This window comes from Photinus pyralis, unplaced genomic scaffold (assembly GCF_008802855.1).
Source record: "Photinus pyralis isolate 1611_PpyrPB1 unplaced genomic scaffold, Ppyr1.3 Ppyr1.4_LG4, whole genome shotgun sequence".
NCBI lineage: Eukaryota > Metazoa > Arthropoda > Insecta > Coleoptera > Lampyridae > Photinus > Photinus pyralis.
Genome location: NW_022170511.1, coordinates 7,268,462 through 7,403,571, shown reverse-complemented (window position 1 = coordinate 7,403,571; position 135,110 = coordinate 7,268,462). Strand labels below are relative to the sequence as shown.

General features: G+C 35.8%; 7 protein-coding genes across 15 annotated transcripts in view; 2 read left to right on the top strand and 5 right to left on the bottom strand.

Annotated features, from left to right (window-relative positions):
* LOC116167651 (low-density lipoprotein receptor-related protein 4) overlaps window positions 1-3,060 on the bottom strand; it is a 46,600-nt gene extending 43,540 nt beyond the window's left edge. For both annotated transcript variants that reach the window (XM_031483079.1, XM_031483081.1), the window contains exon 1: window positions 2,624-3,060. In XM_031483079.1, coding sequence (XP_031338939.1) covers window positions 2,624-2,720 — 97 coding nt within the window. In that variant the 5' untranslated portion in view covers window positions 2,721-3,060. The remainder of the gene's footprint in view (window positions 1-2,623) is intronic.
* A 536-nt stretch (window positions 3,061-3,596) lies between these two features.
* LOC116169518 (gamma-aminobutyric acid receptor subunit beta-like) lies at window positions 3,597-38,547 on the bottom strand. 2 transcript variants are annotated; one of them, XM_031485630.1, is made up of 9 exons: window positions 38,109-38,547; window positions 37,767-37,867; window positions 32,359-32,426; window positions 26,453-26,598; window positions 25,986-26,143; window positions 25,546-25,830; window positions 17,238-17,456; window positions 8,193-8,435; window positions 3,597-8,144 (listed from the first exon to the last, which is right to left on the bottom strand). In XM_031485630.1, exons 1-9 carry the CDS (start codon window positions 38,171-38,173, stop codon window positions 7,966-7,968), a joined length of 1,464 nt encoding a protein of 487 aa, XP_031341490.1. In that variant the 5' UTR covers window positions 38,174-38,547; the 3' UTR covers window positions 3,597-7,965. The 2 variants fall into 2 exon arrangements, with proteins under 2 accessions (XP_031341490.1, XP_031341491.1); XM_031485631.1 differs by lacking the exons at window positions 32,359-32,426; window positions 37,767-37,867; window positions 38,109-38,547 and adding an exon at window positions 26,657-26,706.
* Window positions 38,548-59,991: 21,444 nt separating this feature from the next.
* LOC116168450 (gamma-aminobutyric acid receptor alpha-like) lies at window positions 59,992-87,270 on the top strand. 4 transcript variants are annotated; one of them, XM_031484290.1, is made up of 10 exons: window positions 79,374-79,545; window positions 79,682-80,105; window positions 80,224-80,474; window positions 80,905-80,972; window positions 81,020-81,240; window positions 85,091-85,173; window positions 85,666-85,800; window positions 85,851-86,323; window positions 86,697-86,892; window positions 86,956-87,270. In XM_031484290.1, the coding sequence occupies exons 3-10, from the start codon at window positions 80,234-80,236 to the stop codon at window positions 87,138-87,140; spliced, it is 1,602 nt and encodes a 533-aa protein (XP_031340150.1). In that variant the 5' UTR covers window positions 79,374-79,545; window positions 79,682-80,105; window positions 80,224-80,233; the 3' UTR covers window positions 87,141-87,270. The 4 variants fall into 4 exon arrangements, with proteins under 4 accessions (XP_031340148.1, XP_031340147.1, XP_031340150.1 ...); XM_031484288.1 differs by lacking the exons at window positions 79,374-79,545; window positions 79,682-80,105 and adding an exon at window positions 59,992-60,111 and having other exon boundaries at window positions 80,224-80,468; XM_031484287.1 differs by lacking the exons at window positions 79,374-79,545; window positions 79,682-80,105 and adding an exon at window positions 59,992-60,111.
* Window positions 73,997-79,061, bottom strand: LOC116168449 (uncharacterized protein K02A2.6-like). Of its 3 annotated transcripts, none has more exons than XM_031484284.1 (2): window positions 76,148-79,061; window positions 73,997-75,586 (listed from the first exon to the last, which is right to left on the bottom strand). In XM_031484284.1, exons 1-2 carry the CDS (start codon window positions 78,363-78,365, stop codon window positions 74,136-74,138), a joined length of 3,669 nt encoding a protein of 1,222 aa, XP_031340144.1. In that variant the 5' UTR covers window positions 78,366-79,061; the 3' UTR covers window positions 73,997-74,135. The 3 variants fall into 3 exon arrangements, with proteins under 3 accessions (XP_031340144.1, XP_031340143.1, XP_031340146.1); XM_031484283.1 differs by having other exon boundaries at window positions 73,997-77,908; window positions 78,150-78,241; XM_031484286.1 differs by having other exon boundaries at window positions 73,997-77,410; window positions 77,463-77,599.
* Window positions 87,271-89,713: 2,443 nt separating the features above from the next.
* LOC116168790 (28S ribosomal protein S10, mitochondrial) lies at window positions 89,714-90,514 on the top strand. The gene is made up of 4 exons (XM_031484771.1): window positions 89,714-89,800; window positions 89,851-90,092; window positions 90,145-90,346; window positions 90,397-90,514. Exons 1-4 carry the CDS (start codon window positions 89,798-89,800, stop codon window positions 90,466-90,468), a joined length of 519 nt encoding a protein of 172 aa, XP_031340631.1. The 5' UTR covers window positions 89,714-89,797; the 3' UTR covers window positions 90,469-90,514.
* Window positions 90,515-91,094: 580 nt separating this feature from the next.
* Window positions 91,095-94,885, bottom strand: LOC116168723 (probable arginine--tRNA ligase, cytoplasmic). Its single transcript, XM_031484676.1, has 6 exons — window positions 94,755-94,885; window positions 94,553-94,702; window positions 94,285-94,498; window positions 93,989-94,238; window positions 93,626-93,939; window positions 91,095-92,171 (listed from the first exon to the last, which is right to left on the bottom strand). The coding sequence occupies exons 1-6, from the start codon at window positions 94,800-94,802 to the stop codon at window positions 91,141-91,143; spliced, it is 2,007 nt and encodes a 668-aa protein (XP_031340536.1). The 5' UTR covers window positions 94,803-94,885; the 3' UTR covers window positions 91,095-91,140.
* Window positions 94,886-97,769: 2,884 nt separating this feature from the next.
* Window positions 97,770-133,040, bottom strand: LOC116168711 (guanine nucleotide exchange factor for Rab-3A-like). Of its 2 annotated transcripts, none has more exons than XM_031484660.1 (8): window positions 132,883-133,040; window positions 120,171-120,795; window positions 99,022-99,217; window positions 98,811-98,962; window positions 98,546-98,760; window positions 98,399-98,498; window positions 98,278-98,344; window positions 97,770-98,226 (listed from the first exon to the last, which is right to left on the bottom strand). In XM_031484660.1, exons 2-8 carry the CDS (start codon window positions 120,768-120,770, stop codon window positions 98,147-98,149), a joined length of 1,410 nt encoding a protein of 469 aa, XP_031340520.1. In that variant the 5' UTR covers window positions 120,771-120,795; window positions 132,883-133,040; the 3' UTR covers window positions 97,770-98,146. The 2 variants fall into 2 exon arrangements, with proteins under 2 accessions (XP_031340520.1, XP_031340521.1); XM_031484661.1 differs by lacking the exon at window positions 132,883-133,040 and adding an exon at window positions 120,883-120,969.
* Window positions 133,041-135,110: the final 2,070 nt, after the last annotated feature.

Here is a 135,110-nt window from a genome sequence, read left to right as displayed (position 1 = left end):
AAAAAAAAAAAAAAAAAAAAAAAAAAAAAAAAAAAAAAAAAAAAAAAAAATCACACACGTACATTGGACATCTAGGGATAATGTAATTCGTACTTACCAACATACCTATTGATGGGCACAATAGCCAACGCTATCAGGAAAGAGGAAAACAAAAACAAAAAAATCATTATAATAATTCCTGTAATTTTATTAAATGGAGTTTATTGTGTAAGTGTTTCTTTGGCTTTGCGTTTGGGTTGAATACGAGTGGGTTGTGATAACGTGGTGTGTTTCTGTGAAGAAGGAGTTTTGTGTTTTTTAATTGTATTTATGGTGTTTCTTTGTTCCTGAGGTCGTATTTGTGAGGTTGCTTGGGTTTTTTGTGGAGATATTGCAGTATTTTGTGAGCCTGTGGTGCTGTTAAGGTTTTTGCGTTTCGGTTGTATACGAGTGGGTTGTTTCTGAGAAGAAGGAGTATTGTGTTTTTTAACTGTGTGTTATTATTATTATTATTATTATTATTATTATTATTATTATAAAGTAGTTTCCCCTCTAAGTGTAGGTATTTCAAAATCAAGTGTAGGATAAATCAATTCCATTCCATCATAATTTCACTACAATTCCACAAGAATTTCCGTTAATGTAATACAAAATTTTTCCTTACAGATTATACAAAACCGTTTTTTTGAGCAAATGTCGATTATAATAGTGTGCTTAATTAAGTAGGCCCACAAGTAGTGAAGGCACCTAAAATTCACGACCCGCAATGGGGGTTTACAGTATAGTTGAATTCCGCAGTTCTAATTTAATAAGCGTGTACCTGAAACCATAAAACATTTTTTTGAACAGTAAAAGTTTATTTAAAAATAGAGGCTGATTAGCAAAAAAAATAATGAACATGTGCGGTTTTAAAGGTTTATTCAAAACGATATGATTGTGGCGGGCTCTGTGACGTAATAAGCCCGACCAATCAGCTCCTAGAACCATTCAGATGACATAACGACTTGGCAATATTGCAGGAGAATGGCATTTATAACTTGCGTCATCTGTCACAGGCACTTGTCACTTTCGTGCTAGATGCAGTTAAACATCCCTCTCAAAACGTCAAATGTGACAAACGTCAGACCCTCGCGTAAGGTTGCCAGCTCACTTCTACGTGATTGGTTGTAGGTTTGTGACGTATTTAGTCTGAAGCGTTTCAAATTCGGACTAAAAACACAGCTTTTCAATAATTTTTTTTGGGTTTATTTTACTCGCAAATAAAAATTGAGGACACACGGGTCTTTTTATTTTTAATGTACTTTGTGGATCAGAAATAAAAAATGAAGGCGGGATGAGCCCATTGTGGGAAACACACCATTATCACCCAACCTGGTAACAATTTGAAAAAAAAAAAGGAATTCAATTCCAACTTGTCAAATCTTCTTTGTTTGCTATGAGCATTTAAGATTATAGGGTCAGGGAAAGAATACATTATACATAAGAAGTGTTGCAGTTTGCTGGACTGATTGTGCAATAATGCTCTCTAAACCTCTAATGCATACTACAAATTCCACCAAAACAGTTACAGTTTTAACATTGAACCCTTTTCATGGCAATATAAATTTTTGAATAGAAATCATTTGAAAAGGATTTATAACTGCGGTGTAACACTAATGAATAATTCCAAGTCGAACGTAAAAATCATCCGAAGCTTTTACTCACTCACGGTATTGAAAGCAATACGTTTAGATTTAAAAAGAGATCGGAGCTTTTGAATTTTGAAGCTTTTGACTTACACAGCTCTATAATCGCGGGACTGCGAGTTCTTTTTGTTCCAGGGATTGTCGCCCGTTTTGACATAAAATGGATTATTATGTATAAATGACTATTTACAAACGTTCACTGTCTACTTTTTAATATCAATGATTGAAATGGTGTGGTTTATATGCCTGTACAATTTTCACAAAAGGAAAATTTTATAGAAAAATGTTTTGATCTCTAGCGAATTATTTTCCATGTCAAAGGTAATGCGATTGTCACTTGATGAACAAAAGACACACCCCCAACATGAATTTTGATGTTGCAATATTAACGCATGTCACGTTAGTTGGAACGTGGAAAGTTCTTCACTTTGGAAGATGATTCTGATTCGGTTTAGATTTCCAATTATTATGATTTTTAAGACATAATAGTAAATGACCAAATATTTGTAAAGGTACGCAAATGTGTACTACCTATTTTCATAAGCAATTTGGATTTATGAATTACGCTCGGAATTACGCTTTACCTTGTTAAACAAATTCTTGGGTTAGTGCCAACAATTTGTTCAACTTGTGTTCTATGCAAAGTTCACAAGATAATAAGGGTCGCGAGTCAATCAGGGAGTAACCATATACCTCGCGATTTAAAATAGTAGATTGTGCTCTAGTTCTATGAATGAACCATTCAGCGCAGGCTGTGTTGGGTCGATACTTCGCCGCCAATTTTCGTGGGTGGTTATGGCTACAACTCGCCCCTCTGTTTTCTTAAGACAATTTGGACGGGTACCGTTCCATATTTTACTCACGGGAATTTTTCCCGAGCAATGAAGAAATCAATAATTTGCACGCGCCCATCAGAAAATTTTTTGCAACCTACCCTCTACTTATCTACATATACTTACCTAGTAAAATGTCAATCAAAATTGAAATATAAATGTACAATTGATGGGGCCGACCCTTATAAATAAAACAAGATTGCATCTGAAGCCGTTTCGGCATGCCAATTTTTGATTCGAGCGTCGGGGTGTCCACCACCTTTCCTATCTTCTCTTATAAGCCAACATGTTTATTAGCTAATTCGTTCTTCACGTTCCCAAAAATGTTCTCCGTGTGCACTTACAGATTATATGGAGGGTGCGGTATCTCCATAAGGATGGATTAAATTAATTTTGATTCGAATTAGTTTCCGTATCACATACAGTTTAAGCGTTTAAATATAATATGAGAACTTTAATTATTACTTTACGAAAAATTTCTCTTATTAGGTATTGATTAAAATTTGGCCGACTTGCAGTCGAATTGCGCGCGCTTGCGAATAGATCTTTCGTAAAACTGCGAACTGGGATAAAATCCTAGTTCCACCCTCGATAGGATGTTTCTGTTTTCTCTCTCTCGCTAGTTGGTATGCTACTGGCTACGTCTTCTTTAGAAGTGGCGCCGGCGCTTCTATATCGGCCCACGCTCCGTAAAGCATCTTGGCACATCTAAAATGTATTAGTAAAGGGATCCACGCACTAAAAAATTTTGCCGCCAGCTTTTTCAATTTAAATTGATGTCGCACGCAATGCCATATTGCTTTCGTGTGACTAAGAGGTGGTTACCCACTAACAAATGACTACTTAGTACACGACGCGAGCGATTTAATTGGCGCTGTCAAATCGCACGTTACGTGTATGGACCGCTTTGATCTCTGTCTTTTACTATCGAGCAAAATGACTTACTAATTGTATGTTTATACGAAAGGTTGATTCTAATAGGTTGTTTGTCGCCGTGATTGGTAGGTGTGTACGTAGGTGAGAATACATTAAAACGCATATCTCTGTCCTATGTAATTTTATTTACTTAAAATGAAAATTGCTCATACTTTCTCTACAATAATCTTGGGGTTACATTCAACGTAGATAGACTTCAGAACAGGAACTGTTAAAATTTAATACATTCAACATTCATAGAAATTTACCTTACATTGTTTAATAAGTAATGAAAAGTCTTCACAGCTCTATCTAAAAAGGAATTACTTACTAACAATATACTATAATTTACAAAATCTCCGAATGAAAAATGTGATCTTACAAGCTACGAAAAATTAAATATCGTACCCAAATTTCGATCCCTAAATATAAAGTATTTTATCTAATTTTTATTATCTTAATGTTGCTAAACAATTTTACTGCTTTAATAATTAGGCAGAGGTCATAGTTTGTAGCTGATACAAATCTCAATGGAAGTTCTGTTTGTTTTAATTTGAACCACTACAATGCACAGTACCGCTACAGATTTGATTTAAACTATTACCTCTACGGTTATCCGTAACAATTTCGCCGTTATTAAATTAGAGAAGCACACATCTAGGGATGACACCCTTAAATACAATCGAGTTTTAGCAGGCGATTTGCGATTCAAAAATAATCTGATGCGTAATTTATATAGTTTCATAAGCGTTTTTGGTACAATCTTAACAAGCAACGCATCACATTTTTGACAAATTTATTGCTTTAAAGATAAATTTTGGTCGATGGAGGAAAAGTCTAAGATTACCTAGCCTCAATGCAGAAACCTAGTAGAATGGGGTAGAAAACAATTAATAATCTGAAATTGTGTGCAGTTTGGTTGGAGGAGGAGATCTCTTCCAAAATGAATGCATCAATGGAGTATAACCTGCTGCAGCAGTTTGAAATTTTAAGACTTCGGTAGTGGTCTGGTCTTTATACGCTTACATTCCGCGATCTTCTTCATGGTCGTATGTAAACTTCTTTAAAATGGATGCCGACATTAATGTCTTTATTGTAAAATGTAAACATTGCTTTGGAGCACGAGGGTAGGGTACGAATCGATTTGGGTGACGAGAATTCCTCGTTGCGAGTAGGGGTGAATTTCCGTGCTGCGGGAATTTCAAGACAGGATAATCCCGAAGATTCACTCTCAGGATATCTCACAAATACATAGTATGTACAGCACTGGATTTACGGACGTACATTTCACTTACATTGACGGTTCATGTACGTACATTATTTTTGCACTTGTTGCATTGTACATGCTAGATACGTACTTTGCCGTACGTGGGCAAGTAGATTATACATACACAACAGTATGTCTAATGTACGTAGGACAAAGTACGTACCTAGCATGTACAAAGTAGTGTAAAAATAACGTACCATGTACGTACATGAACCGTAAGTGTACGTGACAAGTACGTCCGTTAATCGAGTGCTGTACGTACTACGTATTTGTAATGTACATACGTACCTACTTGTGTTATTTAGGAGGTGAATTTTCCGAAATTCTTGAAAGTAAAATGTTTTTGAATTTGGAATTTCAGATAAATTAAAAATTCGTGTACGGTAAATTTGCTCCTGAATGCTCGGTCCCTTAAATATATTTATGTTCAGAACCAACGCAACTCTTCTTTGGAAACACACTCAAGGAAAATGTGGACCGAATACCATGCGGCATTTTTCCTCTTACAATCTTGACAATATTGAAACCGCCTGCAAAGATTCAGGATCAGGCGACCACTTACCCGCCGGTCAGTTGCGATTGAATATTTGTACAGCCAGGTAGGGACGCAGGTAAAGATTTTAGTTTGGGTTCTGTAAAAAACAGTGCGATTGTCGATGGTCTTAAATCCTAACTTGAATATGAACTGCGTGACCGAGTGTTTCGGTTAGCACAGTGGCTCGCGACCGAATTTGGACCGGTAACTCAGTCTACCCTTTACTTTTGAAGATAGGTTATGAAATAGCCCAAAACCTAACCCTGTATTTTAGTGATTTAAAAAAACCAGAACCCATTTTACTCAGGTGAACTAGGTCAAATTGAGTTCCCAAGAAGCAATAGTAAATTATTAATTTCAAATGGGGTGTCTACCATTCAAAGAACTTCTCTCCAGGCCTACAATAGTACTTGAGGTTGACGCTTTTATACAGGATTCCATACACCCAAGACCCACATATTTTATTCATAACGGCGCTGGCGGGCAATTTGCGGGTGGAATATGCGGGTATTTTTACAGCCAAGTTCTTGGGGGGAAGGTACCTACAAGATTTTTTTTTGGAGGTGAATCAAGGTTTAGTAAATTTTCCGGCAAGGTTTCTTGATTGTGTACATCACAGGGTGGGCGTTTCGAGTAAAATAATATTTCAGGGGCGACGTCATTGGGATGAATTTTCTGCACGATACTGGAATAAGTCACGGAGACGGGAATTTCGTGATCCAATTCTTGGATGCGGGATATTCTAGAACCGGATTTTCTGGGGACGAATATTTTGGATCTTATCTTACTGCAAGTTCAAAAAATTGATAATTTAGGGGTGTAGTAAACTCACCCTGGAAAACTCGTTTCACCGGTAAAGATTCGCCTCCAGTTTATTACTAACAAAACTCGTCCCCGGGTAAGCTCGCAGTATTCTCCCGACAGAAACTCGCTCCCAGAACATTTTCTCCAAAAAAATTCAAGGCAGGTGAATAGTTGCCCATGTTTCCCATACCGAGTGGTATTGCAAGGATAATTGTCATTCCTTGACATAAAAAGAAGTCATTCATAGCTTACCCAACCTTTTCTGAAGAATCGCTCCCTTAAGGAGCAAAAAAATGGCTACCGCCCCCTAATCGTTTAATATAATAATAATAGGTAAATTTATCGAGGCAAATATTCTTGGAACTTATACATTTTACTTAATACGGAGGAGGGGCTCAAATTTAAATGGATACTTCGAAACAGCGTATGCGGTAAATCCTTCCCCAAAATCTTGTCCCCAGAGTATTTGTTACTAAGGATACTAACCCCATGTAAGAAAGCTCACCTCTTGGTGAGTACCACACGAGCGTAAGGGGTTGAATTTTACTTAAAGGCGAATATTACTAAAATGACGTTTCTTGTGGGATAATATTTCATGAACAAACATTTCGATCGTGAATGTCACGAGGGAGGAATGCCCTAGGTACGACTATTACGGGAGTGTTATTATTTTCAGTGCTTTTTTTTAAATTAAAGTATACCTATACCAATACCCTCTATCTTATCACACAACATCAAAAGGCGACAGATCTAACGTCGGTTTAAGGGCGACAAAGCTAAATACCTAGCGCATCCGGAAAGTAAGGGTCTCTATTTTTTTGTCTCAAAGTAAAAGTATTGTTGTGTACAATTTACGTAGTATGGACGATGTCTAAATGTTCGCATTGTAATTTGTTTATTTAATTGTTTATTTACGTGTTGTAGGATAAGGAAAATTACTTGTGTCATATTTAAAAAGTTTATCTCATGTTTCTTCTCCTTTCGTAGATAAGAATTGCTTATCGCTAAAAATTAATTTAATTTGTAAACCGATGCGTTATAGCAGGTGCGCGTTTAGATAAGCAAATGTTGTGTATTTTACGCATAATAGAATTAGGAAGTGGAATTAAAGAGAGGGAAATGTGTAAATAAAAGAGAAAGTGTTGTATCGTGGCCGATTACCTTCAACCGTTGGTCTGCGGCCGCCGCCGTTGCATGGACCGCATGAACAATACTTTTACTTTAAAAGAAAAAAAACAATAGGGAGACTTACTTTCTGGATACGCTACGTAAATGCGAATGTTTAAAGAGAACATCTGATGTTGCATGTTCTGACTTTTCAACAAACGCTAAACCACATATAATAGTGGATTATAGAAGTCCACTGAAAATTTTAGCAAGGAGAAGGTTCGCTTTTCCCTTTTTAGAAAGACTTATTTTTAACCAGAAATAATGAGTTGATGGATACCCCAAAATTCAGTAGAATCCGCCTCAGCAAATTTGAGATTCCAGCTTTTAAGCTGAACTAACTGCTGACTGTACCACTGCACCCTATTTATAGTGGTACTCAATGTCGATATTGGTTTCAACCTCACTGCTGAATTCTAAAGATGTAGTTTTTGTTTGTAAAATTGTAAAAATTAAAAATCTTAGACTTTTTCCCACACACCTTAAATGATAATAATAATAGTATATATTGCGCTCCCTATTTTTGGTGTTTTAACAATCCTCAACAAACATCAACTTTCAAAAATATGATTTTGCCGACCTACATCTTCTTAAATAGGTACATATATTTTTTTCTTATAACATAAAAATATACGAATGTACAATATTCCCATTTGTTCGAAATGTATATACGCATTACCTTCTATGTACAGTTTCATTCGCACAATTTTAATCACAAGGTCTGTAATTACATCTTCGACTCAAGGAAATTTACCGAATGCACCTACGCAAAAGTACTCGTCACTCGAAGAAATAAAACGCCCAGTAACCGACGTTGAATAACAAAAACGTTACTGGAAATATGATCCTTGAATACTTATCGATAACATTTACATCTTTTATTTTCGGCATGGACGCTTTTAGGGCGCAAGCGCCCTTACGGATTACGTGGAAAACTTTCGGTTTATGAAGTGGATTTCCTGCAAGAGCGGCAATTAGTAAAGGCGTAGACGATTAATGCTACTTACCCTTAGAGCCTCTATAACGAAGACCCGGCGTGGACCGGGGATTGAAGCCATAACCTACGGATCTTGAAATTCGAAAACTAGGAGGAAATTTTGAAGGATCTACTTCGCCCGTGGCACCACCAGATGTTGATTTCGAACTGTTATGTCGATTTCTGATTGATGCTATAGGGCTCATGCGAACGTCTTGCAGTTCAATGATGTCTTCATTGTGCGGTTGATAAGTTGTATCAGTCGATTTGGTCCCTGATGAATATAATTAAAATTTTATTATATTCTTATGTGGTACTTTTTGCCTATGTTGTAAACTTAAATACTACATTTATCCCACAACAGTACAAATGCTCAAATATAATTTAAGAGTACCTAATTCGAGAGTTTACTCAAATGTTTGGCAGTTCTTCTAGAATTGGCGAGTGTAACCAGACTTCCGTATACACGAAAATTTGTATAAGGATTTTTAAATTGATAAGAGTGCTTAAGTTATATTTAGGTATAACTGTCACCTTGAATACATGTGTTTTTGCATTGCCAGGAAATATGTGTTTCAATTATAACTACCAAAGTTGGTATTATATTATTTAACCGTGAGGATGCTGAAAGGGAATTAGAAACATAAAGTAACAACCGCGGTTATAAATGCAATTTTGTTACACATGTGAATAGAATAGGATCATAAATACTACTTTGCGTATGTATATTCGGAATGAGGTAATTGGGAATGAGTCATTGATATAAAATAACCACAAGGATAGTCGATAACTATGTCTGTTCATAGTTTCATACAAGAACGAAATTATATCGAGAATCAAGTATCATCTCCATAGAGCGGTGCCCGGATGAAATTTCCACCCGCATTTTTTAGGAAAACGAGGACGCGAAAACTTCCACGAAGCCACGCCCGCTAACCATCCAGTCATTCCAACCAGAGACAGGGAAATCAGGAATTCTGCAGTCGGTCCGTGTACCGTTAACTACGTTCAAGTTTTGGGGCGAATCCAGACCACTTCACATTAAAGCATCCACGAAAGCGCATCGAGAACTCCTAGTGCATAAACAAGATATTTATCGACGTCGTAGGTTACTCCATTGTCGAATTGCCTTATCGTAGTTGCCCCGTTGTAGATATTCAATTTTAACTACGTACGTGCCATTTGAGAAGAGAGAAATCTATAACGAATTAATACCTTTTGAGCAAGAATTACGCATTTACAACATTTCTAAAAGGAAAAAAATAACACTGAGAAACACATTCAAATGAAACGAACTAACTTTGCGCATATTTCGTAAATAATGCCCCAGATTCTTCAGCCATTGAAAATGTAACTAAGTAGAAAGACGTAGAAAGCTCATTGAAGTTTCAAGTATACATCAATTTCGTCGGGGAAACGGCAAAACACATGACTTTGACAGGAACTAAGTGCTTTTCATGCTATACTTGCTCGTATTTTGGTTAAGTTGGTTGATCAAAATATTTATTCAATAATTTCATAAGGAAAACTGCACAACTATAATTTATGTGTTCTTTCTGTCTTCGTCAATATTGGGGCGACTTAGTTGGGAACGCAGCCAAAAGATATTGTGGTCCGCACATATGCGTAGACTTTTTAAGCTGTTTTTAGCGTCGAGTTGTTCTCTCGCTCGTCCGTCCGTCCGCTCGATGGCTTCATGTCTCCCGATTTAAAATAGAACGGAGACTGATTACGATAAAATTTTACAGGTGGATTCTTAATCAAATTTTTAGATCGAAGTTCGTAAATTGGGAAATGTGAGCCAAGAAATAAGAAAGGCCCTTTTGACATCTCCGTTAGTTATGAACCGAATTGCATGAAATTCAAACTGGGCATAGCCAGTACATAAAATGTAATGTCACCGCTTTGGCACTTTTGATTATATATCGTCAGGGTGGTTTAACTCGTGCATGTTAGTGCTAGCATATTCAAATTATGTTTTTATTCAAGAACAACTCCCGCCAGAGTGGGGGCCTCCGTTAACAACTCCACGCCAACTAAAATGACGCGGGCGACATCACGGCCATCAAATTTCGCTGTCTTAAAGGGGAGCCCCCCCCCCCATGAATTATTTCCTGAGATGCTGTTTTTGAAAGTAAAACGTGCATAACTTTTACATACCCCAACCAATTGGTCTCAGATTTTGCAAACGTATGCGTTTAGTGGTGTCAAGTTAAACTTTTGGGGGGTTAACACATGTTCTACTACCCTTCATGGTATTCTAATGAAAGGTCTCAAACTATAACTTTCTCGGGCGACTCTTTTTCGAGATTAGTGGGCGATGGGTTCGGGGGGGGGGGGGGGAGTGGAACTGGTTTTATCCTTCATAGTACTCTAATGAAAGGTCTCAACGAAAGGAATTAATTCCTACCAACCATAGTCCTCCTCCTTGACCCCTTATCGTGATCGGATACATTCCCTTATATCTCCAGAAAGGATTGTCGGAAGAGGGTACTCACAAAGGGCGATTGGGACGTCTGGAAAAAATATATCCGGTTGTAAAACCGCTGTTCATAAAATGAATCCCCATACAAATACTGATTTTCGTAGAATGCTTAAGGATAATTATGGTCAATAGACGAGTGTAATAGTACGTAGTGTAACACCTTTGTTCTTTAATCACCTGTGGTTCCTTTACCAAGTTACATCCTTTTTAGTGGAAATATATTACATTCTGAGCACAGCGCAATAAAACCATGGATTTGAGAACTACAAGATCTACAGTTTTTTGAGTTGCGTGGCATTGATTAACGACTTTAAAATCATTTGGGATTGGTGGTAGCAAAAGACATTAACCAATAAACAATTACGAAAATGTTATTGCAGAATTAAATAGTTTTTTTGGGCTTCTCCGGTAGTCCTTGTGAAGAAGAAACAACGTGACTAAGAAAGAAGGATCTTTAGGTAGAACGACAACGTTCAAAACTCAAGGAAACCCTAACTACATCGCCAATCCTTGGATATGTTGATACGCATGGCAACTTTGTATTGGACACGGGACGCTAACAACGTGGGAATTGGAGTTCTGTCCCAAATCCAGAATGGACAAGAAAGAGTAATAAGATATTTCAGTAAGACGTTATCGAAACCATAACAGAACTACTGCGTTTCAATATGTATTGTTCAGATTTTGGATTTGATTTACATTAGAGGTATTTTATAGTCAAAGTGGTTACTACGATTTATTTTACATGGCAGGGTTTTTAAATGAAACATATGTCCAAGGAAAGTGCATATGGGAAACATTTGTAATGTGCAATTCATTTTTAATATACAGTTGTATGGCCATTTAGTGAATCCAAGTTCAAAATTTTGTAGTTAAATTTCAAGGAGGGAAAAGGAGAAATCTACAGTAAGCAAAATCACCAAAAGAGGCAAATAATAAACAATTTTTGCTTTTTTTAAGAAGTTTTCCAAATGAAATAACGTTTTATGCTTCTTACATTTCAATACCAGTAATTGCAATTATTCGTTCAAAATGAAATAAAAACTAATATTACACTACTGGATAGATTGACGTCTGATTATAACGTCGTGGGTTGCGAAACGAGGAAATGAAACTTTGAAGTGGCGCGTAGGAGTAGTATAACAGAATTTTTGAGAGCTTGTCATTGTTAATACAATTTTCTAAAGGATCGCTACTGGGTAAACACATAAATTATTCTCTAACTACATACTAATCTAAATCTTACGGGGGCGTACATTTCGGAATATGCACATTCACGCTATGGGCGACGTTTTCGAGTCGGGCCCACTCACGGATTTCATCTATGTATGACACAGGTGTTAAATTTATTACACTATTAAGCACAATTGAATGTTCAAACATGCTTCCTTGTATACGGTGCGTACCTATATCTACATCCAATTAAATTTATAAATTATTCAGAACGCAGGGTAAACATCGTCATTATCGTTAATTGTGGTGTTGTTTACTGCTTAGTGTCTCTTAGTAATTTACGATATTGTCATGTGAAAATGTTAAACGAGACTTGTACCCCTTAAAAGGTCGTAGTTATACGAATAGGGGCTGGATGCATTGTGCTTTGAGCACTTCCAATCAATCACTTTTTTGTACGATACGCTCTCAGTAGGGAACCGTAATGAAATACATTGTGAACATCAAGCAGGTTGCAGATTTTTGGCGAAACTAGGTTGAAAAATGGAGATTTTATTAAACAAGACATTATCCAAAAAGGTTGGTAGTGTGAGCAAGTACTCCATCAGTTTCAAGCAATATTACCGAAAAAAACATTGAACTTCTTCAGACTGATCTTCACCTGTAACAAACTCTGTACAAATGCTTGGGGAAAATTTTCAGTCTAAAAATAATCTCGTTTTTGTATAACCATAACTCTTACTGAATAAGATGTTACGTGGAGTAATAAAAATTAAATAGTATAAGAAGGCGCTTAAAAGAATTAAATCTAATATACGATTACACATTAATCTTGCACACAAAGCGTTGAAGGAGGGAAATAGTGTCGGATAATAAACCAGTCAGTTAAAAAGGTATAAATCTCGATTTCTGTAATTTGGTGCGAATTAAAATTGGATAATGTCTTAAGGCGCGGCGGTTTAAAACGTAGAAGAGATTGGTGGAGGTTAAAAGAAACGACAAAATTTTACCTAAGAAAGTCATAGAATGTGAAAATGCGCTTATTACAAAATTTATGCGCCTTCATGTTTGTTTGCGACCTCACGCATAATTCATGAAGAAGCTACATTTTTCATTCCCTAATTTGTATTGTGCTTTTATTTTTCTTTTAGAGCTGTACTTCTCTCCTATAGGAAGTAGAAGTTTTGGGTTTGCAGAATTATATTAGATTCCTTCCTTTCTTAGCGAACCATATCTCTTGTGTTCCGTTGCATACTGTACAATATAAATTGACCTAGCAATTTTATATTTTTTTATTGGCGCCTTTTTACTCCTCCAAACAAACTTTTTGTTTCACGATTTTCATTGGCTATTTTGCTTGTAGCCTATGAAAATAAAATACCTTCTTAATACTAATAGAAGCAATATTTCATATCATCTTGATAAATAAAGCGTTCATTACTCTTTTCAGCGACATAGGGGTTGAGATTGCTGTGAACCACCTGGCAGCACAACATGACCTTTACAAAAATACCAAACACTGAACTTTAGGGCTAACACTTAAAACAAGTTAAAAAGTAGTCGTAAACGATTTACATAAAGCGCATTTCCACTTGCATTCATTTCCCATTTATAAGATGCAACTTCTGATAAAATCGTAAAAATCCGGCCACAAATATGAAAGATAGCGTTGCACATGGGCAATCCATTTTTGACGTGTTACTTCAATTTCAGTTTATGAGAAGAATTTCATTTCAATGCTTTTCTAAATAAGAAAGTTGGAACTGCGCAAACCTAAATTTTAAAACTAATGTTAGATTTTCCTTTGTTCCAAGCGCAAGTATCAAATTTCACTTAAATGGTGCCATAGATAAAAAAGTTGGCACTGCGCATGCGCAAAAGAAAATTTTGAGACTGGCGCTCGATGATCCTTTATTCCAAGTGCCTATGTATCAAATTTCATTTAAATTCTTCCATAAATAAAATAGTTGGAACTGCGCATGCGCAAAACCAAATTTTGAAATTGGCGTTTGATTTTCCTTTATCCCAAGTGCCTATGTATCAAATTTCGTTTAAATTCTTCCATAAATAAAAAAGTTGGCACTACGCATGCGCAAAACCAAATTTTGAAATTGGCGTTTGATTTTCCTTTATCCCAAGTGCCTATGTATCAAATTTCGTTTAAATTCTTCCATAAATAAAAAAGTTGGCGCTGCGCATGCGCAAAACCAAATTTTGAAATTGGCGTTTGATTTTCCTTTATCCCAAGTGCCTATGTATCAAATTTCGTTTAAATTCTTCCATAAATAAAAAAGTTTGCACTGCGCATGCGCAAAACCAAATTTTGAAATTGGCGTTTGATTTTCCTTTATTCCAAGTGCCTATGTATCAAATTTCGTGTAAATTCTTCCGCAAATAAAAAAGTTGGCACTGCGCATGCGCAAAACCAAATTTTGAAATTGGCGTTTGACTTTCCTTTATTACAAGTGCCTATGTATCAAATTTCATTCAAATACTTTTATAAGTAAAAAAGTTTGCAATTCGGTTTATAAATGGTCGAGATGCGAAAAGGGCACTGTGAATTCGATTCAACTTTTGGCATTGCGTATTATATGGCTAAAGCTATGCCCATATTGAATTTCATGCAATTCAGTTCATAACTAACGGAGATGTAAAAGCGATCGAACATTTCTAACAAAGTTATCGTTCACACGGACAGATAGATGGACAGACAGACAAAGGAACAGACGGACAGACCAGCATGCAGATCGTTAATAAACGGCAAAAGTGTAAAATTATAGAACATGTAAAAAAACGGTTTTTTGTTTTTTTTTACAATAACTTTTTTTGTAAGCGGTACAGAAAAATTCCTTCCTTGGTACAAGACTCGACACCATAACGAACCAAATAGCGAAAAAAGTAGAACAATAGCTCTTAAGATAAAGAACTAGTAGCGTCGCAAAACGAGCGGACGGACGGACGGACAGCCGGACGGACGGACGGACGGACAAAGTGGCCACAATAGCGCATTTTTTTTTTGTGGAAATGCGCTAAAAATAAAACTGTCAGCTCACTGTTCGCCACTGAAAATGACTTGAAAAGGTCACATAAACTAGAGATCCAAACAGAATTTTCATGAATTTATTTTTACATTTAATCACACACTCGGCTTGCTTAAATTACACAAGACTCTAAACTTACTGGCTTTAAAAATTTAAAAACACTTTAATAAATCTAAAATTAACTATCTTTTCCCAATACTACCTAAATTAAATCGAACCGAAACAAATTTACTGTTAATCAAATAACACGACAGTTAAAAAAATGTCACTTACTTTCAAATACTTGTATGATCTTGACATTATGCTGACTATTGCGAAAATGCGAACTATTAAAATTTTTTTTATACTTCACTGATTTATACTTTAAAAAAACTTTCTTTTAATATCCATCACCCGTCAGCTTTTGAAAAAATCTTGATTTCCCGCATTACCCATTACGGTACTGTAACGTTTTCGCCCAAAGCGGTGTTCAATCTTCCAAAATAGTGGAATGAGCAGCCGACGATATAAATGTCGATGTGACTAGTGGGCTGATTTTTCCTGCATTATTTCTGCATTTGTCGTGCACAAGAGAGAGAGAGAGAGGGAGGAAAGAGAGGTACACATTACCTTTATAGTTTTTTTCTTTGAAATAATAAAATCAATTATAATGATTGTGTAACGGGGGCTACGTTGTTTTTTAATTAAAAATTAATTACTTTTTACTCATAATTCAGAGGAAACGTATGCATATATATAAAAATTCATATTGTATCGTTAACGTGCTGATTTATCACACACTTATCATGCTATAATCAGTAAGATGGTTTGTATAAAGTGCGGGAAGGGGTAGTTAAAACTTTAATTCATAGGTACGCGAAGAGACAGAGTTACTCACTTCATGCATGAAGATCGATCGCATGAATTTTTGTATCCGGGTAGAATTGTTTTTAAGGCCAAATTAAAAGGTCGCGAGGATAAAACCCAGACTTGGTTGGTAAAAACCGGACGGAGATTTTGTAGATAAAACTCGGAGCATAACCCGAACTAAGACACGGTTACGAATCACTTTTGTGGGGGGAATTTTGTACCAATAAACTACTAGATCCTTTATAATTTGGTTATTAGGTATATACATTATTATGTAAAGATAAAAGTTACGAGATCGGTAAAAATACAAAGCCGATCTGATACAATTAGATTAAGCTTTCGTGTATTTATGGAGCGATTTTTGTGAAATTCCGCTTCCGCTATAGCGTTCGCCTAAAATAAAGCCTAATACAGCGACTACAAGGACTGATTACAAAAGAAATTAATTGCCCGTTTCATTTACGTAACTAATTTGATTCTACTTTCTTCCTCCATTTTGAAAATATGGGGTGATCGCTTTTGACGCATAAAAAGGGTAAATCTAACCAAAAAAGTAAGAATCGTCATTATGGCGTCGATGTGCCGATGCAGGAAAAACCCACCAAGTCCAGATCTGGGTTCGGCTTTCACCCACCAAGTCCGGGTCCGGATCCGGCTTTAACCTACCAAGTCCGGGTCCGGGTTTTACCAGTTTCCATCGTGTATCAATATTAACAACTGAGTTTCACCATAAATCGAAAACTTTCCATTTATTAATGGTCGCCTGAAAGCGTATCGTATTGTGTGAAATGGCAGCGTGTTGTTTTTCTTTTGCTTGCGAACTGTATACCCAAAACTACGTAAACTACGACTACGAGACAGCGAACCATGAAACAAATCTGAAGACATCGTTGGCTGCCACACAGATGAAACCTGAGACGACGAGATAAAGAACATTTCTGGAGGACGACAAAGTACAGGCTTTTGCCTTTATTTCTTGCATCTTATTCGGTGAATCGATGAATAAACAAAATCTCGTATAGGTTCGTACGTAGCAACGAACCCTTGATTTAATAAACCGATACAACGAAATATCGAAGGATCCTCGGTATTACCATCCCTTTTTTAACGACCATTTATTTTAACCTTGTAAAATACATATAGTCAACAAAAATACATCAATTTATGTCTTGGACATTCAGATAATTCAGTTAAAAATTAATCGAGAATTTAGCAAACAGAAATCAATATCAAAATGTAGAAAACTGAAAAACTAAATTGACGTTCGAGGGTTTTTTATTAAAGCCGAGAAGCACAAAATTATTAGGGGTAGTCTATACTTTTTTCCGCACTGTATATTATTTTCGTATTTATTGCCCCCTTGTTGCCTACTTTTTCTTTATTAAAACACGCATACAATGTGTAATAGATGTAGATTTCGGATTAATCACAATCAGAAAAAGAGGATGTTTTTGTAAACGTGACCATTTCTGGCAGGAATTCTAATCTACTCATAATACCATGGGATAAATATCAAAATACTACGCACCTGGCCTTTTCTCTTCGACTTCCTTTGACTTTTTGCTCTTCTTTTTCGCTCTTGCTCCCCAATACGTATAATTTACAGCCGCGTATTCAAGAAGAGCAGCAAACACGAAGACGAAACACATCACTAAGTATATGTCAATAGCTTTTACGTAACTTATCCTAGGTAATGAACTGCGAACGCCGGTGCTAATGGTGGTCATGGTGAGGACGGTTGTGATACCTAGACAAGGATAAGAAAGTGTTAATCCATAATCCCATTAATTTCCTTCCTGGAATGTGATTTTATAACGCGCGTATGATAGGGTATTTTATTTTTATTATTGTTTCTTGTCTGTATTAGGATGTATAATTGTCATATTGTCTTATTTATTTACCCTCGTTGAAGATGTAGACTATTTCTTAAAATATACTCGTATATTAATAGTAGATTATATATCAAGGCTCTTGCTGGAAAAGTATGTCATCCGAAGATAGAAGGCCGTATTGCGAGATGGCCGCAAACGCGCCGTGGGTATTTCGGAGACGAAGGAGGAGCGTTGGCGATAAACGACGCGAATCAAAACGACACAGATCAAGACGACACGGATCAAAGCGACACCGCTCAAGGAGTGCAAGTAGCGGAAAAGAAAAGAAGAGAAGTAGTTGTTGTTGCCCAAGCAGCAGTCGAAGAGTACATCTCGAGGCGCTTGCGCCGAGGGATGTAAGGTGCGAAGGCAATAATAGACTTCTCTACCGTGGTATATATACTATTTTTTTCACTACTAGCACTTGAAATCCTCTAAATTAACATATTATATTGATAAGAAAGTGAACGGTTGAACAGAATTTTTTGTTTATTAATTTAACATGTCAATCAAGTACGTAGAAGTACAAGTCAAACAGGCCGTATTTTGTTCTGTCATTGAGATATTTTCAAAGAGTAATTTCGTTCGAATTTTTTCAAAATGTGATAAATTTTAGGTATGTAATTTCTCTGGAAATGGCGGAGGGTGGCAATTATTCATTTTAGAGAACTTGTCCAAACGTTTATTGAGCGAAATTTCCGGTTGTGTTTTCTAAAAGTGACAGCGTGACAGTTCTCATTATTGACTACTAGTTAATAATGTCCACATTATTAACCACTTTGAACAAATGCCGAGAAAGCCTACTTTACAAGTGGAAAAAAGGTTAATTCATGTCATCAGACGCTAGTAGTGAAAAAAAGGTATTAGGCTCAGAATTGGTCCTTTTGGGACATCCCTCTAGCAAAATAGGGTTAGTGTGAGATCTAATGTATATTTATCGGTTTTTTATTATGTCCTTTTTTCTAGGCAATCTTTAGTGTATCCCGAGAGCTATCCATTTATCCTCTAATATATTTATTATAGTTCGACACGTCCTTCAGTAAGGCATAATTGCAGATCAATTACTAACAGTCATACACCATGGATAATAATACCCGAACTCTTTGCGGAAATTGAATTGGTTCGCCGGGAAGCTTTTACTTTTCTACTTATTCTATTACAATACTAGGAAACATTATTTTCGATAAGAAATGTTTAAGTTGTTTTCAATGACTATACATAATACTATAGACATATCGAGATGGTTTTCGTCAGGAACATCAATATTTCTTTTTGATAACACTGAATTTGATGACAAAATCTGGTGGTTTTCCGGACGTTAGAACACTTTTAACTTATAATGAAAAGATAACCTTATAGAAAGTCTTCACGATGGAACAACTTGCTTGGTCACACACGTACTAACTTTTTGCGATAACGGAGAACACATTTAAAAGAAAACTTTCCACGAATTTTTACTCTTTTTACTCACTAGACGAACTTAAATATTTAAACAAAAATAGTAAGAAAACCGGCATCTCGCTATATCTCCAGTATTTAAGGAAACACCACTTCCACCATAAAACAAACTCTTTCTTTAGGAATTTTCAAATAAATCGCCAATCACAATTCGCCTAGATTATCTCGCGTAACTGTAAATTCGCGCGATGCTCGTGGACGCGCAATATTGGCGCGGCAAATTCGCTGTCACGACGGAACGGAACGCGCAAGCATCTCCACTTCTCCATATGAAACACACAATTCTTCGTAACCCTTGCATTTTCTTATCAACGAAAGAACACGCGCATTTATTAAATTTCGCCTAACAATAAAACTCCTTATCGCAACGAACAAATAAAACTTATAAAACACATGTGTCTTACCTCTAACACCTTATTACAAAACGAAACAATTTAAACATAAGTTACGCATGTACAAACATTTCTAAAATGAAAAACTAACACTGAAGTGCACATTCAAGTAAAATAAACCACCTTGTGTTTATTTGTAAATATCCCACCAAATTTGCACTTAATAACGTCTGCGTGACGTAGTTAACAGAGCAATAGTAATAACCATTCTGCAATTGATATGCACCATAGAGAAATAAAATAGTATTCATAACCTTAACCTTTCCTAAGTTCTATGCCCATAACCTACAATTGCCTTTTAAATTCCAGATTCTCTTAACTGGAACAGGTCTCTTTCAGAAAATTGTAGGCATTTGCAGGGCTGCTTTTCGGGTCGATTCTACTCGTTCGTCAGCTTTGGAATAGCTTTGTAATGGGCCTGGAATGCTTTCAAAAGCTCTAGTAATGGCGTCATCTCATTGATTTTTGTAAACGACTTACGGCACTAGGAGACTCTTGAATCCTTTTAAACGCATTCCTATTACGCCTTTTAATACGATACAAAGCACCGCAGACTTTCCAACGCCTCTCGATTTTTTTTACAGCGCTTTCAGCGCCTTGTCAAGGTGTCTTGAAAGTCATTTTTAAGGCTTTCTAGGTTATTACAAGAACCTTCTATATCTTGTCTGTGTCTTCTGGCACTTCTTGGGCCTGCGAAAGCTGTTCGGTCTTTTCTAGATTTGGAAAGGAATCAGACCCTTAAAAAGGACTTTCGATGTTCTTAAAGCGATAAAAGCTTCTGAAAAACATTTTAGATACTCTTCGAAACCTTATAAGTACTTACATAACCTTTGAAGGTTCTGCAGATGATTTTTGGTCCTACGCTGGCCCACTTTTAGAAGTGCATAGAACGCTTGTCTTGAAAGTTTATGGAAAGGGCTTAAGGGGTTCACAAAACTCGCTAGAGTATATAAAAGGTTTCCAGAGGTTTATAGATACTTTCCAGTGTTTTTGGGGGTTTATAGTTATACCCGTTTACAGAGCTTTTTAATTGTTCTTAAAGTTATCCATCTACTTATAGTGCATTTCTTGGGTATTTATCGCCTCACGCCTGATGCTTTTGTAGATCTTCAGTGCTCCTTCAATCTATAGGAAGGGACTGTGGGACTCCCTCGACAGAGGTTTAGCCACTAAAACCAATCCCCTATGCCGTAGTAGCTTAGGGTACCGCTTGTACATTTTTCGCTAGGAATGTCCATTAACCTAGCAGAGCAAGGTCAGCAGAACACAATCAAACATATTGCATAATTAAGTGCCCTATTCCCGAATTAAATGCTCCTTTTTTTTAAATTATTACATGTTCTGCCATGTTCATATGAACTCAGCACAGCACTACCTCAAAAAACCAAGAAAACTATAATTAGGTGCTAATTAAGTGTCTTATTCCCGAATTAAATGCTCCTTTTTCTAAATTGTGAACCTGGCAGAACATGTAATAGTTTAAAAAAAAGGAGCATTTAATTCGGGGATAGGGCACTTAATTAGCACCTAATTATAGTTAGTTAACTTTTTATTTTCTTGGGTTTTAAAGGTAGTTGCTGCTGCTGCTGAGTTCATATGAACCTGGCAGAACATGTAATAATTAAAAAAAAAGGAGCATTTAATTCAAGGATAGGGCATTCAATTAGCACCTAATTATGCAATATTATTGATTGTGTTCTGCTGACCTTGCTTTGCTAGGTTCATGGACATTCGCTATATAGCCGGTCGGGGGCAGATGGTCGCTCCCTAGATGTTCGCCAAAAGTGTAGTTATAGCTCACTGCCTATTTCTTTCCGTTTCGCGCCCTGCGAACTCTCTGGTCCTCACCACTCGCATGACAAAAGCGCGAATACTGCCCCAGAGGTTCGTATTCTCCGTCATCAAGTTCACTATGTTATGCTATCCTATTATTGTACCGATCCGAGCCTCAAGTGTCGTCCTTTTTCACCTCTCATCTCGGGCACTTGATCTTCGTTTCTAGGGATATCCTCTGCTCCATCACTTCCGAGGTAGTCGCGACTATCCTCTTCTTCCCATCATGACGAGTTTGGTTTTTGCTGGGGACTAGTGTCAGCTTGCGGACCACCTCGTCACGCACTACTACCAGGAGGTCGTCGGCAAATCCCATCAGTTCTACCCCTTTAGCGGTTGATATCCTATCAGTACCTCGTCGTACTTCACGATCCACAAAAGGGGCCCGGGGACAGATCCATGAGGCACTCCCGTACTAGATCTAAACAACTATACGTGTCACCGGACGGTTTCGTTCCATAACGATACGGTTTGAGGTAATCCTACATCCCTAACCCTTACCAGATAATGCGGCACTTTAATTTCAAGCAGCGCATTCACAATGGATCTTCTATTCCCTGGGTTAAAGGTCAACCTAATAACATTACCATTATTCACCTACAGACGATACGCAATGTGTACTAACTAAACTAATTAGGATAATTTTGCGAAAACCGCATAACTTTCTGTTCCTGCCTCAGTTTCTGGAATCAAAGTTAACTTTAGTTATCAAAGTTAACCACTTTAGGACTTCGTATCCAACCTAACTACCAACAACTATTGTGTAAATGTTCCTATTTAAAATAGTGGATCGCATAGAAACGTAGGAGTCGATCGAAAAAGAATCTTTCCAATCTGAATACTGTGGCTTCCACATTTTTAGCCCCTCCTGAAGTTAAAATGACGATTAGTCCTTTAAATGATGGATTACGTATAAAGGAGATTGGCATTCGGTTGTAAAATGTTAATACTGTTATAGTAAATCCTACCCTCACTTCGAATTTTAACTAAAACGCTTTGGCGAAAGTTTTCCTTTAATTAGATTTACTTACATTATCTCGAAAGCGTGCTGCATTCAAATGCTACCGGTACCGTTGAACGTTGAAAAATTAGAGGATTTTGCTGCCAATCCGATAAAGATATGTATTCAAACGTGCACGCTAAATGAATAACATTCATGTTAATAAAGAAGAGCTACTCGATTAACAAAAATGTCGCAATAAAATGTTTATGACATAAACAAGTAGGAAAATGGTTCCGACCACTAATAAAGAACTCAGATTTATACAAGATTATATTAAAGATGCCGCCGATAGAACTACGTCCGCAGTTCCAAGAACCAGTTTCGAGTAGTTTTTAAAAGTCACTTGCAAGGTATTTCGCAATGGGAACGATTAAATCGACAATTACGAGCATAGATGTTTTAATTTTAATGTTTGCTATATTTGGCGTGCTTTGAACGCTGATGAACTCAAATGAAGTAGATCTAAATTACTTTAACTGGATTGAATAAAATTCCGTTTTGTTTAGGTACATCATCGATGTGTACGTCACATGAAGAAGTCACAAAGTCAGACACCTTGCAAAAGAATAATTTTGTTTTTGGCATACAAATGTAGCAAGATTAAGAAGTTCAATGTATGAATGCCATGCAGTACATTCAATATTTGTGCTATCTTTCGAAATCATATAAATTTTGTGCCCTTATGATTTTTGAAATAAAATTGTCCACTTTCAAGCCCAGTCGATGTTGTAAAATTAAAATTCTGTTCGTATCTCAATTTTGTGCTATTTTTTGCAAGGTTAATACGGTTTATAAAATTTTTATTTTAATTAAAATTTTTTGCGCGTATTTATTTATATTGCCCCTCTTGTTGTGGGCCGTCAACGGGGTTCTGTCCATTTACAGAGTGGCCCTTATTGCCCCACTTGTTCTGGGCCCTCAACGGGCTTCTGTTCATTTACACAGTGACCCGCACAATGCTTTTTAGAGGTCCCCCTTTAAAGTACTCCGGTATGTACCTTACGAATTAGGAAAACTGCAAGAAAACCTATTTCGGAGTAGTCGGCAGAATGCTCGAAACTGATCTAAGGAAATTCCCATCTCTGCCACAGATGAAAAATTCTTACCTCAGTCCAGGTTTGAACACCCGACCTCCGGCTATGTAGACCAACGCTCTACCACTGAGCTACACAGTCTTTTTGAGTTATTCAACTTTTTTAAATCTCTTCGTATACCGATTTTCTGCTGTAAACAGAGATTTTAGTCATGCAAAATAGAGCGTTAGCAATAACCCCCTCCCCCCCCGCCCATTTATTTACTTCAAACGTTTTTGAATTTTTGGAGGTTGTTAAGAGAATATTCCAATATTTTTTAATGCACCTTCTGAGACATTCACTATACTATCTGTTTTGTTCTTCTCTTCGTCAGAGATTCCTAGCAGAATTTTATGAGCATATTGAGGGTATCCATACTTAGGGATCTTTTAAGTTCTGCAAAATATTCCTTATGATATTCTTACTGATGAAGTTCCTCAGGGTTCCTAAGAAATTCTTCTTCCCCGTTATTGCAAAAATTCCTAAATTATTCATAGATTCTGTTGAGATTCTTTGTACATTTCTGAAGTAATTCCTGGAGTATTTTTAGATATATATATGATCCTTCAGGGTGGTTCTCTACAAGTTTTTTTTGAAGATTCATTGGATATTTTATAGATATTGTATGGTAAGAATGCATCTTCATTTTCTTATAGTTCAGTTTTAGTTATTTAGAATGTCATTGTCCATTTCGTTCTGCGTTAAAGCATCTTCAGAGACCTTTATCAAAAGCTCTGGGGAAAAGCTTCAGCCATTTTTAAAGAAATAAAAACATCTTCATAACATGTTTATACATTTTTCCATGGTTTTAAAGGTCCTTTGGCGAATGGTTAAGAGCTCTATATAGCAGGTGATTAATTGATATGCAGCGCTAATCCCACCACGCCCCCTCGCAAGAGAGACATGCGGCAATCCGCAATGATGACCACTTAGCACTTAGTTTTGGTTACCTTCATTAGGCGGCCCACCTCACAGTCGAAATTTTTCCATTAATAATGAAAATACTGCTTTGAACTTTGAAGTTATTGTTTTATGGACTAAAATCTCTAAAATAAATTACTACAGCATGGGAAGTTCGCGGTTTTTTCAAGGAGTTTGTCCGTTATTTTCTAAATTCTTCGGTGTATAGCCCCCTCAAGGGTGTTTCAAAGATTCGTAATTTTTTACAGATTCTTGAACGATTCTTTATATATTTTTTAAAACGTTAAAGTTTCTCCACAAAATGGTCGGAGAAGTTTCGACATCCTTGAGTGATTTCTTTAAACCGGGAAATAATCTTCTGAGAACGTTCTCCAAGAGGTCCTTCAAAGATTTTTTTAGATATATTTTAAGAGTTTCTTAAAAAGCTATTCAAAAGATCTGTTCAGACTCTTAAGACTCTTGTAAGTACTTATATTTAGGCATCTTCCAGAGAGTCAAGGATTTTTAAGAATTTTTGCACAAATTTACTTTTATTTATTTATTTATTTATTTATATACGGGAAAATCCCTATTTCAAATATTGATAAGGATTTCTTTAATACCCATAATATTCTTATTATTAAAGATAATTGATTTTGGCAAAATCTTTCTTAGAGAATTTTTCCATGGCGATACACAGCTTTTATGTAGGTAGTTTTTCTTATATGACCCTACACTACATTTTTGTATACAGACCACACTATATATTTTAGAATTTTTGGAAAAAAAGCGTAAAATTTTGATTCATCACTTTTATTATATTTATATTAAATATTATTTGCATTATTGCATTTTATACATTAAAATATATAAATTTCAGACATCTTGGTTTCCATGGCGAGCAAAAGATGGCAATCATATTATTTATTTATGTATTATATTTGTTTTATTCACATAAGTGTTCCGATGAATATTTCTACTACCACCAATCTGTCATATTGTAGATAAAAATTAAAGAAATTCTTACTGTGGCGTAATCCCTAAGATAATGAAACACCTGTAGCACAATCATTCTGCTGTTCACGTACATAAATTACTTACATAATTGTAAGAAGCTCTGTACCTCTGACTCGACATGCGAGACGTAGCCAAATCGACTTTTAAGTCTACCACCTATTGCATTTAAAACATATCATCGATTTACACCCTGTATATACTTGCTTACAATATTGCGACTTTTTTCAACAACTTCAGTGTTTCGTTTATAGTAGGTATGGATGGGATAACCACCACATAGGCTACTTACCTAAAGCTACTCTAGCACTAGTCGCTTCGTGATTAATCCAAAATGACACCCAAGAGAGCATGACGATTAGTATACTGGGTAGATACGTTTGAAATACAAAATATCCGATATTCCTTTGCAATTTAAATGAAAGTGAAAGTCTTTGATAGATTCCAGTCGCAAGACGTTCCTTCCTGTCGTTAGTCTCATAACCTATTATAGTAAATTGCGGCAATTCGGCTTCCTCGACGCCTCTAACTGGAGTTTCCTTCCAATACATCACGACGTCCATAACTGTATATCCATCTGAAACAAATCAAGGACAGTTTTAGGCTTTCAGTATTGTTAAAGCTTCGTATGAATTAAGTATGTCAAACGAGCTTATTAATAATTCATAATGTCTTAGAAAGCGAACTCGTTACATATTCTATCGTTCAATTTTTGTGTAGGTACATACTTACAACTTTCAATTTCTACGGTGCAATTTTGGGAATCGAGGGGGTAATAGTGCAAGTCCATCATACATGCGAGCGTTGTGGTGAAACGCATTCCGTAGGTAATTGCCCCGTCGCCGTTTAATCTCACCAGTTTGTTTCTCTCGGTAACGTCGTGCAAAAAGCTGAAAAAGACGATTACCAAATAATAAATTGACGTAAAAAGTTTAATTAAATATTCCACAGTAAGCAGTCCTTAATTTTATTATCGATTAAATTTTTCAGATGTGCCGAGAATTGGGTTAAGTATATACTTTGCAGAATGTGACGGTCGCATCAACATCTTCAGGGCTTAACAGATTTTGTCGTAAACACAAAATGAACTCAATAAAGCGTATATATATTTTATATTTGATTTTCTGTGGGATTTTTCAATTTCCGTTTCAATAAGTATATAAAATAAGAAAGTGTGTACATATGTGAGACAGACTTGCCTATTTTTGTCGTTTGCGAAGAACGTATCGGGAACCCAGATTTTCTCCGCGAAATCTCCGGAAAGTGTTAATATTTCTTCATCGGTGCTAAAGGCCAGTCGTTCGTCTTTCCAATATTGGTTTAGATACATTGTGATCGTGTAGTCCTGTAAGCAAAAGGTTTACGTTTAGTGGGAAACAAACAATCGTCGCATTTTGTTCTACGTTTCTTGTAATTACTTCGCAGGTAGCAGAGATGATGACAACAGACTCGTTTTATGGCAGGTGATTAGGAATTTATTTAAGGAAGTTGGAAAACGTGCAGTAAAGCTCATCAAGGATGCTCCAGATTATCGATGATCACGTTAGCAGAGAGTGGCTAAACGAAATTAAGGGCGAGCGCGGCGTATAATGAGCATAATTATGAAACATAAACACTGACTGGATTTATGGCCTTTGCTAATTTGAATAAATGCATCAATGGTAATTTGTTCAACAACTCGAATAAAATTTCAATTTTTTAGTATAAATTGTGTTATAACTGAACAAAACGATCTTGATACTATGTAAAGTAGATTACGTCAAAGTATACGGTAATTATGCAAACCAAGTCAAGGGAAGCTTATTCGATAAAAAACACATTTGTACACAAACTCAAATGAAATCTCGATTATCCTTGTAAAGCACGACTGACATATTTAAGCAATCCATTAATCCTTTGTTAATACATTTTTATCAACTGGCTTTCGAGCCTTTATCACTGCGTCAGAGTGAAACCACCACCTTTTGAGTAACAACCTTCAAAAGTCAACATGACCGGAAAGGCAGATTTTCCATTATATTATTTCACCAAGAAACGGTTTCTTGTCTGACGTCATTGATTATAAAAATTTGTTAATCAATTGTTTTATGCTTGCTTTCATTACAATTCCTTGAAAGGGTTTTCCGAAATGTCCATCGCGTTTATTTAGGAGAAAATCGTTTTTTGGGAGATCAGAAAATTATTTCGAGTTTGTGCTTTGAATACTTGAAGCACTTTATTTCAACCAAATGTACAATTTCTCCATTATAGGATTGTTTTTTCTGTTGCTAATAAGTAATAAAGCTTTGGTTCAAGTCAATTCCCCGAAGTCTGAAAGACCATGTAACACAACTTGTATTTGGGAATTTTTGCTGCGTTTAAATGTGGAAATACTGAAACTATTCGACCAATCTTCAATAGTAGGTATCTACCAAACGTACTCTTTTGCTTTTTCTGCTCCCGTTCATTTGCATTTTATCTACTTGAATATGCCCACTTTCCAAAAAGAGAGACAAATTAGTAACCTAATCCAAATGTTGCAAGGCGACTATGGAATGGACTGAAATTAAAATCCTTACCGGTGTATGGAAAGTTGCCCAATTTAAATAGCGAAATAAATAAGATTTGCATTGAAAGAAAAGAAGATGTGTTGCATTATACTGGCCTTTGTCGTCTCTTTATATTTGACCACGAATGGAATTTATCGTAAATATGGGGTCTACTGACCATTGACTAATGAGGTTTCCATTGTAGTAATAAATCCACCTCATCTCTGCTATAGTTGCGAAAATTATATTTATCATAGTTTCTTTAATAGTCTTAAATTTGATATCATTTCTTTGAGTACAGTTACAGGGGTAGGATGAGGTGAAGAAAGTTTTACGATTATTATATAGGAAACGATTAGTATCACTGGTTTTGTAATTTTTTTCTCTATACGTAAAAATCCAATATGGCGTCTATTTAAAATAAGGAAGCTGATGTCGCTATCTCGGAAACCGCCATTTTAAAAATGTTGTTTCTATGTTCATTGAATTTATCCTATCCAATCTTGCAACTTTTATTTGAAACTTTTTCGATAGCTCTCTTTGTTACTAAACGATTTTGAAAAACTTGAAATAGTTCGGAGAGCCGAGAGAATTATTAATTTTAGTATAAAACCAAACAACTCGTAGTATAATCGAAGAATCCAAAGAGGCGCGTTAAACCAATTCGAAGGGTCAAAATCGGAAAGATTCAAATAGAAAAGGAACATCTGAACATTCGAAGAATCTAAACAATTGCGAAAGTTTAACGGAACTTATTAATCTAATAAATTCTGGATTGGAAAAATTTGAGCCACTTGAGGAATCATAATAATTCGAAAAAACGGAAGAATCCGAAGGATTATTAAAATTCAAATACATTTGTAGAAAGATCTGATGTATACTTATCATAAGAAAGGAAAAAATGAAAGAAATGGAAAAAATTAAAGAATGTAAATAATAACAAAGATCTGATAAAAGGAAAGATTTTGAATAATCCGAACAATCTGAAGTCAGATAAAATCTAGAAGAATAGACAGAATCTGGAAGTTCTGAAGACACAACAGAATCTGAAGAAAGCTCATGAACTCTCAGTATAATTCGGGGATTTGAAAGAGGATTGGAAAAGCTCGAAAAAAAGAATCCCGAAAAGCGGGCGAATTTAAAGAAATTGAAATACTTTCTCAAATTAACTTTATAGTTTCTCGAATAAAAGTGGAAAAGGTGTAGATCTAAAAAATTGGAAGGGCTTCAGAATAGGAAAAACATTAAAACTGATTTCCAAGAAACTCAAAAATCCGCACTATTTAAGAATTTGTAAGATCGATGGATCAGAGAAATCAAAAGAATCCACAGAACGAACAATATAAAGTAATTGATGACAAAAGTTTTGGCAAAAGATTATAAGTGTGATACACGTTCTCATTCGGTTTTTAGGAGTTGAAGAAGTATATCAGTAATGGTGCCGCAACTTCAACAACTGTGAGCTACAGCATTATTCTTTATTCATGTTGTGATAGTGGGTCACAATGGAAAGACAAGGTGATGAGAGGGACAGAAATAGTACAAGTTGTTTGTGTACTTAATCGAAAGTAAAAGTGACGACAAAGTTGTTTAAATGACGTGCGAAATCCACACACTGTAGTATTCCACACTTTGTCATTGACCATTTTAGGAACTACCCCAATTGATCAACGAAGGTTATATTTCTGTAGTCGATAGCGAAACGTGACTAAGAACCTAATATTTGAGCTTTCGAAAGCTTGCCGAAAAGCTTAACGCATGTCGGACCGCATTGACGCACAATGCGATTTAACTGGGTTTCTAAAATTCCTTTCATTAGTCAGATACGCTAAAAAAAGCGCATTGTGTAAGGCTTGAAAATTGAGTGTCGCTTTTATGGAGATTTAATTTTATTCGTTCGGAACCGACGCGACGCCACAATGGAGTGAATGCATTACGACTATTACGAGCCGATAGTAAGTGCAGATTTGTCAGTTACATCTACATACCAAATGTTCTTCCGTTGGTAGCAATTAATTACCTTACTTGGGATTAGTACGAGTACGGTTTCTTGAATATCAGATTTGATACTTCTTAAGTTGTAGAAACTATAATAGTAATGGGAACTCCTAATAATTGTGTATTTCACAATGGAAATAATTATAATTAAAATAATTGGTACCTTAGTAATCGTTCATGAGGGGCAGGTGGAGCAGGGTGAAGCGGAGTTTCCGTGCATAAAACCTCTTGAATTTGACTTTGAATAATTTTTGGTAATATGCGTCAGCCGAATTTGTGGGCAGAAAAATGATGATCAGGAAGCAAGAAGTGGGATATTCCAAAATGTTTGGGGGGGGGGGTCAATCGGCGCAGAATTTAATGCTATTCACTTTGTCCCCTAGTAAGGTTTTCGCTACGATGCTTTGTTTGTGTGTTAAAAGCGAATAATTGAAAAAAGTCCGATAATTTCGAAATTTCTGGGGCACCAAAAGTTATCTACAACTCTTGCCCTATTTTACTAGACGATAATGGCGGGTCTAACGTTTATTTTGTTTGTGGTGTTTTGAAAGGTGTATTTACAGGTCGCAATCATTGTTGTACTAACTATTAACCATTGAATTTCATGTCAGAGTTTGTTATTATTTACAGTTTGCATAAAATACTGGTATTGATGCGTGGTGTACTTCAAGCTTTTGTTTAAATGCCGTTACTGACATGTTCGTTTGTTATACTGTACACGTATACCGAAATGGATATTTAACTTGTAAAGAAAGCGATCGGAAGGTCAGTTAATAAAATTCCATTGTATAGCAACATACTGAGAAGAAATATGCAATTTAGAGTGACTCAATGAACTTCATCGAGTAAAGATATTAAAATGTGCGAGTTAAGAACAATGAATTGTAAAGTTACAGTGGTACAATATTGTTGGCACTGTTAATGAACTTCAATTCTTGCCGTACTTCAATAACTGAATTCAATAATAATTTGCAAGTTTAATGGTAATTACAAGTGGGTATAATGATTGAATAAGTAATTATCACTTGCTAATAATCCTATATAAACCTGGGTGTGGTGAGAGTACTACCATTTATGCGTTCGGTCGTAGTAGACCGAAAATTAAGGACTCGGTCAACGAAACCAGTTACGGGGAAATATAAAATAGCATGCAAAGATAATAAAATCTGATCCAAAAGAGAGTCGGATAACGTGGCGCTCGGTTTCTTGCCGACGGCAGCTGGAGAAATCACTTCCTCTCGAACAATGGGGTTGGAAAAGAGGTGAAGATGGACACCTTTTCCCAGTAAAGAACACCGTTGCTCTACTGCGAACTACGGGGTCAGCTGTGGGTGTAAGAAGGCTGGCATATTTTGTACCATTGTCTGGCCCAACTGCCAAGGAAGCTGCTTTAACTCTCCACCAATCCTAGAAGAAGATGAAGAGAAGACCTAGACGATCCTCATGGAGAGGAATTGTACGTACATCTGAATTTGACGATATCTTCGCTCACGAAATTTCACTTCATTTTCGTGTAGGTAAAGTCCAACTGTCGAAGCATGTTAGCTCGAAGAAAGTTTCGACCGAAAATGTGAGGTTTTTGAAAATTTCTCACCTTCAAGAGCCCGTAGCTGGAAAACGATGCGTTTTTTCAAAAAATGTATCAAAGTTGTAGAAGATTTGATGAGCTTTAAATTTTGATAAGAATATATTTTAATACGACCCACCATTTTCGAAGTATAGCCGAAAAACTGCAAAACTGTACCTTCAACCCCCTCTCCTCCCACCGGCGGCACCGAAATCGCTCGGGACTTTATTGCACGATCGTCAGGTGACCTTCAACCACACATTCCCGAAAAAATTGGAACTACACAAATTATTTTTTCTATATTTCCTACAATGACTGGACTAAAAGGCAAAAGTGAAGAGTCATATGTGCGGGTTTTCCAGAAATTACATGAATTAAAAATAAAGTTTTTTATTTTTTTTATTTTACCTTTATTTTTGAGTGGGCGCGGTTTTAGCCAAGGCTGCTCTACCAACCCAACCCACTATACATTTACAAATATTCATGCCCGAACCCGGATTCGAACCAGGGACCCTTAGCACCACAGTCCAGCTTTAAGTGAACTGCGCCACACGGGCCGGCTTCAGTTTCATAAGTGCCTTAAATGAAGCAATACAGTTGCCTCAAAACTAGAAAAGTTATTTACATAGTCAGTCACAATGAAGTCGTAAATTTCATTATAAAATTATGAGCACGTCAACAGTTAAATTACTGAAATAGGGCACCTCACAGAGTACTGTGTTTTATAACTTTTAATTGCTTGTGTAATTATTGTTCTCAGGAAAATACAATTTCATATTTAGTTATTCAGTATCTAGGAAGTACTTTCATATTTACTTCTGATGTACGTACATTTGGTAGCTACTTTAACATGTGCTTTCTGTTGAAGCACCTATTTCACATTAGAATTTAGTTCTACATTCACTAAACCAAGTAACATTGTAAGCATTGTTTAATTTCTGATTTGGGTCAGAATAAATACTATGCAAGTGACTAACCAGACTAGAAAAATGGTGGCGAAATAGATACATACCATATTGACTTCGGATATGGCATCGAAACTGGCAATGGTGAGATCCATTCCAACACGAAGGGGATCACCTGCAAAAAACGTGAGGTTAGAACATTAAAGACCCTCATCTAAAATGTGATATTAAAACTAGCTCCCGACGTTTCTCCATTGCAAAATTCTCTACTTGCAGAAACGGAAGAGTACGAAACTATTTTTAATGAAAAATGAAGTTAATTTAAATGTCACATCGCCCTAGAAAGTTGATTTCAATATTGCATCTCTCGAGAATTGGCCTTTTAGCTAAAACATAGGAACGTACATTTCTCGTTTCACTACTGCAAAATTATTTTCTGCTAGTAATAGTTACACAATAAATTACGGCCTAAACGCACATAAAAAATCAATTACGTACAACACTACACCGAAAAAGCGATGGGGTAGATTTAAGAATAGAAAATTTAATTGTTTTGATTGCCGTTCTCTAGATCGAATGAGTTCTTTCAAGTTCGATTTTAATTGAAATAATCCTCATTTTCTCATAGAAATGCAATTTGTTCCCCCTGCTGCATTTAAGTACTCGAACGAAGGAGATGCTCGTGACGTGACCCACATGTTTTTTGTACAGTTTTAATCTATCAATGACAGCCAGAAGCGAGGGAGTTTGTTTTAATGATAAACTTTTAACGTTTACTACAATTTTCCAATAATGGGGCACGTCAAACGTATATCATTATAAATCATTTGAAGAGATTCCATTAAATTCCGTTTAAAACGTTGGCATTATTGCCCTGTAGACAAATTTGGTCGGAATAATTGTGAATGATGTATCTTACAATGACACTACGTAAAAGGACGGCGGAAAACGCCTCGAAAAGGGTTCGGAAATAATACAGCATTCGGAAATGTGTAAATTAGAGATTGACTATATTGGGTTGAATAGGCCGAGAAGAAGTGACTGATTTACAAGACGTATTGAATCAGATTTCAATGTAGGTGCAGATGTTGTAAATTTAATACCCATTTGGACACTGTCAAAGTCATAAACCCTCGCCCATTCAACAGGTGTAATCATCCCCTTTCCAAGTGAGAGATATCTAATAATTGAGATGTAAATGATGACGATAAGCTAAATTTGTAATAGTGAACAAGAAAACTAGGAAATACAGTTTTCTTAGGGGTCTCTTCGACAGTGTTACTTTTCATCAAAATAATTGAACGTGAAAAAAAGGTATTTCGTCCACACAAAAACTGCTGGCTACTGAAAATTTTTGAAAATGCTTTTTTGAAATAGATTTCACAAGATTTTTAAAATCTGGATTGTAATTCCTAAAATTAGAACTCTCAATCAAAATGAAAATTCACGACGCGATATTGTTCAGGGTGACCAAATTTGATCGTTAGTATGGGGTAACTTTTCAACTATAAGAGATAGAGATTTACATCACAATCTCGATGTATCTTTTAGAGATAAACTCGATGTTAAAAACCAAACTGGCCTACAGTTATTTGATTTTGAGCTATGAACAAACGATTTTTAGAAGCCTATATCGCCCTTTATCGGAACTGTGTTTGCATGTTAAGAATCTTTTTTGAGAAGAATTGAATGGCATTAAAATGTTTACAAAAATTCGTCAGTTATTCATTTTCATCGCAAACATATTTTTTTATATAAAGTTTAGGTAACGATCCCTTCTAAAATATACTATAAGCGGGGCCGATTCCCACCTTTCATCCGATATTTTATAGATAATCTACTATTCAAGGTGTAAAATATGAATTAACGCAATCATCGTAATGGACGTTTGCAAATGTTATTTTTGTATTCTTTCTCGTAACCGCGAAAATATGGCTTTTGAAGGTTCTGAAAAATATGATATGTTATGTTATGTGTTTTATTCAGCACAATAACAATTTGGATACTGCAGCTGAAGCAAATTTCAATCAATACCCACAGAAACGTAAACCTCATAAAATCGATTATTATAAGATTTAGGGAAAATCTTACCAATTATGGAGCATTTGGGACACCGAGGCGCAAATATAATATAATTCGAGATTCAGAGGAGGTAACTGGTATCATTGGAGGCGTCCAACCAGATGGCTGCCTGTTGGAGTTGAAGCGCGACTGCGGTACTAGGGGTTCCTGGTTCGAATCCGTGTTCCGGAATGGATGTTTGTAAAACTATAGTGGATTAGGTTGGTAGATACAGTGACTCTATAATGCTTTATTAACAGTTGTAAGATATGGAGCATTAGGGCCACACTGTCTTTATACTGTAGGTATAGCAGCCTTGAAACACCGCTCACTTAAAAATAAAAGCCAAAAATAAAATAAAATAAATGTAAATAAATTCAACTATAATTATAAAATCGCCAAATTGAAGCTAAATTCGGAATATCTAAGAGTAGGGCTTTGGCCATATTGAAAAAACACTAATTCAGACCTTACACCGTACGAAAGTAACAACTGTTGCCGACTGATTTTTAATGTAGATAGGAATTTTGTCATTGGAATCTTCAACAAATTTAACCAGATACATTCTTCTACAGGAACACGAGGCCGATATGAGTAGTAGCCGTTTAAAGTAACGGATTAAATAAGTGAAGTTTAAAAAGAGTGTTTCGTTTATTAAGCAGTTCTCGCTTATGTGAAACCTTTCCTTAAGATCTTCAAGTATCACTTAATGGGAGTGTTTCCACCATCAAAGAGCCAATATTATATCTCAAATTACAACGAACCCCGCCTCATGTAGTTGAAGTTCCCCAATCAGTTGGTTTTTGTGTTTGTGCGTCCTTTAATGAAAATCGCAAATTACTACAGGATATTTTGGATTATTAACACTTTCTTTAATTAATTGTTTCAATCGATCGCTTGTTGAGTGGTATTTGTACTTTAACTCTGAGTGTCCATTTTTCTTTCAGTTTGGCTGATTGACTTTGTCGAATAAATTTTGTTTCATTTGTAAATGATCTATTGTGTGCTTCATTGAACCTGAATTACGACCTAGATAGCAGTTCTTTTGCTGCACCCGGGGTTAAGCCAGGTGCTTGCATAAAAATGTGTCATATATATTTTTTTAAGAAGAAATCACGCAGCGTTAAATAAGGTGAACGTGGTGGCCATCTTACTGGTTGGTCAATAATGGGTTCCTACCCAAATTTCAAAGTTGGAAAGTTCAATTTTGATATTTTTACATTTAGACCTTTTATGTAGCACTAATAACACCGTATGAAGAAAAGTTGAAAAAACTATTCAGCAAACCGTAAATATTTTTGGAAAATCAAATAGTGTTCTGTGCAATGCACATAAAACTTCAAATTTTTCCCAATTGAACCCAATCGTATGTATTATGTTAAAGTTTTTCTTGTATTTTATTTAATTTCGACCGCCAACCTGATGTTTCCTAAAATTTCCGTCCCAATTTCCCCTTTATACATTGTTAGTTGGGTCTCTTTATTTGCCACAATTTTATTTAATTTCCCATTTAAGAGCATGCAAAGTAGGTCGTACACCTATACTCCCATACCCTTTCTTGAAAGTGATTCATCGATCATTAATTTTTTTCTAATTTTTATTTGTTTTTTTAATAAACTTTGATTGTTGGTGGACGTTTTATGATCATTTTTCATTTTATCCTATTTCTATTTATTCTCACTAAATCAAATTTTAAATTTTGTTTCATCACAACATCTTCTCTTTGAATCCACGTCCAGTAATATATCTGCATATGCTATTTCTGTTGTTTTATTTCTTTATAATATACGCACAAACATATATTTTTCTAATTGTAATTAAAGATGTTTGTTAATTAGCGCTTTATCTGAGTATGAGATAGCAGTCACCTGGGGTGTACATTTGCATAGAAGCATTTCTTTGTGTTAATACTTATAGAACTTATATTCTTATAGAACTTTATACAATTCTCATAATATATAGGGTGTCTCAACGAAAACGAAACAGACTGAATAACTCGTAAGGAATCATTTTTGGAAAAAACGCAAAAACACGTCAATTTTGGTTGGAAGGGGGACATCTTTTGCTTAAAAATTTACACTCCTGGCGTAAACCTCCTAATCAGCTTTGCCACACATCGTTGGAAAGGGCTCTTAATTTGCTACACGTCTATGGTTTATTTTTCAAATTTGAGCGAGTCGTTTGAAGGATAAAGGGTGTCAAATGATAAATAATTCAAATGTTTACGTCAATGAACACGTTTTTAAGTAATATTAGTTGCAAAAATCAATGCGGAAGAACAGAAACCTTGAGAAAAGAACATAATAAAACCTCCTTCCTTGCGATTTATTCAGTCTGTTTCGTTTTCGTGGTATCTGTATAAGCTGACGCGTGTCAAAGAAAATCATTTATTATTTTAGTTTAATTAATTAATGATTTAATTAACAAATAGATAGCAATTTGAGGTAGGTGCCAATTTAAATCGCTCAATGTAACCTTTTGACAGAATTTTTAAGATTTTCGTGATTTAAGTTTTGGATAAAAGATCATAATGAAACTAAAATGATCAGTGTTTTCCTGGGTAGGATATTCTCGAAGGACGGACATTTGAAGAAACTTTCAATAAATACTATACCGATTCGAATTCAGATAACACATTACGAGTGATATAGCGAGATTTTCCCCGGAGAACTAACCCAAAAATGTTCAAGAGAAAAATCCCGATAATATACGAGAGTTGAGTACTAAAACGGTTCCTTACAATAAATAATAATAAGAATATTAAGATACAAAAATTAATTTTACATCTCGTTACAAAGTCCTTTCCAAGTTGCTTCAAGCAACTCAGTTATGGAATTGAAAAGCTGGAGATGGAAAGTGTCAACAACAACAAAAAAAATGCAAATAAAATCCAGCGAAAACTTTATTTGTTTATTCGTGAAATAAGAAAACTTAAATCGTTTAAAAAGGCGAAGACCCCTCAGTTTCATATGCATTTAATTCAGCATTGTGATCGCTCTCATGAATGAAGCAAAAGGACGCTATCGCATATAAAGTAGATTGAATCGGTTTGAAACCTTGTTACAACGGTAACCCCTAAATTTCTTTGAGTTTGTATGCTTTAAAAGTGAAACGAAGCGCTGACGCTCATTTTCTTCCGAATTTCTATTTCTCATAATTAATTAGTCAACCGCGATATTTGAATTCACAAAAAAAATCCGCTGTGAATTAGCATTCGGTTTTGATTTATGCCATCAATTGTCGATGATCCCAAAAAAATTAGGTTATCATAAACCAATTATTGCCAAATCGAAATGGATTTCAATATAGGATTAAAGAGAGCAAAGCGAGCCTCTGCTTGCTTTTAACCGGAATTCTGCAATGCGTTTCAAAATTCTCTCTAAAATGAAGCAAATATTTGCGAAAAGGATTATTAAGCTCGCTTAGTCTACGATGGAAAAAAAACTTACTATACCTCCAAAATTAGGCCGCAATCGAATATCGTATCCTTCTAGCAACTTGGAGATTGTCTGTGTCACGTTGTCCAATCTATCCGAGACCATGGTTTTTTTAATTCTGAAACAAAACATTCTCACTGTCACTTTGACATAGACATTATGCTAAATTCTTAGTTCAAAGCTTAATTCTACACAGAAATGGTTGACGTGACTTGTGTGGACTATTGTTTTTTCGGTTATATGATTTTGATTGTGCTAGCAATGCTTTTTATACTTTTAGGGCGGTAAGTGATTGAATAATAATTGTTAGTGTAATTTCTGTGTAGACTACTCTGACGCGAATAAAAGGATGAAGTTACCCGACGGAACCAGCAATGATGCAACAGTACCAAAAATGAGCAATGAAGACATGTCGCAGGGGCATCCTTATTCCATCCACTTCTTTAGGGGTCTTCTATTGTAAACCCATCATTATCACAATGGTTTAATTAAATATAAATCTATTAAACAGTCCATTACGATCTCTCCTCCCCTTTAACCGTTTAAAATACCTATACACTGCGCAATAATTTTTAGTAACATACGGCTTGATCCACATATTCAACAAAATAATTTATTCGTAATCATTAATTGATAATTAGTTGTAATAATAGGCTATCGTAACACATCACTGAACTTCCACAAAATTTTACTGTCATATTTACTGTTAAATTTGCGTGATTGAATTCATAATTAACAGAAAACAATTAGTATATAAATAAGGTAAATAAGCGCGAAATATTTCGGCGATGCATCCTGTGTAACATCTCCGTTTTGTCAAAAGACGACACTCAATTCGCGCAGGCGTCGGCTAGGTCCACGACGCTCGACGTCGGATGCTGACATCTTTAGGAGTCGATACAACGCTTTCGCATTATTTTCCACCTGCGCTACAATTTTTCTCAAATTCGCGACAGAGACGAATTTTGTAATTGGCCTAATTACAATTTAAAATGTAAGATGGCCGATTTGAATAATTTCGCGTACCGAACAAAACCCCTCGCGCTATTATAATTTTAAATTGAAGGAAATTTTAGAATTTACTCGAACTGGTCGTAATGATGTGGTTTTGAGTTACGCCAGGTATTTTCAAAACTTCCGACGCTCTAATCTAATATGATCCGATTCGATTCATCTTATTGCCTTTGTGAACGAAGTAAACGGAGCCACTCAGACACGAGTCTAAACCCTGCTAGTTGCGAAGTTCACCTATCGAAATTCAAATCTTCTTATTCGAGAAGGAAATAGGTGTGCGTCGTGCCTTTGAGGTAAAAACATAGGTATTTCTATTGCAGCTTTTATCTACGAGAGAAACAGGGATGCTACCAGAGCCAGTGTGAATTTATATAAAAATTGCAAATAGAAATACTACAAGCGATTATTCTATCGAAAAAATAAAACGTGCGCAAATAAGTTCGTTTGGTGGATGCGATTATACAAATTTTATTGTTTAAGGTTAAAAAAATTAGGTACGCATTTGCTTTAAGGGTGTGTTACTTGTACTTAGGGAAGAAGGCGGAAGTTTAGGACCACACCTCATGCATTAATTGCGCTTGTTGCGGTTGCAGCACAGTTTGCCAATAGGACTGGGAAGTTTTCGTACTGTACTAGTCATTTTTTCCGGATTTTTGAAAAAAATGCTCTATTATATTCGTTATGGCTGGCTGTCTGGCTGAGATCTGAGCAATTGCAATAGCCATTGATTTCAAATTTTCACTAAAAGCTTTCTGCTATAATGTAGATGTGCATACTGGCATTCTTTGGTTTTTTATTATCACGGTCTACACCTGTTTATAAGTTTATAAACATATAATTAATTAATGTGTAACTATTTTTGTGAGAAATATTGAATAATATCCTAAAAAATACGCGGTTTTGGCACAGGATACCCTTTTTAAAAATTGAAGAGCACACTAAAGACTATCAAATAGAGAAATAAAATAGTGGCAGTTCCATTTGAAAAAAAATAGTTATGTCAATTCAGATTCACATTATTGATCAAGTGTATTTCTTAACTTTAAAATCAAGATCGCTACGATTTATCAAAGTGGGGAGTGGCTTATAGAGAATTATTCGGAAAAAGATTAATAGTTTGGCAACATTGACAAAAAAATCAAATAGTGAATAACTTTTCATGCAGAGGTTAAACAATGAAATCGAATCGACTAACAATATACAGGATGTTCCATTTAAAAAAATCCGCTGTGTATTGACACATTTGCACAAAAGGTTTTTTGATATTTTTACCAGGTATGAGCTAGAAAAGAACAACGCACTGTTGCAGGACCCTGTATAATACAGAGTGGCAGTCATTTTTAGCGCATTTTTTTAAAGAATGAAAAAGTAATGTGCTATTGTTTGCGTTTTGTCCGTCCGGACTAACTTCTGCGGTTTTGAACTACTTTTAGGGGAATTGTCCTACAGTCCTAAAATTTTTTGAATTAAGGTATGGGCACCTTGAAGGTGTGCCTAACGGCCATCAAATTTTGTTGTGTTAAGGGGGGGCTCCCTCATGAATTATTTTCTAAGATATTGTTTTTGAAAGTAAATTGTAATGAAAGGTCTCAATTAAAGGAATTAATTTCTACCAACCATAGTTGCCATTGTCAGAAAATAAAAGCAAGGGACATTTACGTATTCCGGCGGGAAAAAAAACTCGTATTCGTGCGTAATTCCGTTATTAAAGAACACAATTCCGTCTTCGTTTTTCTAATTATCGCCACGAAGACAATTCGCTTGATATCGCACGGGTTGACTCTGCAAGGCAAATGGCACAGATTCTGCTTCTGAGGTTGCCCGTGGAATCACTATTTTTTCTCCCTTGAATTTATTTATATTCATACCCCTTCTCTGTATCTACTGTAATTATGTTCCACGGCGAAGCGTTTATAAGTTCTGCGCACCTCTTCTACAAGTTTTTGTCAATTCGTCTTCGGTATGAACAGACACAGTTATCAACTCTCCTTATGGTTATTTTATTATAATGACTCATTCCAAATTACCTAATTCCGAATATACACACGTAAAGCAGCGTTTGTCATCCTATTCTATTTACATGTGAAATAAAATTGTATTTCTAGCTGCAATCCTGCAATGGTTATTTGATATTTCTAATTCCCTTTTAGCTCTCTCGCGATTAAATAATATCCCAATTCGGGCATAATAAATTTAACAAATAAAACTTCCTTCCAATGCTAAAACAACCATTCGTACGCTCAAATTTACACGCATCCCTAAAAATAGCTTATGCATTCTTTTAAATTTCTGTACAGGGAAATCCCGTTACAAGCCGTAAGATATATAGGTCTTCCACGTCAACCGATAAGTTTCTGATGTGTCAGAAAGGAATCGTTACGAGCTTCTCTGATGGCCGAATGTAGGTTATGGGTTAACTTACTAAGATGAGTTTTGTCTAACTCGAACGGATTTCTAGAATTTTGCAACGACGTCGAGCTTTGCGTTTATCCTTAAAAAGCTCTCTTATCTGGAGCGGAGTATTCGATACTGTCTTGTTTTTGGCAGATGTGGCCTTCCAAGAAGAATTCTGGTTAGATACTGCACAGCCTGTGCAATCTCATGAGCTTCCTTAAGCCGGAGATCTAGTCTAGTATTTTGGGAAATGTGAATTTTGAACAATTCCCAGTCTGTATTCTTTGTGCAGAGTTTGAGAGGTGTTTTCCAGAGTACTCCAGTGGTTGAGGTAGAAATCTTTATACGACGAAAAAATGCTGCGGGCGATGGACATCGGTTCGGCCTCCAAACTGGCAAAAGGCGTCTTATTCTTCCCGCCTGTTGTATTTAAACAGAACTTCGTGTGGAAATAGTTGCCCTCTGGAGGAATCATTTCGGACGTTAAACTTATATGTTTATTACCAATTCCATGGACAAAGTCAATCTAATCTCTATTGTTTCTTCGTGGCGAAATAGCTTCACACAGAAAGTGGATAATAGTCCGTAGCAAAAAAATACTACACCGGCATGATTTATCCTTGGGCGCGTATGGTTGTAATTTATGCAACGGAGATGCGTTTAATCCGCGTTGCAGTGTTTCTTTTTCTAACAACACAATAATCTCTTCGTGGCTGCAAGTTCCAAAACAAACACGCAACTTTCGCTCCGGTGAATCCCGGAATCGAAAACTAATTGAGATAGAAAAATTATCTACTGCTATCGCCGACAGGTTGAAACCCACAATTTCCTGAACTTATTATGAGGTCAACACGCTATAGAATTTAAATACACATAATGAAAATATGATCTCTAACTTTCAATGGATACTACGACCTCCAAACATATTTACATTTACTAAAATTTTATTATTATATTTCACTCGAATGACATATAAAACCATCTCTTAACTGAAAAGGATTTTGAAAATGCATCTCATTAAAACTAAAATTTAGACACAAGGAACAAGTATAAACGGTTTCGTTGATACGAACACATTAATACGCGGTTTTGCGTAGGTACGAAAGTTTGTTAGTCACAAAACATTTATATGGTTGAACAAAACAGATAGAATTTATGCAAATCAGATTCGTGTAAGGGTCCGAAGGCGAATTTAGGTACTCAAAACCAGCACATAAATATGATTGCATTCCATATTTACATATCTCATCGAAAAGCTGTTACTAAAATTCCCTAAAATAACAGAAAACTGTGGAAGCTTTTAAAGAGTTGAACGAAATACGGTGAATATCTGCAGCTTTGAAAACACCTATCAAAAGTTTGTTTTTCCCAGTTGCATCGCAACGTAATTGAAAGTATACGTACTTACTTCTACAGATAAACATTGGATTGATTCGATATTTTGTAATGCTGTATCACGTACAAATAATTTCATTAATTAACCCGCGCTTCAAGCTCGCACATATATTCGTCAACTTTGAGCGTCCGTATATTTTCGAACTTTATATCCTTAACCTGGAGGAAAGCTTGGACTTCCTGCTGAACCGACGCAGAACCTGATTAAATGGAAGAGTAGAAGGTATACCTTAGAGCTCGCATAGAAATTAAGTTTCAATAATTGTTATTTTATCATACTACGTAAATTAAATTTAAAAAAGAAGGAACCCCTAAATTATTAGGGTAATCTTGTGAATTTAATTAGAAAATAAGCTTTATATTTCCTGTGTATCTTTAACAGGACCTAACTGGAGGAGGTTATTTGTTTCACGAGTGAAAATTTTGCATTTTTTTAAATTTTCAGTTATTGAAGCTTTTCCCATTTAGGTACAAAATTACAACGCCTTAGAAACTAAAATTTTAAAATTTGGTCACGAGTGTGCCAACATCATTATAGAAAAAAATTATATTAGTTCTAAAAGTGGTCTCTTAGGAATTTATTTTTAACAGGGTAGCCAAATCCACAGATTTTTCTTTGTGATAGAATATTTCCCCAAAATATAAAATTTTCCAAGTGACTGAAGGCAACGTTTGCGCTGATTTGTCGCAAAATGACCATTTCATTTCTTACCGAAACCTGAGACCTGAGAAATAACGTAATTCTACGTGTTGTTCTGATTCTTGTGAATCAGGGACCACATATCCTCGCAGTTGGAGCTAAACTCTTAAGTGATTTTCCTGCCATAATGAGGCTTTGCAGCTTAAATAGGTACATTAAACCTTATTAACGAGCGACCCAGCTCGTTTATGATTTTGGACTTTCTGTTCGTCGGTCCCTCTGTGTACATGCTAGCTTGCGAACGGTTTCCAATGTTCCAAATTCTGTTTTCAGTAATAAATAGACAATGGTTAAGGGACTAACTGATTAAATCTTGATCATTGGAGCTGCACTGATTGCAAATACATATGATTATTTATTTAAACAGTCCTTTCACATTCATAGTCGTTCTATTAGATTACACTTTTCAGCTAACTTCACTACCGTAAGGTATAGCCTTAGATATAGTTAACATTAACAATCATGTGAACTCTAAAATTTTCCTTTCATTTGCGTAATTGCTGCACTGCTTTGACGCAGATCTAAAGCTTAATTAATAGTACCTAGTAATGAACTTTTCAGAAAGTATAAAGACAAATAGATGGTAATCCGAAATCTTTCTACAGTGAAAAATAACATTTTCCTAATTTTTTAAGATCGTTTTCTCCGAATTTTTGCAAATGAATGCCTATTAATTATCTTAATGTAAAAACTTAATTTACGATATCTTTTTTGTATCTGTAGATCATAAAACAAACGGAAATGGAAGGCACGATAAATAAAGAACGCCCTGAGGGAATATTTCAACGAAATTTAAAACTTAGCGCTGGAAAACGTTCCCGAAAGCTTCTTAATGTTTCGTTTCTTATTGTTATGTACTATAAAATAAGCAAAATTGGAATTGACCATATTTCTAATAGTTTGATTTGAAAATAATGAATGTGGTGAGTGTGATCAGATGCGATGTTGATTTTCATTCCTTTAAATTACTTTTAATTTCAGTTCATTATGAGTTGTTGGATTTGGCATCCATTTCGACGCAAACTGACCAATCTACTTATACGTAACCAACTTGTATGGAAACAGGAAAACCTCTCAACAAAAATACGATGGGTGAATCCTCCCTTCATTGACACATCCACTTGCTTCAATTTAAATTCTTCATTTCTTTCCACTCCATTCTTTGCGTAAGTATGCACTATTCCATTTCTACCGCTTCCTTTTCCCATTCTGGTGCATTATTTTCTCATTCTATCACAATCAATTTTTACACTTTCCTGTACCTCAATAAGGTGTCTCTGCTAAAAACCTCTTTCATTCCTTCAGCTAATGCTGTACTATCCCTCTTAGACTGACACAGTTTTGGTTAACTTTCACACTTCATTGCCGCTTTACACGCTTCATCCTCCAAATTTGTGTTGTGCTGTTGAAGAATTATTTACCCTTCATATTGCATTATGAAATTTCCCCCTATTTCCTATCCTATAATTTCCTTTAATTCCGTTATTCTTTCAAACTTCTGATTATTTTCTACCCTCCTTCATCAAATTTGTGTTTATTTTACTTTATACTTCTTCACTTGCTTTAACAAAGTTTTGTGCAATTTTGATTAATTTCCGCACATTTGCACCAAATCCCTCATTAATTTTAGCCTTTCTCGACAGCGTTATAGAAGAATCATCTCTATTTATTTTATTATAGTAAAATTAATCACAACGCACACAGTTCTTCCCTTGTTCCTTCTTAATTTATAAACCCGAAAATCAATACATTTATTGAATAACAGAATTTCAAACAAACAAAAGTTAAACACCCAAATAAAAATGTAACTTGTACTTTTAGTTGACATGCATTATTTAAAACCTTCTTTTACTGTCGACAGGCTAACACTAACGTAATTTCAATTTATACTAGATTTACGCCGCACTTTCTAGGGATAAATCCTTGCTTAACCTAAGAAATGAAAACTCGGCGCTTTGTATTTCAATCAAGTAATGTAAAAACACCAAATGCGCCTAATACGTGATAAATGATCATTTCGGGATAAGACAAAGCTTTGCAAATCTATTCAGTTGCAAACCTAAGCCTAACCTACCAAAATTTTGAGAAAAGTCGCCGTTATTGATGAGTATACACATACCCATTACTGAAGCGTGAGTAGTTCGAGTTACTGAAGCGAAAATCTACTGGAAACTGATTGCGAAACATATAAAACTTTGCCATTCCTCACGTACTCAATATATTTAGGTATAAATTGAACGATTTGAAAGCAATATTATGTTTGCGTGCAGGAATACAGTCTTGAATCTCTTATAAATGCATCGAGAAATGTATCTGATTGCTGTCCTAAATGTGCATGCGGGGACTTGTACCTTTCTATTATACACATCAGTTATTTCGAAATAAATAAATAAAAAGAACGATAGGTCACGCTTTGGCATAAATAGCGTCAGATTTTATTTGTCTTCCTTTCGGTTAAAAGCCATTAGGTAAAGGTATTGCATTGGATTAAAAAATGACCACCCACTTTTTTGACGCCAATACTCGTTTTAAAGCACCAGGAATCCGAATCAAACAAAATCTCGAGGATGTCGGTGTGTCTATCTGTCGATCTGTACTCTCATTTCCGAGTAAACTGCTGAACCGATTAGAACCAAATGGTACCCATTTTGTCAGACATAAAAGGAAGAGCGCATGCGCAAGTGTGCCAAAGTAACAGCAAACTCAATTTTTTATGTTTTTTCTTCTAACTAAACTAAAAATGGAAACAAATTTGGTACATATGTTCTCCAGACAGTTTACTGTGAACTGAAATTCATTTAGTCAATTAATTTTCTGCATTTCATAAATAATGGCAACTGTGCCTTCCTACTATTATATACAACAGCGCGACGAACTTCGCTAACCGGCAAGTCTGCGCAAAATCTGCTGCATGTAAATGAAACGGAGAAGGAATTAATTTGATCCAAAAAGATAAATTTTAATTCACAAAATAAATTAACAAGTCTATGCAGAAAATTTGACATATTTTATATATCTTCGGTAGTCGGCAGGACAGTGCGGTAGTCTCGTTGGAGCGGTCAGGTTCTCTCGGGCTCCAGCAGAAGATTACAATCCTTGCTCCTGGTCAAAGGGCGGTTTTCGGGTGACGGTCTCGGAAAGCACGGGTCAAAAGGAGAAGCCGAAAACTTCAGGGATCTTGCGGGCAGTTGGCGGCGATCACACGGAAACTGTGGCGATGTCTAAAAGCAGGAACTAATCTTGAAACTCGTGTTAATTTACATTTCATTATTATTATTATTATTATTATTATTATGAACAATGTGCACTATAAAATTGTTTACATTGAAGTAAACAACGTGACGGTATCATATCACCTTATGCGCATACCTGTACCTACATATTTGATAGAGGGGAAATTCAAATTACATTTGAGGTTCTGACAATCCCACCCAATCTAAGAATACGAAGTTGGTAGCAACAGAATGAATGAACTGCGGTTAATTATACTCACTTAACTGGCCGGATTAAAATTTCCAGTAATACCATTAGAAACTTCATAATTATGTTCGGTAGCTGGTTTTCTTATCAGCGGTTAAAACGGCTCTACAAATTTCTATTTCTTACTCCTAGAAAAGAAATCCATGGGTCCAGAAGTACAAAATTTCTCGTAAGGAAGCGCTTGTTTGAGTTCGTCGAAGTACCGGGTGTTTACTGTTTACTGCTTGCATATCGATAGGTTTAAATAATTGACATTATATAAAACCACACTTATTCTTATCCACGGCTAGCTCAGTAATAAAAAATGTGCCAAATTCTTGACAGAAAAGATTCCTAGCTCAACTTAGACCAAAAATCGCTCTTAGCCATTTAACGCTTCGCACGCTTTTTTTTTACTTTTGTGTGTTCGTTACTATGCTTATTACTAATAATTCATTTATTATCTAAAGTCAGTAAACACAAAGCTTCTTATTCAATTCAATTCGCACGTAAGAATAAGAATGACATTTTCCAACTTATCCCTTAAGTTGTCAATTATCTTCTTTTTTGTCGGCGGCCTGGTGCAGATGTAATCAGTTTTCTTTACAGTAGTGATATTAACACAGATTTTAGTATTTAAATCTGTGATATTAATTAATCATTATAAAAACTGTAGTATATGTACATGCACACTGATATTTTAATATTGATATTTTATCTTAAGTACTTTGCATTAAAACCAAAAAGAATGCAACGACCAAACTTCTGCAATCGCTCATCCTAAGTAATAAACGCGCACTAAGGTGCGAGATAGTTTTTTAACTTTGACATTTTTTTCCGCATTTTTATAATAAAACGTAGCATAATTTTGTTGTATACAAAAAAAAATCTTTTGAATAATTTAATAAAAATATTGGCTTTTTATTTAAAAGAAAAGGTGTATGTCACGGCGCTAAAAACTTAGATATTAAAAAAAGTTTTTGGCAGTTTTACATCATTTATAATGCCTAATGTACATTCGCAAAATTTTAACTAAATCATAGTAACCGTTTTGGCGAACAAATTTTTTTAGTGTAAGTTTGACATTTTTTTTCTGTTTATTTGTAATAAAACCTGGCACAATTTTTGTAGGTTGTACACAGCAAAATAAGGTCTTTCGAATAACTTATTAAAAATTTTAGGTTACTATTTGAAAAAAAAAGTTCGATACCGTTGTGGCGCTCCAAAATTTTTTTTCAAAAATCCGGCTCGTTATTTTTCATTTCAGTATGCCTAATATACTCGTACATATCCAAAAACGACGGAAAAAAATGTATTTTTTAAACGTTGCTTAAAATGATCTAAGACGTCAACATTTGATGAAATTTTAACATTTCCAAAAAATGGTGATCTTGCGTATCTTCTCTCAAAATCTGAAATTCGAAATCTAATGCTCGGGTTTCATACACGTGACCTTAGTTGATTGAATATATTAATAAAAGCAAAGGCGATCAATTTCCATTTTACTTCATATGTTCTTGGATAAACAATATTGATTAGAGTCATAAAAATAACTACAAAAAATGCAATGCCTACTTCGTAATCACGTATCAATCCTTGATCCTTATCTAAAATACATCTTTACCGCCCGACATACTTTCGTTCACATTAGCTATGAAGCGGTATATGTGTACTTCTCCTATGCGGGGTACGTAAAACGTCCCGGAACGGTCAGTTTACAGTTTATCACCGTTATCTGCAAACCACTCTTTTTCAAATTTGGTATGTGTTTACTGTAAGTAAGTAAACATAACAGTCAGTAAAACAAAATTGTGGCTTCGAATAATGGAAGAGACGGGTGCAACCCCTCCACAGGTTGTCCAAAATGCCGTAGATCGATCATAATCGATTATTATCTTATTACCATTTTCTATTTTAATGTGGAGGTTACGAATACCGTTGCCGTCTTTATTGCACGTTGCGAAGGGACAAAAAAGAATTGAGCACAATCAATTTTAGGAAATCCCACGACAGAATTTGTGACGTTTGAAAAACTTTTACATACCTACTTGATTTTTTGTTAACAATTTCGAAAGGTCCACTATCTACAGGCTTTGGAGATATAAGGAGACGAGGAAACTTCAACTACCATGTCAATACGAATAAGATCATTTTAGATCAGATTAAGATGTTTAACCATTTTTAGCGCATTTCCACAAAAATAAAAAAAATTGCGCTATTGTGGCCACTTTGTCCGTCCGTCCGTCCGTCTGCCCGTCCATCCGCTCGTTCGTTGAGACGCTACTAGTTCTTTATCATAAGAGCTATTGTTCTACTTTTTTCGCTATTTGGTTCGTTATGATGTCGAGGCTTGCACCAAGGAAGGAATTTTTTCTGCGTTTATTACTAAAAAAGTTATTGTAAAAAAACTAAAATGTTTACGATTACTTTTTAACTTGTTTTAAGGGAATTGAATGTACTGCGTGGACGAGCTTTTTTTTGGCGTTTTGTCATTTGAGGAAAAACACGGAAAAGAATTTTGAGGGTGTACCTAAACGTTATTTGTAGCTTAAAACCTGCCATTTCATTGCACTCATGAACGTACCAAAAGTAGGTAGATGTGCACTTATTTTTGTTGATTTCAATAATATAGGTTAGGCAGTGGGAGAGAAGGTAGTTTTGAAATGAGATGCGAAATGAGCATTGGCTGTGTCAAATCCAATATGATTTACTTACATTAATTTATTTTGCGTTATTTGTTTCTGGAATTTCTGAACGCTGAAATTCAATAAAACTTTGTATACCTACAGATTACTAATAAGCTCGTGGCGATCCAATGCACATGGGCGGATCTGGAAAAAGAATCTAGAGGTTTAGTTTACATGGTAATCATTCGAAAAATGTCAATTAATCAAATATTAAAAAACGTTATTAGTAGGTATTACTTTAATTCTATTATAAAATTAGTGTGAATATTATTCACGATATAACAACGGCTGGAATAGTGACCACACTACAAACTCAATTACGGCTACGAGAAAATGAGAAAATTTTGTAGATTTAATTTCGCTTTTTTCTCGTTTTAGTGTGCCTAGTTAATTAAACCGGTCAAAATACACTGAAATAATTTAATTAATCATCACTCTGATGCAAACCGAAACCAATTTGTATACGCACCAATTTCTATGCTTCACACAAATCGAGCTATTACGCGAACGCAAGCACCAATTTAATTTCAAAGCAAGATTTCTAATTATATGTATGTATCCGAAACATCACATTAGAGAAGTGCCCGCGCGAAATCAATAATGTAGCGGGACAATTAAACTAATTTCAGTTTAATTGTATTACTAATTTATTGAAATGCAATGTGTACATTTGACGTGCAATATTAAATCAGTTGTCAATGAGTAAGTAGTTGCATTATTGCCTCTCGTATAGGTATATATAATTATTTTGACCTGTCACACTGTTACTTTTAGCAAAGAGTATCCATAATACTCTTTGCTTTTAGTACTAGATTCCCTATCATGCAAGAGCTTTCATTGTAAATAAACCTATACCCTAAAATCAGTACAAATTTTACTGATCGCGTTACATCAATGTACACTATGCATAACTTTTACATGCGACAACCAATTGATCTCAGATTTTGGGGAGAAGACCTTTCCCGCGAGATCAGTGACTGACTGCGGGAAAAGTGTGTGTGAGAGTGAGCGATATAATTCCTTATACCTCACTAGCGGATTGTCGGAGAAGGGTTTGGAACTAGGGGGAAACAAGTACCATTTTTGGTGTACACCAATAATTCAAATTCAAATTAATTCACGTTAATTCAAATTAATTCACATTAATTCACATTAATTCAAATTAATTCACGTTAATTCAAATGAATTCACGTTAATTCAGATTAATTCATGTTAATTCAAATTAATTCATTTTAATTCAAATTAATTCACATTAATTCAAATTAATTCACTTTAATTCACGCTAATTCAAATTAATTCACGGTAATTCAAATTAATTAAAAGGGGTGTACACCAAAAATTCAAAGTTGTTTCCCCCTAGGTCTGGAAGATATCTATTAATGATGTCAAAACTTTAAAAACGTCAACCCAAATATTTACTAAGCTATTTCCGTTTAAAAAATGCGCTTTATTTGCGCAATATTTGTGCACAATTTATACTTGTCTATTTTCTATCGGCATCCCGAGATTGTATTTGCACTACAGTCCACTTAATAATGTATCGGGAAAGACAGCTGACCATTACCCAAAATTGACATCAATACCTTAACAAGAGGAAAGTCGCTTTCCGATTGGGATATGGACACAGGTTACTGGAAAGTTTAGTTCAAAGCTCAGATTGCAGAATGTGAAAGACTAAGGATGTATGAAAAGGTCACGAATCTTTTACTTCGAAGAATAAGCGCGAAATGCGAGGTTTTCTTTTGTAACAGTTTGATTTTCTTAAGTACATGTTATAAAGTATTATTGGTTCAGTATCATTGTATTATTTGATTGAGGTTCACTGTATTTGTCAATTCAAATCGGATTCGTGCGTAGCGAATTATGATTAGCCCATTCGTTCAGGTCCATTGGATGCGCATGTGATAATATATCTTCACTTTTTTTTCCTGGTGGGACTTGATCGGCACGTTTAAAAGCAGTTGCACTAAGATTCATTTTTGTATGATTTCGAATTAGTCTTGGATCGAGATGCATTTTTCTCTCATGTGGAGGCTATAAATTAAATTCATAGTGGTGCATACGTAAGTACGGCCATTTTCCCTTAACCATCTCGTCATCTCGTGTGTTTTTTAGGCGCGTATCAATTCAGAGAATGCAGCCGTGTGCAAAAAGTCATCACCTTCTCTTCGGTAACCTACAGACAGCGCTTGGAGCGAATATGACGAAATTGGGTCGATGGATCGTTCGGTATAACTTACCTTTCCTTCAAATATTTAAGTTTTTAATTAATGGGTCTTCCATGATTTATACCAATGTTAAAGATTGTTAAATTGAAAAATCATTTATTCGTAATTTTGAAAATTGACGGAGTGATTTAACACAAAAGAAGATTAACTTTAGCCGTTCGGCGTATGTTAGTACATTTCATGATTAGTTCCACTGCAAAGTCACGGCCTTCTAAGTTTTATGATAAAACTGCGATATTCAATTTTTACTGTACATCTACTTTTTGAATTGCGGCTAAACGACTCATTTTAGATATTTTGTAATACATAAAGTCACACTAAAATTGACCAAGGAATCGAAATATGTAATAATATACAGGGAGTTTCATTTTAAAAAATGCAACTTTGATATAAATCACCCTGTATAACAATTGCAATTTCGTTGAAAATATTTTTGCGTTGTAGCCTTAAGGGTCCTTCAACATTCCGCCACTATGAATTTTACATATACGCGTTAATAAACCCACAATCTTCCACCCACACACTAATGGCCCACCTTGTATACATAAGAAACTATTTTAAAATATAAAGAAAAATGATTAATATCATGCACGTAGCCGCTTTAAACTCTAAAGATTGTTTGATTAAATTTACAATTTGCTGGAAATTTTATACGTGTACCTACCGCTTCATAAGGAAAGAAAACAAGTTTATATTTGACAAAATAAAGCGAGTTAAGATAAGACACAAGTGTCCAAAGAGATAAGAGTCGAAACGTTACAGTGTTACCACGGTCCTCAAAAGTTACGTTTCCTTTGCGAAAAGCCGAGCACGTGATGAAAATGCGGGATTTGTGTTGGTTAAGAGGGCTCGGTTTCCCCATTTGCGGTCAGAAAAAGGGGGTCGTTTCGTATATGGGATTCGGTGAGGTATTGAAGTAAAAATTTGGTGGGAGAGTAGGATTCTTACTGAAATCATTTTTGAGATAGCGGTATGGGAGAATGGGGTGCCACTATTTTTAGCGAGTGGGTGCCTTCTCAATTTGCTACGAGTTTCAATCAGAAGTAAATGAAATATGGCTAGTTTATGGAGAATGAGAACTTTATTGCTTGAAAGAGGCGATCGGACGGCTGATATAATTGTCAAACGTGAATATTGCGAAGCGTTACCGTATTAATACGTGAACGAATGTCTTTTCATTTCGTTGCATTATTTGGATTAAGGTGTTCGCGATGAAATAAATTTTTACCACAAAAGAGTTGGCGTGCAAGGTGCAAAACATTCCGTTGCGCCAGATCTGTAGTGAAAAGTTACGTAAAAAAACAATTTATTAATCAAAGTTGTGCATCTAATTTGCTTACACCAGGCGCTCATAACATTATGCACAAAACGGCTACCGGTAAAAAGTCTAAAGACAATTAATTCAAGTTTCTGTTTGCTCTTAATGCCTTAAATTGCAAGGGTTATTTTTGATCTAAAAAGTGCGGAGCATCGGTAGTTTATTGTTGTGAATAACTCGGAGGTTAATTAATTCCATCAAAGTAAGCCTGAACCTGTTTTTTGAATAGTAATTACCAAGTGTTTGATTGATTACGAATATTAAAAATCCTGATATTTAATTGGGTTGCAAACGTGATCACGATAAGGGTATTAAGTATTTAATTTGTATTTGTTACATGAAGTACATCAATCTTTTAAATCATAGCCAATGTAAGGAAATCTGGACTTGAAACCAGCCAATTTATATGACTCTTTGTTTGAGGTGAGAGTAATCAACCCAGAGCATCAGGTTTTTGAGTTACAGATTCTAAGAGGAGATAAGGAACAACGTTCCGCAACGTAAGAGTAATTAAAGGTTTATTTATTACTGAACTAGCCGTGGTAATAAGTATAATTTGTTACAGTAAATTTTTTTCCACTGCCCTGGCACGGCCTTGCGATTAGTAATTCAGAAACAATTGTGGTTTATAGGCTTCGTTCCTGAGTGTTCCTGAATTTTCTGCTGGCTTAGACAATCTCAAATGGAAATTGAAAACACCCAAATTATATCAAACTTGCATATACAATACTAAAACACGCCTCATTTAGTCTAACTTTTTTGGCTTATATCGATGTGTAAAAGACGAAAAAACGTGTATCTATTTACTTTATTAGACTTTGGTTATTCGTGAACACGTAAAAGCTCAGAATATTCAGGCCTTTGGGGCGAATGACATAAACACGCACGTCACGATCTAACTAGAAGTTTGAAAATGATCTAATACTGTGGAAGTTCTCCACTTTCACTTGAGAGCGCACTCTTGATATGACACATATTTTCTGTCCCTGAAATTCAAATTGTGAAAGTTCGAGAAACCGGTGCGATTCCATTACATTTTATCTGCCTATTGAAATGCGTTTTCGTTACTAAACTACCCTATTAATAATAATTCGATGCGATTTAATCACGAAAAAAACATGGAAATAATCAAAGGATTAGGCACCTTTATCTGCCAAAAATAGACTTTGGGTATAAACAAATTTCTTATCAGGTCTCATACACAATTGAATACGATTCTCTCATTGAGCTGATTCGGTGAAAAGCGTGCCGACAAGCTAAAACGGAATTTACCTAATAGCATATTCCAAATCTGTGTGATTTTCGCAGTTCGTTCATTTTGTTGCAGGGCGGTTGGTCTATTTGTTTATTCCAAGCTTACTTCACACATTTTATGGTGGCGTTAGACTACTGTGCAGTTTTTAAGTAAATTTCCTGTTAAACCAGTTAAACATTATATAACCAAAGATAAATAATAACTTCATTGGACAACAGTATAGCAATAGTAACTTAAGCAAAAAGCAATAATGATACGTATGGCCCAAAAGGGGGATGTAGAGGTATAGACATGGATGAATATCTGTTCTTCCACTCAATGACTCAATGTTGCATTTTTTATATCTTTTGTGTCTGAAATGTACAACTAGTTGATGAAAAATTCTATATTTCACTACTTACGAAAAATGTGTTTTCGGTGCTCTATAGGTTTCTTTCATTGCAAGTCTCGAAAATTAAGTCTAAGTTTACAACACCCATAAAATTATTCGAAATGCAATTCTTGGCGTCTTTCGAATATTTTGGATGTATCTAATTCCTTAGATTTTCATTTCTTCCTATTCTTTCCATACCGCAATTTCAGATTCTTCAATTCTTCAGGTTCCTCAGACTTTTCGAATTCATCCGAAAGCTGCGCAATATCAACCTTTTTATTTATGAGGATATTTCTTTGAAATTTTAACCATAAATGCTTCCAATAAAGAAAATCGACACGTGCACTATGGATTTTTGAGAGGTACTGATCAATACGTGGAAAATGCTCTAAAGTTACCCGCCGTTTGCTTGTTTTTTTTCCTACTTTTTGATTTCTTTATTATCTAAAAAAAATATTAAAAATCGGAAGAAACGAAAGATTTAGAAATGATCAAAAAAGTTCGTATGATCTAAAAAATCCAGAGTCTCCCGAGAAGGGCCTGAAGGATCTAAAGATACTAAAGAATTTCAAGATTCTGAACAAACTGAAGAACTAGACGAATATAAAAAAGCTGAAGACCTACCTACGTAAATTACTGCATGAAATTGTCTACTACTCCATTCGTGTAACCAATGCGGTTGTACTTTTTCTATTACAACGCCTAAGGACCGAGCAGATCCGTCCGAATCTTGCTTTGCAAATTTTTCGAACCCTGCTGGAGATACCAGATTATCTAGGCTTTTCTTACTCTTAGAATTCTTTTGTTTCTTTAGACCTTTCATATTTTGTCTGTTCCTAAGATTCATTAAAATAATAAAAAGATTCTCTTCATTCTTAAATTTTAGGTTTTTGGGATTCGTCCATTTTCTCAGATCTTTCCCTGGATCTTTCCTGTTGGTCTTCTGAATCTTTAGATTATTTCGCTTCTTTGGATTCTTTGTATCTCGAAATACTTCGAACAATTCGGAATTATTCAATTATACGAACTTCAGCCTCTTCCCCTTAGATTTCATCTATTATTGCAATTTTTTCAATTTTTTCGGATAATGCGTTTCTTTGCCTGCTCTGGACATAGCATTGAACCCACGAGTGGGTTTAGCAACATTTTTTATCTTAAGATTGTTCTACTTTTTTGCTATTTGCTTCGTTATGGTGTCGAGGTTTGCACCCAAGGAAGGCGTTTTTTTCTGTGCCGCTTACGAAAAAAGTTATGGTCAAAAATGTTTTTCATATCTGCAGTATGTACCATAATTTTACACTTCTGCCGTTTATTAACCATCCTCGAGGGTTTATTGTATTACTGTCTGTCTATCTGCTCGCCTGTCAGTCTATCCGTCCGTCTGTCTGTCCGAGTGGATAACTTTTTTATATTTGCGCAATCCACTTCTTTTATTTGTTAAAAGACAAATGAAATTTTGAATGTAGGCCTTATATTATATATTATATTATATTATATATTAGATGTAGATGTAGACCTCGAATGAAAGTAAAACTAAAGCCGTATAAAAAAAATTTGCGCATGCGCAATTCCATTTTTTTATTTGCTAAGATATTTCAATGAAATACAATGTTGTGACACTAACACATTGTGTTTAGGAGAAAGATGTTTCTGTAATTGTACAATAGTTCATCATATTCAATGTCGTTTGGTTTCCATGGAGAAACTAATGCTGCTAAAACTCCATAATATTCTGCACCAATTGAATTAAGCAAGAGTTGTGTCATCTTACTTTTGATTTGCAGTATCTCTTTCAAACCTTTCACAATATACACCAAAATCTTCTTTTTTCGAATCACAAGGTTCAAATAGAGTTTTGCACTACGCGTGGTGTTTGTATTCGTTTCAACACATCTAATAAAGCTTTAAATTGTTCTTCTGTTAATGTAGCCATTTATATTCTGTACTATAGTGTAACCGTCTCTTTTAATCCTCGTCGCCAAACTGTTGAATAATTTAGGAATATTAAAGATTTTTTTCTATTTCGGTGTCACAATGATGATTTTGTACAACTGTTTTCGGCCGAAAACAGTTGTACAAAGACAGTGATTATAGTCGTTTTTTTTTTGTAATCTGCATCTCTTAAGTTGGCAGTTACTAGTTAGTACAAGTAGGTACAATACTTCCATGTTTGAACTTTAAAATGTCAGTCTTACTACGCTGCCAACCTAAAACTTAACGGCATAAAAAGTGTTCCCAACATAAAACATGTTAGTTCTAATGTTCCCTATAGTTTCTGATAATGATTTTTTTAATTAAATTAAAGCACCGAAATAGAAAAAATAGTATGAAAAACGCGTGTTACAATGCTAACGCTTTATTGTAATACTTCTATCTTGCGGACACTCGTGGCTACGCTTCGCGTCGCCACTCGTGCCACAAGATAGTCGTATTACAATAGGTCGCATTGTAACACTTGTCTTTCAATATACTATAATATTCTATGAATAACGTAGAACATTTATTTTTATACATTGACAAATGCATTCTGGATTCTATATTATTATATTATGAAAAACACCACATGAAGCTATCGTTCTGAAATTTTGGGATGGGATTCTTCTTATAAACTGAAATTGAAGTAGCACGTCAAGAATGGATTGCCCATGTGCAACGCTAACTTTTTTCATTGTGGCCCGATTATTATGCAATTTTAACAGAAGTTGTATTTTACAAATGGAAAAGGAAATGAGATTTTTGTACGTTTACGATTACTTTTTTAACTTATTTTATTTTGGTTCCCTTTACAATCTAATCTTTACATACTTATGCGTTATTACACTATCATTCGTGCATGATCACTAGTTTGAATCTCAATGGAAGAATTTTCGAGTACCTACTGCGTGCAATGTTGCTCTATAACAAATGTTACTATGATTTTCCCAGTTCCCTGAAATTTGACTTCAATATTTGACTTTTTATAGGTTTGAACTGATTTGAACGCAACTTCAAACACAAAAATTACCACGTTTCGAATATATTAATAAAATTGGTGGAAAGATTCTAATTTACATTACCTTTTACAGATCATTATTTAAGTAAAAACTTTTTATTGCAGTTTTGGACTTTGCGCTGTTGCCACGTCCGCGAAACTTATACGTGAAGCTTGACATGGTTAATCTAGGCAGCTTTGAACAGTAACTACGAGAAGTGCAAACCGCATCACTCAAAATATTCCCGAAAAAACATCAAAAAATAGTAATTTGGGACACCCTGTATAGTTTCGTGCGTACACGATTGTCTGTAGACAATATACAATTGTTTTGCAGGAAATCTGGTCCGTAATTGGTTGAAATTTTATGGCAACAAGGCTAGCTCAACCATTTAGTAAGTGGCATTTATTATGTTGAATACAGTTTTGTGTTGGCAGTAGTGACTAATATTATAGTGGCAACGGTAACTAAAAACAGCATTTTATAATGAAAGCAATTAATGGATTGGCGTATGTAACGGTAGCTTTACATATTTTTCCAAATTTCATCGTGCAGTTAGATAGAGTTAGAGATTCTTTAGGTTTTGGGGTATGGGTCATTGAGCATAATCGAAATTTGCAAATTATAAATTGGAAATTTAAAGAATATATTTGTCAATGTCAATGTCAAATTATCTTGAAAAAGAATGATTCGCATAATGACTATGCGCCATCTTAAAAAATAATTAAGAGTCTTCTGTAGCTACTGCATCCATAAGGGCCCCCGTCATAAAAACTCAAGTTGATTTTTAAAAAAAATGTTTGTAAGAGCTATTTTATAAATTTAGACCTTTATTTACAAGATGTTCGGACTATTTTTTTTAAGTTTATAGCAACTGAATACCGATTGTATAAAGATTAGGTTTAAATTTAAATCTGTGTGACTCAGTGATAGATTCCTTTGATCAGTTTCGAACATTCTGCCGGGTCCTCCGAATTAGGTTTCCCTGCAGTTATCCTAATTCGTAAGGTAAATACCGGAGTAGTATAGAACAACTTAAGACCTTCTGCAGGGGCACCTCTAAAAAAAGCATTATGCAGGTTGGTCTGTAATTAGACGTAAGCCTATTGACAGCCTAGAACAAGAGAGGGACCATAAATATATAAATAAATTTGTCTAATTTTCGATGGTTTTACTCTATTGGCCTGTAAGCCTGGTTTTTATTGTGTTTTTTGACTTTTGCACTGTTGCTACGTTCATACGTCAAAATTGACATTCTCAATCTAAGCAGCTTTGAAGTGAATCTCCGAGATGTGCAAACCGCAGCACTCTATCTATCTTAGCTTTCAAAATATTGCCGAAACACTTCGAAAACAAGCAGTTTGGAACACCCTCTACATAAAAATGCATATTTAATGAAATAATAGAAGAAAATGTACCGTGTAATGCCGTCTTAGCTTAGTAACTGGAATTTATTTACAAGAGAATAAATTATTTTCACAAAAATTGTAGTTGCTTATTAATGACAATACTATAATTACCATTTTTTCCGCAAAATTATCACTTGCAACAGTTTTAGTCGTGACCATATTTTCAACAACTGTAATTTTTATAAAACCACCCCATTAGCCTTGTAAGAACCAATTAATAGTTGATATCTCAAAAATTAAACAAATAAACTCTCCAAAAAAATAGAAATGAGAAAGGATTGAGTCGACTGTTTGAAGAAGTTTTTACGTTAAGAGAAGTTTCGGCGTAGAATATTGATTGAAGTGTATGGGAAAAGTAATTACTCATCTACCATGCTCAAACGTGTTTTCCCCCACAACTAAATACTCTAGTAGAGGAAGTAATAAAATTTTATAAAGAGCTTGAGTGAAATTTACTTTGTCTTCGGATTTCCTAATGCATATTTACGACATTGTCCACCTAAAGGGGTTTTTCTTTAGTTCTTTATATATCAGTGCTAACACCCCAAGAAAGTACGGCGAAGAAAATTGAAAAAAATTATTTGATCCAGTTAAATTGTTTGTCAAGTATAATTAAATTTACGAGAAGTTAAACAGTAAAGGCATAATAACGTTGGAATTTGAGATCAGATAAACAAAAACGGTAATTTTTAATAAAGGTGTATGTACCTACTTATTTTGACATAATTGAAAGTCTAATCAATAGGGAAAACAAAAAATGTTGCTTAAAAGGGAACTTAGATTGTATACACAAAACTTATTTATCTTACATAATGGACCAATTGTTGACATTTTCCGCGCAATTGAATAACCGTTTAAATGATCGATCACCGCGCTTGCTTTCCCTAAAAATACCAAGTGTAACTAAAACAAGATTTCAATAATCGTCGATTCAAATGAAAAATAGAAATTTTCTTATCAAAATAGACGTTTGCGAAGGGATTGAAGGCATGCGCAAACTGACAGACCACTTTGAAAACTTTCATAATGTAATGGTAATACCACGAACGCGCACAGTTTAACCCTGTTGTTTGCGGAATTGGAAACACAGCAACCACTTTTTATACAAATCCAAATGTTTGTAAAGGCACAAATCATGCAAAGTCTTATCCTAATCATGTAAGTACATTTCAATTTCAATTATTCATGGGAGCGTGCATTTTTTGTTGGAAATCTGAAACTTATTGTGTGCTGAAAAGCGCGGATTGAAGCTAAGCGAAAAGCGCTGTTTCTTTTCCATCTTAACATGTCCAAGCTAATAAATATCAATTTAACTTAAGTTTGCACTCTTATTAAAGTGTGTTTCATTTCAAGCCCGAAGCTTTCAGATAGAATTTGTGTTTGATCAATTGCTCGTTCCCATTTCACCCATGTGTGGACGTCTAAAACACCTTGCCATCAAAAATAATTTCAACACTTTCCGTTCATTAATACGGGGCTATTTTAAGTTTCATATCGTGAAGTTATTGATTCTGGCTACCTCTGAAGAATGTCGTTAGAAGTTTTTCAAACACAAAACAAAAGCGGAATCAGCAGAATTGCGCTCTTCATTACTACGTCACCCGGAAAATTGAAAATCAGAATATTATTAAGCTTCTCAATCGTTGTTCTGCCATTACATCCCAATCGCGTGTATTTTAAATTAACTTATACTTCTTGCAAATGTCGTTAAAATGAAGCAGTTATTTTGGAAAGAGGAAAGATTAGTAAAAGCAATCGCGTGTAAATTACATGCTAAATTCCTTTGATGTGATGTAGCGTTTCCTCGCGAAATGACTATAAACGGGAGTAAAGCATATTTCCCTTTCCAAGGAGCGAAACAAAAGTTGATCTTTGAATACTTCCGTTAGGGTAAATCAGGGGAAATTTCTCGCATACCTACAAGTGCAGTATTAGAGATTTTCTGTAGCCGCGTGAAGTTGTATAATTTCGGCTTTGAAGTATAGGTGAAATTAGGTTCTCATATTTTTTGGAAGCTTGAAATTGCGTAAATAAATCACACCGTGTTTTCTTATGCAATTTATGAGCTGTCGTTTATTTAATTACAGTCCAAAAGTACAAAATTATTAATTGTACCCTACGATTAGTGAAATTAAAACTGCGCGATAAATTGTACTTTGTCGCTTTGGACGTTAACAGATTTATTAAGTAAAACTATGCTTCATTTAATACGGGTTATGTTGCTTCTTGAACGATTGGGTTTTTAAAAGGCGACATCGTGATGGGCATATGGAGAATCTCAACGCTCTAAATGGAGAGTTTCCGAAATTCAATAATATATAGCGAGCTTTCAGAATTGACTTGAAATCATCCCATTGAACTTTTAGGTGCATACTTATCTGTCTTAACGGATACTACGTGTTCAATTTGCTTCTTTTGGACACGTTCAAAAATCCCAGTGTCAATCTTTACACCCCACTTGATACCAATTCCAACATCCTTTTTTGTTTGTCTGGCTCTTCTTCCTGCAGACATAAAACTAGTGACTAAAACCCAAACTCCACTCTTGATTTCATTTATGTTACTTTCTTTCGAGGTAATATTAAACTTTCCTTAACACCTTTTTGTTATAACTTAAGATGCGTTTTAGGTGGGGACATATTATACTGCAAATACCTGGGTCCTTCGTTGCGGGAACCAAAAAATTCTTAATTGGACACCCGAATTGCGTTACCATAATAGTTATTTAAGGTATATGTGGGATAAGAGCTTTATGACCGTACGTATGCAAAATTTGCATTTGGAACAAATCTTTATCGGCGCTTCTGAAATGTGAATATAAACGATTATTATTAATTAGCTGTTCTAACAATTAGGTGAAAATTTGTTTCCTTAACCAGAACAATATGGTCGGCCGACTCCTGTTTTTATACAATGCAAGACTTAAAAAAACACATCGATTCGTTGAAATTGTTCTCCAATTGTCGGTTGGATTTCTCTTTGGAAGACAGCCTCAATTTGGAAAATTGGATGGTGAAACACCTTAGTTAGGCAATACGATCGGGTATATTATTACCGGTTGAATTGGGTTACTTGTTGGAAATTCATTTCGAAAGAAGGTTGACGCAATTGGATTCAGGACTACGCTTCACGCAGTTAATTAGTTTCACTTTGACTTATTCACAAAACCAAACCTTGAATTAATTATCTTTAACATTTTTACCGGTAGCCGTTTTGTGCATAATGTTATGAGCACCTTGTATAAACAAATTAGATGTACAACTTGATTAATGAACTGTTTCTTTTATGTAATTTGCCAATACAACAATGTTTTGCACCTTAGACTTTCGTGATGACAACTATTTAAATACGAACAACTTAATCCAACCGAAACGAAAAAGTGTTTGTTCACGTATTAGAATGGTAACGCTTCACGGTTGAAATTATACCAGCCGTTCGATCGCAATGAAGTCCGCTTTCAGCATAAACCAGTCACGTACTATTAATTTACTTCTGACGGCAAATCGTAGCGAATTTAGAAGGGACTCACGTTCATTAAACTCATTAAAGATGGCGGCACCATCTTCGGTTGCAAGACTAACGATTCTCCCACACAGCGATCCCAAAATGGCGTACACAAAAATAACAATATTCGCCATGGCAGTTTGGTTAAGAATTTCGATTTAAGTGATGTATAAATCTGCGCGTTCACAATACGTAAGTTCGCCCCAAAGGTTCGGGTGAGAAATCAATACACGATCGATAAGATGTGGCGCCCGACCGGCATAAATTATCTTCGATGGTTTTTGTAAAAATCCCTCTCTCCCACCCGATTTTCACTTATGTACTTCGCCGAATTCCAAATACGAAAATGAACTACTTTTTCTGACCGCACCTTTTGTGGAAAGCGTGACCTTTTAACCATTGCAAATCACGCAGTTACATAACGTACTCGGCTTTTAGAAAAATGGAACGCAACTTTTGAGGTCTGTGAGATTGTGGCAACATTGTGCCGTTTCGACTCATATCTACTTGTTTCTTATCTTAACTCGATTTACATTACATACATTTACATGCGTAAATTTAATTGTGATTTATTTATTTACAAAATTTATAACAGTCTTGAAACGGATTAATTTATAACAGTACTTATTATTTATCACTAAAAATTTATAACATAACACGAGCGTATCGGGTTGCTTATATAGCAAACTTCCATCTTTCTCGAAAGGTCTCGAACGCTTCCGAATAATCTACAATGTTCTAGAACAAATACGTAATATTTCCCGTAAAGGATGGGCCACACACGTTTTCGTTTCTTATCGCCGATGACTAATCTTTTATGGCGCCTCGATGTTTATCGGGATTTCTGCAATATTCGCTGCAATACTCTTCGAATCAATAACGCCAGTGCACATTTTTACGTAGTGAATCTTTCTCCTATTTGTGATAATCAAACCAAATGTTTCTAATTCTTTATCCCCCTCAGCACTAGGTCCAATTCTTTAGTCGAATTCGTTAACCCCAAAAAGATGTATTAATTAAAATACTGGTTTACTCGTAACTTTTCAAATTCGAGGATACACCAGAAAAGACAGCGTTCCTAGAAATCATTTGAAAATTTAGAGTTTCGTGTTACAGTCGGCGGGATTCCAATGTGCACCGATCCGTCACGTATCTTTCCTAATTCATTGCCACTGAAGGAGGATTGTATCCAACCCAACTCTTTATTGATGATATTTATTTAGAAGTAGACATAGGGAGTTATGTATATTGTTTTTCCCTATGTCTACTTTCAAAAGACAAAATTACTGCCGAAGGGCGCCTAATTTTATGCATTCATAATCACTTTTTAAAACATATAAACATCTGGCTGTCATATTAATTAGTTTGAATATTGTTGCGTTGACCAATTGACAATATCAACTTTTTCTTCAGTTGAGTACATCGTACACGAACGAAAATAAAATACGGAAGCAAAGCAACAATATTTAAATTAATTAATGTGACAGCCAGATTTGTTTTAACAAGTTATTTTGGTTGCATCAAATTAGGTGCCCTTCAGAAGAAATTTTGTCATTTAAAAGTAGACATAGGGAAAATAATACACATAAATCCCCATATCTACTTCTTAATAAATAGCACTGTATATTTTCATTTCAGTTTGAGCCACATTGCTATAGGGTGAATGACTATGCTTGGCATCTTTGTGTACACTACGCCATTGCCCATGCGTTTATTTGGTATCGACACATGCAGTAATAATGGGACACTATAGTACTTTGATAAATGTGTTGCGTATAGCCTCGGAAACTAATTCCCTCTAAAAGAAAACTATTTGACTTGCTTTGTGTACAATGCCTAACAATGTAATGAAGGACAAAACACATTACGCATTAAGTAACCGCAAAAAAGAAAATAAATAAGGACCATTAGATTCAAAATGTTAAGACGACAGATTTCTAGCAATTGTCACATTGCAGTTTCCAGGCGAAACTTACGCTTTCTGGCGATTGTTAACAGGAATTAGTATCATTCTGCGGCCCAATTGTGCGATTGTTTGCGAGGAACTTCAATGCAAATTTTGGATGCACTAGATTACCTTCTTTTAACTCTAAGTTCTTTAAATATTGATCATGTTTTTTATGTCGTGATTTTAAAAAAATAATAGAAAAATAGTGCTATCCACTAAAAACGTGGCCCTCTTAGTTCTGTAGACGCACGCCGCTGTGATTAATGTTTAAGCATGTAGATTCACTTAAACATTTTTAATGATTTTTGATACCATAAATTACTGTGATATAACTAACAAAAGAATAACGTTTTTGTTCCAACGCAAATTTGTGAAATTATACAAGTAGTTATAAAACAACTATTTTCCTTAATTTGAGTTTTTCTATTAGATTTTGTAATATAATAAATTTTTCCGTTTCTATACCCCAAAAATGTGTTTAACAATATGTTGGGGTTGCTATTACTGAGTATGCCCTCTGCTCTGCTCTGCTGACGTACGCCACTGACCACAATTTTAATTATAAAAATCGCTAGAAAACTTTTTATAATTTTAGATACTATAAAAAGTTTCTTAAAAAAATGTGTTTGAAGATATATTCAGTGTCCCAGACCAACCCTGCATAGAAACCATAAGAATGCGCTAAAGTTCTGCCATAAATGTTAAATGCTTTGTTCGATTTCGGAGTAGCCAGTGTGCCCTAGAAACAATAACGTACTGAACCGGTCACTGAAACGTAGTTCGGAAGTCAACATATTGATATTAATAAATTGGTAACATAATTATCTACTAATTGTATATATTTCTTATTCACTGAATTAATAGTTTTGTATAATAGTGCGTTTTAAGATTCAACAAATCTACCTCACAGTTTACAATAAACGTATTTTATTTTCATTTATCAAGCTATAAAATTAAGCTCGAATATTTTTACAAGTTCTGAAACGTGTTTCAAATTGACGTTTGACGTTCAACAGTAAGGAATGATAAATGCATAATCCTCGCCTTGTATAGAGCGCCTTCCGGTGACTTACAACATTTTCCATTTGACCTACTTGACCAGCTCCTGAACTGTATTTTTTCCAAATGCAAACGAGTATCCATCTGCCCTGGTCGAAGTATAAATTTGCTCAACGTAGACAAGAATACAGTAACATTTCTAGATATCCTAGCCTTATTTAACATTACGCCGTCTATAAACGTTCTCACAAGAATTTCAAGAGATTGTAGTTCGTCCATTGCTAATACATAATATATTCTACATCGCGCCATTCAACAATGTCGAGGTCATCGGGTGAGGTTTTTTACTAAATTTGCTGCACTACCGATTTGCTGTGGAGTCGCACAAGGTTCTATTCTAGGTGCACTATTATTCATATTATACACCTTCTGAAGTAGTGGTACAGGAATCATCGTCCAATTTCTAATTAATTTAAAATCTTTCTGTCTCTCTACCACTTTTTTTATCGTTCGTTTGCGTATCTATATATTCGGTTCGCCGCTTTGAAATACTATATTCATTTTATTGGCAATGTCTAGAATATTGCGTAAAAATTGTCAATATATTTGAAAGGTAGGATTGTCCGCCGCGTCCAGAATAATTTCGATGTTTTTAAATTGGTCGTCGAAAACCACATTTGTAAAGAACATCTTTAGAGGTCCCACGAATTCAAAATTCTGCCTGAAATAAAGAATTAAAATAACGGTGTAGGAAAGTTTAGTAAATGGTTGAGACGAACTTGAAGGGAACATAAGAACTTTGAGAATAACATGAAAAGAATTTGATAGAAACTTTAAAGGAGCTTGAGTAGAAATTGGGAATAAATGAGAAGGTCGTCGTAAAGAGAATTTGAGAAGAACTTTGGGAAGACTCGACAACTTGGGAAACATTTTATAGGAGGAATTTGAATATCTTAAGATGAATTTGGCTTAAGGAGAAATTGAGTAAAAAATTTGGAAGTAAACGTAACAACTATTTACATAAAAGTCAGAAAAATGATACATTACTGGCGAGGAAATATTGAAGTGCGAGGCCCCTTTGGGCCGAGTAGGTACTTTAATTTCCGAGTATACTGGAATTTCATAGTTCTTTGTATAAATGTAAAATACAGTCATAATTGTACACTTTGTTGCACCTATTCAGATTAAATTAGTGCAGTAGAACGTGCATTAACGGCTTACTGGGCTAAATAGGTAAAACGGTTTCGGTTATTAACAAACTTTTATGGTAAGCTGTTTTCAACTTAAAAAACTAGTGGGATTTGTGTTTGCGGATTATGATTCGTTAAATTTGAACTAACGAAACGTATTACACACAGGAGATGATAAGAAAAAATGTGCGAGTGGAACAACACAACATTTCTGAGATTTCTATTTTAGGTGCATTTCTGTTTAGTATCTTCTAGTATTTTCTTTGAATAGGTAATTGGTTTAGTTTAGTTTCAGGTCTTTGACATGACAATAAATGCAAACCAGTAGGCGACGTAGCCGAAATGCTAACAATGTTCGAACAGTTTGAAGGACTCTGGTAGTTGAATGAATGAATTTGGGAAAGAAATACATTTACACGTTCTGTATCGTGCAGCTTTTAACCATGAAAAATACAAATTAAATCCAAATTAGTAGAGGGTGTAGAAACGAACTAATGCAAAAGTTTAATCAATGTACATAAATAGGTACCTTTGTAATATCAACATTAATAGATTGAGCAGAGGAATTTTGCGTACCTAACGTAGTACGTGAGTGCTCGCAAAAACAACCTGAGAACGCCCGCTCTGCCACTTCTTTCGCTATTTGAATTTCGCCCACGAAAAAACTCGAAAAGGGGCTTATTTCTAACCCTGATGACCTAACAACCAATAGAATACCCATATTTACGTCAAGTGCTCGGCTTTAAACAAAACGGAACGAAACTTTTAGATACCTAGAGATCGTGGAAACTGCGCTCGCTTTCCTCAATACATTTCTTGTTATCGCTTATTTATCGCCAGGCATACTTTCGGTCACGTTCGGTGTGAAACAGTATATGTGTAAATTTCCCTAAGTTTAATAAAATACAAATTCCGAGAAATATCCCACTTGACAAGCAATGTTAAAAAAACGTTTGGTACGTTAAACGAATGTTGCATTTTGAAACAACTCAATTAAACAAAACATCAACGTTATACCAACGATACTTGAATGGCTTTTGTTTCTAAACCGTGGATACGACGTTTTTGTAATGTTAAAAATTGTAACCTTTTGGACTTGCGTCGCTGGAACGGGACATTATTACGTTAAAATAACATTCAGAAGGCTAACGTTATACCAATATTACTTTGACAACGTTTTTATGCAAAACCTTGTTGCGATGTCATTATAATGTTAAGTAATGTGATGTTATTAGCGTATGTTGACGGAACCATACATAACTACGTTAGTTCAACTTTTAAAAGCTTAACATTACAACAACGACATTTTGGTACTGTTAAATTGCACAGTTACAGTAACGTTCTTGTAATATTAAAAATGTGCCTTTGGGCATTGCGCAACGAAAAAATAGCTGGTCGGTGACTCATCATTCGGTTTATCTTCATTTGCAGTTTAACATGTTTGTTGAATGTTGGTTTTCTGTGAATTGAGTGATGTGATTCAAAATAAGTGGAGGATAGTTTGAGTTAAGTGCTTAAAAATTGTGAAGTTTTTTGGGTTAGACATTGGCGATTGTGGTTTTTTTCATCAAGGATGAACGACAACGACTTCAACAAATAAGCTGAATAAGCTATCCATTTACGGCGATTTTTACGTGTTGAATTTCTCTTTGTATTTTCCACCTTGTACGCTCATCTTCTTATTTTAAATCAAACAGTTCTACCAGGTCTCCTCCTAAGCGTTAGCAGTATGTAAAAGTAAGTAAAAGACGTAAATTATTTTATGGATGTATAACCTTACTTTTTTAGAATCTTCCAAAATATCTTTTTCACCAAAACATGACGCGTTCGTCTTAAAGGAACATTATCGAAGTGCAAGTCTAGAGGATGGAACATGGACGTATTCCATTCAGTCCTGTCGCCAACAATTCTATCAAGAATTTCCTGATATCCAACGTTTTCCTACAAGGTATTTTCCATTTACAAATACTCCATGATGCCGAACAACAGTTTTACGATGATCGATTAATTAGCAGAGGATTGTGGTCACCACGTTCTCCAGATCTAAGCCCGTTAGATTTTTTTTTCTGATTTTGAAATACAATATTTTTCGAAATCGTCTGCACATCACTGAGGAACTTCAAAAAGCAATTGAAGAGGAACTAATGAACATTACACCAGTAATGTTAGAATGAGTTTTCGATGATATGAAAATATGTGTGTAACTGTGAATTCTTTATAATGGTGGGACATTTTTAACAATTTTGTGAAGTGATTGATGTGAATGAAATAATTTTTTATACATTAAATTTCTGGTAAAAAATTATTTGAATTATTTTGAATTTGAATTTTTTTACATTGTGCACTTTAGTATCAAAGTGCAAAAATGTTTATTAAAGTACACAATCTGTGACAATACTAAATTACGTTTATGTCATCCTTGTACATTGACGACCTGTATTATAAAGCCAGACTTAACTTTGTTGTCAGCTAACAGTGTTGTTAAGACATTCCTTAACAACACTGTTAGCTTACAACATAGTAAATATGACTTTAATAATACCGACCGTCAATGTATAAGGATGATATAAACGTAATTTAGTATTGTTTAATAACATTTTTGTACCACGTTTATACAACATAAGAGAGTTACATCGCATTGGCGTTTGTTTCAAACGTTCAATTAACGTTAAATGCTGATGTTATAAAGTGTAATATGATGTAACGTTTGCTAAACGTAGGTATTTAGACGTTACAGAGAAACGTTCTTGAAGGCGGACATTAGCAGTCGCGGTGACGTTAATAGTAAGTTAATGGTACTTATACGCTAACGTTACGCTAAAGTCACCATTAAACGTTTATTAAACGCTAATGCTGCACAATTTTGTCATATGGGATGACGTATTTTGTTGTAGAATGTTCGCCACCACTTCACTATATAAGCAATTCGGATTGCGTTTACACGGCAGTTCTACTTTCGACACTTTCGATGCACTTGTGTTATATTGTTATAAATTGTAATGATAAATAATAATGTTAAGGTTTAAAGGTTATGTTTTAGTACTGGTGCACTATCAGGCCTGTTGCGGCAAATGATTACTAACGTCATATTTCACAGAAGCGGCGCAGCAATTCATTATTGATCGAATTGTACGTGCAACCATTCTACTAAAATCATTGGTTTTCGTACTCAGGTTCTCCAAAGGGTATTATTTATTGCAATGTAATTATGACCCCAGTTACGAAGAGGAAGTAAAATATTTGAGCTCTGAAATTGATGTTTTGTTAAGATAAAACGGCGATGTTGGCTTACGTGCTTGAAGTTTCAGAAATAATAACGTGTAGGTACTACCCAGTTTAAAGTTTCCCTCCTATGCAATAATGTACTCCTTTGCTTTTACAAAGAATGCCGGTAATTTGATCCTTTTACTTGACTTTGAGGATAGTCTCTATTGTTTTACTCGTATTACTTAATGTGATAATTAAATGCTTGTGGAATTCGGCAAAGGAATAAAGTTTGTAGGTGCGTTCTTCTATATATGAATGTTATATGACTACTGCGTAACTTTCGAACAAAAACAAAGGATCAACACTTGTCCTTTATGAGAACGTGGCACTTGTTCGAAAAATGAAATCATTTGAAGTAAAATGTTCAGAACCCATTTCAGAGACATAGATAGATGGAATTTCGTGCAAAATATGAAAACAGAAAATAGTTCGATGTGTCGCACAAGGTGATATAATTTCACTTTCTCATTATTAAGCATTCTTAGCGTGCTCCTTTAACCTTACTAGAAGACCCTTGCTGATTCAATTTAAGAAATGTTGTTTTTATCATAAAAACAAAAATACCTGCCGCTACTGATCCATAATTTAGTTACCCTAAAATCTAAAAGAATTCAACAATGCCTTGCAAAATTACTGTTTGGTTTTCCCGAATATCCATTAGCAGCAAACACTATGAATTTAAGAACCACATTAATTGAGCAACAATTGGCTCTTATTCTACCATTTACTCACAATTTGAGAAGTGAACAGATTTCATAATAACAGTTACTGTGGGGGTTCGGGTGCTCGCCATGGAGTCGTAGAAAGCGGCCAATGGGACAGGAGGCGGCTCCTTTAAATACCCATCATCTATTCCAATTATTTGTCCCATCTATCTCTCGAAATCAAGGTGGAGTGTGGCAGTGGATGAGATGGCTCTGCTATAAGAGCCGCTAGCACTCACACAAACAACTTACGTGCTTGGCGAGAGTGCGGAACTAGGTACGGAATCTAGCTGGTTTTCTTACCTAAAAGGCGTGTGGTTCCTGCGGCAAAGGGACGTTAATAGTGGCAAAGTGTTCCAGGAGGGTAGAAACGACGTCTCAGAATCCTGCACCAACAAACCGGGAGGAGCATCCTGACATCCAGGGGCGGACTGGCTCGGGGGGGGGGGGGGGGGGGGGCGATCGCCATCTGGCCTGTAGTGTAGGTCATAATGGCTCCTTGGAAATTTATAAGTATGTGCTGTGTTTAGTTTCTTGCACTATTAATAAATTATTAGCACGTTTCTCATTGAGGTTGATGTTAGGTTGTTCATTAAAAAATTCTGTTTTTATTTAAGTGTTTTACAATGAATTTATCATTGTCGTATTTTGAAAGTGCTGAAACACAATTATAGGCGACGCGCCTCGTTTGGATTATGTATATTTTGTTAGTTTTAATTATAAATTGCAATTTAAAAAAACTATGTTCTAATTGATTTTCGAGAAAGGAATACTTTAAAATGAAGCAAAAAATGTTTTTGTGGTGCACCGCAGACCTCCCTCCCCCCTCCCCCTCCAGCTTCATTACACTAATACTTTAATGGCCCGTAACCTATGCAATTCCACCTGGCCCGTAAGTACCCAGTCCGCCTCTGCTGACATCGCCGCCTTTGACCACGTTGGGCAGTCATTAGGCGTTTTTGAAAATTGAACCGGTTTAACAGGGTTTGTAAAAATTAATGGTTACCATAGCAACGTCTACGAACCCGGTTCAACCGGTTAAATTATCGAAAACGCCTTGAAAAGCTAAAGGAATAAAATACTTGATAGGGATAGAACATAAACAATAACGTCACAATCAATTATTTCAAAAATATTACAACTAGGTCACTGTAATGTATATTATATTATTATCAAATATTAATATCAAAATAGACTTCCGCAGAAAACAACGGAGCTATAATCGCTAAGTGAATATCAAGAAGTCAACGAAATAAAAAAAATTAAAATTAAAAAATGGTAGTGAATAGCGCGGCACATAAAATATTGCGTAAGCAATGCTAACGGCTGACACGGAGGCAACGGATATACAAACTGTGATTAATACTCAATAAGAATAAATAATTCGATTGACTTTACACTAGTAAAAACAAAATTTTGAGCGACCACAAATTATCCTTACAATCGTATAAAAGCACAAACGGGACGTTAAATTCAAGAAAAGTACATTATGATGCACAATTAATAACTTATAATAATTTCTATTGGTCCATTCAGTTCAGAACATAACCAAGATAATATGAGCGATTCTTCGGAGTAAAACAATAACGTAACTAAAAGTTGTAGATATCGACTTCGGAATGAGTCTCTGTAACATCAAAAATTTATTTACAACGCTACGGTAGCTGATATCGGTAAACCGATTAATATAAAAGCTATGAAAGGTAGTTAAACTTATACAAATGAATTCTCGGAGAATAGTTGTTAGATTTGAAGCAGAATTTTTCCAGCCGGTAATGTAAAAACTCATTTATGGCATGCTTCACTTGATAAGATGGCAGTGGACCTCCCCAAATGAATCTTCCTTGCGCAATATTGGGAAAATCCAAAATTCGGCGGTTTCCACTCAGGAATGTCGATGTAGAACTCAAAATCTGATAGATAATAATGAAGAAAAGAGTAGACCAGAAGTTAGACGTAAGAAGCCTAAAAATTCAAAGTCAAAAGGTAGGGTGTAATTTATGTTGCATACTGAAAACGGCTTTAGAAATTGTAAAATACAACCGCAAATGCGTCAGCGAAGTGCCGAAAGCAAAATAACAAGAGAAAAACTTCACTAAACTTATGCAGCACCAAAAATCCCAAAAATGCAGATAGTACCGTGTATGTTCTTCTACAAGTAACGATCGAATCTCGTTTTGGACAAAGAAGTGCGTGCGCCGAAAGGAATTCAAAAGAACTTTGCAAAATAAACCTATAACATTTGTCTTTGTGCCGTAACTGTTAAGTGTGACCTTGGTTTCATGGTACACTATTATTGCCAACTATCAAATGAGTGCAAACAAAGTAAAAGCAAAGCGTTCAATAAATAAATAAGATGAGTGAGAGAGATGCCGTAAAAGAAAACCTGCGCTACTCTTAAAAAATGACAAATTATGCATTTCAAATTTGCCATATCTCAAATTTGATCGAAATCGAGATAGTAGATAGGGAACCTTATTTATTTTAATGCCAATTAACCATATTTAAAATTTTATCACAAAGGAGCCTAGGTCAAATTATGTTTGCAGTTTCACGAATTTAATTGAATTAATTTAATTATTTCTTTTGAAATTGAAGATGAATAAAATTACGTGTTAACGCGCAAAAAGGGTAATCTAACACTAACCAGAAATAGAAAGGATCGTTGACATAACTAACTAAGGAGTGACCTTGTTTTATGGTGCAAGGCATTGCTCGTGAATTTCTCCTGCGTTTTTGAGTTTAATTTTATACAGGTTAGGCCACCTTAAAATATACAAAGGATCGATAAAAAAGGTAATTGATAGAGAGATACAAAAGATTGTAAATTCTTGCAACCCCAACTCACAAATGTGCATAAAAGTGTATATTAAATATTTAGTTCCATAATTTTCGCCCATTCGCCAATTAGGGCCCCTGTTGGCGATTTCTCGCTCAACTTCAAGTCGTCATCGTTGATCGTGCTCCACTGATGCTCCATTGCCCCCCCCCCCCCCCACTGGATGATATCCTAAACCGCTCGCCTCTTCTTCTTCAATCTCTACGAGGGAGTTCAACTATCGTGATTGGTCGTAGCCGTGACAAATTGAACTTTGGCGTTTGTCATTAATGTTATGAGGAGTGCCGCGCCGTATCCGTAGACCGACACCCACATCTTTTCCTTAGCTCTGCTAATTCCTGCTGGAATGGCTGACGGTCTGTAAAATACTCTGATAAGCCTCAGAGCTGAAGAGGTGTCTCTACACATAATTTAATTTTCCCAAACGGTAGAATTGTAGTGCCCCACCCCATTCCAATCGCCAAAATTTCTTTGGAAGCACAACGTTGGCAAACACACGTTGTTTTGACAACACAAACGAAATTGTATCTCTGTCGACAATTATTCAGAACACTGTTGTTATGTACGATACTTGTAAAATACGAAAATATAATTCAACATAATTACATTTATTGTGCACTGTCATTTTTACATACATATATACATGAAGTTCTCCCGGTACGGTAGGTTCCGTTACCAATTATAATAGTAAAATTCCCTAATACATTACAATTCTTCCCTCCTTTGTTTTCTTAATCAGGAGAGTATCGTCGGGGTGCATGCCGAATCCGCGTGGACCTTCGTTCAGTCTGGGGTAGAGTCGCGGCCTGGAACTCCTGTCGTTGAGGTACAGCTGGTGATCCTGGCGGAATCGCAACAGCTTGTGCTTCGGGTAATTCTGCAGCTCTTTCAGGAACCAGTTCAGGTTTATTATAGAAATGAACTCGTCTCTGTGCTGAAGAATTATCACTTGAAGATGTCGTCATAGATTGGTTAGAACTTTGACTAGTAGTTTGTTGGCATGACCGGATTTGATCAATATGACGTTTAAAGCGTTTACCTTCAAAGTCGATCTCGTAATGCAGATCACCTAGGCGTGTTATAATACGTCCAGGTAACCATTTATCCAGTCGTGGATTTCCAGATAAGAAGTAAACCAGGTGATTTGGTTGAAACTCGCGAAATGATGGATTAAACGAGTTACGGTTTCTTTCCGTCATTCTGGTATACGTATCTTCGGGTCTCACCAAGTCTAGTCGCGAACGTATGACACGACCAAGGAAAAGAAGAGAGGGTTGTTGTCCTGTGGTAGCGTTTGGGGCTTTTCTGTACTGGCGTAGAAATTCATTAAGGTTTGATTTCAACGTATCTCGGTTAGTGCCCATTGCTTTAAGAGCATCTTTCACGCTTTGTACGAAGCGCTCTGCTTGACCGTTCGTTGATGGGTGATACGGAGCTGACAACTTGTGATATTTCACTCCACTCCACTGGAGAAATTGTTTGAACTCTTCAGATGTAAACTGAGGACCATTGTCCGAAACAATGGTGACTGGTGCGCCGTATGTTGCAAATAATTCGTCGAGGATGGTTATAGTTGATGAGGCTGTAGTCGACGCTGTTACTTTTACTTCAACCCACTTGCTATATGCGTCTACTAAAATTAGTAACATCATGCCGGCTACTGGCCCAGCATAATCAATATGCACGCGCTCCCAAGGCCCTTTCGGGTACTCCCAATGGTGTTCTCGAAATCTTGGAGGTACGTGTGCATGTTTTGCACATTCATTGCAAGATTTTGCGACCTGCTCAATTTCTCCATCGATCCCAGGCCAGTACACAAAGGATCGAGCAATTCCTTTCATTTTTACAATGCCGACATGTGCAGCATGTAGATCGTTTAAGATAGGTTGACGGAAGATTGGCGGAATGACAACTCGGTGTTCAAACAGCAAACATCCACCAGAGAGGGTGTAGTTCTTTTCGGGGGCCTTGTATCCATAGCGACCAAGATTTCGTCCCCTCTCCAACAATTGTACTATTTTCCCCAAATGATCATCCTTCCGCGATTCCCTAGATATGTCTTTAGCTCGAACAGGTAATTGTTTAATTTGATTTAGGGTGAAGTTGTCAAACCCGTCTTCTTCTTCCTCTCTCTCCAGTACGATTGATGACACAGCATGTGTTGATTTGTGGGTCGTTGTTACTGGTAAGCGAGAACAATAGTCAGCGTTTGTGTTAAGTTTAGTTGGCTTGTATTGAACATCGAAATTAAAATGTGACAAATAGTCGGCATAGTTCGCCATTCGACTAATACACAAAACTGGAAGAGATTTCGTAGGCTGAAGAATTTGTGCGAGAGGTTTGTGATCTGTTATTAAGACAAAATGGCGAGCATATATATAATAAAAAAATTTATCGACTGCCCAGACGATGGCAAGAGCCTCCTTATCCATTTGAGGATACCGCTGTTCTGTAAGGCTCAATGTGCGGCTTGCGTAAGCAATTGGCCTTTCTACACCATTGCTCAAGCGATGCGACAAGACTGCTCCTAGACCCATTTTACTTGCGTCTGTTGCCAATACTAGTGGGAGAGATGGATCATAAGGCATCAGGACTTGTGGCGAAATTAAAATATTTTTTAATTCGTTGTAAGCCTGTGTTGCTTCAGGTGTCCATGTAAATGATTCTGCCAGCAACATATCTCTGAGTGGACGACTTATCGTTGCTAGGTCTGGAATGAAATGATTGTAATAGGTTGCTTTACCAATGAACAATTCTAATTCCTCTGGCGTTGACGGTTTTGGTGCGTCTCGTATTGCTCGAATATGGCTGTCAGATTTGTGAATACCTCGTTCATCGATTTTGTGTCCTAAGAATTCTACTGAGTTTGTGGCGAAGACACATTTTGATCGGTTGAGGCGTAACCCATGTTGGCGCATTCGGTCCAGGGTGGCTTGAAGTGTTCTCAGCAGTTGTTCAAAACTTTCGGCAAAGACAAGGATGTCATCAAAGAAGTTTACGACATTGAGAAGGTCCTTCAAAACCGTTTCCATCCGACGTTGCCATATGGCTGGGATGTTCGCTGCTCCATAGATAGCTCTGGTCGGACGAATCAAACCATGGGTTGGTGTATTCAACGTCAATACTTCGCGAAATTTGTCATCAACTGCTAAGTGTGTATAGGCATCAGTGATGTCCAGATGACAGAAAAGTTTGGAATGCTTCATCCGAGCAAAAATGTGTTCCGCTTTCGGGATGGGGTGCTCGTCAATGATCATCCGTGGATTTACGGTTGGCTTATAATTCCCAGTGATGCGAATGTTACCATTTTTCTTCACTACTACATGAGTTGGCGAAGCCCACTCTGAATAATCGACCCTTTCGAAGAATCCAGCTGCTATCTTGTCATCGATCTCCTTAGCATATATGGAACGTAAGGCCAAAGGTATCTCTCGGGCGCGAACAAAAACCGGTGCTGCATCTGCCTTAAGGTGTACTTGAGCTGGTGGTCCGCTTAGTTTCCCTGCCGTGTTGCTGAATATGTCATCATATTGTGATAGCAAGTTACTAATTTGTTGCTGCTGCTCTCGAGAAAGTTGTGGCACCTTTGAAGAAATTGTATGGAGTTGATCACGTGAAGAGAATAGTTGAATAAAGTTGATTTCGTTAACAAAAGCCCTTATCCATTCTCGTCCAAAAAGAGAGTCATAATTCTCCTCCACAACATAAAGATCCAAAGTTCTTGACGTTTTGCCAACTGTAACTCGGACAGATGTTATACCAATACAATTAATACTATGTTTTGTATAGCTGCTGAACTGGCGGTCAGATTTCTTTAATGGTAAGTTAGGATTAATTGAATCTAAACATTGTTTGCTCATAATGGCACAAGGTGCCCCTGTATCCAATTCCATTTTAATATCATGACCATCAATGTTTACGTTGATCATCTGCTTAGACATTCCATTTATCTCATTAATTGTGTTAAATTGATGGAGAATATCGATATAATTGGCCGGTTGAGGCGCTTCAATTACTTGGTTAGTGGTACTCTGAGCAGATGACTTTTTTCTACATACCTTTGAGATGTGACCTCTCTTGTTACAAGTGTGGCACGAGGCATCTCGAAAAGGACATTTGACACGTGCATGTTGACCACCGCACCCATTGCATGATGATTGAACATCATTACTGTTTTGGCCGATTCCTTGAGAACCCTTGAGGTCTTGCATTTGACCACGTGATGACGATCGCTTATGAAATTGAGACTTCTTGTGCTTGTTCTTTGGTGGCGCGTACCCTAGCTTGTTTGTACTTTCCACAGTTGCCGATGGGTGTGCTGTCCTCACATTATTTGACGAATTACGTGTAGCCTCCAATGTGTGTGCGATTTCATATGCTTTCTTAAATGATTCCGGGTTCTTTGATATGATTTCATCACACATTTCCCGACATTCCAGCCCATTAAGTAGTTGTTCGATTAGCATGCGGTCAAGAAATGCTGCATATTCACATTTGGCAGCTCCTTGTTTTAAGCGAAGGACAAAATTGGTTAATGATTCACCTTTTTGCTGAACAATATTCCGGAAACGTATGCTCTCTACATATTTATTTGTTGCACGATCAAAATGATTTATCAGTGTTTGTTTTAAATCATTATATGACACAGTTTCAGGTTCTGCTGGGCTAACAAGAAATTTGAGTGCATTATTTAGCTCAGAACCCATGTGAACACGAGCATACATTGCGAATTGATCTTCACGTACCTTACTTAGTTCGAGTGCCCAATCAAATCTCTTGAAATAGTCCTGTACCGTTGTACCATCTGTCGTACGATATTCCGACATAGAAAATCCCGGTGGTTTTGAGTGGGAAACTGTGGCCTCCGCCTGGACGTTTGGGTTTCCACCAGCATTTTCCCGCAGAGCGGTTGCAATTAATTGCGCGAATGATTGCAATAATTCCGGAGGTACGTTTGCCATATCGATTGTTTGAAGTATCCTGTACGTTAGGTTGATAAATCGAGTCCTTGATTACTATAATCATTGATTATACACGTGTATAATCAATGCTATAATGAATTGCGCGAAAGAGCAAAAGGCTTAGAGGCAAAAGGTCACTACACACGTGCAACGGAATGATTACGCCGATATCATTAGACGAGACGATCACGATAGTTGGCACCTGGTGTATTTTTGATAACCAAAATTGCAATTACAGACACTGTGGTAGCAATCACAAAACACGAGTTGTAATTCCACTTCTGACACCACTTGTTATGTACGATACTTGTAAAATACGAAAATATAATTCAACATAATTACATTTATTGTGCACTGTCATTTTTACATACATATATACATGAAGTTCTCCCGGTACGGTAGGTTCCGTTACCAATTATAATAGTAAAATTCCCTAATACATTACAACTGTACGAGTACCTACGCTATTGACACTTCATCTGTCTTATGCTGCATTGTCAATAAAGTACACGAAATATTGAACAAAAAGAATCGCACTAATTTAATGCAGCTCTCCTTAATTTTAGAACGAGATTCCTGGCAAGTACTTGTGTCTTAATTATTTCTTTAGTTATTTAAATTTGTGGAGTTTTGAGGCAATAAGAGGCGCATAAGTAAATCATGAAAAGCACACCCAACAGAGATTCTCTCCAACTTGATGTGGGAGGTACAGATTGGAAATTTTAGGTCAATTGGTGCTGGAAATTTTATTTAAAAAGTTTCTCCCTTCTTACCTAGTTTGATATTGCCCTACTCATATTTGTCTTCCAACAATGTACAATGGGTGTTTTATTCTGTTTCTTATTAATTGACTTGTATAGGTATTTTTTAATAAACGAACAGAGCTGACATACTCATATCAATATAGGTACATGCATGGGTTAATGCCGGAGTATTACATAATGAAGCCTTCAGTTCATGACGTCATCATTTAAATAATTTCGCACGATTAGTATATTATGTATCGCTCTCTAGCAAGGTTAACGGGTCACAATAATCAATCATTGTGTGCGTAATAAATTATTTCAGGAAATTTATACAATCCCATTCGCGAAAATACTCGTATTTTGGCGGTATAGGCATGAGTGGTTGCGTTCAGATCGGATAGTTCTATTCCGCAGTGCACTTGCAAGCCATAAAGGTAACAAGCTAAACAACAACTTTCTTAAGTAAAAATTAGAAATATTAGAAGTAAAAACTTTATTTTGAAATGCTCACGCAGTTACCCCAGGCCCATAGCCAGGATGAAGTAGTAAGAGTGACATTTGTTTTCCAAGGTGAGGCATCAGAAACAGGAAGACCATCTACAAAATTATTAATCTGCCAATATGGGATTCTGAAAACCCTACCAAATGCTTGGATTCTCGTTCAGATTATCCAAGGCTTCCATCACAAACACGATACTAGTTTTCCAAATAAACAAATAGCAAGCAACAGCAATAAACCATCCGCTGCAATGAGTAAATAAGGCGCTGTTTTTCTTTGGCTACCGTTAACAAAATGGAAAGTTTTGGTTTATCGCACAATTAATTTATTACTTCACGTCAATAATTTAACCACGACGCTCGCGACCCTGTTCCTTCGCACTTCTTCACAATTTTCCACTCTCGTAATTTGTTCGCACACTTTAATTACTATTTATTATAAAGGAGTAACTTGCAGTATTTGGACGTAAATTTGAATTGCTGGAATCAAGCTAAGGTAAACAAACACAACCCCTTACAGCTTATTTGTGTACAGAACTTTTATGTCTTTAGAATCTAAGAGGTTTAAAACTAACTTTAGAGGTATTTGTAACAGGGTTCAATTTTTTTTTCAGATGCGTGAATATGGTACACACATTCAGTCTCGATCTACCAACGATTGATCAAGACGTCTATATGCCGAATGTTAGCATGAGATCTATTGTAATGGACTTTTACGCCAAACAATCGCCGAACTCCACAGAAGAACCGAGATTCATCATGAAGAGATCTCCGCTCATTGACGGTGTCAGCAAAAATATCACTTTGGTGCTAGATAACCTCTTGAAAAATTACGAAAGCTCGCATCTGCCAACTCACGGTAAAGGTAGGATTATATCGGTGTTGCCATCAGTATTAAAAATAAATTGTTAGTTTGTCTATGTTACGGACGTCGTCGTGAATTTTTTTTATTCAATTTGTATCTGTCACAAATATAATGGAAAAATACCTACCCATCTCCCCTTTTTCCCCTGTACGAGTCATTTTGTTACATATGAGATAAAAAGCTCGATAAGTAGAATTGCAGCAAATTTTACGCTCATTAGATTTTAGAATTTCAACAATGCAAAGGATTTTCAAGCTTTCCTGTGTTTAAGGAAAACTATGTCAGGAACAACATCAAAGCGTTTAACAGCGGGAACCCACTGCTCTTTAGTCCCTATAAATACTACTCGGTTCAAATACAGTCTAGGTTATTTTACTTCGTTTCAAATTATTCGATTTAGAAAGATTAAACCCGTATCTACCTGTTGCAGATAAACCGACAGTTGTAAAGACCAATATCCTTATAAGAAGCATGGGACCAGTTTCGGAATTAGATATGGTAACATCGTCTTTTCGTGCAACCGCGTAACAGTGCCTTATTTTTAGGAGTATTCCATGGATTGTTACTTCAGACAGTACTGGAGAGACCAAAGGTTATCATTTTTGGGACCAATTAAATCTTTATCCTTATCGATTAAGATGTTAGAAAGAATATGGCGCCCGGACACTTACTTTTATAACGGAAAGAATTCGTACGTCCATACTATTACAGTACCGAATAAATTATTAAGAATTAGTCAAGATGGGGATATTTTATACTCAATGAGGTAAGTTATTCTTATGCTTTAAAATTAAGAGACTTAAATACTTTCATATTCAGTCTTTTCAAAACTTTGTCATTAATTTAATTGTAATTAGCGAATTATTTGCCCTTGAATTTACAACGTTGCGTTACCACCAACAATCTAACTGTAATTTAATTAATTCCATCCGCGCGCCCGAATTGGCACCTTTCCTTCATCCAAACTGGAACGCTATTATCACGCACCTATTTTTGAAATTTAGATACACAAAAAGGGAACATGTAACGGGATAGATTTACAAGGCTCGAAGGCCCCTCTTGCAGAAAATAAAATTGAATCTCCACGGCACTGGCAGAAGTCCCAATATAACAATTAATTTGTAATTTACCTACCCGCGACTAACCCAGTAATAAAAATGTTTTATTTGCCCCTTACCTTGCGGAAGTTTGGTCTCTTGTTTCTTTCTGAAGATCTGGAACTCAAAGTATAATGTTTTGGTTCAATGGCACTCTACTAAATAGGCACATGACTGATATATTAATAAACACAAAGACGATCAAGTTACATTTTTAATAATAATAAAGAAATATATATAAAATTTCGACACTGAAACAAAATGGCCAAAATCCTTTGCTTGGCTCTTATCAATAAATGAAATACAATAGAGAATCTTTTTATACAAATGGTTCTCATAGGTCGATCTCTTCAGGAATATCAAAGTAAGCTTTAAGCAAAATCTATATGCAAATTTCTAAAAATAAGCGACCACTAATTTATTCAATGCAAAAAATTCAAAACATCTTACAGTATCTGACGTGGATGGAATTCTGCTTTTCCCAGAAAAATGCCCCTCCCGCTTCTATAGTACAGTGAACTTTTTGAATGGTGTGAATAAATACACCACTTACTTTAAGTTTCCTGCCAAGTGACGTTTACAAAATATTATCAAGGGTAATATAACAAGACCTTGATAAATAGTCGACTATTTTGATTGCATCTAAATTTCGATTGTATTTTATAATAATTTAATGAGACATATTAATTTTAGCGTTAATAATCTGATGAAAGCCCGAGAGCGAAGCTCGAGGGCTTTCATCTTTGATTATTAACGCCAAAATTATGTCGAGTCAAATTAATAAATACAAGAGAAATTTAGCATCAATCAAAATAGTCGCTTATTAATCAAGGTCGTGTAAAGATTATTTCTTGAATCCAATTATTTATATCAGAGAGGCATATTCACAAAATGAAACAATTTGATATGATTTGTTCAAAATATCAACAATAACAATCTACAAAATACAAACATAAGTACCTATCAATTGAATGAATTGAATTCAACATACACTTGACACTATATTCTTTATAACTTTCCGCATCTTCTTTTTTCATGTTCCAGGCCAATATATCATTCAGTTTTATGAATGGTGTTGATTCATTTAGTTCACATTGACGATACTCGTAAAATTTGGTAAACTGCCTCCATACGCTATTTTTACTCCTCACTGTATTATGCGGGATTGTAGACTGGACCACACCACCATCATTTCCTCGTTTGTGGTTTCGCCAAAACGATTCATTTCAAAAACTTCAACAACACGATCTTGACGTTTAAGTTAAGTGCTGTCAGTTGCACAAGCTGTCATGCTGATAGTCGGCTATCGTGCACCATGCAAAATAGTCGCTAATGGATCGTGTTGATTGGTTTCGTCAAACAGGAATCAAAAGTGTGATTGGTTGATAATTGACATTTAATAGACGAAAGAAATAATCACATAAAGCGCGCACAAATGTTTTACACAACCTTTATTACTGCTTAACTGCTTTTAACTGGCCGGTACCGTTAGCGATACGAACGAAGAACACACTCTGTTTAGCACGAGTTTTTTTTTTAAATTCAGTACATTTAATTCTGGGTGAAAAGCCCGTCCCCAATCTGAAAATGTTCCCTAGCGTAAATTTTATCAGTCGTAAATGAATGAGCTTGCTACAAATTACGCTAACTTTACTCAAAGCATTATTCATTACGCGATTGATAAAAATAGATAGTAGCGACGTTCTCGGTTCGAAATTCCCACTCAAAACCGGTAACACTTTTTTACGACTTGCACTGAGTAAGTAACTGCTCGCGAAATTAGCTCGCGAAATTTTAACCACTACATTTTTGCTAATACGGGGAATAACCACCTGTTTCGTACTCAAGAAGTACGTCTTACTCTTTTAAAATTCAACTTCTTCTGTCATTTAATATCCCTGCAAACACGATCTAACCATTAACCAATGCTTATCTCAAATTGGACACATTTTATTGAAAATACGCGTTATTTACCCCCTTTTATTTCCAGACATAATGTTGTTTCTGTTCGCTATAAAGCGGTACATGTATAAATCTTTCTATGCTTTCCAAAATATCAATTCGAAACATTACTTTAAAAAAACTGCTGAAGCTACCGCCCATTATAACTACCAAAACCGACCGACCTTTTTTGCAACGGGGTAATACGGCAGCTTCCGCTTCGTCCAGTAGTCTCGTGTCAGTGGAGCGATCACTAAAAAAAACACAAGCTTAAAACCTCATTAGCTGTTTCTGGGGAATGCTCGATTGCCATTTGTCGATACAGGACCAGGAGCAGAGTTTCAAGAAATCGGACTCGACCATGAATCCTTAAAGGTGATAAAGCAAACTTTATCGACACGAGTACTCAGGGTAGTGGGACTAGCCACCCCTGCCCACTTAATAGGGGTCAGGGGTTGTAGTATATAGCTTGAAGTAGGAAAGAGAATCAATTCTGCTAAATATTCTCAATAACTCAATCAAACTTTTGGGGAAAAAATCCCCCTTCGCATGTCCGAAATAATCGGAAATAGACTTATACCGACAATGGTTCGGAAAATTGAACAGTGAAACTGCAGATTGGATTTTTAGCGACGGTAGGCAATTTGACTGTATCGAATTCCTTTATCCACAAACGTTATCTCACGGAGAGTTTGGACGCAATAAATTATTATCTTCGAGTCCTGGCCACGGCCGTCTGAATTCAGAAGGGTGCTCTCCGCCAATAATCTTAATAACTTAAGTAAACTCAGATACATTGTATTCTTTGGAACGACAAAGGGTATCGAAGCAATTCACAATAGCAATATTCTTCCTAGAGGATATCGTAATACTTTTAAAACAGAAACAGTAATTCAGGTCTTCCAGATGAATAAATATATAAATGTAGATCAGGAGTAAGGTAATAAAAGAAAATAAACCAAAATTAAAGCCAAAAATCATAATTCAAAGTCAAGGTTATTACGCAATTGCGAGCAGGTACTACGCACGAAGACGCCCAAAATAAGGAAATTTTATAACAAGAGAAACTACATCTGCATGACCTCTAGCGGGAAAATAAAGAACTACGAAGAAAGATCTATACCAATAATGTAAACTACAGCGAAATTAGAGAGAAAATATACAGATGGCGGAACTGTTATTAAATAGCATATAAAAATTTTAAAAATCATAGACTTTAATCGAACACAGCTATAATTTATGCGACAGAAACACGACTACTCAACGATAGCAGTCGGTTACTCCGAATTAGGTTTTTTTAATTTCAAAGGCACAAGATTGATTTCCAAACTTTGCCTTAATTGGCTTAATTAAGGTATAGCAACTTTTTTAACTACTTCAAATTTGGACTAAACACCAACGGACAAGTTTAGTATTGAGTCCACCTTCAGCTGAAGCAAAAATATCTACTTATCTTATAATCAATAATTACAATTATTATATTATTAGTACGTGTTGGGTCTTCATTAAGGACTATTCGCTTTAGATAGGAACTTTTTACGCACTTAACACAGAAAACCACAAATTGTATCTTTTCAGATTAACTATAAAAGCGAAATGTCCAATGGAGTTACGAAACTTTCCAATGGATAGACAGTCGTGTCCTCTAATTCTAGGAAGCTGTAAGTATTTCTTTATAATTATCATTAGCCAAAACATATTTCGCATTCATTAGTACAAAAAGGTCCTTTAGCAAATTAATTCAATGAAAGACTATCATTAACTGATTACTTACTCAGCGCTTCACGTTGCAGGCGTTATCAAAATAATCTCCCTTAATATAATTTGCGCAATGGTAATTTCTAGAAAAACAAGTCCCGACTTTAAACTAAATTATGCATGGCAAATTCGTTTATTAAACATAGAAAGAAGCGGTGAGACCTGTATTGGAAATTGCTTTTATCCAATAAATTACCCCTACTGTTATTTACCTCCATCTATTAATGGACGTAAATTATTTAAAATGGAAACCTCAGAGAGTCCTTTTTATTAAACCTTTTCCGCTTCCATTTCGACTGTAGCAAAAAAATTAATCAAACATTGCGTTTTGTATATGGGTCAAGAAAATAAGACGAACGCATAATTGCGAGGAATTAATGGAATTAATCTTTTAGATGCTTACACTACGAGAGAATTAGTTTACCAGTGGCAGAACGATGAGAGTGTTAATTTTGTGCCAGGAATGACATTATCTCAATTCGACTTAATGAGCTACCGTTACCGTAATTTCACATTTACCCGTCGAGAAGGTATGTACCGCACACTAATCGTCGTTGTTGTTGAAAATGCGATTCCTTAGGCGACTTTTCAGTTCTTCAAGTTTCGTTCAACCTTCAGAGACACACCGGCTATTTTCTCATCCAAGTTTACGTCCCCTGTATTTTAATCGTCGTGCTATCCTGGGTTTCCTTCTGGATTCATCGTGAAGCTACAAGTGATCGAGTCGGTTTGGGAATTACGACGGTTTTAACTTTGTCGACAATCAGTTTGGATTCACGAACTGACCTGCCGAAAGTTCGATACGCAACGGCGTTAGATTGGTTTTTATTAATGAGCTTTTTTTATTGCATCGCCACCCTTTTGGAATTTGCCGGCGTGCATTATTTTACCAAAGTCGGAAGTGGGGAAATTCCGATTGATGAAGATGAGTGGATCGATTGCGAGGGTGAAGAGGAACTTGCAAACGTCACCGATTTAATTAAGGAAAATAATGTTACACCCGGCTCACATATAGGAAGACGTAGAAGTTCGATTATTTGTCCAATTTACAATGTAAGGCAAGGGGGTGCTTTTATTCTATCACTTTTGCATATACTAATTCGGTCATTAATTATACCTTTATTTTATGTCACAAAATTAAATAAGGTTGTAGACGTATTTTAAACTATTCAATTTCTAATTATACAAATTATTACATGTTAAAAAAGTCAAGAATGATAAAATTGTGGTGAATTCACATACAGCGCGTGTGAAACTTTTCCAAAAAAATTAATAAAGCTGCATTATAAGAATTTTTGGAGAAAATTCGGGAAGAGCCTTGCAGAATATCTTGCATGTACCAGTTTAGTTTGGTCCTTTGATATCATGTCTACTTTCATTGATTGCACCTAAAGCATTTTTACATTTCAATTAAACGTTTTAATAGGATTCGCCTATGGGATACGGAAACACAAGAACCACGTTAACCTCAACGCCGGTCACGGCGCCATCACCTGTTCTCCTAACGATGGAGAGAATGACACAAACAGAAAATAGGTTGCCCAAATGGAGACAATTTATGTATTGCCTAATGGGGAACGATAAATTTCGTAAACAACGCCAGCGCGAAGCCACGGCGACAGGTATTCTCACGCCTTTCCCACAATTTCCCCCACCAGAATATTAATTACAAAAAAATTTTGCAGAACAACAAGATCAAGGACACCATGGCACCCGATACGTAAACAGTGTATCCTACATCGACAGAGCAGCGCGAGTCTTATTTCCAATGTCCTTCGCATTACTAAATTTATGCTATTGGTTTGTATATGTCCAATACCAGGAAGACTTCAAGTGGAGGGATCCGCCAATAAGATCGTTCAATCATTAAGCGGTAGTTCTTAAGTCCGTTAGACTCATAATTAAATATGTAGTTGCGAAAATGTAACCATTAATTACTGCCAAGTAGATAGCATTCATATTCTGCACGCAGTTTTTGCTCAATAAATAGTTTCACTTTATTCGGTTATTCTTGTTCGAAATTGCCTGGTCCCCTGCATATAATAATAATAATAATATCTAATAATAATAATAATGTATTTATCCAGTTAATAAGACATTTACAAAAATGTATATGGACATGTCACAAATGTACAAGTATTCACAAACAATACAACGTACAACAAAAACTATTAAAACTTATTATAAAACTTTGTAAAAATCTAAATATCTAGAGCGAACTCATAAAACTCGTCTATGTTGTAAAAGCTACTATTTAACAGCAGATGTTTGATTTTACTTTTGAATTTGTTTAAATTTACTAGTTCCTTAATGTCGTCTGGTAATTTATTAAAAAGTTTTATGCCGACATATACAAAATTTTTGTGAAAAAATTCCGTCCTATGCTGTGGCCCTTGTAGGAAAATTTTATTCTTTCTTCTTGTGTTGTGCATATACAATATGAAGTATCAAAAGTAATGTAACCACGATTATACGCAAGACCTGAATAAGCCTTTCTTCTATGAACGTTGTAAGTAGGTATCAGAGCTGGGCAGTATTCGATTTTGTAAATACATTTTAGTATTCAAATACTTTAAAGTATTCAAACTAAATTAAATACTTTTATGGAATAAAGGTATTCGAATACATTCTAAAGTATATGGATACTTATTTTTGAAAGTATTTGAATACTTTTCAAAGTTTATATTTATAGTATTTGCTTGTGCTCAACGTAAAAGTATTTAGTAATGAAATACTTTTGATTTGTCTAAAGTATTTACTATTTAGTAATCAAATACTTTTTGAAAGGATTCTGCCCAATTCTGGTAGGTATAGTTACATTTGTTAATTAATCGCACATTCACAATCATTACAAAAATTACATTTTAATCATAGATTTCTTTATAGTTGAAATCATTTTTAGGGGAATAATACTGGATAATGTACGTACCTATACCTACCTACTGTATTGTATTTTTTACAGAAAGAGTTTGGGTCATGAGTACCATGACACTGTAAGTCAGTTAGTACATTGGCCCTAGTGACGCGATTAGACCCGGTAACCCAATTTAGTCAGGTAAACCTATTCCCGAAAGAGTTGAGAAGCATCTATTTTCAGGCCTACTACATGTCAGCAAATCGTAGAGTCTATGATAGTGACAGGAACACTCTATTTGACTACTTTACTTGTCTCCTACCACTTTCCGAGACTCCCACCGTCAAAACTGCCACATTCTTTATATGATTAGAAATTTTGTATTAAAAAAGACGCAATAAACCCATAAAGAGCGTCTAAAAAAGCGGCAGAGCACCTCGGTGTGACCCCACGGAGTCACTGGGTTTGACCCATTTTCAATTGGCATGTTACATGTGGTATATATGTTAACTGTGCAGTTTGCAGTTTAGGTTCAACCGTTTGCCAAAGGTGGAGAGGCGTGACCCTACATGCAATGGCAACCACTTTCCTCAATTGCATAAATTTTAAAACAAATTACGCAGGAACAATTTAAAACTGCTACGAAACACTACAAGCAGTACCCAGCTCTGCTCATCTGGTGCAAAGTACCTTATAAGTTTTGAAAAAATACCCAGGTGCTTTAGTTAAATAATAGTGCTAACAAATATCGGTACGCATGGGATCTTTATTGCACTAAGTCCTTTCAAATGAGCCTCATATCGCCCATAATAGGTTCAGCCGTGTAGAAGTAGTACATGTGTCAGACGGACGGACTCACTGACGGGCGGAAGAAAAAGTGCATCCAATAGCGTTTTTCACCGTGTAATGTACTTAAACCCCCAGGTTCTACGCTAACTTCACACTCAGACTCTAAAAAACGTGTCAATTCGGTCTCGGCGGTTCAACACAGACTCATCCAAAGGTCTTAATCTGTACACTGCATGTTATCGATTGTTCTCTTATCAAACACACTAATTTCAACCACATACATATGCTTATTCTCATATGTCTATGACTTCTACACACTTTTCCAATTTTATACAGAGAGCGATACCTATAATAAAATTTAACAAAAAAAAACACACCAGCAACTTCATGCAATTTCAATGTCCTATCAAATTAAATAAAACAATCTTGCTCATTCATCTGGCCTGCATATTTATCTATAAGTAGTTCTTTCTATAGTTTTCTATCATTTCAGACCACCCTTTAAAGCACCTTGATCTCTTGAATGCAGCCTGATTACTGAAATGACTGAATGCATCCTTAACTGAACGTTGTGAATGTACGATACCACTGAGTTAAGAAATAGAGGAACAACTACAAACTCACATTAGGAGATAATGGCACTTGGAAGTGAAACTTACCTGCAATTATAAAATAATCTAAAAAGATAAAATCACAAAAACACAAACGAATTTAAGGTTACTAACTGTTTCAAATTTATAGTTCACGACCTACCTGCAACAATTCAAATTAATGTGTAACTCCTGCTTTTCGGATTCAGTGGTCTCACATTACATAAACATAACCTACAAGTCCAATTTCTTTATATTTATAATAGTAAATTTAAATGGAATAAGACTATAAAAATGGTAACACTTTTCTAATTACAATTTGCTAGTAACATTTTACTTCCAATTAGAATTCTTTACCTCGAAGCCTAATTGGTACTCTACTTAAAACTAAAATATCTTCCACCAATTACGTTCGGAACTTCTCAGCAGTGCCCGGTGTGGACAGTGAACCTACAAATAATACTAAAGAACCGGATAAGTTATACAAACTTGTGGAGTTGGAGTTACGAGGCAACGAACCTGCTGTTCTGAAAAGCTTCGTGAAATTCGCAACGACCGCAGCTAATCATTTAAATGTGGAATGCAAAAGGTAATTAATTATCTTCAGGTATGTAGGTATGAAATTTATATGACTTTTTCAGTTGGAATATGAGGAAACCAATTCATGAACGCTACACTGTTTTAAAAGCTGCTCATATTTACAAAAAGCATAGGGTGCAATATGAAACTAGAACTTATTACAATTTTATACAATGTAAACGTTTAACAGGATCCACTGCAGATACATTGCTAGAATATATCGAGAGGAATTTACCGGAAGGTGTCGCACTTAAGGCAACAAAGGTTGTGGATAATTTTCGATTGTTGCTATAAAATTAACAAATTTGTTGCAGATTGAGATACAGCGACTGCCAGATTATTTCAAACCTCCTGAAGTAGAAGTTAAGGCTAATAATACTTCGTAGTAATTTAAGTTAGCAAGCTTTACAATTAAAAAAAATGTTTCAAACACATTTGTGTTTCATTTCTCTCAAGTTCGCAATACAAGGTACTTTAGTTTTAGAGTTGACCAAAAGGAAAACGAACCAAAATGCCCTATTTAAAAATTTGGGATTATTGAAAATTGCTGCTAACTATAGGATAGATGAAAATTCTAATTGCGCATGCGTGACCATTTCAGCGAGGCGAATTCATTTCTCTAGTATATTAAAGGCCGTCGCTCCTTTTTCGTTCACATTGACGCTTCGCCCAAGTGAGCGATAGCCTAGTTAAAGCAATGTAAGCAAACAAATTAGTTTGGACAACAACCACTATGACCTTCAGTGACATTCACTTGATATATGCGCAGTAGTTCAAATGACCCTTGGAATTGGCGTATGCGCAGAACTCAAGGTCAAAGTGCGCTACTATCGATGTTACTTCAGTAGGTACGAACTAACGCTTAGGTATATTGCAACTTTTAGAAACATAATTAGTAGCTCTTAAAGGACCTAAATGTCTCTTTAACAAATATCTTACTTGGTTCTAAGTTAATAATGCAATACACCGTATTGTACTCCCTACTCCATTTTCCTGAGCATTAGAAAAAGGATTTAAAATTTATATATATTTTTATTCCTTACAAATATTAATATATATTACATTTTGCTGACAGGATTCAGTCCCAAAAGATGGAAACATTTCGCCATTATCATTGCAGTAACTTCAGTTAGTAATATACGACTGTCGTCGACTTTAATGATATCACCCGAAGAATCTTTTTCAATGCAGTAACAGGAATCGTAAAATTCTGTAAAACTAACAGCAACCTCATAAAGATATTCGCAAAGGTGGTGTAAGAGGAGATCTTGTGTAATTTTAACAAGTACGTCCGGAAACCGTAAAAGTACCTTGCCTAATTTCCATTCCTTCTCGTGGTCTAACGAAATCGAAACTGCGTTAATTAATTCTTTCACCTTTTCTGGAGTGTAATTAGCATTGCGGGCTATCGAGCATATTCTCGTGTATGCATAGAGGAGATACACAGCCGTGTTGCCTTTGTCTTCCAACATCTTGTCAAATGAAAATATGTAATCATTGTTGAGGTTATGAGACAAATCCGCATACTTGATGCAACCATAAGCTACAGACTCTTGTGCCTTCTTCAGCTCTTCTGCTGTTAAAACTTGGTGCCTGTTCTTATCTTTGAGCTTGTCTAGGGCCCGTCGTAAACCCTCATCTAACAAGTCGCATAATCTGATTGTATCCCCGGAGCGTGTTTTCAGTTTCTTTTTATCTTCACCAAGCACAACCCCAAAACCGATGTGATCCACGCGGTGTACTTTACGATTCAGAATTCCAGCCCGTTCTGCGCATTTCCAAATATTCTCAAAGTGGGTTCCCTGCCCGGCATCCGTTATGTAAATAATCCAATCAGCCTTATCTTCCTCTAACCGGTGTTTGATGGCAGCCATATCTGAGGTATCGTATGTGAAGCCACCGTCAGATTTAACAATCGTTAAGGGTATCCCCACGCCTTCTTCACCCCACATGATTTTCCGACCTTCATCTTCTTCCAGAAATCCCTTTTGTTCCAGCTCTTTCACGATTTCCTCCATTAACTTTTGGTAAAAGGACTCGCCGCGCTCCGTTATTTTTACTCCCAAACGCTCGTACACCTTTTGAAATTCTGAAAATTTAGAAATCAACAAAACAATACCAATATACCTACTAGAATATAAGACACAAGTGCTTTGATCTCGGCTTTGACATCAAAACCTGATGACATCTATACATTGATGGGATAACTGAGTTTCTACTCTGAGTTTTCAGTTATTCATGTGTTTCTGAAATTCGAGGAGGGGGGCGGGGGGGGGGCTATATAAGCAAATCGAATTGAGTTCTAATTTCAACGCCGAAGTAATAAATAGTTCGTGCTGTGATAAATAGTGTATATGTGGGTGATAAATAATATTTTACTGTTATACATCAATTCATTTTAAGATTAAATTTACGTTACAGTACGCACGTTCGAAGATTTCATATTTATTGAGAGAGCTTGCGAATTTTGCTACCCTCTTAAATTATGAAAAAAATAGTATGAATTTCTATATCATTTTCTATGTTTTTGTATATTACCAAAGGTCGAGAATATAACGAAATTTACTAAGAAAGAATTTTCCTCTCCTGTATTTCACTGGGGTAATGAGGGTTTCCAGGTATGGCGCCATTTTGGATTTTTAGGGAATGAGATAGAAGAAAAAAAAGAAAAGTTATGACTTCTCACTCTGTAGCTATAGTTTTACGCACATTACAATAAAAATTTCAAAATAAAATGTTTTACATTCATTTCTCAACAAAACATCCACGGGTAACTAGATCTTACTGACTCAACATGTCTATGATGATCATGCATTGAAATTAATCTCTTTTTTCGTCTTCTCTTATTCCGTAAAAATTCAGTATGGCGTCCATGAAATAAGAAAGTAGCTCAGAAAGTAGTAGCCTGTCGCTTCTACTTCTAGCGTGGTATGGAAATTCTGTAAACAGATTCAGATTCTTTGAAAAAGAGTGGCCATAAAAGGTACTAACGAGAACTGTCCATTTCCAACCGTTTAAGCTAAGGAAAATGAAAAAAATTTGACATTTTCAGTTTTTCGGTGAAATCTCAAGTTATCAAAGATTTTTCAAATTTCAAATGCGTTTTATTAGTCACAAAAAGGGGCCACTTTGTTCCCATTTAACCAACACTGTATCTCTCACCATTGCCGAGAACCACAAATTTGAACTCCCCCATGTACCTACACTTTTAAGTTCAGTTGAACGAAAGAATTAGGGAATTTGATTGGATATTTCTTCAACCAATCAACTGAAGATTTGGAAAATACTGCAAATTGGTAAGTGTAAAAGAATCATGATGGAAAATTCGACAGTGAAGTTGGCTATGACAAGTTCATTGTGAACACACACACATACCCTTACAGTTACAATTAGAATGCTTTGGGCATAAGGGTGACAACAGAAATAGTGATCAGTTGTACACATAATGCCCAGTGAGGCATACACCATTAGCCTTCAACGTGAAATATCCTACATCAACACTGAGGCCTTATGATCTAGTAGGGCCCATTCAGAAGGCATTACCTTTACGCGAAACATCGCAAATTAAATTCCAAGCCTGTAGGTAGCTAGGTTCGTGCGCTTGCAATTTGACAACACACGCATATGCACGTTTCTTAAATTCGGGATCCTCATCAAACCGTGTCTTGGATTCTCTGTAAAATGCTTGTAAATCGCTTATAGGAGGTGACTTCTGTTGGTAATCCGGAAACATATCCTGCAAATGGGCAATAAGCATACCGAACTGAGTGCCCCAATCTCCCACGTGATTTATTCTTATCACATGATGCCCTAGAAATTCTAAGAGGCGGGAGACACTGTCGCCAATAATTGTAGATCTAAAATGCACATGTTAAGTAATTTGTAACCTTCTGCTAGACAACTAACCTTAAATGACCTACGTGCATTTCCTTTGCAACATTTGGTGATGAGAAATCAACTAGAACTCGCTGTTTATCACACAATGGAGGCTGTATTCCATTTTTCAAAATTAATGATAGTTTTTCCGTTACATAGGTTTTGCTCAAAAAAACATTAATGAAACCGGCCCCTGCCACTTCCAACTTTTCGATCATGGGTGATGGAGAAACGTGTGCGACAATTTTATTGGCAATGTCTTTTGGAGGACACTTCTGACCTGAAAATAACTTTCGATCGATTGCATACTCCCATGAGAAACTTACCCGACTGTTTCAATATGTTAGCAATCGGCAAAGCAGAGTTACACTGGTAATCGCCAAATTTAACATTATTACCCGATAATGCAATTACGACAGGAGGATCTGGAAGATCGGGAAAAGCGCTCTTAATAGCAGCTTCAAATATTTCGCTTAGCAGCTGCTGGAGGTTATCCATGTTATTTGAACTACTTAACTTTGCCTTTTCTGCAGCAACAGCCTTTAATTTTTGTACGGTTTATTCAAGCTTTAAATCAATTCGCACTACACTTACTCTATTGAGGATTGCCAGACGATGTTTTAACTTCGTGTTTTCGGTAATTAGCTGGTTTAATTCCTGAGAGCCATTTAGTAAATTTGCTTTATTCGCTATGCAATCTTGTAAATTGCGCACGGAGTTTCTTAACCTCAAAATGTCTTCTTCCTACAATTTTAGTTAATAGTTGCATCATTTAAGACTCGACTTCTCTTCTTACAGCTTTTGCTGCCTGTTGGCTGTAAAACTTAATTTGTTGTTCATCCATAACAAATTTACAAAAGGCAAGTTTTGTTCAAATACCGGCTGGATCTACAGCTTTTGCAAAAAATTCGATAAAAGGTTATAAAATTTCGAAATTGAGACATGTTCTTCATCGAATTCCCACTATTTCCAATTTCTAGCTCGCATAACGATCAATAAAGACTGATTTACACATCAAATATTACCACATTTTTTCTGTAAAATGGTGAGATAGTGTAAGGATTTAAGGAACCGTATGCAAGCAACTGATAGCTAATGAAAATTTTAAAAAGTTGAAATTATTTGAAAACGATTCGTATTTTTACTTCGAACGCGAACGTTGGAAGTATTTTTGGGAAATGTGTACTTAGCGTACAGATCTATTGTTTTAAACTTAGTACTACTTGTCTAATAGCGTTTTCGATTGGCAAAACTCGTACTGCACGAGTGTTGCACGAGAAACTGAAGAAATCCATGTGAAAATTGCTCTCAATGGAACATAAATATTCGTAAATATTTGTTGTCATTTGTCCATAACCTCATTTTAGATTTAAGTAATCGACAAATCTCTATTCTAAAAAATGACAAACGATTTCAGTATTATTATTTTATGATAAACGATGAGGAATATAAATTTGAAATTCCTGTAAAGGACCAATTTTTGGCGTTCATTTTAATGATTAAGTGCAACTTTTTGTAAAATAGAAGTTATGGCTAGTTCATCAGCTTCGCTATCGCTAGATGACGACAAAAAACTCTCCCAACGCAAGAAACAAATTCAAATTGTCGCACGTTTGTTTTGAAAATTTGTTAACTAGCAGCTCCACGAGCTCACGGACCTCGTGCGTCGAAATTTGCACTGAGTGCGTAATTGTTGCATCACATTTGCCAATGGAACACAGAAAATTGCCCTAAAATTACCAATAGAACGTAAAAATTGCACTCGTGCAGCACGAGTTTTGCCAATCGAAAACGCTATAACACTCCCACTTACATTCTGGTGCAGTCCCAGAACTGTTTAAATCCTGTTCGTAACGATATACATTTTATGCACTTAGCAGAGCATTCCAGATGCTATCCATAATCCATATCTTGACAGTCTGATTACCTCTGGAACGAACTTTGGAAAGAGTAGGATATCGAATTCTTTATAAACGTCTCCGAAACGATTCCAGTGAACACAAGGCACAATAATGATTATTAGCTCTTTAACTCTCTTAACTGTGGTTGTTGAGAATAAAATTAAAGAAGAAATGCAAAGGGTGGCTCCCAAACGAAACACGTGGGACCTACCTACGATTTATTTGGAAAAGTGCTTGTTTTCATCCTCTCTTCCATCCATTTTTTTTACATTACATTTACATTTCACACAAGAGGAGTCATCTGAATCAAACAAAATCTCGATGATGTCGGTGTGTCGGTACTCGCGCGCATTTCCGGCTGAACCAGGGTTTCTAGTCTATAACTTTTGATTGAGAAGTCTGATCGAAAAAGTACGAATTGTTTTGGATTCTACGCACCAAAATTAATTAGAAAAAGTGTTTTCTCAAGAAATTTTGGTGCAGTCGATTTTTGGTAAAAAAGGAAGGTTATACACTACCTTTTTTGAGGCTCGAACAAAAAATTGTCTCAGATCGACCCGGAAAAAAATTTTCTTATAGAATGTGGCCTGTAGAATCCATAATTTCAAACAGTTCCAAGATTGGGCTACTAGTTCAAAAGTTACAGCCCTTTGAATTTTCTTTCGAAATTGGTTTCTAGTCTATAACTTTTGATTGAGAAGTCTGATCGAAAAAGTACGAATTGTTTTGGATTCTACGCACCAAAATTAATAAGAAAAAGTGTTTTCCCGAGAAATTTTGGTGCAGTCGATTTTTGGTAAAAAAGGAAGGTTATACACTGCCTTTTTTTGAGGCTCGAAAAAAAAATTGTCTCAGATCGACCCGGAAAAAAATTTTCTTATAGAATGTGGCCTGTAGAATCCATAATTTCAAACAGTTCCAAGATTGGGCTACTAGTTCAAAAGTTACAGCCCTTTGAATTTTCTTTCGAAATTGGTTTCTAGTCTATAACTTTTGATTGAGAAGTCTGATCGAAAAAGTACGAATTGTTTTGGATTCTACGCACCAAAATTAATTAGAAAAAGTGTTTTCCCGAGAAAAGTTGGCGCAGTCGATTTTTGGTAAAAAAGGAAGGTTATACACTGCCTTTTTTGGAGGCCCGAAAAAAAAATTGTCTCAGATCGACCCGGAAAAAATTTTCTTATAAAATGTGGCCTGTAGAATCCACAATTACAAACAGTTCCAAGATTGGGCTACTAGTTCAAAAGTTACAGCCCTTTGAATTTTCTTTCGAAATTGGTTTCTAGTCTATAACTTTCGATTGAGAAGTCTGATCGAAAAAGTACGAATTGTTTTGGATTCTACGCACCAAAATTAATTAGAAAAAGTGTTTTCTCGAGAAATTTTGGTGCAGTCCATTTTTGGTAAAAAAGGAAGGTTATACACTACCTTTTTTTGAGGCTTGAACAAAACATTGTCTCAGATCGACCCGGAAAAAAATTTTCTCATAGAATGTGGCCTGTAGAATCCATAATTTCAAACAGTTCCAAGATTGGGCGGGCTACTAGTTCAAAAGTTACAGCCCTTTGAATTTTCTTTCGAAATTTTCGAAATTTCTCCGGCTTATCCACAGTATCGTCGGCTGTAATCAAAATGACAAAAAATTTCAGACACCCTTGCCTTTGAAACTTTTGGTCCTTGGGGAGCCGCTGCAAACAGTTTATTAGAGAAATTGCCGTCAAAATTCGGAGTATACTAAGAAACAAGGTCCAGGAATTATTTAATGCAATCAATCAGCATTGCGATCCATTGCGGAAATGTGTTAGGGACCTTACCATTTTCTACTGACTTTCAGATAAGATTTCTATCTTTTAAATTAGCTTATAGGTAGTTTATATATATAATAATGGGGCGATATTAAAAAAAAAACATTATTATTGAATAATGGAAGTATTTATTTAAATCGAATTGATATTTATGTTTACTTTGTTCTTGCATATTTTACAAGTTATAAATTCTATTTCTACAAATTGCATACGCTCATACATTCTCATCAAACACTCTAAAACAATAAAATTACATAAAAATAGGAAGACAACTTACAGCTGTTGCACAATAATATGGGCACTTTACAATAAATAATTTAAATTACAATTACACTCATAAAATTTTTCAATAGTACGATTGCACTCGCCTAAAATTAATTCCCTAACAAAAATCTTTGGTTACATATACAGATCTTAATTTACTAATCACTAATAGAATCGGTTTATATTAAATTGGCACAAAAACTTTAGTTTGAACAACTTTAGGCATTCAAACTTAACCCTAATCGCGCTAAAACCATATTTTTTCGTAATCTGATAATTTCCCAATAGACTTCGTGAACTGAAATTAGTCCAAGTTAGAAAGTTTTGAAAAGTTTCGACTCGCACTCACCTGAACTTTTGACTAATCCGCGTTCGATGTACTTCAGGTAGTTAAGAAAATCACAGACTGAAATAATCTGGAAATGTTAAAGTATGAAACAAAGGACGTGGGAAAATTCTACAGCCCTTACCCTATTTCTACAAATTTGTGATATGGAGTACCAAACATCTGGTTCCCCGATATTCATTCTATAAAAACACAGCCGGGGCACTTCCAAAAGGGCGCACTTTCTGTAAACGGAAAAATGTAATGGGATACGCACAAAAGTTCGCCTTACTTTGGAAACATTGCTTTAGTCTTATCGCTGACGGCCTCGATTAAAATTGTGCCCGAATCAACAGCCTCAGCAACCTTCGTCACCAGCTTTGAATTATCAAACGCAAGACATAAGTTAATATCCTCGGTGTAAATCCTTTTTATAAACGGATTCGTCTTGTCCAAGGTGGGATTATTTCTCCACGAAATGAATTCTTGATGAACAATGGGGTCGACCTACATTTCAAAATTATATATCTACACACTAAAATATTTCCTGGACGTACCTCTAAACCTTCCTTAGGAAAAATATCGGTGCCCAAGCAAACGGGGGGCGATAAATCGCGCACGGGAGAATCGGGTGGAGAATTTTCACGCCCATATTTCAAATTGTAATGCGACGGCGAACGTCTATGTTTTTTTGCAAACAAAGCCACACCTGTAATAAGCATATTCGCGTTAATAAATTACAATTTAATATTAGCTCGTGGCGCATACCTAATTCTTCTTTTCCTTTTAAATCAATTTGGGGGTGTAGATGGGGATTCGGTCTACTAGGTGTGGAAGTAAGAACAAGGGTTTTAAGGGCGGAAACTTCGGCAGTTAATACGTCCACTTTCATTTGACTTTCCTTTAACGCCTTTTCGGCTGCCGCCTGCTTTTCTTTCGCCTCCTGAACCATATGATGGGCCTCCTGTAATAAAAATTTATCGTTTAAAAGACTGTAGTGCGAAATTACTCAAGCAAATAAGAGGTGCGACTCACTTACGGATGTGTTGAAAGTGAAATCCAAATTTTCTATTTCCCTTTGCAATTCGTATAAACTAAAGCTAAGTCCTTTCTGTAAAGGTGGGTGTTTTCGATGGCTGCCCTTTTCTTCGTCCATGCCAAAGATTAATATCGCGTTTCAATGTTCAAGTGTAACTAAAAGCCTTGCAATCATTTCCTCTGTCTACCGGAAAATTTGTACCTATTTATCTCAAGGGATTTCCGGCATCTTGCGTAACTCGTTTAGTAAATTGTGTTTCTACTTAAAACCCGTTATCTTCGATTAATTATTTAAAATGACGAGCAATGACGATACATTGCCAGCCATTTTTCTATTGTAAAGCGGCCGGAAGTTCAATGGAACAAAAAATTATTTCACGCATGTGCGACGAGAAAGTATTACTTATACAAAGTAGTGATAGTTAGTTTAATTGGGAATTTAATTTATAACATAATAGATCATTGAAAAGAGAAAGTTGTCGTAATGATAAAAAAAATTCACTTCTTTCACCGAATACCTCATCAAAACAGGAGCGATTCGCTTTTTGAACGCTGAGATGAGAAATGTTGCCACGTGGGAACGGCTTCATATACTCATTGAATAAAAAATAATGATAAAATTGAGTATCTTCCAGATTATGTATTCCTTGGAACTTCGCTTTAAACTGCCCCGTAGAACACAATTACGAAGAGGGTTTCATTATTTGGCCGATATTGCTTTTGAAACTTACCAAATAGGAAATTTAATTGGTATTAATTAATCAAAACTCTGATAGTCAATTCCTAGAAGTTAGAGATTACACTTTTAACATGCGCACTTTTCTGATGCTACAACCTTGAGCACGTGCTTGGTATTTAATCTGTTGGACAAAAAAAGAAATGCACTCAAAATGTGCTTGTAATTACATAGTTCGTTGGGCAATTACATTCTCTAGACCTGTAGTTACCGCATTTAGGTGGATTTTATTCGGTTACCTTGCACGAGTAGGTACATAATTTTTTTTTGAAAATGGTAAGCAAAGTTTTGTGAAAATTAACTTCGCAGTACAGTGTGGCTCGTGTTTATTTTGCCAAATTGTAACACATTCCAAGTCTAAAGTAAGTCCTTACGTAAACAGTTTATGAAATGGTGGATTTTGTTTAATGAGTGTGGTAACGGGCAACGCGAAATAACAAAATATTATTTATAATTACAAGAGTGCGGAGTTCAATTTCGTGCATTTACGCAAAACAATAGTTTGGTAATACAAAACCTAGTTTACGTAACCGTGTTACAAAAAGTACTCTATGTATAGTAGCCGAGGTAGTAGCTATTTTCATAACAGGATCCCATCAGAAGTCAGAAGTAAACCCGAGCCGGGTGGTAAAATTTGGTGAGCTTTCAGGCCCCTCGCACAGTTCAACTGTAATACGGGGAACGTAATTAAAAGGGGAGAAGATCAGAAAAATTGGCAAATTTTCGAAATTACCCTCCTGTGCACTTTTCTGCCTTCACCATCAACGGAATTCCCCCCCCCCCACACACACGCAATTAAACATTGTGCCCCTCCCCCCCCTAAAGTCGGTAACTAGGCGCCATACCGTACCATCGAGTCCGTAATATCATTCAATGGTAATATCTAAAAAAATCATCATGATCGATTCGTTTTTAGAACACGATTATGTGAATTAGAATGAATTAGAACCTAATTTTAGTTATTCGATCATGATGATTTTTTTAGATATTACCATTGAATGAATTACGGACTCTACGGTAATTACCGACTTTCAATGTTTAATTCACATAATCGTGTTCTAAAAACGAATCGATCATGATGATTTTTTTAGATATTACCATTGAATGATATTACGGACTCGATGGTACGGTATGGCGCCTAGTTACCGACTTTAGGGGGGGGAGGGGCACAATGTTTAATTGCGTGTGTGTGGGGGGGGGGGAATTCCGTTGATGGTGAAGGCAGAAAAGTGCACAGGAGGGTAATTTCGAAAATTTGCCAATTTTTCTGATCTTCTCCCCTTTTAATTACGTTCCCCGTATTACAGTTGAACTCACTCACCCCTCATTGCAGAGAGTCTCATAATAAGTAATTTTAAAACTCTAAGAAAAAACGAAGGGGAAATGCCAATATACACGGTGTCCATTTTTCGAGTGCCACTATGGGGATCTCGCTTATCTTAAGAGATAGACATTTGGTTAAATGAGGGCAAAGTTGCGAATTTTCGTGTTGAATAATAATCTGAAAAGAAATTTAAAATATCTTCAATAGTTTTGAAAATATCGCAAAAAAAAGAAAATTTCTGATTTTCGTTTTTAATTTTTTCATAGTAAACTAATCGTTCTAGACATTTCTAATTAACACATTATTCAGACACTTTTTAATGGAGATTTCGAATATGGCATCCCGTTTTCAATAACTTTTAAGATGACGGAGAAACACGTGTCGACTTTAATTTTTCTTATGGGCGCCGTTTTGGATTTTGACATTTTGAGATTACGTCTTTTTTTCTCTTTACAACGATATATCACACATGGTGGTTCAGTAACACATTTTTCCTAAAATAACAATTTTAATTATCTGCGAAGAGTGCTTTGGAAAAACAAAACGTTCTTTTGTTGTGAACAAAAGGTTGACTTATTTCAAGTAGTGTAATTTACGTTTGTGCTAGATTTATTGCGAAAATATTATTTCTTCTTAAGTATTTTGTTCTAATTTGAATTATAATTTTCTTGCAAAACGAAGGTTCAATTATATTCAGATGAAAATCTCAACTCAACTAGTTCCCTGCCAACGCTCTAACCAGACAGATGGATCAAACTGTCATACTTTTGTTCACAATAAAAGAACGTTTTGTTTTTCCAAAGCACTCTTCCCGAAAAATTAAAGTGTCTGAATAATGTTTTTTTGCGATATTTTCAAAACTTAATTTCTTTTCAGATTATTATTCAGCACGAAAATTGGCAACTTTGCCCGCATTTAATCAACTCTCTATCTCTTCAGGTAAGCGAGATCCCCATAGTGGCACTCGAAAAATGGACACCGTGTATAAGAAAGTAAGTCCGTGTCCTTTTTTTCAAATTTTTGTGCCGATGAGCCCACGTTGACTCTAAAAGCGCAATCAGGTAAATCATTTGCGAGAAAATAGTGATGATTTTTTCATGTTTTGATTTGTGAACTGTTCATAATTATTTAATTTTCCGGGTTTTAAATTTTTAGAAATTTCGTAACAATTCGCGAGGGACATTCACGGAATATTTCTTTCCTGGAATGCATATATGTGTGTAGCTGGGGGGTATAGACCTCCAGATCCCCTCGTCATACAACCGATGGATCGCGCGAGCTTTGTACCACGAACCCCGAGCCATGGCGTCTGGCGAGCCACCTGTCACACGGCTTCTATTGCGGGGCTTGCCGAGCCAGGTTCGCGCCGTGTAACTGCACCTTAAATGAAAGGTATCAACGAAAGGGATCAATTTCTACCAACCAAAGTCCTCCTCCTCCTCCTCGACCCCTTATTGTTATCGGATATAATTCATTATATCTCAAGAACAGATTGTCGGAGGAGTGTACTCACAAAGGGAGAATGGGATGTCTGGAGGAAATATATCCATTGGTGATGTCAAAACTTTGACTGGTCTAAATGTACAGATATTTTTAAAAAAACAAGGATTAAGTTCTACACGATCCGATAAATCTAATTGGGAGGTGGACCCTCTGAAATCACTATTCAAAACTTATGAAAGCAAGAACTCCGTAATTTTTAATGGTATCAAAAAGTTGGGCCAAACTTAAAAAAATGACACGATCAAAATTTGAAAATATTTGCTCGCTTAAGAGATATGAGAGAAAATCAAAAATTGCCAATTTCAGAATGACCCTAGATTTTCTTAGTTAAAAGAGACACGAAAAAATGTTTATTGCAAAAGTAGACACTTGCTGAATAATCTGCCATTTTCAAAATAAGTATACGATGTTAAAAAAAGTTACCGGACCTAACCTCATTATTAAATAGAACACCCTGTATATTTGAATCTAAAAGGATACCATATTAACATTTTCTTTTCGAAAATATAGGGATAATATTTAAAAAATTCAATTGATTAACAAAAATTCAAAATTTTTAAAAATGCAAAAAATTTTAATTTTTTTAAAAATCTTGAATCTTTTTGAGATAATATTGAATCTTATTAAATTTCTGTTGTGTTATATTTTTGGAAGGCGCATCGAATAAAATATACTAAAAAATTAGGTTAGGTCTGATAACTTTTTTACAAGGCCCCGTATACTTATTTTGAAAACTCAAAAGATTATTCAGCAATCATTATAAAGAAACATCTTTCTATATCTCTTTTAACTAAGAAAATATAGGTTCATTCTGAAATTGACAATTTCTTGATTTTCCCTCGTACCTAATTTTTTTTAAAACCCTGTAGGTATATTTTAATCAAAAAGTATCATTTTAAATTCTATTTCCCAAAATATAACACTAAACAAATTCCATATTGATTCATGATTCAAAAGATTTAATAATTTCATTTCATTTCATTATTTTTCCAAAAAATAAAACATAATTGACGGTCCCACCAAGTCAACGACTTATCGGTGGGTACCGATATGACATTAGATGTTTATTGACCTCATAAACACAAATACACTATGATCTTTTAGATTTTAAAAAACCTAAAGATTCAAAAAACATTTGAAACTTTTTTAAAATCTTTTAACTCTTTTTGAATTTTTTTGAATCATTTTTTAATATCATCCCTAGTGTGATAATATGCTATATTTTTAGATTATTATATAATGCAGGATGTTCCATTTAAAAAAAAAACAGGTCCGATAACTTTTATTCCAAACCCCGTATACTTACTTTTAAAACGACAGATCATTATGAAGAAACCTTTGTAATAAACATTTTTCTGTATATCTTTTAATTAAGAAAATAAAGGTTATTATAAAATTGACCATTTTTTATTTCCCCCGTATGTCTTAACCTAATGAACAGTTTCAAATTTTAATTGTATCATTTTAAATTTGGCCCAACAAGAACACATAAACATCATATTCGAGTCGTTGAATACCAAAAAGACATTATCATTATCAAAACGTCATATATTATTTTTTATGGTCCCAACAAGATAACTTACAAAAGTGTCAAAAAAATTACACCCAGTACCTATTGATAATGCCTATACAGGGTGTTAATTTATACTAAGCGTTACACCCGAAAACGGCAGTAAGAAACTCATTACAATAAATAACTTTTCTTACTTCCAATTTTTGATTTGGTGCCCCGGTTCTTTTGTTTTTCGAAGTAATGCAATAATCGGGCAATTTGAGAGTATAATTAAGAAGGATTTGATGGCAACTTTCAAAGAGTTTAAGGAGCTTTAACAGAAGCCTGAGGGAAACATGAAGGCAATTTGAGAGGAACTTGAAGAAAACGTAAGCGGGGAGAGTCAGGAGATTTTGGCAGCAGAACTTGAGAGCTGCTCAAGAGGACCTTGTACAGAAATTATCAGGGCCGAACGGAAACTACTAACCTCTATATTTAAAAACTTAAATCATTTGATTGACAGCATTGATTGTTCACTGTTAAAAAGGTCCATAATCAGGAAAATGAATCTTCAATCTAAGAAATAAGCAATGATTCGTACTTAGTAGAAGAAGAAGCACAACTTCAAAACAGACCTTCAGAGGATCTTAAGTAAAAGAAATTGAGTAAAGCTCGAGGAGAACATATAAGGGAATTTGAGAGGCACTTAAAAACAAATGGAGGAAACGTTACGATGCGTGAAGAGAATTTGAGAAGAACATTATGAGAGCAGAAATGAAAGAAATAAAGAAGTGAAAGTGAGAACAATGTGATGAGCAGAACTTGAGATGGGTACTTCCGGAAAGTTTGAAAGGAGCTCCCAGGATATTTAAGTCAGTTAACATAGGTACATTGAGGGCCGACCATGAAAGAAATTTTAGAGACCGTGGAAAACACGAGGAAGAATTTCAATACCACTTTTGAGAGGCACCCGAGACAATTACTTAATGTATGATAGTAGGGCGGTATAGGAATATAATAATACAAATATGAATAAACCTCTAAAGAGCATCTAAAAAAAGCGGCAGAGCACCTCGGTGTGACCCTACGAGGTCATTGGATTTCACCAATTTTCAATAGTCTTATTACTTGTGGCATATAGGTGACCTGTGCAAAGTTTAAACCAAATCGGTCCAACCGTTTCACAGTTATCGTGTTGACGGACAGACGGACACCATCGACTTCCCTATAAAGCTTGCATCGCTTTGCTCTGCCGCTTAATAAATCTGCCGTGGGAGAGGTCGCAATGATTGCAGTATATGTATTTTCGAAAGCTCCAATTGTCTGAAGTGGTCTTTAAGGAGCAGTTTTCTTCTGCGTATCTCGCCATTAACAATTGGCATACAAACTGTTGCGCCAGTGCGTTAATGGAACAAGTTTGAAAGAACAGATCTTATCTTTCTTTTACTTTTCTTCCAATTTTCGACGCCATTTCCTACCGATAGTCCACGTTTCTGCGTATATTGAACTGTAATTTGGGTATATTACACTTCCTGTTCCTGTATAGAGTAGCTCTAATCTCAGTCGAACATGCGAGAAGCAAATTCAGCGACACGTGATTGCCAAGCCACTGCAACTTATAATTAAGCTTTGAATAAATTATAAGAACGATTTTTCTTAGATGCCACAAATCCCTTGGAGAAAATTTATCTCATTCATATTTTAACAGTATTCTATGTGCACAGATGCGTATAAGCCAGCGAACTTCCGTAGCGTGAAACTGGGAATACTTTTAATTAGATTTTTCAGGCTCGCACATCAAAGTCATTAGTTTCGGATTCCGAGGAATCAATAAACCCATAAATCAAATCGCTAATTAACGACTAAAACGAGCAGCGCAGCGATCAATAATCTGTATGTACGTGTATAAAAAGATCGGATCTTTTTCCCTCGAAAGGAAAACTCACGTAATGCTGTTACAAATTTCCTGCTTCCTGCAGCTTATGATATAACCCCATTTAGGAGAGATTGTAAATTAAAATTTATTTCGAGCTCTAAAACACCAACCCGCACGTAATTTGCTAATCTTATTGGCCCTAAGTTCGTAACCCACTTCAAAAAGGTTGATAGATGTCAAGTAAATGGCGCAGTCGCTGGAATTCCGACGTTTCAGTTAACGCTCAGCAGGAGAAACAAATTCCCCGGCTATATGCAAATGTGGAAAATGTACTTTCCACAACGCCATTATTACAGAATGCGTGCTCCAAAAGTACTTGCCATACGAGCCCCCGGTTTATACTAAACGCAAATTACGCCTGCATGATCCAGAGAAAAAGAGAGAAAACAATGTTCACAGTCGCGTTTATTAATTGGAGGAGTTTTATTTTATCCCATTCGTATTCACAACCCTTTGAAAAATTTTATTAAAAATGCCAGCAAAAGGTCAATTACCTATTGCGTGAACTTAGCTCGCGTTCAAATATCAAAACTTAACGTTGCTTGAAGGCACTAAATTGTTCGTCTACATCAGGCCATATTATAACAAGATGGTAGCTCTTAATTGAGATATAGCTAATGCAAATTTATGACAAATATATTCGGTACGAACGGTAAAAGAAAGGTTAATTAATTTTTCTAGTTTGAGACTTTTAACTGTTACTTTTAGATCATCTGATCAATAACTTACGGTTGTTTACAATAAAAAAAACTTGTTTTGATTTTGGAATGACCAAAACGAGCTAGCTACCCGTGCAGATTACATTAAAAGCCTTCGCATCTGTCAGCGCTATAATTTCAGGATGTAGGTAATAGGATTAAATAATAATTTATTATTAAACAAAAATACCGCAATCATCGGGTACATAAACAAAAATTTGATCGGTAACAATGCCAATGGGAAATGTGCCACACTGAACAATTTCATCAGATTGAGAAACGCTTTTTGGCACGAGAAGTGCTCGCACAATTCCTGTTTGTCGCCTGGCGCCTCGTAAGATTCTGCCAAAACAGTAAGTCGTTCAGGTAATTTTATTTCAGAAGATGTCGAAATTTCATTTCCGAACGAATGTAAATATTTGCATACTTACCTATTTCCTATTCATATCACTCGATATTTGCAAGACAAAAGAGTAAGATAAGAAATAAAATAAGCCCCTAAAGCAGATCTAAAAAAGCGGCAGAGCACATGTGGTATTATATACGTCATATGTTAATAAAGTGTAACAGAGCATTAAAGCCCTTAAATAACATACCACAAATCACTGGGAATAATGATGGGAAACAACGGAACGTAAATTTTACACGCTCAATTAGCTTATCAAATTGATGGTAAGTAAACTGTCAACATTTTCCGAAATAGTAGGAAGTATATACAGGGTCAGACTTGGTTGTGAAGCGGCAGTACACCGTAACGTGCTAAAACCTGTACCGAAAGTGTTAACGGACGACCAAAAATCGCGCCGGGTTGAAATGTGGCAGGAACTTATGGATTTGTGTGATCACAGATATAAATATACTATATATTCAAAGGTACCACGTACCAACGGTTCCCTAACCACCCTGCAGTCCTGACTTGGCTCCCCCGGACGCCTCCCGAAATTTTTGGAAAAATCCGGGCACTGGTAGATACGCTTATGTTCATTCAAAATGTTATAAAGATAGATACATTAAAAAGCAATCAGTAAGTAATGAGAAAATTTCCACAGAATGTCCTTTATTTTATTATTACAAATGGTGGATAGAGTGGGTGCACTTCATAGTATACCGAATTTCCCCAAAAAGGTCTAGCTACCATTAAATTTACGGGGTGTACCGATCGTAGAAAGATTGGTTCCGGAAAATTTGTCCCATACTACTGGATCATTTTAAAAATTGTCACAACAAGCAAAAATTTATTTTTATTTTTTTTCTCGATACCGGTCGCAGATACGAAAACATACGAATCTTGTGCAGATAAAGCGCATTTTTTTAACCGAAATAGCTCTTGTTTTGACATCATCAATGGATATATTTCTTGCAGACGTCTCAATCGCCCTTTGTGAGTACCCTATTCCGACAATCCGTTCTTGAGGTATAAGGGAATATAAGGACGGCTATGGTTGGTAGAAATTATTTCCTTTCGTTGGGACCTTTCATTAGAGTACCATGAAGGATAAAACTAGTTCCACTGCCCCCCCCCTCGCCCTCCGCCCCGTACTTTGATAAGAGGACAGAAAGAAGGCAGTAGTTGGTAGAAAACGGTTCCTTTCGTTGAGACCTTTAATTAGAATGCAATGAGAGATAAAATTAATTCTTAACCCCCCCCCCCTCAGGCCCCGTCGCTCACTGATCTCGAACAAGAGTCGTACGGGAAAGTTATAGTTTGTACAAAGCAATTTTTTTCGATGAGACCTTTCATTAGAATACCATGAAGGGTAGAACATGTGTTTAACCCCCCCCCCCAATTTTCTAAAGCGAAATTTGATGGCCGTCTGGCACACCTTCAAGGTATAGGCTACCTTCTGCAAAAAATTCTAGAACTCTAGGACCATTCCCCTAGAAGTAGTTCAAAACGGCAGAAGTGAGTCCGGATGGACGGACGGACGGACGGACAAAACGCAAAAAATAGCACACTTTTTTTAATTCTTAAAAATGCGCTAAAAAAAGAAAATTTTTTAGTCATAAAATAAGCAAAAGAATTAGCCCTTTTCGTATGTACATTATATCTATGAACACCCTGTGCCAACTCTTTCATTTTGACTTCACCGCACAGTCTTGTCGTTGGTGAATATTCTGGACGTGAATGTTTCGATTATCGATATCGCTTGTGTCGAGGCTTGTGTAACATATGCAAAATTTCAATTAAAAAATTAAGGGAGATAAGGGGCTGTACCATAGCCTGTTACGCACAGTATAAATTTCAGATTTCTGTTTGAAGATCCTCAAGGCTGGAATCAAAAGGTTTTGAAAGAATAAAAAACATTTTAAGAAAATTCTGCAGAAGGGAGTAGTAATCTGCACGCTTTTATGTCAAGGTAGAGCTCGCCGAGAGAAAAATTTAGGCGCGGATTTATGCGAAAATATCCAAATCTGTGAACGTGTTTCGTAATCGCATCTAAACATATGCAAAGCAACTAGAACAGAAACAAATGACGAATGTTTTACTAAATATAATGCCCCATATTATTTATTTATTTAATTTGTGTGTGAATGTAAGGGAGACCTCTGTATGAACGCGTACGGGCAACCATTGACTGTTCTTTAAACATATCTCCCACTAAACACTAGACGCCTTTGAAAACAAAAAATACTCGTTATCGATCTTTTTAGATTTATCAAAGGCTTTTGATTGCGTTGCGCACGATATTTTACTTCAAAAGCTCACAAAATATAACTTTGATTCCAACAGCGTTAATTTAATACATTCGTACTTAAAGGGCAGGTATCAAGCAGTTAACACTAATGACCTTTCAAAGTTATTGCCAATTAAAGTTGGTATCCCCCAGGGTAGTATATTAGGTCCGTTGCTTTTTATAATTTACATCAACAACTTTTCAAATTGTCTGAATGTAGATAATAATATCACTATCACTCATTATGCTAATGATACCACGATAACATTAAATGGAAAAAACTTAAATGAATTAGAATACTGTAGCAACGAGATACAATTCAAGGCTCGGGATTGGTTCGCAGCAAATCAGCTGCTTCTAAACATAGATAAAACACAGCGTATGATTTTCACATTAAAACAAACCCAAGAAGAGGAAAATACAAAATCGGTATCTTTTTTAGGGGTCACCTTAGACAAAAAACTAAACTGGATAGAACACACGAACCAGCTAGCAGCAAAACTAACTACTAATATCTTCATGCTAAGAAACCTAAAACTATCAGTTTCGCCTCATGTTTTGCGCGTAGTATACTTTTCCACTTTCCACTCCATTATGTCGTATGCGGCTCTCAATTGGGGACATTCAGCTGGGCGACATAGAATTTTCCGATTGCAGAGGAAAGCTATAAGAACAATTGCCAACATAGGGTATCGCGAAGAATGCAAAGACAGTTTTATAAAATTAAGAATTCTGACATTACCTTGTCAATTTATTTACCAATGTCTAATACATATAAAAAAAAACATAGCTCAGTATACAAAACATAAAGATCTACACCATTATGAAACAAGAGACAACAATAACCTCATAACAGATCATTTTAGGTTAAAGTTATCACAAAATGGCCCAAACTATTTGTCTCACAAATTTTATAATAAACTGCCCCCAAAAATACGGTCTTTACCACTACACCAATTTAAACTAGTCATCAAGCAACTGTTGATATCTCACTCCTTTTATTCTTACGATGAGTTTTTAAATTGTAAACTTTAATGTAAATTGTAACCTGTTTTAACTTCACTCCAGTACAACCTTGACATGTGTAAGTACAATATGTATAGCAACACGAATTATATATTATTATTATTATTATTATTAAACAACCATATGTAATATTCTTGTACCATCAATACTATGTAGATGAGGATATTTATAGTGTGCCAAATCTACAATTAAAACCTATTTGCAGTATAGGACGGTTAAATGTCAATTTACCGTAATTGCACACGCACGAATATGAAGCTAACACCTCGCATAGAAAATGACGAGAAAAATGGATTTGACCAATTACTTGAAAATGACGGTTTTACCTACTATTTATTATAACACAGGGTTGCAATATTTAAATATGTCAAAAACGTGTTGAAGAGGGTATCATAATAATTAAACTGCTACGACTACGACCACAATTTCACCGTATTAAGAACATCACTGTAACCGTGTTACCTATGTTTATTGTTGTGCCGAGTGGTATAGTATATGGCATAGGCAGATGTATAAGCATTTTATTTTCTTTCAAAAAAGTGTCAAATAACGAATCCTAATTTGGATCAAAGGTTTTCTGAAACAATCCTCTTACACAAGACTTTTTTGAAAGAATACATGCGTGAATTCGACCCGGTCGTCTGTCGAAGGATCTTTCGACATTGAAACCACGAAGAAAGAAACGCTTTTTGGAAAATTCCGGGTCAATACCACTAATTCCATATAGTTTTCACACGGTATGTTAGAAAATTACACAGAAGATTGCAGTTAACAAGCTAAACCAAATGGCTTCTGAAACACTCGTCATAGTCATACTTTGGAATGCCCGCGTGGTCAACCACTTCAAATGTTGTGTAGGTACACTAAAATTCTATAGAAATTCCTCGAGAAATTCTAAAGAAACTAAAAAAATTCTGAGAAATTCTAAAAAATTCTACAACAATTGTAGAAAATTCTACTGTACACCGACATTCTACAGTGATTTTCCCTCGGGATAAACCACTTCTAAAAAAAATTCTAACCAATTTTCAAAATTCTAGAAAATTCTAAATATTGTACAAAATAAGATCTTCATGTACGTTCGGAAATAAATTCTAAGAAATCCTAAAATGGTTTTAAAAAAATTTTGGAAAATTCTAAAAAAATTGTAGAACATTCTCAAAATTCTACAAAATGCCAGTAGTCCACCCCAAAATTCTACAGTGATTTTCACCTAGGGAATACCTACATTGAATTGTTGAATTTATGAATGTTATTTAAATGGATCATACAGTGACGTAACAACCTCATGGAATATTCGATAAGAAAATTCGCGTTGAAATTTTCGCCGCAGGGCAAATTTTCCTGATGGAAACACGACCCGGCCGAATATCCATCTAAAATATTTTCAAGTTCCGGTTATACCGAAAGATGCCAACTTATTTTAATAAACTATTTCCAATGGCGGGTCCAGATCCAGGATGGTATCTTCGGGAGGGCAAATTTTAGTACAGTGGTGGTTAGGTATCGTATTCCGGGAGGTGTGGGGGGTGCACTCCAATACTCCAGGTAGAATAGGGCCCGGGGGTTTTCCTTGGTGAAAATGTAAAAATATAACCACTAAAAACGCTACTTTATGCATTTGCCCACAAATTTACCACACTCACATGCCAGGCATTTGTTGTAGATCTTAGATGTCCGTTAACACTTTGTCTATGACACTTCCTCCATCACTTTACAAAACTGTGGTTTTAACAGGAAAAACCCTACTCAACCGAAAGAGGTGTAGCGAATTGCATATTCTTGAAAACAAACGCACGACATTTTTTTTTCAAACTCGGACAGTGTTCTATGGGCACTACAATCTTGGTCCGCCGAGGGAGGGGAGGGGGGCACTTCCGTAGATCCGCGGCTGGTTATTTCATATTTAAATTCTACCTAAAATTCTATATGCATTTCAATGTAATGTAGTTTGTGACATTTTAATTTTTATGTCTAAAATGACGTTTGTAACTCAAAGCATAATATCGCCAAATTTTAGTGCATTTTTAAGAATAACAAAATGTGCTATTGTTTGCGTTTTGTCTTTCAGAGGAAATACCTGTCGGAAGTACTTTCAAAAGTCGGAAAGATCGTCTAGATCTAGATGAAACACATCTACTGGCGATGTAAAAACTTAAATGTGAATACCTGTAAAATGTTGGAGGAAGGTACCTACAAAGGGAAAATGTAATATTTTAAATGTATAAATTAAATATATGAATACAGCACCTTTCCGTCCCATTCGGAAAAATTACACAAAATCCATATTCTTAACAAGTTAATAACTAAAAAATATCAGTAAAACCTCGATTATCCGTACTTCCGTGTTAACCGAGCCTCATAAATCTTAAGAAAATTCCGTATTATCCCGAAACGAGTTGCGCATTTCTGAGTTACATATTTATGTGGATATGCGACTAACACTTCCGTTTTATGCGGGTTTTCGTTTATCCGAGGTACGTCTCCCCCACGTTAGTTCGGATAATCGAGGTTCTACTGTACTTCTAATTTTGTCTGTTTTAAATTTAGGTACATTACTTTTTCATTCCTCTAAAAAATAACGCTTTTTTTTGTAAATTTTGATTTAAAACATTGAGAAATACATTTTTTTAAGTTGAAATGCGAGAACACCATCAGAGTTTACCTACTTCTTTACCTCTGGTGTTACCAGGGAATATATTCAACTTCCAGTAACCCTGTACTATAGCCTTCGTTCCCCCACTAAGATCAAATTTAAGATCGTGCTGAAGCAATAAATACAATAAGTACCGAAACCTGCAAGGTTCATGATGTTCCTAATATTAGTGCATTTTTTGTTGGGACAATTAATTTAGTTAATTAACTACAAATTGTATTTTGTGATAGAAGTCCATTCGCGGGTAGATGTTTTGATTGAAAGAAAAGTTTGCGCACAGGCACTAGTCGCAGAATCCTTAACAGTTGCGTATTCGTTGTGTACAGTTTTATCCAGATTAATATGGGATTAAATAATAAACAGAATAACTAAGTAATTACACCTTAATAAATACCAGAGTGATGTAAAGTGTGTCAGTTGTAAATGTGACCAGTGGGAATACATCGCAACGAGCATCGCAACGTAAAATAATATCACTGTTTCGAGGGGAGGACTGGAAAATAAAACTACCACATGAGCGAATTAGTTGGGTAGTTTCCCTTTAGCTGTTTGAATGGCAATCGCCGTGGTATTTAAAAATGTGTTTCACTCGGTGTTTCAACGGGTTCCATTAAGAGTTCGTAGGTATAGAGACTCGAGAAGAGTACTATGAAAAATACCCAAAAAATCAGAATTCACAAGCAAGGGATGAGAGTACCGATCGCTTTTCACCTCTTATATGATTATCAAAGAATAGTTAATTACAAAATAATCAACAGACTATTATCGACTTTTAAATACTCGTTAAAAACTGGCAATATTGCTCGTTCACCCTCAAGATAATAACATACCGTGGTCAAAACTTTATTTCATACTAATCTCTAAAACAACGCCACGTATTCGGTGGTAGAATTTCTAACGAAACGAAATCCAAAACCGTTGTCGGGGATGAAAGTGATAAAATTAATCACAGGAATTCTAAATTTAGACATATCCTGATGAATTACTCTACGTAATTGATACGATGTTTTGACTAGGCTAGTGACCGAGATAACTATAACATTGATCTTTATAATAATCTTTGCATTGACGTATACACAGATGATGCAAAAGTCACTAAACCTGTGTCTAAATGAACTTGACATTTCGCACCAATGCCTGTACAAGAGACCTCAAAAGTCAAAGATAACTGAGTTGCCCTTTCGCTAGGTCAAGTAGTGGCATTCTCGCCACAACCCCTAAAACACTAAAATAGACACTCGCACCAACGCGTCACCAATTTACCACGGTTTACTATCGGCCGGATAACCTTATTAATCTCCAATTAGTCTACGAAAACAAAATATTTCAAAACAAAGGGGCCAACCGGATTTTGTGATAAGAATATTCGGTTGAATGAAAATGACGGAATTCAAATGTGCAACACGTCAGCGTATTTAGATAAATTTCCGCCGTTGTACGCAAAGATAAGATCGAAATGCCGCACTGGTACTGACTGACATTCCCATATTATATTCTTATCAAGAACTTTTAGCGCTAAAATTTATGTTGCGTAAAACTCGTGTGTTGGACGAAAGCGATTAACTTTTTTCGAACGAACGCGACACATGGTTTACGCAGTTAAATGAGAGACCTTCGGTTTCGACCACGTTTTTTCGCTACGCACATTACCAGATAGGGTATGGTTTTTTCGAACTTAATTACTCCACGGAACATAATGAGCACGTTCGTGAGATTAGTGGCGACAGGTAGATGTTTTGATATTTTGGCGAGGAGAAAACGCTCTTGTGGAGGGTAAAGGGATGTGTAACCCCAATCTGCTCCTTTTGACGCAGCATAAAGTAGGTTTGATAAGTGGAAATTGGATTTGTTAAGAAATAGAGCTTGGTGGTTGGGCTGAAATCTTCTATAAAACTGACCAAGATTTCCACACAGGAATTGCAAATTAGATTGAACTCGAGATTGACAGTTGTTTCAAAACGTAGCATCGTGAAGTTTGACACTTTCAACAGTGGCTTGGCTTCTACGCAACAAAATCCCGAAACTGACACATACACCTCGATCGAAACCATAAAAATCCCATAATGGCGTCCCTAAGAAATAACAAGTATAAATTGCGCACAATTCTTGTGCAGATAAAGCGCATTTTTTTCAACCGAAATAGCTTTTGTTTTGACATCACCAATGGATATATTTCTTGCAGACGTGTCAATCGCCCTTTGTGAGTACTCTCTTCCGACAATCCGTTCTTGAGGTATAAGGGAATATACCGGATCACGATAAGAGGTCGAGGAGGAGGGCTATGGTTGGTAGAAATTAATTCCTTTCGTTGAGACCTTTCACTAGAGTACCATGAAGGATAAAACTAGTTCCACTCCTCCCCTCCCTCCATCCCGTACTTTGATAAGGACACAGAAAGAAGAGCAGTAGTTAGTAGAAAACGGTTCCTCTCGTTGAGACCTTTAATTAGAATATAATGAGAGATAAAATTAATTTTTACCCCCCCCCTCAGGCCCCGTCGCTCACGGTCAGGGTAGAACATGTGGTCCCCCCCCCCCATTTCCTAAAGTTTAACTTAGCACCACTAAAGGCATGCGTATGCAACATCTGAGAACAATTGGTTGACGTATGTAAAAGTTATGCACGTTTTACTTTCAAAAACAGCATCTCAGGAAATAATTCGTGGGGGGGGGGGCTTTTAGACAGAGAAATTTGATGGCCGTCTGGCACACCTTCAAGGTATAGGCTACCTACTGCAAAAAATTGCAGGACTCTAGGACCATTCCCCTAGAAGTAGTTCAAAACGGTAGTGGAAGTGGGTCCGGACGGACGGACGGACAAAACGCAAACAATAGCACTTTTATTTAATTCTTAAAAATGCGCTAAAAAACTAGTAGCCTGTAGCTTCTAGCGTGTTATGAAAATTCAGTTAATAGATTCAGATTCTTCGAAAAAAGTGCCGTAAAAGGTGGTAACGGCAACCGTTCATTTTCGGCCGTTAAAGCTAGTATGACTGATCTCGACGAAATTTGGTATCGGGATTTTTTAACATGAAAATAACAAAAAAAATGGCCAGAATTTCATGAAATTTCCGGTCCGGAATTTTTTACAACACCCCCGTTAAGAGATGCCCTAACTTGGGACTACGAATTGAAAAATGTTTGCAATGTGAGAAAGCACATACGCAAAGACCTAGCTAAGTCGGTTAATCCCACCCTCCTATGTGCTAAAGAAATTCAAGAAGAATCACTTTGGACCAAAAAAATGTTTCTTTTTAGTCCCACTTCCACTGAATTTTCTTTTGACACACTTGGCCGATATACGTAGCGGCCCAATAAAACCAATAATAAATATTAAACTACAGACTTCTTTACGATATCCTTGAACATCCTCGGATATCTGTGGAAATCTTGGGATATCCTGTAACATGAGGCCCCTTTAGACTTAAAAAAGTATTTTTTCGAATTTGTATTTTGTTCTGCATAGGGAAATTTCCACATGTGCTTCATAGCGAACGTAAACGAAAATATGTCTGGCGATAACAATCGATATCAAGAAACGCATTGCGGAAAGCGAACGCCTTGGTAGAGCAGCCTTGGCTGAAACCCTGCCGACTTAAAAATGAGGACCTACAATTTTAACAAATTAAATTAAAAGTTTCGTTCCGTATTGCCTAAAGCCGAGCACGTGACGTGATGAGTAGCGAGAACCCCTAAATGTTGAGTAAGTCGTGAAGAAACGTTTAATTAAAGTTGAAGTCGTATCAAAGGGAGAGTTCCCTGCAATTTTAAAACGGGAGATTAGCCTAGTTCGTTGTTTCGAGCAATAAAAATCTATGAGAATAATCCTATCCGTTTCGACACCTGAAAGGAATCTCAACTACGTCAATTACTGTCGGGTCTTTTAAATTCTTGCATTTGTATAAAGTACTAGTGCCTGTTATTTTTAGGAATTTGCATAATAATTTTGTGAAGTAATTTTAATATTCCTAAAGGAATCGACCCATGCAAATTAATTGTATGAACAGATCTGTGTTACATTTATGAAGCAGAATCGAACCCAAACAAAGAATGTTGGTTATTTTGCTTCATTGATTGGCAAAATTGCATTCAATGTCAGTAATATCATGCCTTTGGTTGGATTAAAATTTTGCTTAGCATTCAGAGGTGTATATGTATATTTTCAACAGAAGAATGTACCAGTAATTAATCATGTGGCAAACATAAGGATCAAATTTAGAATGATTACGTGATCATGAAATAGGCATTGTATATTTTGTAGTTCTTTTTATGAGTTAAACCGATAATTTATATACAAGAACCTGTAAAAAAAATGAAACTTGATCGGTTTTGTTGTTATTAATATGTATAATTAACTAAAGTCATGCGTAATTATTCGAGTTCAATCAAACCACAATATTAGATTTTGAATATCAAGTTTCAAAGGATAACAACGGCTAAACCTCCGCAAAATCTTAAAATTTTTGCTAGTGCCGTAGAGGTTCAATTTTATTTTATCTAAATGAGGTCCTCGACCTTAGACGTTACAATCCCCTGAACATCTGCTCTGGATATCACTGCGATTTCCTCCTCGGACGTGAATCTTTGAAATGTGCATTCCAGGACAGAAGACTTCAATTGAAGCATTGAATAATAAATCTGCAGAGGATAATGATTACGTTGAGGTATAAATGAATGTGTGAATATTTTAATATGACAATTCAACTCATGTATAAAAAATCGCATAAGCCGCAGTGAAATTGTCACTTTGACAGCGGCAAAAGTTACCTGCAACTTTTCCAGCGACAAATGCACTAGTGGTTTTTTCACTTATTCATTTTCGAACCAATTATCGCATTATCCTTTCCCATATGACTAGTTTGACGTCTGTCAGTAATTGATTAGTTATGTGAATTTCTTGTTCGTTAAATTGTCCTGCCGAATTACACTCGAGGTTTGTATTTAAACCGAGTAAATTTGTGTTGTTGCAATTCAAATCTGTTGCCTTTTAGCAATTGAACTCGAAAAACTGTCAACCTAAAAATGCTCCACCTGCGGTGTCGCATTTTTATTAGTTGACAGTTTTTCTCGTCTAATTGCTAGGCAACAGATTTTCATTACCTAAACAACCCAAATTTACTCGGTAAAATACAAACCTCTTGTGCAATTATAAGTGAAAATACTGTTTTTACGTGAATAAATGGTACATAGAAATACTTTGTTTTACAATGAATATTTCCTCACACAGGAAAGTTGAAGGTGAAAGGTGACTTTACGCCAACTCTTCAGTTACCTATCTCGTATGAAATTGCACGAAGAGCATTTTCAGCTAAACATATTTCCTCTAGCCCTGAAGGTCGCGATATATTTGCAAAAAACCGCAAAAAAAAACATGAAAATGATGATTTTCGCCTCCTTTTATGAATTTTCTAGGCTAAGAGGTACCACCTAGGCTAACTTCTGAGTATCTACCTTGTAAGAAATTTCACGAGGAGCATTTTCAACTCAAAATATTTCATCTAGCCCTAAAGGTCGCGATATATTTGCAAAAAGCCACGAAAATTGATGATTTTAGTCTCTTTTATGAATTTCCTAGGCTAAGAGGTACACCTAGGCTAACTTCTGAGTATCTACCTTGTATGAAATTTCGCGAGAAATATTTTCAGCTATAAATATTTCATATAGACCTCATAGATCGCGAGATATCAGCCAAAAAGAGCGAAAACACGGTTTTTGGGGGATGGTGGGGTGGCCTTTAGCACAGGGTCTGGAGGGTGGGATTTTTAATATGTTGTTTCTGACACCTAACTGAACATATTCCACCATTTTTTTCTTTTCCAGCTCAAAATGTCCAGTTAGATGTCTTTATCCCCTAGACTACTCGTAATATCTTTGGAATTTTTTGCATTTAAACTACGTTTCATGATATCTATTTTCTACGCAGATTTTGTTTTTTTAAGGTATATGTACATTACGCCTTTTGTACTAATCTCTCCTTGAAAATGATAACAACTCAAAAATGCGATAACACTGAAACATTTCCACAACAAACAGCTTATTTATAACTACCGTATCTTCTCAGGTGAACACACTCAGTTGGCAAATATTTTTTTTCAATTGTGTATAGTTCTCAATCGTCCAGAAACCATTTGGAAGAAAGAGCAGCAAGGGTCAGTGATGAAGGAATTTTTACGACAGAAAGTTATGTGCGTCTTGCCAAATATTGATGTTTTAAGTGCCGCATTCCTACCCAAATTTATGGGTCACAGCTAGATGGTATGCATATCCTTGGAACAGGTTACTTAAAAAACAAATCAAACATGGAACAAGACATTACATCATTAATTAGAAGTATGAAATTAACAAAGGACGAAACGTATCGTTGGAAGGAGGAAACATTTAAACGCTTCACTCATTACGAGCGTTTTCACTTCTGTTGTTTTACAGTCTACTTGATATTTAAATGGGCTTTTAAAACGTTTTTACATTATCTTTAAGTGCGTTCGGTATATCAATTTCTGATGGTACTTATTTAGATATTACGCAAAAATGTAAGCCACCTACTAACCTCGATAAACGAAATGCGTTTTCAATCTTATTGTAATAATTCAATTAAGGCGAATCCCGTTATATCTACTGCCACAATGCGATTATTGAATTAAGGTAATGGCAGCACGTCCATTTCAGCCATTGTTGTTTCGCAAGGTCATAGTGGATTAATTTTTATGACCATTGCAAGAAAAAGGCAGCAGAACAGTTTCGGAAAGTGTTAAGGTATTCTATATGCAAATCATTGTTTGGGAAATCAAGCCGCACCTGATTTACACACAAACAAGTTGCAATTAAAATTCTCACCTGAAACAAGCTAGCCGTCAAATCTTCCAATTCCGTCTCGACATCCTGCCGTATCCTGCTAAGCCTGTTGACTTCTTCGTCTCGCAATTTGAGCTCTTGGTGGGCTTCCTGAAGTTCTTTTTGTAACTTCGCAAATGTTTGTTCTTTGACTTCCGCCGCCGATCTGGTCCAGGTCACCTGATCGTCTTTACGCTTATAACAGTTTGTTGCACATAAATTCGGATATTGCAAGTGAAGTTCGTCCGTTTTGTCTAAACCTAAGTCACTGTACACGGAACTATCGGAGCTATTTCTATGCATAACACTTAAATGTTCAACTTTATCGGCAATTGTGGCAATATCGGAGTAGGCAAAGTCGTGTTCGTGATTATCGAATAGTTTGCTAGTAACGTGCTCTTTTATTGAACAGTCTGGCTCGTCGTCCACATTGTCTTCTTCGTCCGTCGTGTAGGACTCATCGCCAGTGGTCCCAGTCGAGCCGGCCCTTTTGTGTTTGCTTACGACGTATTGGTAACCAACCGTTTTGGGAGTCATCAGCAGACCTTTCCCTATAGATACTGAGCCATCTGAGTCCATAATGATACTTTGGTCGGTTTTCATCTCAAGAAACGTCAGGTCGCATAATCTGAAACAATAAACAAGAATATAGAAATGCGGTAGCGCGTGTTACAAAGACCTAAACATGCATGCCATTTCGATAAGATAACCTTACGTGGGAATGCATTTAGACTTTCCTGTATTGTTTCAAGCATGTAATCGACACAATGGATGGTAAACTTCTACGCGAATCTGCTGGAAATAATGAATTTTCCTTTCAATTCAAAACTATACAATGACTTGCATGCCGAGCATTGTTCTAACGTTGCGATTTCAATACACGAACGTGAGGCAACGGGGCAGCCTTTTCGAAATTAATATTTATAATTGTATTAACAATTTCGAAACAAAGAAACGATTATTAAGTTACACTTTATTGGTCGTACGTTCCATTCATGGTGAAAACATGCTATTATGTAATAAACGAACACGTACATACTTCCTAATTAGCTATTAGTCTGCATTTAGATTCTTCGCCAAGTGAATTCTCATCATTGTCTCGCTAGCAATTATAAACGTATTCAACGATTATTATGTTTATAAAGAGGAAGGTCATCAAATGCACGCCAAATGATGCCAACAGTTATGCCTACACCATGGTTGGTATACCAAGGAAATTCCATGACGATCACAAACCCAATAGTACGCAGCACTATCGATTTTGCTGCACGATATGTGGATAGATTTAACTTTATAATTTAATTGATGCCTTGATTTGCATTTTACGTAGGTAGCGATAAACGTAATTGCACCAATTCAATTTACAAGCGCTTTTACCTACACCCGGAAGTAGTGGAAGTAATTTCTCTAACTGGTTGTACTTGCAGTCGCATAATTTTAAAGCACTACCCATGTTCACACGAACCAAATTTGCTCTTAACAAAAACCAAAGCTGTCAACCGTGTGAAGCTAGAAGAACTTTTTTTTGAAGCCAACCTTGTGTATAATCACTAAAAATTGGTACCCATACACGTAAAATTGCTTGTTATTTTTGTAATTAAATGGGGAATTTCCTTACCATAATTATAATTACCATTCATAAATCGTGACTTGAGTGTATGTAATTATACAGCTTGTCGGCCCGAGTGGTCATTATGCTACACCCAATGCAACGTTGCTGAGTGCCGTCAATTCATGTATTCCAAAATTGAAGCAATTCCAAGGAGGGTTTTGGAGGGTCCCGAAAACTTTTTTGGTTGTCACATTCACCCGTCCGATTTTGTTACGGACGGGCGGAAACAGTTCTGATGATGTAAAGTGAATGTCGAAAATCTCGAAATTTGGTGCATCGAAAATGAATAAACAAAAATTGAAAAAAAAGATAGTTTCGCAGAACAAGATTTCCGAATTCCTTGTTATTGTTGCTACCGATAGCCACTTCCATACGGCATGCAGTGCACGTTTAGGGAATTAATTACTATCACTTCGTTTTCCTGAATGACGTACGAGGAGATACAGTCTCACCTCGATGCTCACGTATTCAAACGTTTGCCATATAGCAACAATTAGCATTTTCCCAAGCTGAAATATCGCTTTATAACCATAGCAACTTGTTCACGGATCTCGGTTGCCATTATATTTATATATTTGGTTAAAATTTAGTCAGGCGGTGAATCTTTGCTTCCAAATCTATTTCTATATGACCTACGCTCTTCGTTAATTACAAACTCGACAAATACTTTCATTCCAAATGAAAAAAATATTACTCCAACTATCAGTGAAGCAAATACAGATTTCTTGAAACATATCCGAGTGGAAATAAGAAACACCATCGAGCGAATTAAAAGTTTGTAATCTAGGTAGGTCCATCCATTAGGTATAATAACTAAGTGCAGGGTAGTCCAAATTGGACATTTTCTTATGGAAACAAGCTTTATTTTAAGATTAAAAAAATGGGCCTAGGTGCCTGAAGCTCAATTTTAAGGAGAAAATCAGTGGCGCAAACAGAATTCGGCTACATATCTCTAATCGTTTGGCTGCTAGGGAGCGTTTCTCGAATTTAGTCGATTTCTTTGATACTCCATAACTTTCTTATTATTAAAGATGTTTGATTTTGCTAAATCTTTCTTAGAGCAGAGCCCTTTTTATGTAGAATCTATCTTGATACACAATTTGTTATACAGAGTGTTTGGTTTTTCTATACGACCCTAAACTACATTTTTTTTCGTACGGACCACCCTATATATTTGCGAGCTTTTAAAACGAGCGTAAAATTTCCTAATTTTGGATGTATCACTTGTTATATTTATATTAAATATTATTTGCAATATTGCATTGTATGCATTAATAGTATATTAAGATACAAGTGTATAATCAAGTCTTTAAAGCACGCGCAACGAGTTTAAGGGCACGACGCAAAGCGGAGTGCCTTTAACGTTGCAAGTGCTTTAAAGACTAATTATACACGTGTATCTTATAGTATTTTTTATTATACCTGCAGTATAATTTAAAAATAGGAAATACAATGAAGTCATATTGACGTTATACTCGATATACATGTCTAATTAAGTGGGCTGGGTGTTCGTAATTTCACGATTGCCATGGAAATGTCACTTGACGTTTGCTTATAAAAATCGTCGTCTTTGTGAATAAAACGATTTCCGTTGAAAAAGATAATACACCGCCCATTAAATCGATTGTTGTAAAATCTAAACAAACGTTGGTAGGTGTAAAATCCAACTCCAGTAAAGCCTATTATAAAGTGGATGAATAGGAAGTTACTTACGAATACAGTCTTAAATGCATCCATAATGCTGGCATATATGAAAGAAATGTCAAAGGTATTTAAATCTTCTATATTTTGGTGCATTGATTCAAAACTAAAGAAATGCTGCGATTAAAAAGTGGAACCGATTTGGAAGCATGCCCTAAATTACGCGCGTTTGTGAAAGCTTCAACCAAAGGATAGATACAAAAGCCAAAGAAATGTTCTGCATTTACAGAAAGCGACCTAAGAGGAGTTTTTATTTCATCTAGATGACAGTTTCAAAAGTCATACTTGAAGTATCGTTACTTAGCAACTTTAAAGCACGTGTGTTTTAAAGGCCCTTTTTCGCACGCATTTGAGTGTTTAAAACAGAGATTGTGATTCAGGTATAATAAAAAATATTTTTATTGCAAACATCTAGGTTTCATTTAATATAAATATGTATAACAATTAACAAGTCAAAATTACGGAAATTTTACGCTCTTTCCAAAAACTCCACACATATAGTAGGGTGGCTCTTACGAAAAAAATGTAGTTTAGGGATCGTATAAAAGCAAACACTCTGTATAAAGACTGTGTATCGTGATGGATTCTACATAAAAAAGTGCTCTAAGAAAAATTTTGCCAACATCAATAATACGAAAGTTATGGGACATTAAAGAAATAGACTAAGTTTGAGAAACGCCCTCTAGCTGCGAATCGATGAGATAGCTGAATTCTGTTTGCTCCAGTGATTTGAGCTCCAGACACCTAGTGTCCATTTCTTTCCATCAATAAAGGGTGAAGAGATTGTTCAATTTGGGCCACCCTGTACAATATGCGAGACAATATGGTACAGGGAGTGGGAAAAGTCCCAACATCATTTTTTTCTCATCCTACATACGATTGTGTTATAGGCCCCAGGTGATATTGCTCCGAAATTTCACTTCTCAACTTCAATTATAGCACTCGAATCTCGATTTAGATGATACTGACTTCGTTGTAGTTACAATTATGGCCCTTTGATGGTGGAAAAATTCCCTTTAACGATATTGGAAAACTTCATCGTAAACGTAAAACACACTTCCGCTTAACTCGACTTATAAAATTCACTTTTCTCCGTGTAACGTAACCCATATTTGAGCTTAACTCGACTAGACTTTCCTCTACGGAACTTAATAACCGATAGAAATGCCAAGAAAAAATCTTACAAAAAGCTTCGATACCGGTAAAACTGACATTTTGCGACAAAAAACGCCCACCCAACAAAAAGCCACGATTAACGAACAGGAAGTTCTATTAAAAACGATGCCTTTTCTTCCTTCCTTAACAAGATACTGCGTCTTCGAAAGAATTAACATCTGCTCACATCGACGATAACACGTGCTTATCTTGAAACTAATGAGCTTACGTCGCGATCAGGACTCTTATCGCAAACGCCCAGAGATAACCGCGTACTTCGCGTGTATTTCTATTGATGTCAGTCCACAAGCTCGATTTTTCGTTTTAGAAATTTGTTAGATGCGCAGTTTTTCTTTTTAATTTTATCGCTTATGTAAATTGTTCAATTTAGATAAGATATTAGAAGTAAGGTTACATATGGTCGTTTGCGATATTGTTCAGCCGAAATTTAATTAACGTACGTGTTCTGGTGCTGATAAGGAAGAACTGCCCGTTTCATTTGGAGAAGTTGGAATTCGCCAATTATTTGAACATTCATTTTATGGTGAAAGTAGTGTTTCCTTAAATACTGAAAGCAATGTACAATCTATACTGCTGCTGCTGGTTTCACGACGGTTGAAGAGTGTGTATTTTTTACGCTAAAGTCTCGGGCAGTTAGCCGTATTTGTTTTGTTGAAGACGCAGTTCGTCATTTTCTATAATAAATTTGTGCCTAAGCAAGTTAACTAAAGTGGTGTAAGAAATATGTTGTCCGATTAGGGAAAAGTTTCGTGGATTTGAAAAATGCAAGCAAAGCAAGGCTTTTTGCTAAGGTTCTCTCTCTTCCTATTAAAAGTTAAAACTTGTCTAACAGTCCGAACAGCTACCAAAAATTTGTCATCAAATTCGACAACCCATATTTTGTTATCTAATTCTGTGTTATAGAACAAAGTGAAGTTCAGAAGCTGTCAGCGTTTGTGGGTGTGTAGTCTCTTAGTAATTTTAGAATTTCTTATTTTATTTGTCGACCGCCTGCGTCCGGGATAATCTGTCTAAACAAGCCTTGTAAACTGGCCTTTCTTTCATGTATCGGTTTCAATTATCACAACCTTTTGGATAACGGTTCCGATTCCAAGTGAGGCGCCCATAAATCCAATCGGTTCAGGTACCGGTTCTTTTCGGTTCCGGTTCCAAGCCCTGTTTCTAAAATGATTCTAAGAAGATTTTAAAGATTTTGAATTGTGTATAGTGATATTTCGAGGAGTCAGTTGTGGCTCCTATTTTTTTACCGACCTCGAATTAGCGTAATTAGCCTATTTGCAAATCCACCCCTGCTGACAATGTGACAGAACCGATGAAGGAAAACTTAAGCATTTAATTGTCACGTTAATATAGGAAACTCAAACCGGTTGACTCAAAACTAAACCGGTTGACTTTTCGAACCGGAAGAATTTAAAGTCGTCCGGTGAACCAATGGAGTCGACTGTTTGAGTATCAATTTTTGAAAAGTAAACCGGCTGATCAAACAAAACTTAGCGTAATTTGTGAACTATTAGGCTCAAAAATTGAGACTTTATGAAAATGATATGCTCACAACACAACAAATATTAAACTATTTTTGACTTCCTACGTGTTCTTCTACCTTCAGGGCCAGGGGGCCAGGGGATGTTTATTAGACTGTAAAACAATGGATCCAATGAAAGTTATAATTATAGCATCGAATCCAATAAAGTAAGCCATGACCCAATAAATAGAATTTGGCTCAAGAAATTAAGCTTTCTGCTTCTCACGGGATAAATATAACTTCTAATTTGGGGAAAACGATTTTCTGTAGAAATTATAACGTTGTTTATCGAGCCCGGGCCAAAAAAATTACGACGGTCTAATTAAATAAAAATAGTATGGATGTGACATTCTGACTCAAAGGAATTTTACAATAACTCAGCGGAATCCGAGCGGCCGCCAAAAAATAAAACTAAAATATTCCCATTATCATATTCGCCAACTTCCGTACAAACTATTATCAGTCATTAACAATGACGCAAAGGGATCTGAAATTAATTAATTGCAACATGCAATACGTTACGTAAGTTTGCGCACTAGTGGATTCCCTAGAAAGGAAGGTATGTAATAAACTTGCAGGTAGAAGTAATAATTTAAAACGAATTTCATTGCCAGCATGAAACCTTCTGAGAATTAAACTCCCATGTTGCCATCTCAATCGAAAACGAATGACTAACAAAGCAAATATTTCCAAGAACTAAATATTTGAAAATACATAAATCGCTCTCGGTCAATTTACGCATTCGGGCATTTGTTTACAAACAAATTGAATGGGAAAACTATCCGATCAGTAATTCCACGTCGGCATCCTCTGGCCGGGCTCTATTTTCACAATTGCCGTATTGAATTATTGATCGGCTGAAAGTCTCCGTAAAAAACGTGCATTGTAGAAGAAGACAATGGGCATGGCAATGAATAATTTATTTCAGGTGTGTCGCTTTTGCATATTACTTACTCCAGAATACACGAGCATGCTTGAAGATTACATTGGGAACATCGTACTTACCCCATTCCATTATCTGGACAAGGAAGTTTGATAAGTCAGATGACCAAATCCTAATGCATTATGGAGATCACGTCCTTAAATGTTGATAAATGGACGCCCTTGTTACCAAATTATCTTTTATTATTAAATTGAACCTTAAGACCTGTTACAGATAATTGCATTTGACTAATAAAAGTTGGGGTTAAAAATAGATTAACCCATTCACTTTGCAATTGAAAAATTCTAATACTTACCGCCTGAGTCACGCAACACTAAGTATGAAAAATGTGTGGAATTCGCCGAAAATGTACATTGCGTCATACTAGATACCATCAACTGTGCCAGCTTTTACACAATATGCAACTGGACACATTATATTTAATTACACGCTATATTAAAATTTCTTTCCGTCAATTTATTTTCAACGAGGTGTGACATAGTAATGGCAAGGGTTCGCTAAAAACGCAAGGTAATTGGGAATTTATTTAATTCGGGTGGTGCTTATTGATGACGAATAAATTAAACGAAAGTTTATATTTACGCTAATGAGTAATAATCGTATCATCTACTCGTTCAAATCTAATTAGTTTAAAATTTTTGAGGATTTCGAAATTGAGGTTACAAAAAGAATCGAGCGAAATGGAATGCAAAGAAATCACTGTGGCGAATGGAGGTCCCATCAGATGAAATATTAACAAACAAAAAATAATTGAATAAAACAAAGGCAAGAATAGCTTGTACATGTCAGTTTTTTTTATCGATTTTGTCATACGGTAAAATAATAATTACTACTTTTTGGTCGTTTGATTGAAGCTGGAATCAATAACATTAGAAAAGCCTTGACATACGAGAACTAGTCCGGAACAATATGCCTTTTTAGAATGCATCCACAAAATGCCTTTTCGATCCGTTCTCGTTTCCTGTATATCAACCTTTCATGTCATTGCTATACTGCAATCGTATTTAAATACCACACAGTATGTATTTGATTCCGGGGTTACATATGTAAAACGATCCACAAACATCAAATTATAGTAATGGCTATTCAGTGGGAATTCAAAAAATGACTGAAGATTAGATAAAGTGTCCCTCAAATTCCCCCAATTCGAAAAAATGAATTTCATTAATTATTCAGAAGGGATTTCCAGATGATATTTTTCGGTTTTTGAATTTCGATCTTAGACCGAAAGTACAAAAAACAAGTTCTTTGCATACCAAAGATCTATCTTCTTCATAGGTACTTCTTTCAGTCGACGGTTTGATAGTAATTGGAGCTTTTTCAAATGCACCAAATGAATTTACATTTATACAGTCATTGCTCAACGTATACTCTTCACTTCACAAACTTCCGGCGCTTACTGGTTTTAGGGTTAAAAAATATCCCCTTCTGGTCAAAAGTTATAAAAGAAAGTAAGTAAAACGAATAACAAACGAAAGAATTTGACACTCCACTCAACTCTTACAAATCAGCCCACATATGACTAAGTTATTAATTTACTGACAGTTTTAATTAAATTAATATTTCAATAGGTACAACATTTTATTATTTTATTAAAAGGTCATCCATTATAACACTACTTTCCTAAATGAAAAATGGAGTCGGGCTAATACATTTTCGTTAGCAGATGGTTCAACTTTCACTATCTGATGTGCTGGGAAATTGTAAAAAAATGCGATTCTTTTTTGGGGTCCATCAAAGAACCGTTTGTAAGGCATCGTATAAATTAAATATCCTTCGTTTTTAAAAGAATTTAAGCTGAAAACTCGCCTTAGTTTTTAAGCAAGGGACTTTTACCATTGACTATTTTAAAAAGTCACTTAAAAACTTGCCGCTCCCGGTATTCAACGTTGGCTGTTGTTGATTTTTGCATTCAATGAACAAAAGCCCAGACAAAAGCTTACTTTCAACGAGCAATAACTGGGTTGTTATTGGGCTTACATAACGCAATACAGAATAAAAATCCAATCTCTCTTCAAGGAAGATTTTGGATCTATGAGCTATTCTTCCCAACTTATTGTCAAAATTTCAAGCAATTTCATCCATATTCAAAAAATAAATTCGAGCTAGAAAACCCTGCAGCAATTTAAAATTGCAAATTCTACATGATGTTTGTGCCTCGGTTTGTGTTGCCAGCACTCTTACATTGCTATACTTCGTTTCCCAAAGTCCCAAATTTTTTTCTTTTCAGTTTTTGACAGATCGATTTAAAATTTAATTAAATTTAATGTAAGGATAACTGGTTTGGTGTTTTTAAATTCAACACTGATTTCAGTTTCGGAACGTTTTATAGTTTGTTTTGTATTCACTCTTTTCAGGTAGATGAGGGAGACGGGGAAAGATTGTTTATTTATTAAGTTTATTGTTAGGTGGGCGGCGTTTAAAAAAATGCTTCTTTACCTACAGTAACTGTATAAAACTCGATCAAGTCAGTGCACTCTATCTATACCAACCCACTATATACATTTACAGATATCCATGCCCGAACTCGGATTCGAACCAGGAACCCTTGATACCGCAATCAGGCACCCCACAGGCCGACAAGATTATTTCGACTGCAGGGAGGAAATGCATGCGGTAAAGGTCCGCTAGTGAAAAGGGACCCTTCGTTGTTGTACTTTTTGTAGAGAAGATTTGACTTTACTGATTATAACGTTTTATACCTCTCAATTTGGACTGTTATGATATGTTATTAGGTTTTCCACTACGACTTTTACTGGGCCAACACAAAACAGGACTAGGAAGCAGGCCCGCCTCAAACCCGCCAGCCTTTAAAGTGTAGTTCCGTGTGGTTGAAACAATTGACCGTGATTATGCAATGGACATATTTATTTTAAGATACTTTCCTGTATGTTCGTTTGTCTGTCCGAGGCCTTAACTACAGTTTTCAACGTGGTTCCAATATGTTTAGTTTGTTCTTTTTGAATTTGGTAGCTGATCCAAGAAAAATGTTGACAATTAATGTGCGCACAAGCAGACTGCGCAATATCAACTTCCTTATTTATTAATATTTTTTTTGAAAATTTGTACTGCATGTGCTTCTGGTAAACGCCAACATATCACAGATTGTAAAAATCTGATGTGCGAATGCGCAATGTCAACTCTCTTATTTATGGAGACATTTCTTTGAGATTTTAAGCATAGATGCTCTAGTAGCTGCTTCTAGTAAAGAAAAACAGCGCATATAGTAACAAGATACGAAGAATCGCATATGAGATTTTCAGTAGGAGAATTCTTTGACTCTCAGCTCGCATTCTTAAAAACGACTTTTAATTTGGCTCATATTCAATAGCACAGATCCTAGTACAGAACCTAGTAGAAATCAATTGGCAAAGGCGAGGGCAAAGGTTTGGAATCTCTGTCTCTTTTCGTTTTCGAAGAATACATGAGACGACCGGACCGACGGATAGACAAAACCATCACATAAGGGGAATTTCCGAGGGAATTTCTCTCGAAAAATTATCTTAAAAATCAAACTGCTTTCCATTCTGGTTTTGCGCGATTTTCAAATATCTTCTTTAGCTTGGAAAATATGGCCGATTACAAGTTCTAAAATTGACACCGCCGTATATTTTAAAATTTTAACCACATAATATCAATTTTTCTTATATTTTAACTACTTATAGACGTCAACTGTCCTATTTATGAAGAGATATTTTTGAAATATAACTACGCTTTAACGTACACTCTCTCTGTACATTCTATCTTTTTAGTTCTTAAACGTAAAAAAACAGAAGAATTGCAGTTGAGATTTTTTCGAATTTTTTGATCTAGCACAACTGTAAAAACAAAAAAATGCATACCTATAGCAGTATCACTAATTCAAATTCTAATTACACTAATTGAAATTCTAATTTCACTAACCCCACACTAATATAGGTCCCACAAATTCCGGAGGGCTGTACATAAAAATGTTGTGGCGTTCCCCCGCAATTTTAATATTTTTTTTTTAAATTCTAAGCTAAATTCAGTAACTATTTGCAAAATCAGTAAATGAACGGTGAACGGTAAGTAACTTCATACAATTATTTGTGACTTCAAATTCAGTAGACTTAGTAATTCATGTAAATGGTACACAACAATTTTCCAAGTGGTGAATTTTTATATTTTAGGATATTGATGGCGTTTTGCACATAAACGAAAGTGGTAACCTCTGGCATACTTTAACATAAACCTTTCAAGCACCATGCAGTAGTACTGGTTACTGTTAGCCTAGGCATTATCGAGGGTATTATTAAGTATGTATTGCCAGTTTCTTTCTCTAATGTAGTGCGTCAAAATGGTAAAATTCTTAATTAGAACAACTTTCGTTCCATATTGCCAAACAATATCAAGCTTCTATCGGTAGATATGTTCTCGAGCATATTAAACTAGCATTAATAATGATTAGATAGTTAGCTTGCTATCAATTATATCAAACTTGAAGAACCAAAATATACATATAAGTATACTAAAATGTACCTATAATGATTTCATACGATGTAATCAAAGTTTTATTAAAAATCGTAAATCTATCACAGTTTAACCAATATGGGGTAGTTTCTCTGGCTGCGTTAAAAATTACCCCTCGAAATTGATACTAAATCATGGCTCCCTCAAGAACTCCATTCACTCTAAATTTAACGTTTTACGGTACCCTCGCTTCTCTTATGAATTAATAACCAACAAGGGTGGTAACCGAAGATGCTGCCTAAAAGCTGGCGATCTATTATACTTACACTTCAACCATTTCAACCTCGATTTCAACCCTGTCGAAAGCGTGTCTTTGTTTGGTCGAAGCATAACTTTGTGAATCTTCAATGCTATACAAAGTGTCATCTTTGCGCAATGCGATTATCTCTAATTGTCTGAGATAAAAAGACATTGCAGAACAGATAAAGAGATTAGCAAATCATCATACAATGCCCCACTTGACAAGGTATCGGCAGTTTGAATGCCCTCCAATCATTGTTATCATCTGCTGCGCAGTCTAATTGGAATGGACCTTAATTAAGACTTAAAGGATCGGAAATCTACCCCCTGCCTTAATTAGCACAAGCGTCGAGACCTCGTTGGAGCACGCATAGAATAACAAATCTTGCGGTTTAAAAACATAGGTATTTTTTACATACACAGGTACCTTGACCTCCCCCCTTGCTCGCCCGATCACATAATTAATAAATTATTACATAACCGCATAGTGTAAGAGTTCAACCGCATCCAAATTTTCCGCTACACGGTTACTCTCAATTACAAAATTTATGAAATCGCCCCCAAACCGCGCTTGAAAGTTTCAGGCGGATGCTGGAGCTCCATCATGCGCCCGCACTTGTTTTATTACGTTTCCGGTCCGCGGAACACACTGCCCTCCGCTGAATCTCAAGAGAGTGATAAAATGAAAAAATATGTAAATGAGAAAGGTTAATTATATTGTCTACATATGGATATTAAGAGAAAAACATCCGTTTCGTTCGGTGGCGAATTAGTTAGTTCTCGACAATTACATTTCGTGGTTGAGTGGCATTGCGTAAATAAATTATAGAGCAATTAATTAGTAGCCATCTCCACCTCATTTACTATAATTTGGAATTGTAAAGTTAAAATTTAATCGTTAGGTCAGGCACTAACGAAATTCGAAAAGGAGAAATCATAAAAATAATTTGTTTTCTCGAGGAGAATGTTAATTAAATTTTATTTCAATGCGTGTTTACGCAAAGAGAAAATTTGGCACTCGACTACTTACCGCTAAGGTCAGAAGAAATCAAGAATTTAATCCCACACTGTTTTTGTTCCAAGATCTCGAATGCCGTTACAATCAAAGAAACAACGCGCAAGTGTGACGGACGCTACCGCTAGTGATCGCTGCGTGAACTGAACTGCCGGACCGCGTATGCAACAGCCGTGAATATGCTTGGATGCAGAGCGTAAATCCACTCCACGAAGCGCGTTGCCTGGCAACGACGTGACGCTGCGGGCTCAATAATATTACTGTTATAAACGTAAAAGAATTAATGGTAAGATTACTATCATTTCGTTCTTCAGATCCTCGCACACAAATTCCTTTAGGAAGTAGATTTCAGACATTTGCGACCTGCACGACAAATAGGGACTAGGGAGATCATGTTCCAAAAGTACGTGGAGCTCACCTCTCAAGTCCTGTTCGTTTTGGGTCCATATCAAGTTACTTGCGGGAATTAATATCTAATTGCAAAAGTGCGTAAAAGGCTGACATCATTTGGAACGATAACGTATGCATCTATTCAGCCCTGTGAATTGTGATGTATCAGAAACGTCACACTTGACGTGCAGTTATTTGCCAAAAAAACGTTATTTGATGTGGTATTTAGTCCAGTCAGTATGGACTTTTGCCCTACAAAAGGTGGTGTAGTTGTAACTTTTACCCCCGCACGTTAGTAAGGGAGGCATTGAGGTAAAAAAAATAACCCCTCCTCACTTTTTTTTTACTGAAATACACGTTTTGAAGCACCAGGAACCCGAATCAAACAAAATCTACATGATGTTGGTCCTATGTCGTCAGCAAAATCGCACATGCGGAAGTGTGTTAAAGTAACGAAAAATACGCTTTTCCATATTATATTATATTAACTATTTCATCGAATTTGCGCGCTAAAATGCAATTTGAATATTGGTTGTTACGACAATTACTCAGGTGATGTAGTTCTTTTGTCTTTCGTTTATTGTATCCATACAATAATCTTATGATTGTGTTAGCTTATTTGCCAAATTAACGACATTCTACACATGCATTGCGTAAATGCGAGTGTAGCATGGGTATTGTCATTAGCAAATTAATAATAAAATATGCTCTTTTACAATTATACGATCATACTCTTAATTAAATGCACAGAGATAAGGCAATTCATCAATTCTACCTCTTCCTGGATTGCGAAGGTACATGTTACTTTGAGACGATGTTGGTGCTGACAGCAAAACGAGCAGATCATGAGCATCTTGCCGTCGAAAATTGGGAGTTTTACAAAAAAGTTCATATATGCATATACAACTTTCTTATTTATAGCAATATTTTTCTTGAAATTTTAACAACTGATTCTTCTAGTCAAGACCAAGCATATCGCATATTATCAAAATTACATGTGCGCATGCGCAAACTACGTACGTACGGTGGTGTTTACACTTGACAGTGCTATCAGACAGCAACTCGCGCCAGAAATTTTTCTAGAGTATCCCCGCCTTTAGGTAGCGCTCATAAAGCGCTTCGTCTGGTACTTATCTAGTGACTTTTTGAGTTAGAATCGGCCTTAACGTAAGCATTATCTAGAGTCAGGGCGGAAACCCCCACGATTATGCTGCAAACGCCAAACATCTAAAATATCTGACTTTATGACCTTAAACGGTCAAAAATCGACGGTTCTCGTTAGCATATTCTATAGGCAATTTTTTTCGGACGTACCGCATCTTATCAGAATGTCCATAATGTCACAAAAAAGGGGAACTTTGCCCACATTTAAGAAACGCTGTATCTCTCACCGTTACGGAGATCCCAATAGTGATACACGAACTTGAACCACTCTGTATAGATAACTAAGGATGAATCCCAAAATATCGACAAATACTATTGTGCCCAATGACATTGTAGAACTTTCATATCTCCAGTGCAAAAAGTCTTCAAACTCAAAAGTCACGACTCACGAGCGCCCCAAAGTTATATAGAAAAAATGAAGTGGGCAATATTTCTCTCTCAACCAAAAAACAGCTCACAAAAGCACTAATTAATCGTCTTTAAACTTTTTACTGGTTGCAGTTTAAATTATAATCTTATTAACGCCCTATAAAAAAGATAGGCGTAAAAATTTGGTTAGTAAACTTGTCTTTTATCCTAACTAACCACTTGAAATATAAACGCAATGAAAGTCCGCACCCTGGGCGACAACTTTTTGTGGTAACATTTATTTAAGTGAGATTACGCGATTAAAGTGATGTTAACCAAAC

Coding starts and splice junctions, on each gene's coding strand:
- LOC116169518 (XM_031485630.1), bottom strand. CDS start 38,173: ATGCCCCTGCGACATGTCTTCATTGCTCATTTTTGGTACTGTTGCATC. Junction 26,144..26,452: donor TTCGCAAACGACAAAAATAG/GCAAGTCTGTCT, acceptor CGTCTTTTTCAG/CTTTTTGCACGACGTTACCG. Junction 8,436..17,237: donor AGTCGAAGAGAAAAGGCCAG/GTGCGTAGTATT, acceptor TATATTCATCAG/GGACCAAATCGACTGATACA.
- LOC116168450 (XM_031484287.1), top strand. CDS start 60,068: ATGTTTGTAAAGGCACAAATCATGCAAAGTCTTATCCTAATCAT. Junction 80,973..81,019: donor CAGTTTCGGAATTAGATATG/GTAACATCGTCT, acceptor CCTTATTTTTAG/GAGTATTCCATGGATTGTTA. Junction 81,241..85,090: donor GATATTTTATACTCAATGAG/GTAAGTTATTCT, acceptor GTATCTTTTCAG/ATTAACTATAAAAGCGAAAT.
- LOC116168449 (XM_031484283.1), bottom strand. CDS start 77,870: ATGCTAATCGAACAACTACTTAATGGGCTGGAATGTCGGGAAATGTGT.
- LOC116168790 (XM_031484771.1), top strand. Junction 90,093..90,144: donor TTAAATGTGGAATGCAAAAG/GTAATTAATTAT, acceptor TGACTTTTTCAG/TTGGAATATGAGGAAACCAA. Junction 90,347..90,396: donor TCGCACTTAAGGCAACAAAG/GTTGTGGATAAT, acceptor AATTTGTTGCAG/ATTGAGATACAGCGACTGCC.
- LOC116168723 (XM_031484676.1), bottom strand. CDS start 94,802: ATGGATGAACAACAAATTAAGTTTTACAGCCAACAGGCAGCAAAAGCT. Junction 93,940..93,988: donor ATGCACGTAGGTCATTTAAG/GTTAGTTGTCTA, acceptor TGTGCATTTTAG/ATCTACAATTATTGGCGACA. Junction 92,172..93,625: donor TTGCGATGTTTCGCGTAAAG/GTAATGCCTTCT, acceptor CTAAATTTTCAG/AATTTCAAAAGGTGTACGAG.
- LOC116168711 (XM_031484660.1), bottom strand. CDS start 120,770: ATGAAAACCGACCAAAGTATCATTATGGACTCAGATGGCTCAGTATCT. Junction 98,761..98,810: donor TTCCTAAGGAAGGTTTAGAG/GTACGTCCAGGA, acceptor TTTGAAATGTAG/GTCGACCCCATTGTTCATCA. Junction 98,227..98,277: donor CGGATTAGTCAAAAGTTCAG/GTGAGTGCGAGT, acceptor GACTAATTTCAG/TTCACGAAGTCTATTGGGAA.